Genomic DNA, 144179 nt, shown 5'->3' with positions numbered 1-144179 from the left:
GGTCGTCCAAGCATGTACCCCGAGAGCAGACCGCAAGATGCTAAAAGAGGTCTCTAAACACCTTAACATGTCATCACGGGACCTACAGCAGGCTCTGGCTACTGTTGATGTGAAAGTGCATGCCTCCATGGGAGGTGTGCAAGGAGGAAGCCTTTGCTCTCTAAGAGAAACATCTAGGCCAGACTGAGGTTTGCCAGAGAGAATATAGACAAAGACCAGGACTTCTGGAATAATGTTCTTTGGACAGATGAGTCCAAAAAATTATTTGGACACCAGAACAGAGGACATGTTTGGCGTAAACCAAATACAGCATTCCAGGAAAAGAACCTCATACCAACTGTGAAGCATGGAAGTAGAAGTGTCATGGTTTGGAGCTGCTTTGCTGCAGCAGGACCTGGACAGCTTACAATCATAAAATCCACCACGAATTCTACCGTGCATTGCAGGGTCCAGGTCCGCTTCAGCTTTACTTTTCTTACAGACGGTCTCACATGATCCTCAAGCACCCTCTGATACACGGTAGGTTTGAGGGGTTTTTTGCATGTACAACCCGTTTCAAGTCAACCCACAGCATCGCAATGGGATTAAGAGCTAAACTTTGATCCGACCATTCCAGGACTCTCTATTTCTTAGTTTTCAGCCAGTCCTTGGTGGATTTAGTGAGTCCTGGAATGGCCGGGTCAAAGTTCAGCTCTTAATCCCATTGCGATGCTGTGGGTTGACTTGAAACGGGTTGTACATGCAAGAAACCCCTCAAACATCTCACAGCTGAAAGGATTCTGCATTGAGGAGTGGGGCAAACTTTCTTCAGACCGATGTCAGAGACTGGTAAATGGCTACAAGAAGCGTCTCACTGCAGTTATTTCAGCCAAAGAGGGTAACACTAGCTATTAGGGGGCAGGGTGTCCTAACTTTTTCCTCAGTTAGAATATGCATTTTTGTAAAATTACATTTACAGAAGATCTTAAAATGTCTTTTCTTCAGTTTTAATTGTTTAGTTATATTCCTATAATCTCTCAGTATTGTTAAAATTGAGATTAAATATCTATATATCCAAAAATGTTACAAAAATACACAGGCTTTTATAAGATGTCCTAATTTTTTCACATGACTGTATATGATAATATGATGACTTTTAGTGATACTTAAACTAAACACTTAAACACTTTTAACATTTTTAAGACACTTAAAAATTATTGACCGACCTCGTAACCATTTTTACTCGTGTATTTTACAGTGTAAGATTAAATTCTAATGTTGAAAATTATGTAGGTGCGACCTATATATAGCTGTATCATTCCTGTATTCTTGTTCGTATTTTTTTTCCACACTGCCATACGAATGGCACTTTACATTTATCAAACGTTTTTATTACTAACATGTCACAGAGCTCAGTGATGCTACATTGTAGGCCTAGTATATGCTAATTTCATGTAAAAAATCTTTTTAAGAAGGAAAAATCAAGCTTTTTTAACTATATAAGCATATTTTCGCACATAAAAATGAAAAATTACAGTATTAGAAGTTCTTTCATTAAGTAGTCAACAACTCTGTGACACTTGTAGTGTTTAGAGTAACTCGAAAATATTTTAAGTTTAAAATAATTTTCCTGATAACTGACGAAATCAACTCTTACAGCTTATCACAAGAGCAAACATTAATATATATGTAGTAATAGGGTTAAAAGACAACAAACCCCCGCTAGTACAGCAGTAAGTCTACGGATTTTCAACGCTAAAATCAGCGGTTCGATTCCTCTAGGCTCAGCAGATAGCCCGATGTGGCTTTGCTATAAGAAAAACGCAAACGCAAAAGACAACAAAAAGTATTAATATACACGCAGTGGCGTAACTATAAAAGATGGGCCTCTAAAAAATATTGAACTCTATACATTCTCACCCCTTGTCCAGCATTTTTTAAGTTTTTTCAGGCCTACACAATTGTGAGGGCTGCAGCGCGTACTTACTTCATTGAATATGATCTTCAATGTTTTGGTAACGTCATTTCTTACGTTTGTCTGTTGCATTTTCTCGTCAAGCTGAGCAGCTGATTTGGAACCTATAAACTAGAGGGAAGGAAACTAGTCAGTACTGCCCACAACCAACTCTTAGGCTGTTCTCCATCACTGAAGAGCGGAATGGGCCATCACATTACAATGCCCTCACAGCTGAACGGCGAAGTATTTTTGGTGTCCAGTTTCATATCCGCGACCCGAAGATTGAGAGTCACGAGCCCTCACACGTGCCTAAACCGTTTGCGGTAAAAAGTTTAAAGGCTTTGTATTCTCAAAACGGCTGGTATGGGTATTAGAACTTTAATTGAAATAAAGTACAGAACAACGTTTCGACCTTCTTAGATCATCTTTAGGTTAACATCTTTGTTATAGTGCAAAGACTCATTCTAACTGTCTTCAGAATACATTTTTAACTTCAAGTGGATTTCTCGTCATCACGAATTAAGAGCTTGTAATTATTATTCTGGGCACTTAAGTTAAGGCGTTCGACTCGTAATCTCAGGGTTGCGGGTTCGAATCCCCGTCACACCAAACACGCTCGCTATTTCAGCCGCGGGGGCGTTATAATGTAACTATCAATCCAACTATTCGATCGTAAAATAGTAGCCCAAGAATTGGCGGTGAGTGGTGATGATTAGCTGCATTCCCACTAGTTTTGAACTGCTAAATTAGGGACGACTAGCTGAGATAACCCTCGTGTAGCTTTGCGCGAAATTCAAAAACAAATAACTCATATTGCCATCGATAAAATAAAGAGCGCTGATCGTCACACTGAAACAAATATTGCACTTTTTTATTTTTCTCTCCATAAGAGTGCAAGAACTAAAGCTGAAACTTTCCTCACCTAAGGTCAATGTATAATGTAATTCTATGGCTTGTATTAGAATTTCGCTTTAGTTACGTATCGAGGATATTAAATTATTCGTAGTAGGATTTATTAATCGACTTGTTCTAAATCACCTGAATAACAGTGGATTTAGAATAATAAATTATTGGTAATTTTTTAACATATACTCATGTTTGTAAGTTTGTTTATTCTTGTAACAGAAAACTGTCAAATTTATTTTTCTTGTCATTTTGGTATGTTTAAGGCTTTTAGTTCAAAACATGAGCTAAAGAGACCGCCAGGTAGTTGAAAGAGAAAGTACTTTGTGCTTCTGTGTGAAACATCTATTGATGTTATAATACGTCTTTTTTTGTGTGTGTTTTTCATCTTTGGTAGGATTTTTTTTTTTTAATTAGTAACGAATTTTATAAACATTTTTCACAAAATATTATACTTTGTCGTTGATTCTTCCATTTATTTGTCTTCGCCATCACAATTAATGGATAGAAGGGTCAGAGATTTGAAGATTTAGGTATATTTCTTCCGGAACGTTTTTTTTTTAATACGATTAATTCTCCACTACTACATCAATAAACAGATTTGAATGCAACATTAAAATATGCATAAGTCCAAATTGTAATCAAGGACCACTTGTAAGTGATGACAAAATATACACTAAAGATGTTTTTCAAGAAATACAAAAAGAATAAACATTTTTTGTAAATATCCTTATCATAATGTGATTAATTTTTAGAAAACAGTAAAACGATTGTTTTAACCATTTGCCTAAAACAAAATAAATGAGCATTTACCTCGAGGTGTCGCTCGGAAACGATTCCAAGATTTCTAATATCTTTTATTTAAAAACAAAAACAAAACAAATCTCATCCGGCAAATTTGTATTTGATTATTGGTTTGAAAATAGAAGATGTTAGAAAGCTAAGTGTTGATAATATTTTGGATTTTTTATGTTATTTGGTCTTAGTGCTTTTTACCTGGGCCCGGCATGCCCAAGCGCGTAAGGCGCGCGACTCGTAATCCTAGGGTCGCGGGTTCGCGCTAAACATGCTCGCTCTCCCACCCGTGGTGGCATTATAATGTGACGTTGTCTTGCCACTTTTCGTTGGTAAAAGAGTAGCCTAAGAGTTGGCGGTGGGTGGTGATGACTAGCTGTCTTCCCTCTAGTCTTACACTACAAAATTAGGGACGGCTAGCACAGATAGCCCTCGAGTAGCTTTGTGCGAAATTCCAAAACAATTATGCTTTTACCTTTAGAAATCAGAGTTAAATAAAGAAAAATTACTAGATTTAGTAAGATTGTGGACTAAAATAGTAGGTATAGCATTAGATTAGGCTTAGTACTTGTAAAGGCTCTACGTTTAATTGTAATTTAATTTGCAGTGAGATTCTAAGACAAACTAAAGACCTTGTTTTATTTAACAAATACAGTAAAAAACTAGTAAATTGTCAAACTTAGGCTTAACAGACTATAGGTATTTAATCACAGTATCGAGTGTTTATCTTAATTTTACAAATATTACGATGGTTAAAACTAGTTGTGGGGTTAAATGTTCCTTGTTTGATAGGTGCAATGAATGTGTTTTATTTGCGAACTCTGAACAACTGTTCCATTTTAAAGAAGCTAGTAGTGAGGAATCTAAGGATATTAAATTTATATTTGGAGTTTGTAGGTTGGAGGAAAAGTTGGTGGCTATTTTAACTAAAGTTGAGGAAATAGATAAAGAGAAGTGTCAACTGTGGGAAATGATAGCAGAACTTAAAGGTGAATTTTCAACATATTTAATAATTGCCTTGGAAACTGCACTTTGGTTAGATATAATTCTTGTGTAGTTGCCATATTTTTAAACACTTTAGTTTTTGAGTGAAAAATGAAACAAAATATGTGGGTCCTCGAACTCAAGTTCCTCTCGGTTGTTCGGCTGTATCCGTGACGCTTTACAACTATGACGTAATAGTTGCCAAACACGCTTCGTTGCTCGCCGACCATTTTGTTCCTTTCAGTGCTGGTGTTTTATGTAAATCTATCGGTGCTTTTTTCGGATTACATACTTTGTGAGACTATTTTTTTCTTGATATTGCTACTTTATTTTTGTTTTATGATAACATGGTTACTGGACAACAAATTCATAGTATGATGCTTTCAAGACATCGATATTCAGACAGTTTCCGTCAAAGCCTCGAGCCTGGGTAATACACTCTTCATCTTTTAATCGGTTTGACACCTTGTCGTATGAGCGACAACAAACGCACTCTCTCCTGGTTGGCATCTGCTCGCATAAACCACACCTACACCTTGCACAAACATACAGAATATGTCATATAAATTATACATTTGTGGTAAATATTAAATTAACTATTCAGACTGCTACATCTAGTTTGATTTTATAGACAGAATTATGACGTATAATTGAAATTCATTTTGTTACGAGTCATAAATATCCGGTACAATGATTGTGAAAGGGCCGAGTATTAGTTACCATAGTCGGCAAAGTATAAACAAATAAATTCCAGTCTGTGATACCAATAATTTATAAACACTAGACAGGTTTCGAGATGCTTAAAATTGCACGTGAAATAATACAGATCATATTTGTTATCATGACTTAGGCTTACCATTTTTCCACTGGAGGTATGACCGACTCGCAACTGGCCTGGGCGCTATTAGTATTACTCACAGTTCCGCTACTCTCGGTCGTGGAACTGTCCTCATCACTAGAACTTGTCTAGTGTCAAAAGTAACTGTTCTAGGTTCGTTCAGAGTAGGTTCGAATTGATATAGCGTTACTCGACACTGTTCAAAACACAAAGTCAAAACAGACTCCGCCTCTGTTTCTCCGTATGCACTGGCCATGTTTATTTACATTCAACGTGCTGGCGTTGGCGGTATGTTTGGCAACTATTACGTCACAGTACTTTTCCAAGGAGGAAACGTAAAAACTAAAACGTTCGGATTGTCGCTCGGAAAGGGCTCTATGTTTCATTTATTAGCACATATTTTTTATAAAAAAATGTGAACCTGCAAAATTAATCAGTATGAGTAGTTCTTTTGACTGCAAAGTTTTCTTTTTTCTGCAAAATTCACCTTTAAGCTTCTACATATAAGGGAAGCATCAGCTAAGATTAGCAATAATATTTACGAAGTTAGGGTAGCATTGGGTTAAAAGTTAATCGTCAAGACCCCATTTGATTGAGCAACAAATTTTAGACCTTGGCTTATGTCGACGAGGAAGTATTAAAGTGAAGGAATAGAAAAGGATGTGGAGCTTAACACGATATATGGATATGATATTCTGTGGGGTAAATAGGGAGAAAAGAGTTAGATTATGCTCCCCGGGGGCAAAGATGGAAGAGATAACTGACAGAGAAGGAGATATAATGAAGGGGATTGACAACAATGCAGTTTTTGTTGTGTACGAACGGGTTAACGATATAGGGAAGCAGAAGCGTAGCCAGAAACGGCCATTGGGTTTGGGTTTTTTTAGTTTGAATGCTTGATGCAAACACCGCAGGCTCGAAGCCATGCTGGGGGTCCGGGGGCATGCCCCAGGGAAATTTTTAAATAAAACATAAAAGAAAAGCCTGAATTATGCATTCTGAGACCACCTTTTTGGCAAATTTCAGAATGACATGCTGAGGTGTTTGTCTTATTTTTGTTAATCATAAATAAATATATAGGCCTATATATATAGTATATAACTTAAAGTTATCGGGCCCAGCAAAGTAGGCCTACAGTCCTGTCATCAACATATAAAATATAGAGTCACCTAGGAGAGTGCAAAATATATGTATAGTGTTTATAATTTGTATTCAAATATCATGGACAGTGTATGTTCAGATTCCTTGGATTTCAAGAATTAACTTCACAAATAAACAGTGGGTGGCACTGAGGCAGGCTGGCAGCACCATGGCACTAACCTTGTACCATTAGTATATGATTCACTATAGATGGCGCCAAAGGTACTGTGAATGTGACGTTGACAAACAGAAGTTGCGATAAACAGTCATTCACTATGTTAAGTCTGAAAAAGCAAAAGACACTGCATGGGTTCTTTAAACCCATTCATGAGGCTGAACCTGATCAATCTGCTGCAGCCAATCAGGTTGAATCAGAATTGTCAACTGAATTGTCAGAGTCATCACCGTGGCCTTCTACCAGTGTTGCCACTACCACCTCAGGTCCAGTCTGGGACACTGGAAATTATATTTCTGATGATGTCAGCATTGGAAACAGGTAAGTCAACTACTCATTATATTAATTTTGTATTAAAAATCATGCAAACACTCTGGTGAGTTTTAGACTGAATATTCATTGCTGCTAGTGATTGTAAGCGTACAACCACAGGATGTTAGGTCTGCTCTGTGAAGTACAGCTCTAAGCCTTTCTCTTCGAGGTTGTTGTACTCTCATAAAAAACTTTCCTATGTGCAAAATAACTTAATTAAAACTATATCTTTCTGTCTGTTTTAGAAAAACGCTGAAACAAAAAGAAATGCTTCCTTGAGAATGCCTGGTAGCCAGGGAGTGATTATGTTTTCCCTCAGTGTGGTCCAAGAAAGCTGCGTTTTCATCATCGTTGGCTTTCACAGAGTAGATGGCTACTCTACAGTCAACATGCAAAGGGTGCTTTCTACAAGTACTGCTGTCTTTTTGGTCCTAATGGTGCTGGTGTTGGAAGCCAGAAATTGGGACAACTAGTGAAATTTCCATACACAAACTGGAAGAAGGCTGTTGAAGACTTCAAGGCGCATGAATTGAAACAGTACCACCAAGACAGCAAAGAAAAAGCTAACAATTTTCTACAGGTCGTAAACACAAGTTCAACTTACAAGCAAGAAATTGAACAGAACTGGTAATATTTAATGCCTATTATTGATACTGTATTGCTGTGTGGGAGACATGGTTTAGCTTTGAGGGGAAAATATGATTCTGATCCAATGTTTGTTGGTGAAACTGATGAGGAGCCCATCAATAATGATAGGAATTTTCGGGTAATTTTGCGCTACAGGGCAAAGGGTGATGTCAAGCTTTCAGCAAGCCTTAAGAGTACAAAGAGGAATGCTACGTATCTGAGTCCTCAAATTCGAAATGAAATCATCAATGTCTGTAATACTCATGTTCTTGATGTTTTGGTCAACAGGGTTGATGCTGCAAAGTGTTTCTCAATATTAGCTAATGAAACAACAGATATTTCAGGCATTGAACAGTTTTCGCTGTGTGTTAGATATTTGCAGGCCAATGACAACGCTATTGCAATGAGAAAAGATTTTTTGGAATTTTTACCTGTTTATGATGTGACAGGCACACACTTGGCTGATGTTATCATAACCAATCTGACAAAATATGGCATTGACATGGCTTACCTGCGAGGACAAGGGTACGACGGTGCTGCCTCTATGAGTGAGAAATTCAATGGTGTCCAGAAACATATAACTTATAAATTCCCACTTGCACCCTATGTACACTGCAATGCCCATTCCCTAAACTTGGCAATTTCTGATGTTTGTAAAGAAGTTCCTGTGCGAAACTGTATGGAAGTAATTTCTAGCATTGAAAACTTTCTCAATACACCCAAACGAAAGCACGTTTTGGCTCTTTCGGTGGAGAATAAAGCACCTGAATCGTAAAAAGTTTATAGGTCTCTGCCCCACCCGGTGGGTTGAGAGGTATGACTCAGTCACTGTCTTAATAGAATTAATCCATGCAGTTGCAGATGCCCTTGAGACCATATCAGATTGGCAAGACAGAGATTCTGCCACGCAAGCCAATCAGTTGTTGTGTTCTATAACGCAGCCATAATTCATCATCACTCTACTTACCATTGCTAAATTGTTTTCCTTTAGTTTACCTCCGTGCAACTTACTGCAGCAACAGAACATTGATTTAGGTGCTGCAATGCATCACGCAGAAATAGTGGAAGATTTAATCCATTCACTCAGAAATAATACTGTGAGTGAATTTAACAACATTTTCTGTGAGGCTCAAACTCTGTGTAGTGAGCTTCAAATTGACATCATAATGCCAAGGCAGGCTAAAAGACAGATGTACCGTGCTAACCCACAAACCACTAGCCCTGAGGAGTACTTTCGTAGTGTTGTATTTGTACCATTTGTTGATCACTTTCTTTCACAAATATGTGACCGTCTGTCCAGTCATAAAACTCTCCTTACAAACTTCATGTGTCTACTATCATCAGGATCTACCACAGAACGGTCAGAACCTACAGCACAACAATGTGGCCAAATTAAAGAGTTGGTCAATATATACAAGGCTGACATTGACAGCACTTCACTAGCTGCAGTAGGTGAATCTAGGGTTTGGTACAAATCACTTGCGAACAACAGACCAAAAAAATGTCATAGATGCATATGCAATGTGCAATGCAGAAATGTTCCCAGTCATTTCTAGACTGTTGAAAGTATTTGCCACGCTGCCTGTGTCAACGAGCTCAGTGGAGCGTTTGTTTTCAACTCTCAGAAGACTCAAAACGTATTTGAGAAATTCCACCACTGAAGATCGGTTGACTGGCTGGCCTCATTATACATTCACCGTGATATTAAAGTTGAACCAAACTGTGTTGTAGATGTCCTGGCAAGAACGAACAGGCTAACTAAACTAAACTAAACTAACGTGGCAGGGGTTCAGTTTAGAGAGAGAGAAATCAGAAGAGTTCTCTCTCCAACTGGGGTGTTCAGGAACTTTATAGTTCCTCTTCGTCCCCTTACGTGAGAAATGTTTTAAAATATCCATGGAATTTTTACTTTATTTTTAACATTTCAAAAATATTTGTGAGTGAGAGGAAGGACGGGAGAACTGGACGAAAGCAGCGAAAGTGAAGTGAGCCAGACTTTGGCTCGAGGATGGAGAACCCTGGCGGCTGGCGAATTGGTTTTTAAAATTTACTGTAATTGATTAGATACCCTTGACTGGGTAAACGGCCCTTTTCAGAATGAGGCTGGGACCTACAGGTCCGATGCCAGAGATTTTGCTGTGGGGGGAAACGGGAGTACCCCGAGAAAACCCACTTTCACGGCCTGGGCGCCGAATAGTCTACCCAGACCGTGCCCGGAAGTAGCTGGGAAAGAAAAAAAAACAAACACAAAATTTAAAAAAAAAAACAAAAAAAAAACTGATGAACTACGTTGATGGTGTACGTGAAAACTGTTAGCTGCAGTCTTGTAGATCGGGTGGCAACTTCATCATGAACTTGTTTCTACACCTGAAGCCCATTGGTGCAACTGAGAAACGTGGTCTTGGTGGTGGAACTACTGGCTGTTCTTCGGTGAGTTGTTCTTCGCTGGTCTGTGATGCTTTGTTTCTTCTCGAGATTTTGGTTTGAGTTTTCTGCGTGGAGGTAGATTGTTTTTCAGTTAAAACGAACAGGCGTTTGAGCCTTTCATATATATTCGATTATATTTCTCTTGTTTTGACAAAACTTGCTGTATTAAAAGTGTTCAATCAGAAATTTCCATTTGACCATTTGTTGTGTGTGAAATTATCTGTCATGCAATCTCGGATCTTTATTAAACTTCACAGGTGGCAATTGAACTTGTCTAAAAGATTTGGGTCCATGGGGTGTTTCGCCCCCAAACCCCCCTTGGCTACGCCCCTGTAAGGAAGTCAGAGAAGCTAATTAATAAGTACAAGGGGTTGTTAAAAACAAGGACCATAAATTAATTTTATCATGGATACTCCCAAAAATTAATTGTAGAAATGAAATTTTGAGAAGGTCATTAGGGCTAAATGCTAGGGTGAAATTGACATGTAAGGATGAGCGAGTTAGCTGATTGGACTTGTTGGATAAGTTTGGTTGGAGGAGGGAACATTTTGGAATGGATGGTTTACACTGAAGTAGGAAAGGGTCTATCATGTTTGCAAGGACTGTTTGCTCAGCAGTAAAAGAAGTTTTAAACTAGGACTACATAGTGGTGAGGGCAAAGATAAACTAAATTAAACAAAATTGACATGTATCTGAAAGTTTAGCATAGGAAATGTTAGTAGAATACGAAATAAAACATGACTTTAGGGCACTATTAGGAATATAATATTTTGATATAATGAGAATAACATAAACATGGTTAAATGTAGATGATTTTTACGACAAAAATTTCTTTGAAATACAAGGTTATAGGTTAATTAATAAGGAAAGATTAGTAATAATAGGAGGAGGAGTGACTCTATATGTAAAGTGTGAGTTACTTCCAGTTGAATTAAAGAATATTAAGAATAATAACAAGGAAATTACACCTATTTGGGTTTCTATTAGCGAATATAAAGAGCAAAAACTCTCAGTAGGAATTTCTTACGGACCACTAGTTGAAATTGATGAAATTAGTGAGAAGCTTTGCAGTGAGAATAAGAGTTCATCTGTTAATGAAGACATAATTATGGGTGATTTTATTTTCAGACATATTGATTGGGAGATGAGGGAGAAAGGTTTCTACAAACTGTTTAAGATGGATTTCTTCATCAATTGGTCAAGGAATTTGCTAGAAATAATGTTGTTTCAGATTATTTGTTAATATCTAATATAGAAATAGTTGATGGGGTAGAAATTGGAAAACAACTAGGTGCAAGTTATCATTGCTGTAGTAGGTATAATATTTTACTGCATGTGGAAATCAGGAATAATGATATTTTGATTCCAAATTTCAAAACAGGAACTATGAAGATATAAAACAAGAATTATCTGTTGTGAACTTGGCAGCTGATTTATTTGGAGACACTGAGGAAATGTGATAAACTTTTAAAGACAAAATTCAATATTCAAAACAAATATATTCCTTACAGAAATAGAAGGCTAGCACAATATAAAATCCAGGTTGGCTCACAAAGGGTATAAGAGATAAAATTAATGAAAAGTATTACAAATTTAAGAGTTTTAAATTAACTGGTATTATAGAAGATTACAGATGATCAAGAAAATTGGTCAAAGAGGAAATTAGGACGTTCAAAAGCATATACAAAACATTTGGCTGAAAACATAAAATTTAAAAAAAATAAACAGTAAAGATTTTTTAATGTACAGTGATGGTAAACACAAAATGTTAGGATGGGGATAAGACTCTTGAGGGATGATAAAGGAAGGCTTGTATCTGATGATTATTAAATGGCTAGGTTATTAAATTCACCTTTTCTTCAGTTTTTACTAATAGAGACTTAAGCAGTATTCCTCATCCTTGAACAACTGATAAATCAAAACAAAGTTTAACAAGACTACATAAATTCTGAACTTGTTAAAATAAAATTAGGAAACTTAGAGAATGATAAGGCTTTTGGGCCAAATAATACTTCCCTGAGTGTTTTAAAGAAGGTCGAGGATTGGATATATGAGCCACTTGCCACAGTTTTTTGTAAGTCCTTGAATAGTGGACAAGTACTAACAGATTGGAAATTAGCTAATGTCACTCCTGTCTTCAAGGTAAGTAATATAAGTTGTCCCAGTAATTATAGACCTATTAGTTTTATATCAGTTGTGGAAAAGCTTTAGAATGTCTGATAAAAAATACTTTTCAAAGTTATTTAACAAAGTTTAGAACTTTATTGAATAATCAACATGGTCTCACCAAGGGAAAATGTTTCCTTAAAAAATCTGTTGACATCTTTTGAAAATGTTACTAGATATGTATATGAGAGTAAGAGTGTAGATCAGGTGTATCTGGATTTTCAGAAAGCATTTGACAAAGTGTCGCATAAAAGGCTTGTAGAGAAACTTATATCTGTAGGTGTGCAGGATAAGTTAAATAATTGGATAGAAGAGTGGATAGCTGGAAGAAAGCAGAGGGTTGTTACATATGAAGTTCAGTCAAACTGGATTAATGTTGCAAATGAGGTACCTCAGGGCTCAGTCTTAGTACCACTGCACTTTTTAATTTACATTTATGACATAGATGAAGGAATGATCAATAAATTATTTAAATTTGCTGATAATATTAAGATCTTGGATGTTGCTGGCTGTGAAGAAGATGCTACAGATTTACAAATAATTTATATCATTTAGTCAGTTGGACAAATAAATGGTAGATGGATTTAATTATGGTAAATGCATGTGGGTTATCATAATTTGAATTGTAATTTGGATGGGAATAATCTTAAAAGTGTCGTGAAAGAAAGGGATCTCGTTGTAATAGTTGATAAGTTTTTTAAGCCATCCAAACACTGTAGTACTGTTAGTGGTAGGACAAATAGGAATTTAAGTTGTGTTTACAGAGATACTGACTACGAATCTAAAGAGGTTATTATTTCATTGTACAGGTGACTGATTAGACCACATATGGGATATTGTGTTCAGTCTTGGGCTCCTCACCTTGTTGGAAATGGTTCCTTGAAAGGAAGGGTTGTCATATGAGGAGAAATTAAGATCCTTAAAATTGTTTTATCTTAAAAAAAGAAGAGTTAGATAAGATATGATTGAAGTGTTTAAATTTGTAAAGAAAATTAATAATGTTGATGATAAACATTTTTCATATTTAACAGAAGAATTACAGAACTAGGGTACACAAATATAGATTTAGACAAAGTAGAAGCTGTCTTCAGTTAAGACTGTTTTATTTTTTCTGACAGGGTGGATGGCCTATTGAATGGGTTGCTTTCTGGTGGAGGCAGTAAATTTGAGTGAGTTTTAAAAAACTTGATAGATATATGAATGATAAGAGCTAGCTTTAAAATGTTTAAATCGTTTTACTTTGTCTTAAAAGATGGGACAGCCAAGATGGACCAGTAGGTCCCTTTTGTCCCTAAATATTATGCTATGTTAAGATACGGTAAACTTTTAGTATAATCACGTGTTGTACGATATATATGTAATACAAGATACGATAAACCTTAAAGTAATTTTGTGCAATACAAGATACGATAAACGTTAAAGTAATATCGTGCAACACAAGATAGAATAAACGTTAAAGTAATGTCGTGCAATACGAGTTGGGATAAATGTGAAAGTAATCTTTCGTTATGCGAGAAACGACAAACGTTAAAAGTAATTTCGTTCAATACCAGATATAATATGCATTAAGAGTAACTTGACGAAATTAAAAGAAGAGACCATGAAATAAACTGAGATAATATCGGGTATAAAAAGTAGTTAGAGTACAGTAATATGAAAAACAATATATAAGCAAAGTAATTTAATATGGTACATAATATAAAGTTAGGTAAAAGATTTCTCAGGTAACACAATATGCAGTTCGACCTTTATCTTTTCTTGCATACAATGTGATCCTGTGTGTTTTCTCACGTCTAATATTTCGTTTATTAAATCTGCATTACTTTTATTTATATAATGTTTCGTGACCCCTCTAAACACCCCCACACACTAAACACTAAACTAAACACATTACTCTAAACACCCCCACACACTACATTCTTTCTAGTGCAGACGAAAAATTTTCGCCCTCTTTAGAAATTCAGATCTATGGGAGAAAGATGTCGCCACGTTGGCTCAAAATGACAATGGTTTGTAAATTTAGTTTTTCTACATTGCTCTATGGGCAAGCGGGTGGGACTGGCCCTCTCTTCTCTCATCAGTTTGGTTCTTTATTATAAAGGCCCCATAATCGCAATTTTAAACTCCAGGTGCGCGAGTGGGAGACAAGAAAAGAAGCTACGTCCGCATCACGTGACTTGGCCAATTCAAGAGAGGCTTAGATTTGAAAGTTCACTTCCTACACCTTTAGACACAAAGCGACGTAATCTTTATTTTACCGAAAAATGCTACGTTCGGTGGAACGTTAGAAAAGTGACGCTGAAGTTATGACACGGTCACATGTGTTCCAATCGACTTGTTCCAGGAGTATTTCTTCAGAACAAAAAGATCGAAGCCAGTCTTGCTGGGATCGGCCAAAAAAAACCCCGCCACGGTGCAGGTCAAACGAGCCATGATAAATTCATATTATAGCATTACTGCATCCCTCGCCTTAAACATCACAAAAGCCTGCAATTTGAATGAACTGGAGTGCTGGTCCCGGAATGTTAAGCCGATCGCACGTGTCTGCCATATAAGATAGGGTCTTAGATTTCTGATACGTTGAATGTTTTATACCGACCTACCACATTAAGACCATTGGCTCCAAACGTTTTATTTCACGTGGTGTACAGGGTGTGAAGACAGGTGCAAAACGGAGGAAAGCTGAAAAATTACGTTTATTTTTCTTTGCGCTGTTTTTGTTAAACACAAAACAGTTAACCAACCAACTCTACTTAAACAACATAAAACCAACCCTAATGTATCACTAGTACATGTTTTCCTAGTTATTCAATATCATTTTTACATTTACTTAAGTCACTCTTAAAATACAAGGCATATCCATTATACCTTATAAATCTACGTATGAGGAATGTTCTTTTTACCTGAACTTCAGTCCACTTAAAAGGAACATCCTTTTTACCTATACTTAAGTCCACTTATAAGGAACATTATTTTTATTTATATTTAAGTCCATGTATGAGAAACATTATTTTTACCCACAGTTAAGTCCACATGTAAAGAACGTTATTTCTACCTATAGTTAAGTCCATGTATGAATAACATTACTTCTACCAATATTTAAGCTCGCATATAACGAACGTTATTTCTACCTGCAGTTAATCCGTGTCTCATTAACCCTTTGTTAATTCCACCGGTAATGGTTGATTTAAGGACAGTATTATGAATGAGACTATGTAAATATATTTCATAAAACCAAGTCTAAAGGCAATTAGTAATGTAAATAAACAACATAGAAATGTTGTTTTTTGGTTGTTGTTAAACACAAAACTGGGAAATAGGTTATCTGAGCTGTGCCCAAAACGTGTATCGAAACTCTTTGTCTTCAGCGTTATAAGACTTTATATTTACCGTTGATCCTTTGGGGGCGAGGGACGCAAATAGTAATGCAGATAATTTAATCAGTGACCCATTATGTAAACAAAATATAACTATTAACTGGATAAAAAATTAATTACTAATGAAAACAGCAAACACTATACATGTGTAGAAACTGTAATTAATATGATTCGTTTACACCTCATACGAATCATATTAATTACTAATGAAAACAGCAAACTCTATACATGTGTAAAAACTGTAATTAATATGATTCGTTTACACCTCATACGAATCATATTAATTACTAATGAAAACAGCAAACTCTATACATGTGTAAAAACTGTAATTAATATGATTGGTCTACACTTCATACACTTTCATTATGGTCTGAGGACTGATTATTTGTATTGTTGTTGGTTGTTGTTTTTTTAACCGACTAACGTAAAATATATTGTCGCCCACAGGCTATAGGAAGTACACATTTTCGCTTAAGCTAAACTTTCCATAAGAGAGAGGAAGTAAACGTCACCTGAATACGAATCAAATATTTAACAGAGTAATTTTGACTAATGGAGTGAACGCGGCCCTCTTAGACTTGTATACACTATGGATATTCGTATCTTTTGGAAGGCGACGGGAAGGTTCAACAGGAGATTTAGTTTATTTTTATTCAAAAGAAGCCTCCTGAGACAGACGGAAAGAAAAAAAAACGCCCGCCACCGTCTAACATACCTTTCTTAAAAGGAAAATAAACCATCTTCGTTTTTCGTTTGTTGTTGCATATTTTGTACGAGAATTTCTCTCACCCTGGAACTCTTTCGCTCTCGTGAAAAAGTGCTATGTTTACGAGATACGTGACGAGTGATAAGTTTGGATTCAGGTTATTTCTATTGACTTTTTCGTAAAAAGAGAGAAAAAACTTCGAATAGCGAGAAAGTTTCGTGCTTTTTATTGCTGTTTTATCTCTTGTTTTAATCCTTGGTAAGTATGAAAAAACAGCTTTCAAAACTGCTCCTTATCTTAGGTGAATAATTCCTGAGGCTGACTGTAACTTCTGGGGTATCAATTCTCTCATATATTTTATTATCAGAAACAGTAAATTGATTATGAAAATTAAAATATTTAACTTCTACATTTTAACACGCTTGTCTAAATATTACCAGAAACATGAAATATTTGTTGATAGTTAGTATCTGTATAAGTTTATCAGTTCAAAACTATAAACTTAAACCTTCAGATATTGTTCTGTTTCCACTACAGAGTTATAAGACACGTGTTTCTTAATTTTCCTTCGGTACAGTAAATCAGCAGAAAATATCCTTTCAGTCCATCATCATTTTACACAAATTTTCGACTTAAAATAAACTAAATAGCAGTTTTTAACAAAATACGATTATTTAAGTTGGTTTCCAACTTACTGAGTAGAAAACCTGTTTACAAATCGAGTAATATTTGCTAATTTCTATCGCGAGATTAAATCAAATATTACATCTTGTCGCCATATTAAATCAAATCTGCTACATCATATCGCCTTATTAAATCAAATTACGTCTCGTTATCAGATTAAATTCCACAGAAGACATTCGAATATTTCTAAAACTAACAAAATAAACCTATGTTTTTGTTTAAAAATTTTGACACAAAAAGACTTGATTTAGATGACAAATATCACTGTGAATCCATGAAAAAAAAGCAGTAGCCAGTGTAGCTCATAAAATAGTATGAATTTCTAGTGAGTTTTGGAATATCCCACTGCCGGGCACTTCAACATACCCTGGGCCCCGGTACTGCTGCCTACTTGCCACCCCTCCTCTCGTCAGTCAACAGCACCTCTTGTCTAATCAAACAGTGGAATCTGCCCTCCAGCGGCACAGTGGTATATCTGCAGACTTACAACGGTAGAAACCGGGTTTAGATACCCGTGGTGGAAGAGCACAGATATCCTGTTTTGTAGCTTTGTGCTTAACTTCAAACAAACAGTGGAATCTAAACGTTACTCTTATAGCGAACTTGCAACCTCATAAGAGATAGAACTTTGCGTAGCAACTGGACGCAACCCAAAAACCCTCACATTCATAATTTAAGCACGCTAAGTACAGTGGGACACGCTCGGCTGGCAAAATAAAATATCTGATTGTTTTTTAGTGACACATTCTGGACACCATGGTCACTGAAACTCATATAAAACTCAAACATATAGAGGGCTGTTGTAGCGATGAGTCGAAGATGTTCTAAAACTACATAATACTCGCTTGTACAAACTTTATTTGTTAAAAAAGTTTCATGTATGTTATACAGCCTTTAGTTCTTAAAGTAATTTCATGTATGTTCTACAACCTTTATTTCTTACAAAGTAGTTTCATATATGTTGTACAACCTTTATTTCTTAAAGCAGTTTCATGTATGTTGTACAGCCTTTAGTTCTTAAAGTAGTTTCATGTATGTTGTACAACCTTTATTTCTTAAAGCAGTTTCATGTATGTTGTACAGCCTTTAGTTCTTAAAGAAGTTTCATGTATGTTGTACAACCTTTATTTCTTAAAGCAGTTTCATGTATGTTGTACAGCCTTTAGTTCTTAAAGAAGTTTCATGTATGTTATACAGCCTTTAGTTCTTAAAGTACTTTCATGTATGTTCTACAACCTTTATTTCTTACAAAGTAGTTTCATATATGTTGTACAACCTTTATTTCTTAAAGCAGTTTCATGTATGTTGTACAGCCTTTAGTTCTTAAAGAAGTTTCATGTATGTTGTACAACCTTTATTTCTTAAAGTAGTTTCATGTATGTTGTACAGCCTTTAGTTCTTAAAGAAGTTTCATGTATGTTGTACAACCTTTATTTCTTAAAGCAGTTTCATGTATGTTGTACAGCCTTTAGTTCTAAAAGAAGTTTCATGTATGTGAAACAGCCTTTAGTTCTTAAAGTAATTTCATGTATGTTCTACAACCTTTATTTCTTAAAGTAGTTTCATATATGTTGTACAAACTTTATTTCTTAAAGCAGTTTCATGTATGTTGTACAGCCTTTAGTTCTTAAAGAAGTTTCATGTATGTTGTACAACCTTTATTTCTTAAAGCAGTTTCATGTATGTTGTACAGCCTTTAGTTCTTAAAGAAGTTTCATGTATGTGAAACAGCCTTTAGTTCTTAAAGTAATTTCATGTATGTTCTACAACCTTTATTTCTTACAAAGTAGTTTCATATATGTTGTACAACCTTTATTTCTTAAAGCAGTTTCATGTATGTTGTACAGCCTTTAGTTCTTAAAGAAGTTTCGTGTATGTTGTACAACCTTTATTTCTTAAAGTAGTTTCATGTATGTTGTACAGCCTTTAGTTCATAAAGAAGTTTCATGTATGTTGTACAGCCTTTATTTCTTACAAAGTAGTTTCATTATGTTGTACAAACTTTACTTCTTAAAGAAGTTTCACGTGTGTTGTACCAGTTTTATTTCTTAAAGTAGTTTCATGTATGTAGTAGAACCTTTATTTCTTGAAGTAGTTTCATGTATGTTGCACAACTTTCATTTCCTACAAAGTAATTTTAGACAGTTTATACAACCTAGTTTTTGGTGAGGAATTTTTAAACACATTATACAACATTCTCCTTGCCCAAAAGTTTCATACATCTAATAAAAACTTTTGTTTGTACAATTAAGTGAAAGTGCTTTACAAACATGTTTTCTCTAGGAAGTATTATACGTATGATAAACTTTTCTTTGCGACTGAAATTTTGTGTCAAATATTTTTTAGCTGAAAGCCTTTGATCTAGATTTAACTGATTTTTTCATCACCAGAGCTGATTAGGCTGAAAATCTTCGGTCTGCGTTTAACTGAACTGTTTTAGTTTTACCAAAACTTGAATGTCTTGGGTCTGGGTTTATCTAATTTGGTTCAGCTATAGCTGATTAGATTAAAAGCATTCTGTCTGGATTTAACTGATTTTTTCCACCAGAGCTGCTTAGGCTGAAAAATCTTGGTTTTGGGTTTATTTAACCTTGTTCTGCTAGAGCTAATTAGACTCGAAGTCTTAGGTCTGGGTTTAACTGAATTGTTCTATCAGAACTGATTAGGTTGAATGTCTTGGGTCTGGGTTTAACTGTTGTTTTTTTCTGCCCAATCTGATTAGGCTGAGAAACAGATTTGTTTGTTTGTTACTAAACACAACGCTACACACTAGGCTCTCTGTACTGCACCAATTCCGGGTATAAAAACTCGATTTTTAGCATTACAAGCCTTCATACTTACCATTGAGACAGAAAAGGCTTGGGAGTTTCTGATGTAATTTCGCAACACGTGAGATAAAACCGAAAGTTTGAGTCTATAAATATTTGACCTGAGTGTGAAAAATAATTACACTGTTCAGCATGTAACAAAATATCGATAATACTGTGGACGTTTCATTCGAAGTAGAATGTTTCGTTTGTTGGATTAGTGTTTTGTGGCCTGATCAAAAAGCAACAAGAAAGACCTCTCTCAGCATGAAATTGAGAATGGAATCGTACCCAGATAATTGTCCCCCGCTAGTACAGCGGTAAGTCTACGAATTTATAACGCTAAAATCAGGGGCCCTCGGTGGGCTCAGCAGATAGCCCGATGTGGCTTTGCTGTGAGAAAACAGACAAACACGCACATCCAGATAACTTGTTTAAGAAATATTTTCGCTCTGTAGAATCACCTGTCAAACGACTGTAGCCACGAATCTTAAACTTCTTATAACATACACGTTTCCTAAGCCTTTCATTTTGCGTGATGCATGATAACGTCATAAGCCCTATGGATTTGTCTGCAGAAAGGATTAAACGGTTTTCGGGAACTAGTTATTCAAGAAAAATGTTTTATAATAAAGCATATCCAGCATTCGGTTTCTGGAATTAATTCAAAATAAAAAAAAATCACTCAATCGCGTTGTTCATATATATATGTAATTTTTACTAAAATATAGAACTATGTACATCCTTTCGTTTTCGTGTTCAATACGTTTCCAAGTTTTCCACAATTTTAAGGAATACGAATTTATTTACAGAAATGCCCCCTAGTGGCACAGGACAAGCCTGTGTACTTACCATGCTAGAAATCGGGTTTCGATAACCGTGGTGGGTAACGCAAGATAGCTCATTGTATAGCTTTACACTAAACTCCAACCAAACAAAACTTATAAAATCAGTATGTCTTTGTAGGACTATTTATTTGCTAATCCATCTTCATACCTTGACATGTGTTAACTTGAACAAGTAGACCCCGAGACTGTTGTTTCTGGATTTCGAGTAAAATCGACGTGGATTATTAGAGGTGTTTGTTTGTTTCCTGTTTGAATTTCACACAAAGCTACTCGAGGGTTATCTGTTCTAGCCGTCCCTAATTTAGCAGTGTAAAACTAGAGGGAAGGCAGCTAGTCATCACCACCCACCGCCAACTCTTGGGCTACTCTTTTACCAACGAATAGTGGGATTGACTGAAACATTATAACGCCCCCACGACTGAAAGGGCGAGCATGTTTGGCGCGACGAGAATGCGAACCCGCGACTCTCAAATTACGAGTCGCACGCCTTAACACGCTTGGCTATGCCGGACCCTATTAGAAGTGTAACCTTCACGAGTAAAACTAGAAATACAACCATTTGTATCCATGTCCGTAAAAAATGATACAGTGTTTCGAGACATGCTGGACATGAGTGATTCAGTTTTCAATTGATCTGATAGAAAATTGATGAAATAACTTTATGAAAGTAAAAAATGTTGACATATAAATTCGAATATTTCTATAGAGTCTGATAAGTATTGTCTATAGGAGATGTGTTACGTAGGTAGTTGCCACCGTATCTGTAGAAGTTGTGTTCTGTAGGAAACTACCAACCGTATCTGTAGGAGTTGTGAGCTGTGGACCTACTGTTGTAACTGTAATAGTGTGCATCTAGTGTTGTACCTGTGATAGTGTGGATATAGTGATGAAACTGTAATAGTGTAAATCTAATGTTGTACCTGTTATACTGTGAATCTGGTGTTGCGTCTGTGATGTTGTGTATCTAGTGCTGTACCTGTGATAGTATGGATCTTGTGTTGTACCTATGATATTGTGGATCTAGTGTTGTGACTGTGGTACTGTGGATCTAGTATTGTACTTGTAATAGTGTGGATCTAGTGTTGTAACTGTGACTGTGTGGAACCAGTGTTTTATCTGAAATAATGTGGATCTAGTTCCGTACGTGTGATAGTGTTAATCTAGTTTGTATCTGTGATAGTATGGATTTAGTGGCTTATCTGTGATAGTGTGGATCTAGTGTTGAGACTTTGGTAGTATATATCTAGTGTTGTATCTGTAATTGTGTGGATCTAGTGTTGTATATGTACTAGTTAGTATACTTCTATATACAATTAAATAGAGAAGAAAACGAGTTATTATTTTCCTGGTAATAAAATGAATGACAGAGATGAAAAATGTGCTATTAACATATAAGTAATTGGTGAAGTCACGCACCTTTGTTCATTGTTTGGCTCAGCTATGAATGTCAGTACAGAATTAAAACACATGTAATACTGGTGTATCTTAACAGTGACCACTCCTTTTCCCTAATTAGGTAAATAAGTTCGATGGGTAGTTGATCCGAACAAAATTATTGAAGTTTTGTCACTCACAAACCTTATCAATGTTTCTACGTTCAACTAGCGAGTTGGTTTATTGAATTAGTAAATAATTGACCCCACACGTTATCCAATATGACTTTATCCACCTCTCAAAAGACATCATTCAATTAATTTTGGTGAAACATAAACAAAATGCTTCGATTAGTTAAACACTTTATGTAATCAAACCAAGGTCGCTTCGTATACTGGATGTGAATTACTTTTGTAAATTATATTGTTTATTCTTCTATTCCATAAATAGGCAAGACTTTAGAACCAGCAGGTGAGAAAGTTTATGGAAGTTAAAGTGGAAATGTAGGGTGTTAGATGTGATAGATAACATACGTGAGTCAAAACTGAAATTCTAATTGCTGCTATAAAGTAGATGTCATGTCGTGTTTTTCAAGTTAATACTAATTTTAAGTTTATATAAATCCATATTTAAAACCTGTCCAAAGTTTTCCTACCCAAAACAAAAAAAAAAAGATAAAATTAGAGTTAAGGTATGACAATAAACATAGCACACAGATTTCGGTGACAGTGTAAGAGCTGAGGATAGGGTACAGAAAACAATAGTAATAAAACGTTCTATACAACATTACCTCCCTGCGTTTAGTACCAATAATTACAACTGTCATTCGATCTTGTGGGTTTTAAAATAATAATAAACCCTAACAGAACTCGGGGATTTTGCAAATTATTAAAGATATTTTCATATATTAAATTATATTCAAACTGTTACTCGTCATATTTTATGGTATAAATAAAGTTTTTAACACTGGTTTCCCATTTACTTTACTTATAATTTGTCTGATACACCAACTTGTATTTTGGAAATCACCCAAAACGTCATCACTCCTTGCCTTCTATTGTTTTGAGATTCAACCCAACTGTCCATTTTAGAACCACAGATCTAACAGTTCAAATCAGCTGTCTATTGCTCGTGAATTCAGAGTCAATGGTTTTCTTCAAGAATTCTCCATTTCATCACTGTTATATTTCGTATGGTACCAACTCATTATAAAAGGCCTTTACTGAAAATAACAACTTTTGACAATAAAAACAAAAGTCAATCTTTATTTTCGTTTTTGTAAGACAAGAATAAATTAGGACTAGGTAAGAGTCTGCCATGTTGTAAAGTAAATAATATTAAGAAATGGCACTACATCACATGTAGTTGGTAAGTACTGGAGGAACCCCTAGCCTTCTTTCTATAGGATGATAACCTCGGGGGTTATATAGTGAATCACCTGCATTAGAAAGACCATAAAACACGTTACGATATTCAGGTCGTTTCTATTGTAAAGTTACATGTTCTTAACAGTTTGTCGACATTAATGGTCGTTTGTGTTTAATATATCTTGGTAAATATTTATTGAATTGCGAAAAACTGCCAAAAGGATTTCCTTTTTCAGAAACAAAAATATTATTAGGAAAGACTACGTTAAACAAAACTCAACATATGGTACAGAAACTTGAGAAGTTTTTCTTTGGATAAGGAACATTTCTTTCTACTAACATAAAAAGTATGTGAAAAATGTTCTATACTCTATAATTCACAAATATTTGAGGATAATATTCGTCAGAGGACACAAACAATGCAAAAAAAAAAATCATCTGGAGACAGCATTTATTTCTGTTGAGGTTTCCACCTGTAGAAATGTTTCTTGGAAAATTTTCTGCGACGTGTCAATTGCCTTCATTTCCCACACAGATCAGGCAAGAAAAATAAACATTCGAAAAATAGGCGAGAATCCAAGATGTTATTCTCACGCCCCGTGCACGTGACAGCTGTGTTGCAAGTCAGTATTATTTGTTTTGTCCCCAGGAGCTGGGAGCTAAGCTTCAACAAACAACAGCTTCTGCAGAAAGGAAGTCATATCAATAGCTTCAGGACTTCAATAAGAATTGTTTTTAACAAAATATTTTCCATATGGTTTCGTTCGTTGTACGAATATAGGCTCAGCTTGATAATTGTGTTAGGATTACAGTTTTGTGGGTGAAAAGGAGAAGCAATACCAAGATTCTGTGTATACAGATAGGTGAAAGGATCTGACAAAATCTCAGTTCCTTCTTCTGAGAAGTAACATCATGGAAATTATATCTCAGTTAACTCTGTTTATTATAAACTTTTCTAAACGGTTCATCCAGTTGTCACTCGTGTATCTCGTTAAGCCTTCTAGGAAAAACAAAATAATACAGTTATCGAGGCAGATAATAAAATCTGAAACTGGGATTTGCAAATAAAGTTGTTGTTGTTTTTTTTTTCAGATAAACCTAAATTGTTTTCTGAGGTTCTGAATGAGGCCTTACTTTATTATTATTTTAAATTTTTATTATTTTAGGTAACATTTTTATTTGTTGGATTTCACACAAAGCTGTTAGAGGTCCTCTCTAGTCAACACTACCCACTGTCAACTATCGGGCCACTGTTGTGAAACTGGGTAGTGAAATTTCACTGTAACTCTTGTAACGCCCCAACATTCCCACAGCGCAATGCTCAATTTAATTATTACTTGTTTATTTTTTCTGCAGTAACAAGGCACTGAACATAAAACCTCAGTTACACGGTCCAGATGCTAACTATTGGACCACCTTTACCCTTCTTAGTTTCGATTTGGTTTGTTTTGAATTTCGCGCAAAGCTACATCTACGCTAACCGTCCCTAATTTAGCAGTGTAAAACTGGAGGGAAGGCAGCTAGCTAGTTATCACCACCCACAAGTGAATAAGAATTGACCGTCACATTATAATGTCCCCACGGCTGAAAAGGCGAACATATTTGGTGTGACGAGAATTCGAACCCGCGGTCCTCAGATTACGAATGGAGTGCCTTAACCGCCTGGCCATGCTGGGCCAGCGTTCTTAGAAAGAAAGAGGAAATCATATCATAATATTAAGTTAAAATACTGAATCGAATAAGGCCTATATTACAGTGATGAAAAGGTTCGTTTGTTTGTTGAATTTCGCGCAAAGCTACTAGAGGGCCATCTGCACTAAGCCTCAGTAATTTTCAAGCGATAGAGTAGAGGAAAAGTTGCTTGTCAATGCCACCCATTGTCAAGTCTTTCATTATAATTTAACCACAAATAAATGTCACCTTATAACGCCATAGAGAACGTTATAACGGCTGAAAGGGTGACGGGATTCGAACATAACGATTTGTAGATAGACTACATGTACTGTGGGTGTTTTGATGGTTACATGTAACCATTTTTATAACTAAGCTCCACACATCCACCTGGAGTAAAGTTAGAAATATTTCGTGGTTAAACAGATGTGCATGTCCCTTGACCATTAGCGATGTACTGTTTCTTGACCTAGAAGATACATTTTTTTCTTGTTAAGCACAAAACTGCACAAAGGGACATCTAGCTTGTTTCTTGTTAAGCACACAGCTATACAGTGGGCTTCCTATGCTGTGCTTGTCGCAGGGATTGAACAAGCTGAGTTTACTGTTATAAGCCCTGAAGTTTATTGCCGACCCAGTGGTGGATATGGGGGTAATAAATGAAGTGCATTTCAAGTTCTGAAGAAGAAACCATCAGTGGGTTTACTGTAGCTGCTGAAGACTGGTAAAGAAACCATCAGTGGGTTTACTGTAGCTGCTGAAGACTGGTGAAGAAACCATCAGTGGGTTTACTGTAGCTGCTGAAGACTGGTAAAGAAACCATCAGTGGGTTTACTGTAGCTGCTGAAGACTGGTAAAGAAACCATCAATAGGTTTACTGTAGCTGCTGAAGACTGGTAAAGAAACCATCAGTGGGTTTACTGTAGCTGCTGAAGACTGGTAAAGAAACCATCAATAGGTTTACTGTAGCTGCTGAAGACTGGTAAAGAAACCATCAGTGGGTTTACTGTAGCTGCTGAAGACTGGTAAAGAAACCATCAGTGGGTTTACTGTAGCTGCTGAAGACTGGTAAAGAAACCATCAATAGGTTTACTGTAGCTGCTGAAGACTGGTAAAGAAACCATCAATAGGTTTACTGTAGCTGCTGAAGACTGGTAAAGAAACCATCAGTGGGTTTACTGTAGCTGCTGAAGACTGGTAAAGAAACCATCAGTGGGTTTACTGTAGCTGGTAGAAACGAAGAAAACGTTGCTATCACTTTTTAACAGATGACTGAACATATGTCTGCTTCAGCATAAATCAGAAAACACAGTGGCGCTTATTTTGGCATACTTAAGCCCCTGTCAACACGTAGAGTAGAATGAGACATACTTAAACACGTATGGCGAGGGGGATACAGAAATAACCATTTAAATAATGTGACGCTATTTACATAACATCAGACTCAGTGGCTAATTAGAAAAAGGTAAAATGTTTTTTGATTTCTTGTTTTTTATCAGAGCAACTATTTTTTCACTTCTTGATATTCAAATATATAAAATCTCGTGGAAATTCGACAAGAGTCCTGAGTTTGATTGATATTCTAATTTTACTTAAAAGAAAAGCCAAAACTAAACTCCTTTGAAAACCAAACGTTTTCAGTAAAATATAAATTTTAAAATATGATTCTAAAAGGTAATTAGGGTTTCTTCTAAAATAACTATATGATACTGTATAATGAATAAACATATATATATACCAGCAAAAAAGAAAAGTTAAAGCCTTCACCTCTTCAATCACCATGAACATTAAAACCGAAGAAAGTTGACGTCAAAGTCAAGGCTGTAAAAACCTTTTGTTGTTGTTTTTTTTATTTTTATAATCACAACGTTATTGACAATTTAAGTTCCAACATTAATTTACGAGGCCCTTTCACTTGATTGCCTTTAAACTAGAATGTAATAGTTTCTAGACGTTTTGATTAGATTTTCCTCAAACTTTCACACCTCTAGTGTTTATACTCCTGATTATTTAATTTCATATTTTCACCAAACTTTAAATTAAATTGCTATAATAATTATTTTCAGTAAATAAATACGTACAAAAATTGCAATATACTTCACACAATTGCACCATTTTAAAAAGTATTTCCCGTTATATTCAAGGTACCGAGCAGAAGTGAACCAGAATTATTCAACTCGGCATCATATAAACCCTACACTTCAAGACATCATGCCAAAATAAGCGTCACTAACATCACAGAACCGACCATTAGTTAGTGATTAGTGTGCTATGAATCCGAAGGTTCGCGGTTCATCTTCCGTTTTTATCTTTTTTGCACTTTGGGGCTACGAGTACACTTAAGGGTAACGGTCTATCCCCATTTTTTTCGGATACACAAAAACAATAAAAGATTGTGTAGTACTGACTGGCAGTGTGAAGTACTGACGGGTAGTGTGTAGTACTGACTGGCAGTGTGTAGTACTGACGGGTAGTGTGTAGTACTGACTGGCAGTGTGTAGTACTGACGGGTAGTGTGTAGTACTGACGGGCAATGTGTAGTACTGACGGGTAGTGTGTAGTACTGACGGGTAATGTGACGGGCAGTGTGTAGTACTGACGGGCAGTGTGTAGTAATGACGGGTAGTGTGTAGTATTGACTGGCAGTGTGTAGTATTGACGGGTAGTGTGTAGTATTGACGGGTAGTGTGTAGTACTGACGGGTAGTGTGTAGTATTGACTGGCAGTGTGTAGTACTGACGGGTGTGTGTAGTATTGACGGGCAGTGTGTACTATTGACTGGTAGTGTGTAGTACTGACGGGTAGTGTGTGATATTGACTGGTAGTGTATGGTATTCACTGGTAATGTGTTGTATTGACTGGCTGCATTTCCTGTAGTCTGTAAGTTAAAGATTCACGACAAACAGCAATTTATAAGTTGACCTCGTTAATTTCCGGCCTCAGTTTGTGTATTAGAAAGTTTTCTTTTACACCATCGTTAGCCCTTTTTAATACATGAAAATAGTTTGATTGGATGACTACGTCATACTCACCTTGGGCATGCATCATCCAAGACACTTGTTATATTTGGCTTTCCTCAATTTCCATGTTCTTTGACCTAAACCGGCAGCTTTCTTGTGGCAGAACCTATTTAAGCTTGTACGTTACAAGAATATATAAACTAAAACAAAAAAACAAACCATAATTTGATTATTTCTATGAAGAACTGCGATATTTTTATCTGAAGAAATACTGCAGACGATATCTTGGTTTAAAAATATGTCTCAGTTGTATACAGTAAGGAATGTAGCTGTTTTGTTACCGAAACGAGGATATTTATAGATATGTGACAAGGGCTTTAAGAAACTTTACACATTTAAGGTTTACTGAAATCTCTCTTATTCAAATACTTATAGATTCTCTGATGAATTAAATAGACAGGGAAAACATTTTTGCATAAGAATTCCTTTTTACTGTCCAGCTTTTTTACTCATATATCCATGGGTACTTGATATTTTATATACACTGTAAACCGAGATATTAAATAAATTTTCTTTTATGATATACAATTTGTTTGTTGTTAAGCAAAAAACTACACAGCTGGCTAACTGTGCTCTGTCCACAGTGGTGTCGAAATATGGTTTTCACAAGTCTTAGACACGTCGCTTAGCCACATGAGGGCGTATAACTTAAACAATTAAAATGAGGGTTTGGGTTTGTTTTTTTTTATTTCGCGCAAAGCTACACGAAGGCCATCTGCGCTAGCCTTCCCTAATTTAACAGTGTAAGGCTAGAGGGAAGGCAGCTAGACATCACTACCCACCGCTAACTCTTGGGCTACTCTTTTACTAACGAATAGTGGGATTGGCCGTAACTTTATAACGCCCATATGGCTGAAAGAGCGAGCATGTTTGGTGTAATGGGGATTCGAACCCGCGACTCTCGAATTACGAGTCAAGCGCCTTAACCACCTTGCCATGCTGGGCCCAATTAAGATAAAAAATAAGTTATTGTTTGCTTATTTTTATTTTCTTTCTTTACGTCAAATTTCACAATTACGAACTAATGTGTCTCAAAAGTTTGGGATATTATTAATAATCAACAAAAAATTTAACTGACAAAGATCCCCATAAACATTTGCGGTCAAATTAGTACCTTTATTGTTACAGCATTTCTAGCTTTATACTTCACAGTTTGGAATCCAGCACAAAGTTACACAATAGGTTATCTGTACTCTGCCCACCACTGGTATCGACAGCCGGTTTCTAGCGGTCTTAGTGCGCAAACATACCGCTGTGCCACCGGGGTACAATGCTTCACAGAACGTTGTATTTATAATCTGCGTTTGAAAGTGACAGAAGAAAACTTGACATCAAATTAATACTTTCTAGTAATACGCCATCTAGCCAACAAATAGATTAAAACATTAAATATATATAGCTCAGAACAGTATTGTTTCATTCAAAAGAGTATTAGAACAGACGGATTTAATGCCAAAACTGGGACAATATACCCTAATATTAAACTTTAACTTTTGTATTTCATTGTAAAATTCAAAACTGTCTTTCAGAGTATATTCGTTAGTCACGTACTTCTGCAGAAAACCAACTAAAATATTGTCAAAGCATGATTACAGGTTCCAATAGTTAAAATTATTCGTCTCAGTGGACATTTTTAAATATTTTTTGGAGGTCAAAGACAATCCTTTTCTGTCTTCCTGATCACTCAATATCTTGACTTAATTAACCCATTATCTTTCTTTAATTTCAATGAGCATTTTTGTAATTTTATTTCCACAGTGTCTGTTTGTTTTTGTGTTTTTAAATTTCGCGCAAAGCTACTCAAGGGCTATCTACGCTAGCCGTCTATAATTTAGCAGTGTAAGACTACTGGAAGGCAGCTAGTCATCACCACCTATCACCAAACCTTGGGTTACTCTTTTACCAACGAATAGTGGGATTGACCGTAACATTATAACGCCCACACGGTTGAAAGGGCGAGGATGTTTTGTGCGACGGGGATTCAAACCCGCGACCCTCGGATTACGAGTCGAACACCTCAACCCACCTGGCCATGGCGGGCCTTCCTCAGTGTCAGTAGGACCATGGTCAAGTTTCGCAAAGCTGAATCACGGAAAATGTTTTCAACTTGATTTAAATATTCCATTTTATCCAAGACAACTATAGTGTCCATTATCACATTTATTATTTTTTAATTTTTACTAACCTTTTCAGTATTGACAATTCTTCCTTGCTTACATTTAAAACTTGAGAATTATTCGACTGTTTGTTATTAAACAGGAGACTATCTGTGCTGTGCCCACCACGAGCATCAAAATCAAATTTTTAGCGTTATAAACCTTTTGACTTACCGCTAAGCTTTCGAGGGGAATAATTAGCGTTATAATATGCCGAAATATTAGGTTGAGGAATAATTCGTGAGCGTTTTTAAATAATTTCATTCAAGCATTACATGCAAAACTATACAATACTTCAATGCATGAACACATTACACCCAAAACATTTATTATGATACTTTATTTCATGTAATACCTAGGTATATAGTATGCATTGTTTTAAACGAAATTGCAAGAAATTAAATGCGAAAAGCAGATGGTGTCGAAAATGCTCGATTTTGTCCACTTGACATTCCATTTAATGAGCTGAAAATGAAAGCAAAAATTAAAGACATATGAAAATCAAACACACCATCTATTAGAGCAAAAAATTATCTACCAAATGACATGAAATATTTTGCGAAAGCGTTTCATTTATGAATATATTTTTTTAACTTGAAAAAACGCTCACGAATTATTCCTCAACCCAATATTAAAGGTTTGTTTGTTTTGGAATTTCGCACAAAGCTACTCGAGAGCTATCTGTGTTAGCCGTCCCTAATTTAGCAGTGTAAGACCAGAGGGAAGGCAACTAGTCATCACCACCCACCGCCAACTCTTGGGCTACTCTTTTACCAACGAATAGTGGGATTGACCGTCACAACAATAACGCCCCCACGGCTGAAAGGGCGAGCATGTTTGGCGCGACCGGGATGCGAACTCGCGACCCTCAGATTACGAGTCGCACGCCTTAACAAGCTTGGCCATGCCGGGCCAATATTAAAGGTATAAGAAATAATCTTCAAATGTTAATATATTAGGTATATTAAATTTTGATTCCAGTCTTACCCAAAATTATAAATATCTACATTTTCAGTATACCCTTGTTCTATGATTGAGTCTTTAATCTAGTATCTTTTTAAATTAATGAATTCGGTCAAATAATTTTAACGTTACACAGCGATTGTAATTTTTATATATAAATTTCTGTAAAATTATTTGAAGTTAAACATAAAACTACGTAAAAGCCTATACGATCTCCGCCAACCTCGAATATCGAAACGTTGTTTTTTGTGTTGGGTGTTGACAGACATGCTGTTACGCCACTGGGAAGAACGCAAGATCTCCCTGACTATTGTTTTAATAAACTACCGACTGATAAGTTAAAGATTTCAAAACTCAACGTTTTTTGTTTTTGTTTTTCGAATTGATAAAACTGACGAGTGGAAACCTTGAAATTCAAATATTTTGGTAATACATTTAAATGTTTACATTCGTTCAGAAAGTTTATTCGAAACTTATTCATAGAATACTTAAAAAGTAGTGGTTGTTTTTTCTGCATTCCTTAACCTGAAGTAGCTTTACCATAACGATGGACTCGTTCATTGGAAATCTCGAGTAGAGGATAAATTTTAGCTCACAAGATTAAACACCCAATTGTTTAAAATTCTATTTTTCTATCCTATCCTTTTATCACAAACTTTTATACAAATCTGAGTATAACGTAACCTACTATTGAATGATATTCTAGCAATACATATTTCGGTTTAGGAAGTTAGGCCTCATTCATAAGCCGAGGCCTAATATCAATTAATGTAGTTTGGCTTTTAAATGAATGCTTGTTTGTAATTTTTTAAAAAACAGAAAATATTGTCTATTTATAGCTATACTTAGTTATTTCGTGCGTGAACGTACTAAAAACAACCAAGCCTTTTCCATGTCCGTGGATTCTCGTTGTCTTTCTAAATTTGAAATCGCCACCTAACTTATTTATTCTGTATATGTCGCCTTTGATAACTAACTATTCGAAGACCGACGAAATTGAGTCCCTGAAGAACTGGTCAATTTTTAATAGCTTTTACTGATGTTTATTATAAATCATTAGTCAATCTTATTGCATCACTGGTACACACTTATTTTATTGAACTCTATGTTGTCTATAAATTTAGTTTTGAATCAGGAGGATCATCTCTTTATAAAAAATAAATTGAAGTTTTTTCACCAAAAAATATCAAGTCAGTAGCAAGATTATGGACAGCGTTAGAGAACAAAGACACACAGAATAAATACTGTCTGTCAAAACATTCCTTTCGTGATATAGTCATTATGTTCCTTGTTGACGTTAACGTCTCACGTTGAATTTAATATTTACCGTTTCATTCAAGAATTTGGAAAATACCAAAGATGCCACTTCAAAATAAATGTGCATTTCTAGTCTTTAGTTGTCTGTAAAGGCTCAAAGCAAACTATGAGTAGCCAGTATCTTAGAGGTGTCTACATTCTGGTTTATTCATCTATCTTCTCAATAGCAACTTGAAAACACAGAGTGGGTATCAAATTGGTTCAGATTACTGCAACTAGATGGGGTAAGGTATGTTGGGCATCATGTTTTACAAATTTACGATATACAGGGTGTCTCAAAATATGTATACACACTTTGAATGATTATAACTCACTCAAACTTTCTTTTTTTACAGGTGCAACTGATTTGAAGTAATGGCAGAAGCAAGACTAAGCTTTGAGAAAATGAAATTTATCATAAAGTGTTACTGGAAGTGTGAGAACGTAGCTGAAGTCTAAAGATGGTTTAGAATGAAGTTTCAAACAGATCCACCAACAGATCTATCCACTATTACTCGCATCAGATATAAGTTTGAAACAAATGGAACTGTTCAAGACGTCCATAAACGGCGTTCTGAAAGACCGCAGTCGTCAACCAGTCCCACACGAGAAGCAGAGCTATTGAAAAGTCTCCACCGATCTCCAAGAAAATCTGTTCGGCAAACAGCCCGTGAGACAGGAATCCCAAAATCGAGCGTCCATCGCATATTGAAGCGCGTTTATTGGAAAAGTTTTATTCCGGCATTAGTCCACGCCCTCAATGAAGATGATCCTGACCGGAGAGTTGAATTTTGTGAGTGGTACTTAGCAAAATCTGCAGAGGATGCACAGTTTCCAAACAAGATTGTCTGGAGTGATGAAGCTACATTTAAGTTAAATGGCTCAGTTAATTGCCACAATTGCACCTACTAGGCACCTCAGAACCCGCCTGTTACGGTTGAACATCACGTAAACTTACCAGGGGTTACAGTGTGGCGTGAATTATCAGCGTTGGACGTAATTGGACCGTTCTTTTTCGAAAACACAGTCACTGGTCTCGTTTATCTGAACTTGTTGCAAAAATCTGTCGTGCCACGCATTAGAGAGCAACTTGGAGATGAGGAGTTTTATTTCCAGCAAGATGGAGCACCTCTCCACTACCATCGTAATGTGAGGGCCTATCTTGACGAAAATTTGCCGAAAAGATGGATTGGGTGAAGAGGTAGCACTGAATTTACCACACGTCCACCAGACCTCACACCTCTGGACTTTTTTCTTATGGGAATACGTCAAAAATAAGGTTTATAGCACAAAACCTGCAACAATCAAAGAGCTGAGTGCAGCAATTGAAAGAGAATGCACCCATATACCAAATAAAATGATTCGTGAAGTTTACAATTCCATCTGTCCGCGTTATCAACAGTTCCTGGATCAGAACAGTCATCAGTTTGAACACCTGGGATAACTGAGAAGGTTCTGCACTTGTCTTCTTAAACTTGGATTATAAAACCTAGATATATCTTAATAAACATTGTATTTATAATAATTCAAAGTGTGTATACATTTTTGGGGCACTCTGTATTTACGTATTATTGTTGTGTCAAGCAAAGTCAAAGCTATGTAGAATGAGTTTCTTGTAAAAATAGTGTTCTTTGCCCATGAATCCCAGTTTATCGTGTTCATTTATCAAACACTTTTATCATTCACTTACTCCTTGATTATTCTCCTAAACAAGCAACACCAGAGTAGATTACTAACATATTTTTTAACCGTGACCACTATGGTATGTGGGTGATGAATATCTACCTTTTTTTTTTGGTGAAGGACGTGGAGTCTGGGAGGGAGGGAGGGACAATCCAGAGGAAAGTGACCCAGCTTATACATATATGATAACCTGTAGTGAGGGGTAATTTATTGTAACATACAAAGACTGAAAAGAAACTATCTCCATAACCTTCCAAAATCTGACCAATATAAATTATTGTTAAGTAATTTGAAATGTAAATTCGAGGAGGGTAACAGGTCTTTGTTTGTGTCAGTGGCACGACAATAAGTTGCGCTAGAAATCGGTTTTCGATATCCGTGGTGGATAGAGTACTGATAAACTATTGTGTAGTAGTTTTGTGCCCAATTACAAACTAACTAGGTCTGTTTTTATTTTCATAACTGACCAAGTGTAAGATAGGATTGTGGTTATTTATCGTATTAAAACTTTCTGTTTTCGAATAGAGCGTTGTTAAAATATATATTTAAAATCTTTCTTTAACTGAATACCAAACGGTAATTCGCAACTAATATGTATGAAATTATGCATACTTTCACAATAAGAAAATATTTTTACTACAGCTGAACATTTGGGCTGTGGAAGTGTTTTCTATAAATGAGTACATCCTTGCAGCCACACTCGCTTGTTTGTGTTTCTGTATTATTTACCTGAAGGGTTTGGATTTTACCACTTACCTTTAAGCTTTGCTAATAGGGTCTGTATGAAGCCTTCAGCCACATGGTATGCTATACACATGTAATCATTACAGAAATAAGAAACACTTGAAATATTGCATCAAAAACACTTCTAGATCATCTTGGTGGTCTGCCACGACGCCACCCCATCTTTTCTCAAACTTACTTTATCCAATTTGTCTCTGAAAAATAATGGTTCACCATTCTACAAAGTTTTATATTTTTGACTGACAAACAGAGTTGACATTCGAAACTTTTCTAATGAGAGTAAGAGGAAATTAATCAAGTTTACTGTTGTTTCTTAAGAATTAAAAAGGAAGTCAAAACGGTAGCTTGTTGATGACTAATCTTCTAGTTCATGATATCATCGCTGTCTTTGTCATGTTTTGTGTTGTAAACCTACAGAAAACGTTCTGACTTTTGGCATCCACCCTTCAGGGATAAACATGACTGACTTGTCGTATACATTAATGCAGCCAAACTGTTAAACTCCTATTGCAGTCAAAGTGTTCTGGTGACGACAGTTACTTCTATAGATTGAGTGACTACCTGTTGTTAAGGATACTGCTGTGGCCAATGGCAACGTGCATCATGGGACAGCCCAACACTGTATTCTATTGTTACTGTGATCACAGTATCTCACTTGTTGACCCAATGTAGCATGGAATAAATTGGACTTCTAACTAACTAAGGTAACCACTGACCAAAAGATAGCTAGTTCTTAAGAAGCAGTTAACTACTTAAAAGCAAAACAAAAAACAACAATTCAGCAGTAAACAGAATAAATGAGACTTTGACCGATGGCCCAGACTTTGACCAGACCATCAAAATGCCCATCTACCTACAGATGATAAATGATGATCCAAAGAAGGAAGATAACAACGAATAATGTTCCTCTAGATTCATCTCAATAGATCCGGTAAATATCATGAATTGTTCTTCAGGGGATTATTTTATGTTGCCCCCCATATTGTGAAATTTTGATCAACCTATGCACCTCTGTTTAATTGTGTTTTAAGTCATTGTAGTCCCTGCATGGCGAGGTGGTTAGAAAGCTCGACTCGCAATTTGAGGGTCGCATGTTTGAATCTCCGTCATACCTAATAAGCTAGCCCTTTCAGCCGTGGTGGCCTTATAAGGTGATGGTTAATTCCACTATTCGTTAATGACAGAGTAGCCCAAAAGTTTGTGGTGGGTGATGATGAATAGCTGTCTTCCCTCTAGTCTTACTCTGCTAAATTAAGGTAGACTAGCACACATAACCCTCGTATAGATTTGAGCGAAATTCAAAACAGACGAACAAACAAACAATGGCATTCTTCATTTTTAGTTCCATGTTCTTTAGCGCTTTTTTTTCAAAATTTTGCAATATTCTATATTTTGGTCTTTGTTCAATCGTTAAATTATTCATCATTACACATTACCATGTTTTAATTATCTATTTAAATTATATACTATTCAGAAACTGTACTGTATGCTTTGTTTATTTGTGGAATTTTCTAACTGCATATTATTTTCCTATATCTATATCGATTTTGTTCGTATTTTGATTTTCTTTCTTGGAAGATATAGTATTCTAATTTGTAGTAAACATAGTATCATTGCAGTGTAAGGTATGAAGTATGATATTCGCAATAAAAGAAATCACATTGGACAACAGATTCTGTTGTTGTTGCTCTCTTGCTACATTAAATTTAATATGTTCATTACAGAAGGTAAAAGATGGATTTCGACCCTATCTTCTCGCCGCCACCTAGATCCTGGAAAAACTTCTACTCTATATGGGAACTCCTCAACTTATTCAAACTCTCTTAGCCAAAAAGTCTGCTAACAAAATATTAATGTTTAAATCTAGAATAAGATAATTGTGATATAAATCTTAACCTCTGTCGTTTATCTACAACAGACGTTTAAGTGCAGTTAATACAATTGTGGTATGAACACAACCTGATGTATTCTATCTAAAGAAGACGTTCAAGTCTAAGGTAAGATAGCTGTACTGTGAACACAACCTTTTGTTTTGTTTTTTTTATCTACAAAAGACGTTTTAGTTTAGGTTGAGATAATTCTGATATGAATTCTCCAAGGCTCAATTCAAAACTTATATTGGTGAATAAATCATAGGAGGCTCTCAAAAACTCATTGTACTTAAATAAAATGTAAGAAAAAAAAGAGGAAGTAGTTTATTGTCTTGTTGTGTAGCAGGTTTATACTGATACATTTTACTTGTATTGTCTTGTTGTGTAGCAGGTTTATACTGATACATTTTACTTGTATTGTCTTGTTGTGTAGCAGGTTTATACTGATACATTTTACTTGTATTGTCTTGTTGTGTAGCAGGTTTATACTGATACATTTTACTTGTATTGTCTTGTTGTGTAGCAGGTTTATACTGATACATTTTACTTGTATTGTCTTGTTGTGTAGCAGGTTTATACTGATACATTTTACTTGTATTGTCTTGTTGTGTAGCAGGTTTATACTGATACATTTTACTTGTATTGTCTTGTTGTGTAGCAGGTTTATACTGATACATTTTACTTGTATTGTCTTGTTGTGTAGCAGGTTTATACTGATACATTTTACTTGTATTGTCTTGTCTTTGTGTAGCAGGTTTATACTGATACATTTTACTTGTATTGTCTTGTTGTGTAGCAGGTTTATACTGATACATTTTACTTGTATTGTCTTGTTGTGTAGCAGGTTTATACTGATACATTTTACTTGTATTGTCTTGTTGTGTAGCAGGTTTATACTGATACATTTTACTTGTATTGTCTTGTTGTGTAGCAGGTTTATACTGATACATTTTACTTGTATTGTCTTGTTGTGTAGCAGGGTCATACTGATACATTTTATTTATATTGTCTTGTTGTGTAGCAGGGTCATACTGATACATTTTACTTGTATTGTCTTGTTGTGTAGCAGGTTTATACTGATACATTTTACTTGTATTGTCTTGTGGTGTACCAGGTTTATACTGATACATTTTATTTATATTGTCTTGTTGTGTAGCAGGTTTTTACTAATACATTTTACTTGCATTGTCTTTTTTACTAATACATTTTACTTGTATTGTCTTGTTGTGTAGCAGGGTCATACTGATACATTTTATTTATATTGTATTGTTGTGTAGCAGGTTTATACTGATATATTTTACTTGTATTGTTGTGTAGCAGGTTTATGCTGTTACATTTTACTTGTATTGTTGTGTAGCAGGTTTATACTGATACATTTTACTTGTATTGTTGTGTAGCATGTTTATATTGATACATTTTACTTGTATTGTTGTGTAACAGGATTTTACTGTTACATTTTATTTATATTGTATTGTTGTGCAGCAGGGTTTTTTTGGTACATTTTATTTGTATTGTATTGTTGTGTTGCAAGGTTTATTCGTATATTTTACTTCTGTAGTATATGTAGCAAATAACCTTTGATGGTTTTGTTGAGTTAAAACAGATGCAACTTCTTAAAGAAAATCACGCTTGGTGTTTAAGGCAGCTTTCCTTGTTCAACAGTACTATTTGTGAATAATTATTTTTGATACTTTCTTTTCGCAGTTTTAAATTCCAAGTGACATGGATGTTATCCAACTTGCTTTGTAACTTTGTTGTTGGTTTTTTTTTTTTTTTTACTGCCATACAAACATTAATTGTTTTGTGATTAATGAGAAATACCATGAAAGTAAACATGTTTAGTTTATTAGTGTTTCACACATTGTTAAATAGCTAGAAATCAAGGTTTATAGTGTTTTACATATATATAAAGTTGGCGAACGTACCTCCTTACGTAAACCTAGAATGATGGGTAATTTATTCTAGGACTGAATTTACCTCTTAAATGTCAAGCCTACGAAATTTGGTCGTTGTAGCAGAAGCTATTATGGTCATGTGAATATGTAGCTCTCGGCTCTAGCTTCACGTAGGCGTAAGCTAGATAAAGTCATTTAAAAGTGGCAACTGTATCTATGAGTTGTATTGAAACAGGCCTTACTTATTTTTATGTTTTCAAGATGTTTACACTAAATATTTCTAAAGGCATACCTTTCCGACACAACTAATTATTGAGTCTAACTAAGATATGTTTAGTTGTTATTCTTAAATGTTGATTTTATAGATGAAATATTATCTACAGAGTAAAACAGAGTCGATTTACCCCAGTGGGAAGTATGATACGAAAATTAGGCTAATTTATTTGTCTAATTAGTAGAGAATATTTAAAAATATACATTCATTTAGGAGGTAGAACAGACGCTAAAATAATGAGTTTTTTAGAGCGTAAATGTCCTTAGTGGTTTTCTAAAAGGTAAATATACAGGTCGGATCCAGGTTAACGTCTCACCGAACAATACCTCATCACCATGGTTACTGACTCGCTTTAAAACAAACTAACTTTTGGTATTGCATTCCTATTCTTATAGTTTTACAAAAATTTAGTATTTTGTTACAAAAAAATTGACGTTACTCTGACAAAGCATAAAATGTATAGTTTGTGAAATATTATAAGACTTAAATGTGGTAATCATATGAAGTCGACCAATAACATTTATCTATTTTTTTTCCCCGTCACACCAAATATGCTCGCCCTTTGAGCCGTAGGAACGTTATAATGAGACAGTTAATCCCACTATTTGATGGTAAAAGAGTAGCCCAAGAATTGGCGTTGTGTAGTGATGACTAGCTGCCTCCCCTCTAGTCTTACAATGCTAAATTAAGGAAGGCTAGCGCAGATAGCTCTCGAGTAGCCTTACGTGAAATTCAAAATCAAACCTCTAACTTTTATAAATCTTCAAGAAGTTTGAACGATGTTTCAATTCCCTTATTGTTTTCTTTATATGAACTGAATCGTCATATTTTTTGTGCTGTGTTCAGACAAATGTTTTTCGTATAAGTGTATATATTTTGTATTTTTAGATCATTTTTTGAAAATATTTAGTATCTTATATTCGATGTTTGACAATTGTTTTATCAAAATAGAATATATTTTTTCCAATGAGACGCCAGTTTTATGGAAGAAAGTACCGATTCTTTTGCAACAATATGTAATATCTCATCTTGAAAAATACAAGCTATAATTACTAAATTACCTACATAACTAGATTCTCACTTGAAAAAAAACAAGCCTAAAATTGCAAACAAGCAAACTTTCAAGATGTCTTCAAAAAGGAATAAATAAATAAAAAGGTGGACTATATAAAAAAATTTTGGGGTGACACATTGTTCTTTCTCTTTAAAACCTGGAGAGACATTGTTCGTGTAACCATATTATCACTGTTACCGCACAACTATGTTGTGCATACATATTCTTTCTAAACATATCAAATTGTGAAATATTATACATTGTATATTAATTGCAATTCATGCAACAAAGTCTATAAAATGCCAAACATAGAGAGCGCTGTCATAGAAAAAACAACAGACTTTATTTTGCAGTAAAACCTGTACTAGCCGGAAATATAAAAATTTTGCAGCATTATCTTACGATTTTTCTTATAAAACGCCCTCCATATGACGGAACCTGAATAACGTGGACGGTTTGTTTTTGGTTTTTGAATTTCGCACAAAGCTAGTCGAGGGCTACCTGTGCCAGCCGTCCCTAACTTAGTAGTGTAAGACTAGAGAGAAGGCAGCTAGTCATCACCACCCACCGACAACTCTTGGGCTACTCTTTTACCAACGAATAGTGGGATTGATAGTTACATTATAACGCTCCCGCGGCTGAAAGAGCGAGCGTGTTTGGTGTGACGGGAATTCGAACCCGCGACCCTCGGATTATGAATGGAACGCCTTAACACGCTTGGCCATGCCGGACCTAACGTGGACGGAAAACTATCTTCACCAACCTCGTCTATCAACAAGTAGAATTAGAGCCTGAGTTACGTGGGAAAATGTTTTTGATTAAATATTAATTAATTCTCGGACATTTTGTTACAGTAAGTATTGGTTAAATATATTCTGTTCTTTTTTTGCCATCATTATTTTTGCAGTTAAATTAGATTCATGATTTGTAGAAATATATTTGTCTTTTAAGTGCAAAATTCTACTCTTTAAATAATTCTCAGGAAAAATATATTCCTATTTTTCCTAATTTTAAAATTTAGGGAAAATTTAATACCCTCATTTTCAAAAAAAGCTACTAAATGACCTCATTTTTTTAAAGCTATTAAATATGCATGTAATCTTTTAATTAATTTAGAATTAGGGTTAGGGTCAAATTATTCGGCATTACAATCCAAAGGATATTGCAAATGCAGACAAAACAGCTTTGTTTTTCAAAGCTCTTCCCAATAAAACGTTGCAGATTAAGGGAGAAAAGTGTTTCAGATGTTGCTATTCAAAACGAACGATTGACTATATGGGTAAGAGGTAAAAGTGAAAATTTGTGCTGTTTCAAAAAATTTAACGAAGAATCAACTTCCTGTGGAATGGAAAGCGAATAATAAAGTGTGGATTACAAGTGCTGTATTCAAGGAATGTTTGAACAAATTGAACAAAAGAATGGAAAAAATATAGAAATATTCTACTTTTCCTAGATAATGCAACTTGTCACCCAAAAGTTCAACTTTCAACTGTTCGTTTAGTCTTTCTACCTCCATGTACAACATCAGTTCTACAGCCACTAGATAATGGAATTATACAGTGTATAAAACCGAAATACAGAAAACTGATGCTTCAGCATATTATTGCAAACATGGATGACTGCAAGAGAGCATTTGAAATGACCATGAAAATTGACGTTAAATACAATTGCATTTTTAAGTCATTCAACCAAATGCGTAATAAAGTGCTGTCGAAACTGTGGATTTATTCTTGATAATGGCGGAGATTGTGGAGAAGTTGTTTGTTATGACGATTCTAGTGAAATCCAAACTCTGATTGAGAAAATTGATTCAGATGATTCTGTGAACGCGGAAAGTTTTGTGAACGTTGACAAGAATGTCTTAACAGAAACTGATGAAATTGATTTAAAATCTATAATAGAATTGCAAGACGGTAACAATGTGATAGATTCAGAAGATGAACAAAATGGAAAAGATAGTGAGGAAATAGAAATTCCTAATTCATCGCAAGTGTTAAGTTATTAACGCTATCAAACTGCATGCAAAAATGAAAAAGCCGTAGAATTGGCGTTCTCTTTTAACCGCATGAAAAAGTCCATTAAAAAACGAAACAGTTGAAATTGGACACTTTCTTCAAATGAATGTGATTAAGATTTTGTGTACTTATGTATATTTTGAATGTCTATTTTTGTTCTAATAAATATAGCATGAACAGTGTAATAACTTTATTCACAAACATCTTACTTCCTGTGAGTTATGCAAGTATAACGTTCTGCTCAAAAATTAATATATAATTAAGTAAATGCATGTTCACTATGTCTAAGCCGGAAATTTTACTCGGTCCCGTGCGATTCCATCTTAGACAAGTTTTACTTGTATAACTACTATTAACTAAGTTTTTTCGTAAAATATATAAAAGAAAATAAAAATGCCACAAACTCTTACGTGAAAGGTTTCAATGAAGAGTCAGAAGTAATCGTCAAATAGTAAAGTCATTAAATTTATTAGTTTGACATCTTTATAAATTAAGAATAACAAGTCCTTCATTGTGGTTATTGTTTTATTAATTTGATAAGACGCTTGACTACGTAATTAATATGAATAAACTTTGCAGTAAATCTAAACAATCATACACATTAGGTACTCTTTGTAACACGAGTTTCAGATTTGGCTGTAGAGTTTTACATAGACTACATTAATAAAGTAGAATAAGCCAGTTTTGTGTAAACTAAGTTAATAAACTAGACTTTAAGAGTTTCAGAGTTTTCTGAAGCATACACTAACTAATAAACTAGACTATCGATTTTTCAGTGAACTAAATTAATAAACTAAAGTTTTGAACTGTATATAAATAAACTAGACTATCGAATTTCTAGAAGCTATCTCAATAAAGTAGGTTGTAGGGTCTCCTGTATACTAATAAAATAGACCGTTGACATATATAAGTGATATCCAACTAAACCAATGTTTCCTACAAAGTGTACTGAGGAGCATTACTACAGTATGTAACAGGTTGGCACAAAATGTCACAAAAAGTTCTATAGAGATTCCAGAGACTGACCACTTATATGACATACTGACCACAGAGAATAACACTACCTTACAGACCGTAGAGATTAAAAGGGGTGATATCACTACATACACTGCTGGCTAAAATCTTAAGACCAATGAACATAAAGAAAAAATATGCATTTTGCGTTATTAGACTCAACCACTTATTTGAGTAGAGCTTCGGAACATGAAAATAAGAAAAGGGAAAATAAAAATAAAAACATTTTTAGCATTTAATAGGGAAAATGTGAACACTATGAAATTAGCCTAAATACTAGCTGGTCAAAAGTTTAAGACCATACTAAAGAGAAGTCTTAAACAGGGTAGGAAATGACCAACAAGAGGTCTCAGTACTGAGTGGCACGGCCGTTATTGCGAATAACTGGAAACATTCACTTTGGCATGGTCGATATAAGCGTTTGCAAAAGGCTGGCTGGAATGTTATTCCAAGTGGTGAAGATGGCTTCATGAAGATCATGCACTGTTTGGAATTGACGTTCATTTCTATAGACTTCCCTTGCCATCCATCTCCAAACATTTTCAATGGGGTTCAGTTCGAGCGAACACGCTGGATGGTCCAAAAGAATCACGTTATTCGCCATTAAAAAGTCCTTTGTCTTGCAGGCATTGTGGATTCCAGCGTTGTCCTGCTGAAAGATCCAGTCATTTCCACACAAGCGAGGGCCTTCAGTCAATAAGGATGCTCTCTTCAACATGCCAATGTAGCCAGCTGCTGTTTGACGCCCCTGTATAACCTGAAGCTCCATTGTTCTATAGAAGAAGAAAACATCCCAGATCATGATGGAACCTCCTCCACTGTTTCGTGTAGAAAATGTCTCCGGTGGGATATCCTTATCGTGCCAGTAACGTTGGAAGCCACTGGACATTCCAGGTTAAATTTTTTCTCATCAGAGAACAAAACCTTTTTCTACTTTTCTACGTCCCATGTTTGGTGCTTTTCAGCAAAGTTTAACCGAGCTGTTTCGTGATTTTGAAGGAAGCGTGGCCTTTGAAGACGTTTACAGTTTTTAAAGCCTTTCTCTCGTATATGCCGTCTTATTGTTCTTGAGCTGCATTCTGCGTCCGTAAGGGCCTTAATCTGGTTCGACGATCGACTGATGTCTTGCCGGACAACCTGTCGAATCCTCCTGCTCAACGCCAGCGAAATTTTCTTGGGCCGACGACTTGAAATTCTCGTTCCGTATCCCTCAGGGTCTTTTAAGAAATTTGCAACAGCAGTTTTACTACGCCAATCTCACCAGTGATAGCACGTTGAGAGAGACCTTGCTTTTGCAGCTTGACAATTCTGCCACATTCAAACTCTGTCAACTTTTTAGTCTTTACCATGTTTTTACTTAATGCAACACAGGAGATGTCAGTGGGAAATGTTGACAACGCTAATGGTTGAACACAAATGACTAAATTTCGTTAAGTATTTATCGATTAACGCCTCGTTTCAGTAAGGTCTTGAACTTTTGGCCAGCTAGTATTTAGGCTAATTTTAGTGTTCGCATTTTACCTATTAAATGCTAAAAATGTTTTTCATTTTTATTTTCCCTTTTCGTATTTTCATTTTCCGAAGCTCTACTCAAATAAGTGATTGAGTCTAACAACTTAAAATGCATATTTTTTCTTTATGTTCATTGGCCTTAAGATTTTGGTCAGCAGTGTATATCGTAGAGACTGACATTAATTATATCATCTCATAAACAGTAGAGACTGACATTAATCATATTATGACATAGACAGTAAAGACTGACATTAATTATATTATCACATATACTGTAGGGACTGACATTAATTATATCATCACATACCGTAGAGACTGACATTAATGATATTATTACATATACTGTACAGACTGACATTAATTATATCATCACATACCGTAGAGACTGACATTAATGATATTATTACATATACTGTACAGACTGACATTAATTATATTATTACATATATTGTAGAGACTGATGTTAATTATATTATCACATATACTGTAGACCCTGACATTAATTATATCATCACATAGACTGTAGACCCTGACATTAATTATATCATCACATATCCCGTAGACACTGACATTAATTATATCATAACATATACTGTACGGACTTACATTAATTATATCATCACATACCGTAAAGACTGGCATTAATCATATTATCACATAGACCGTAGAGACTAACATTAATTATGTTTTTACATATACTATAGAGACTGACATTAAAATTATATTATCACATATACTTTAGAGACCGACATTAATGATATTATTACATGTACAGTGGAGACTGATATAAATTATATTGTCACATATACTGTACAGACTGACATTAAAAACAACACTATGGGCATAACTTTACCAGTTCACCGACTTTTAATTCATTACAAATCCCCACATGATATTTGATGTCAAACTATGACGTTTCAAAAAAATATGTATTTGGAAAAGTTCGACTTCATAAAATACGTGCAATGTTACAGATCTGAGGCAAAACATTTTAGACTAATTTTATGCACTAATAAGCGAAAGTAAACACACATAACTGACACTAGTAGAGTTGATATCCCCAGTCTTACAGCCTATTCAGAATGCCGCGTTTTGTTGTTGGAAAATATCCAAGCTGGAAACGTGTTCGAAAAAATATGCGTTCTAAGGACAAAAAAAATATATCTTAAACGAATATTGTACCTATTGTGTATTTTTTCGAAATTTTCAGAAATATGTTACCGTAAAGTTGTGACACGTCAAAATCAAAACCCTGACAAAATATGAAATGTAGTCTCTTTTATCCTCAGATAAATGCAAAAGGCTGTAGGTAACATCAGTGTAACTCATATTAAAAAGTATTACCAAAGTATTATTATATTACCAAAAGTACCACAAGCTTTTGAATGTTATTCTATCCGTTGTCCTTACAGTTTGTGATTTATTTACGTTATTTTTTCTTTTCTTTTTTACACGTGAGGGCAGAATGCTTCTCGAACGAGCCAGACGATTTTATTGATTTCGAGTACTACATCATTTTCTTTTGGAGCTTTTCCTAGGCCTAATTTAGCTTCACTTGTAAAAACACAACCTCAGCCGTGGAGAACACTGTTGTCTTTGTTTTATCTTACCCATTCTATAAAATGTGACGTTATCGATAACATTTACTTTTTGTGTGTTTATTCGAAATGATAATTGAATATAACAGTTTATTCCTCAGCTGCGGAACAAAAAGTGCGCATACCCCACTTTGCTTTCGTTTTGTTTTGAGCAAAGTAAAACGATTTTGCCGAATCTACGTACATATGCTCGTCTGCAGTGTACGTGTTGATTTTTGTACATTGGCTTAGCACACTGACGTTGTTACTGCAAAAAAAGTAAACGATTTGCACAACATATAATATTCAACTGTTTGATATAAATATACTTTTTATATTTTCCTTTTTTGCTTTTCAACACAGATGGGAAGTAAAAAGAAACGGCCATATTATAATAGCTGTATATTTTGTCCTTTAATAAACGTACTTGGATCGTGGATTGCAGGAAGATAACCTGCTTTGTAGAAACATCGTATGTCTACTGTCCATAGTTATAGATGAAACCATTCGTTTTCGTGTACGACGTTTTGTAAATCGTTATATCTGTCAGAAGATGTTCAAACGGAGTGTCAAAACACCTAGGTTATTGTGGAACGTTCTTCCTAGAACTGTCAGGTTGTAGGTGTTGTATAATCTATGCGGAGACTAGTTGGTTGCATATTTGAGTAAGTTTGATTAGAGGCTGAATTTATTTCTGTCAACCCTAGAAGTGCGGTTGTATATTTTAAGATGTTATTGACCTGTGAATGCCAGTCTGTAACACTGTAACATACGGAATTTCTAAGTTGTCATTTGTTTCTGAGTAAAAAAACATTGTGTATGTATGTGCATGGACGTATGCATGTTGACAGAGATATGTTTTTCTCTCGCGCGCAACATTTCAATCGCGTTTTTTTCTGCTTTTTTTTTCTTAATTCGCCTAAATTTAAAAGTCGACGCGCCAAAAGACGCTTTGATTTTGTTGGCGTCGCTTAAGTCAGTATTCTATGAATCTCGGAACCTATAATTGAGACAAACGCTTATTAATCGGAAAACTATAGATATCTGACTAGGGCCGTTTGTTGATTTCCAACATCAGGAACCATTCAACTTCAAAGAATTAACTTCGGACATGAGTATTTCTGTGAAAACATTGTATAGCTTCAGCTGTAAGTCCAGACAAGAAAAGAGCAAGTTAATTTTCCCGTCAGGAGAATTGTAGTTGTGTATCAAAATAAAATTAATTCGCTCCCCGTAAACGTCGATAAAATATTTAGTTTCAGACCAGAGAATAAACTCAGTATTGTTTGTAAGTTTGTGAAACTTTTGTATATAAACCATTATTTGAAATAATTATCCGTAATAACCGTTAGTATAGATTGTTGTTTATAGATTAAAATATATTTGTGTTAAGAAGAAAAACCATGTATATCAATCAGGGGCGTAAATCCTGGGAAGGATGGAGGGTATACATCCCCCTTTCATTTTAGGAGGGGGGGTATGGTGCATACAATCATCCCCCCCCTACAGTTTGATCTGTTGAATTGTTTTATTGCATCACAGGCCTACAAATTGTGTGTTTGTTCTTGTGATTCTCGTGTCAATCGTATTACATAATTAGGCGTAGATGTAGGCTTTTTCAGTAGCCGAAATGTGCATCTTTAATATAGGCGTGCTTCTAAGCTTTTCGATCTGAGTGATAGTTCGTAAGTATCAGTCAGTAGGCCTAAGTATACATGCAAGTATCGTGGCAATAAGATAACTCTGTTACTGCATGTTTACAGCTTTCAGGTTCACTTAATGAGAAATTACCAATTTGCAAATTGAACAGTCCACATAAGTGGTTGCAAAAATCATCTCCCCCCCATCGGGTGTAAAAAATCTACGCCCCTGGACTATCAATATTGTTGGCAAATATCATAAATTTGATACATATTAATATTTAATTAACTTCTAAATTCAAATTCAAATTTCCGGCTATTTGAAATCGTAATACGTAACATAGTAAATCGGAGACTCATTCGAGATAAATTATAATACGTAACAAGACACTTGTAAAGATGTTATTTAAGCCTTGTTTCCCTAGGGGGTCAACGATGAATTAATTAAGTTACAACATAAAATTTGGAGTTCGATCCCATGTGGTGAATAAATATCTCATCGTGTAATTTTGCGCTGACAAATAAATCTTCTAGCTCTCTCAATGGAGATACACAAATAAATTACACACATGGTTCTTTATTAAAGATAATGATTGTGAGTTAATTCGACTTCTGCAATTGGTGTCTCTAGTATGATAATAAATCGCAACTAGAATTATAAAGTTTGATTTGTTTGGAATATCGCACAAAGCTACACGAGGGCTATATGTGCTAGCCGTCCCTAATTTAATAGTGTAAGACTAGAGGGAAAGTAGCTAGTCATCACCGCTAATCTTTTACCAACGAATAGTGGGATTGAGCGTCACGTTATAACATACCCACAGCTGAAAGGGCGAGCATGCTTAGCGCGATGGAGATTCGAACCCACGACCCTCATATTACGAGTCCAGCGCCTTGCCATACAGGACCCAATTTAAAGATTTTTATTACTTGTATTAGAACTGCTGATTTCATTGCTCTCTCTGGTCTTTTTGGCGTTTTCATCCATAATACACAAAATTACTGTGATTGTTGGTTTTGAATTTCGCGCAAAGCTACACGAGGACTATCTGTGCTAGCCGTCCCTAATTTAGCAGTGTATGACTAGAGCCTTGTTTCAGTAATGTGAAAAGAAGGCAGCTAGTCATCACCACCAACTGCCAACTCTTGGGCTACTCTTTTACCAACGAATAGTGGGATTGTCCGTAACATTATAACGTCCCTGCGGTTGAAAGGGCGAGCATGTTTGGTGTGACGGGGATTCGGACCCGCGACCCTTGGATTGCGAGTCGAGTACCTTAACCACCTGGCCATGCTGGGCCTAGCATTATAAAGAAGTTCAGTATATATATATGTATTTACTTTTACATGTATCAATATTATTATGTGAATTATGGATATACGCATTTAATGTTTGTGTATATCTTTTCTTATAGCAAAGCCACGTCAGGCTATCTGCCGAGTCCACCGAGGGGAAATACATTTACTTAAAATAGGGGTTTCTTCTAGTTGTTTAACTAGAGTGTTTAACATTCCGGATTTACTCCTTCATGGGTCCAGGGTTCGCGTACCGTAAAACATAACTATTTGATTACAGTTGCCCAAGAATTGTCCGTGTACCAATATTGCTTGTAGCTGCTTTTCCTATGGAAGATAACCGTATATTGATGTTAAAACTTATCTCCCGAAATATAGATACTTTCTCTTCTTCCCCACACACTGCTATTAAGTTATCTATTTCTGATTAAAATAACAGGCTTGTAATAAACAAATTAGAAATATTGTGCAGTTCACGTGAGTTTTACTCCTAATTTCAAGTATATTTCTTATTAATCTTTCTCCCAGTTTAGACAACAGTTTCTGATACAGTTACATTGTTTAGTAGGTTGAATAACCTACACGACAGTATAGTTGAACAATTTGACTGTTTGTAACAATTATCAACACTTCTCTGACGTTGTTGTAACAATATGTTTAGCATCTTTCACACTGGTGTTTACTGGGAAACGCTTCTGATCTGAATAATTCATTCGATAAAGCAATAACAGCTGTTTGTACAAAGATAAATTCTGATTTTGATAATTAAATGGCCCAGCGTAGTCAGGTAGTTAAGATACTCGACTCATAATCTGAGGGCCGCGGGTTCGAATCCCCGTCGCACCAAACATGCTCGCCCTTTCAACCGTGAGGGCGTTATAAGGTGACGGCCAATTCCCCTATTCGTTGGTAAAAGAGACTAGCCATATAGTTGGCGCGGCAGGTGGAGATGATTAGCTGCTTTACCTCTAGTCTTACACTGCAAAATTAGGGACGGCTAGGGCATATAGCCCTCGTGTAGCTTTGCGCGAAATTCAAAACAAACAATCACAGTAATTTTGTGTATTATGGATGAAAACGCCAAAAAGACCAGTGAGAGCAATGAAATCAGCAGTTCTAATACAAGTAGTAAAAATCTTTAAATTGGGTCCGAAATTCGAAACAAACAAAATATTTTATTTGCCTCATTTTAATGCCACCTACAAACTTGTACTCACAATCACGAGTTTGCATAGATTTCAACTGCATTTTGACTAACTTTTACGAGATGATGGCTGGATAGTGGATACTAAGGGTCGAAACAGTGTAATTATAAAACAACACAACTCGTTTATTGTAAAAGTTGCTGTTATTGTATTTTTAATTTAATCATCTTTGATATTGTTTTTTATAACAAAAAATAGTTGATTGATTGTTTATAGTCTCCATATTTATTAAGGATTGCGTATTGCAGTATTCAAAAAATATATAAAGAGATGACAGTTTATGGAAGTAGTCAGGTGGTTAGAGGGCACTGGACTCGTATTCTGAGGTTTGCGGGCTGAAATCCTCATTCCACTATACATCTTCGCCTTTTCAGCAGTGGGGGTGTTATGATTTACGGTCAAACCCATTATTCGATAGTAAAAAAGTAATTTAAAAGTTGGCAGTAGTGTGTGATGACCAGCTGCCTTCCCTTTAGTCTTTCACAGCTAAATTAGGGACGGCTAACCAAATAGCTTTCGTGTAGCTTTGTGCGAAATTCAAAATAAACCACACCTTATTGAAGTATATACGGATAAAAATGGCAAGAAATAATCCATTTTCTTAAAGTGGTTTCGTCCGTTTTATTTACTTTTACCAAATATGTTTTATGTAAAGCTCAACGGATAATTGTGTGGTATCAAATGTAAGCACATCTGGTAACTTCTGGAAAGTGTTTTCTCTTCAACTGATACTGAGAATGGTAAAAACACGCGCGTGCGAAGTGATTTGATCGCGCTGCTCTTAAAATATTTTATTATCCTTTTTCGAGAGCACAGTTTGAAGTATTTACTGACTTCAAGATATTTTCTTTTAAGGGAAGTATTCGAGGGTGTGTGCAAGCAATGAAAGAAAATGTCTGTATATTTTAGAAGACTATTTCTGATCTTCAACCCTTGGCATGGCCAGGTGGTTAAGGTACTCGATTCGTAATCCGAGGGTAGCGGGTTCGAATCCCCGTCACACCAAACATGCTCGTCCTTTTAGCCGTGAGGGAGTTATAATGTTACCGTCAATCCCACTATTCGTTGGTAAAAGAGTAGCCCAAGAGTTGGCAATGGGTGGTAATGATTTGCTGCCTTCCCTCTAGTCTTGCACTGCTAAATTAGGGACGGCTAACGCAGATAGCCCTCGTGAAGTTTTGCGCGAAATTAAAACAACAACAAACAAACAACCACTATCGTCAGGTGGATGCGTTGATTTTATAACAGCTCTTAACACCAACACATTTCATCATATTACTGACTCCCTCACCCCACAAAAAGAATATTGTCTGTTTCCTAACTTTGAAAACATTCAAAGAGGGTAAGATTCTTTAATAGTAAAATATTTCTTTGGCGAGAAAGGCAGTGACGATTGTGTTTATAACTCACAGCAAGCGATACGAAATATACAAACTCTGTACAAAATCTAAATATAAACGAACACACAAAATGCAAACATTTCTTTCTCAATATCATGTATGTGATTCTGTTTATATAACCTCTTCCTTTCACAGCGAGGTTAGGTCAATTTCAAGTTTTCTCTTACTCTGTTTTTTTAGTCTGTTCGAACTTTCAAAAACTTTCTAATTCTGGCTTTCTTATAGTGAAGACAAATTAACTGTTCCATGGAAGTACTTGGGCCTGGCATGGCCAGGTGATTTATGCGCTCGATTCGTAATACTGATTAAGTTATCACTTATTTTTTATACAGAACCAGTGCGTTTTATAAACGCTTTAAACAAGTATATTTTAACACGGTATTAGTACACCTTAAAAACACCATATATGCTTCTACACGGTAATAGCATACTTTTAAGAACACTTTCAATGTGTGTCTTACAGTAGGAAAATTTATGTACGTGTGTAATTAAACCGTGTTAGTTAATACGCTCTGCGAGGATATCTTATCCTAACTTATTTTCGCAGTGTTAATATGTTTTATGAAGAACACTGATGTAATAAAGTATGTCTTAACGCTGTGTAAGTACGCTCTGTGAAACTCGCCCAAACAAGTTTTCTTCTGAACTTTTGAAATTAATTTTTCCGTTTGTTTAGTTTATATTGTTGTAGATGTTAAGAGCGTATACACATAGCAACAGTGCTGTTTAGTACATTGTCTGCTAGTCTCTAACAAAAGGCAAGCAGCGTGAATTTCTTACGTTTCGTGGTTGAATGACAATACAATAATTAAGTAACGTGCCGATGAACAAACGAGAAGGTTTACGTTATTCTAGCCACGTGTTGCTCTTCACAACTGGATATCAAACGACAGAAAGGAAGTAATTGTTACTGAGTGGTTATATGTTAATATTATACAATAATTACGCTATACGTTGCCACTTCTTTGGGTGTTGAAAGATACTAGGTCCTAAGTGTCATACGTTTAACGTACAGCCAAATCTATACTACCTTTTTTATTGTTATTTCTGAAACAAAGTTTGCTAAAATTAAGTTTGTTTTTGGCCTACATACGAGTCCAGAAATAGTGAAAACTATAACATATCCAGCCGGCTCTTGTAGGTTTCCACACACAAAAAATGTTGTTGTTTTCTTAAACAAATTTTACAGCTGTTAAAAGGCCCGGCATGATCAGGTGGTTAGGACTCTCGACTCGTAATCTGAAGGTCGTGGGTTCGAATCCCCATCACATCAAACACACTCGTCCTTTTAGCCTTGGGAGCATTATAATGTAACGGTCAATCCCAGTATTCGTTTGTATAAGAGTTGGTGATGGGTAGTGATGACAGTTGCTTTCCCTCTAGTCTTACATTGCTAAGTTAGGGAAGGCTAGCGCAGATAGCTCCTGTGCAGTCTTACGCGAAATTGAAAATAAACAAAAATAAAGCTCTCTACACACAAGATATTAATAATAAACTTTCCTTTTCTGTCTTATTATGAAACAGTTCTCGCTTATCATCAGATGTTACACTAAAAGAGTTTTGATCGTCTTAGTTCTTATTTCATTAACTTTAGAATCTCAGGTTGGATATGTGATAGTTGTGACTTGGGTATCGGCCTACCTGGCTTCGAATCCGTACGATATCATAAACTATTTCCTTCAGGATGTGAGAGTGATCGATAATAAATTTTAAAACTGTTCATGTTGGGTGCAAGTGAGAATTCACGGATCAAATTATTCTAGGATCAAACTGTGGACTATGAATATTGAAAAGAATAAAATGTCGCATTTTAACCGTTTTTGTACCAACAGCAGAATACAAATGTGGAGACAAAAACAACAATCAGAAAATGCTTTAAATAAGGTCTGGATAATGTTTTCATGACAGAGGACGTGGCTGGACATTGCTGCAAGCCAGTAATATCCACTCCACCATATTGCATCTCTGAAGCTGACAAAATAAACCTATGCTTTTTGTTTATGAATTTTGACACAAAAAGACTAGATTTAGGTGACAAATATCTTCATGAATTCATGTAAAAGCATTAGCCATTTTGGCCCATTAAATAGTATGAATTTCCAGTTAGTTTTGGAATATCCCACTGCTGGGTCTTTCAAGAAACCCCAGGCCCCGGTACAGCTGCCTACTTGTCCACCCACCCAATCCTTTCGTCAGTCAACAGCACTTACCGCCAACTTTTGGGTTACTCTTGTTTAATCAAATAGTGGAATGTGCCCTCCAGTGGCACAGTGGTATGTTTGCAGAGTTACAACGCTAGAAATCGGGTTTTGATACCCATGGTGGGCAGAACAGAGATGTCCCATTGTGTAACTTTGTGCTCAGTTACAAACAAACAATCAGATGAAAGACCGTGATAAACAAGTTAATCAGTGTACTGTTCAACCTTACTTAAATACCAAAACAATGATATTAGAGAAACTTCGTATACAATTGGTCTACCATGTAAAACGAAACCTTTAGTCATATATTCTAGCCTCTCAGTATTACAAACGAAACACCTCTAGAAATGGTCAAATATTCTTATTTAATCTTTCCAGCTTTGCTGCTCAATGGACAAGAAGAATTAAGTTTTATTATTATTAAGAAACGTTACAGTTAAATATCATATTAAGTCCCTTTAAGTTTTCGCTATTAAGCTTGGTTTGTTTTGAATTTCGCGCAAAGCTACACGTGGATTATCTGCGCTAGCTGTCTGTAATTTAGCAGTGCAAGACTAGAGAGAAGGCAACTAGTCATCAACACCCACCGTCACTTCCTGGGCTATACTTTTATCAAGGAATAGTTGGATTAACTGTCACTTATAATAACGCCCCTACGGCCGTAAAGGCGAACATGTTTGGTGAGACGGGGATTCGAACCCGTGGCTCTCAGACTGCGAGGCGAGCGTCTTAACTATCTATCTGACCATGCCAGGGCTCTGGGCACAATTATACTTACATCTATTAATATATTATTCATCATACATACATACATCATTATTATTCGTAGACAAGTGAAGTACTAATCAAATTTATGTAGTTTTTTTCTTCTCGTGTGTGAGTATAGTGACCAATATTCTGAACGTGACTTAACTAAAACAAAAACACGCAGTTCCTAATAGTTGTGTTTATTATATCAATAGCTTCACGTAATAGTTAACATTTTCACCATCACACAGCGCATCGAAAACATTACTTTCTGTTTTTGTTTTGTCGTATTTTCCCTGGCACTAATATAATGAAAGAAGGCATTTAATATCATATTCAGATTCCTAAGTGGTATTAATACTTTATATTAATTATAGGGTATTAGGTTTAAAGACTAGTTGTCCGATGAGAAGAGCACGTGTTTCATTTAATGACTGTTGCACGTGCAACGTTGCTATCGTTTAACAGCCTTTTGCTATTTCCATTCCGTAGTCTGAAAGAGGTACCGTCTATTTAACCAGAGTTATTCCGGTGTTGGATTTGTTTTCCTCGTTTGGGAAACACAGCTGCGACGTATAAACAAAGCTTCAGGTGGGTCGAGTTACTCAACTGATGTCTTTCACACTGACCTCCACAAGAGCAAGGCGCGAACAGTTTGACCATAACCGTATTCAGTGACATGACAAAAGAACATTAGCCATTCAGAGCACAGTTTCGTAAAACTGACGTTCTATTCGGATCGTTTCGGTCTCCCAGGTGTAACAGTATCTTGAAGCCTATCATTATCGTTTCAATGTTGTCCCAAATGCGACCGGTATATAAACTACAAGAAAGAAGGAAGTCAGCATTTGTTTGTAGGGTTATATTTCTATTATCACACCCAGAGTTATTTTGAGATGTATCATAAAACAGGTATTAGATATTCTAAAGCAGTTTTCGGTGTTGCCACTTTTGTTCGAAAGGATAAAGATGCCAAAGTCATTTACTCGCGTTAATTGTTGCGATTTTAATTTGTGTAATCGTTAATCTAGAAAAGCCAAACTTATACGACACTTGTCATGCTCCTTCTTTTGAAATTAAACCTAAATTGATCTAAGATAAAAATTATTTCAGACCAGGAATTGTTAGATTTCTTGCAATTTAAAATAGATTTTTTTTCTCTTTATAACAGTTTGTTTCATCAAGTGCCAATTGGAAGTGTTCATTGCTGAGTAATATGTGACAACGATTAGAAAATTTCTCTTCTGAAAATTATTTTTCTTCCTTGCTACAAAATTGTTTTTTTTTTCTTTATTTTGGCCCGGCATGGCCAAGCGCGTAAGGCGTAGGACTCGTAATCCGAGAGTCGCGGGTTCGCGCCCGAGTCGCGCTAAACATGCTCGCCCTCCCAGCCGTGGGGGCTTTATAATGTTACGGCCAATCCCACTATTCGTTGGTAAAAGAGTAGCCCAAGAGTTGGCGGTGGGTGGTGATGACTAGCTGCCTTCCCTCTAGTCTTACACTGCTAAATTAGGGACGGCTAACACAGATAGCCCTCGAGTAGCTTTGTGCGAAATTCAAAAACAAAACAATTCTTTATTTTTGTGAAAAATTCAAGTTACGGTTACAACTTGCAGATTCATGTAATCCAGAAGAACCCAATATAATAATCCAACGGTTCAGTTCAATAGACCATTCTATCACACAACAATGTTTAGCTATAATTAGCATATATTAGCCTAATTAGTGATATATTTGGCTTACAATATGATGTGTAAATAAAGGTCGATTGGTTACGTTTCTATATTCTTTGTGAAATGCAGGTAAGAAAATCAAATTTCTTGGAGAAATATAGAAGAGGTTATCGAATAACAAAGTTATCGAATGCCTGAAGATATATATTTTGAAACAAAAGTGTACGTAAGTTTTGTACGTAAAGTTAATGCTACTTATTATATGTAGTTTTTAAAAAACGAACAGTATACTCTCAATTATATGTAGTCTCGACCATTTTATCAACAGTGCGTTTGATTTTTGTTTTTAATCTATCAGCACGGTACGAAATGAAAAATGATACTGTTCTATAATGATAAAGAAAAACTTGATCGAAAAATTAAAATGGTGGATTTTTAGAACAAGCCAATTTGTGTTCAAACTACTCGTAGAGTCCTTTGTTGAAAAAACAAGTTAAAAGCAATACAGGCATCGTGATATTACAAAACATAACTCGTATACTCACTCGATAATTATGTTCGATTTTATACACTCTACATACAGGTGATACGTATGTAACTTTAGAACTAAACAATGTATTTTAAAAATCACGATTTTCAACTTAAAATTTACGTCATTCATGTTGTTAGAAGCATGAAAAATGCATGTTTATATGTCTACAGCAATAAATTGTTTTGTAGTTCATAGAAATTTGTCTTTGTGTTGTGAAATATTTAACTTTTATGCAGTAAATGTAGTAAATAAATTTGTACATTAGTGACTTCTGATGTTAACATAGATTGTCCCAGTAGATCGTCTGTTTTTTCAGAACGAGTTAAATGTATCTGGAATCTGATGATTATTCTATGAAAAAAATTAAAATAATGATAATATATGTAACAGCAGCTACCTGTTACATAAAAACTAGAACTGGTGAGATAGTGGGAAGAACATCTTACAAAGATGAAGTTTGTCTAAACCTTGTATCAATGGAGCTAAAATGCTACATAATATTATAGTGATGTTATTTGTAATGACGAGAAACCCACTTGAAGTACAAATCTATGTCAAGACGGTTGGTATGAGTATTAAAAGTTTTATTACAATAAAATAAAGAACAACGTTTCGTTTTTCTTAGGTCATCTTAACCTGAAGATGTCCTAAGAAGGTCGAAACGTTGTTTTTTGCTTTATTAGTAAAAATGTTAATACACATATCGGTGATGTTACAGTGTCGTTTGATCACGTGATAACAGAACGGATCCAGTCATCCAATCAGGTGTTGACGGAGCCTTCTTTTTTTTTTTTTTTTAATGTATTTAGCAACATGTTTTTGAGATTTGGAGGGCATAACGTAGAAAATCTCCCTAATGGGTTGTTTTCAGTAGAGTCTATATGTAACCAATTAGCCAGTTAGTCACAAAACGTCAACGTAATAATAAAAAAATATATAAATTAAATCACCCACGCATTACGTTATGGTTTATATTTAACGTTTTTATCCATGCATGTTCGTTAATTCAGTTTATGGTAAAAAAAAAAACAGAGACAAAAAACGTTAAAACGATTCCTACAAGTTTCTCGATGCGTATAAATAAAAAATCTTTGATTAACTTAACCAGATTCGGTTAAATCCCGTGTAGGCACCAGCCGGGTAGGTTTGGATGAATATAGGTCAAAGGATAATGACAGAGCAAAAGTCATTGGCCTGAGTTTTAGCAATAGTTCACACCCTGGATTGAGAAATGCTCCATATATCCGAAACGAATGATTTTAGGAAAATGAAAGTGAAATATTTATGGAGGTATTCCGGTTTTCTTCATCACGTGACCTTTGTGCTGGAGCGTGAAAATGTTTTGGGACTCATAAAGTTCGCGTGACTGAATGTCCTCTTTCTGTATTTTATTTTGATAAACTCACTATGCATACTCTTTGTATGCGTGCGTGTGTGTGTGTTAATGGAACAATACTGCAGTGCTATCGATGATTGGCTTCATTGTTATTGAACGTGGTATACATTTTGAAGTCACATATTCAGTATAACACCAGGGTGTAACTGAGAACATTCCTCCATGGATGGATTCTAAAGTAATTCCAAAATGAAAGTCATCTATTGGAGGATGAAAAACGTAGTGTCCGTATGTCATATGTGTCACGGGAAACAAGTTAATATTGCGAGAATATTCAACGGAAAACCTGCATTTCAGGTATTGAGTACTTTATTCGAGCTGACCAGTGGTAAGAATGTAATGGCTCAGTAAACCAGCAAAAACAAAAGGTTTAGTTTGTTTTGAATTTCGCGCAAAGCTACTCAAGGGATATCTGCGCTAGCCGTTCCTAGTTTAGCAGTATAAGACTAGAGGGAAGGCACCGCCAACTTTTGGGCTACTCTTTTACCAACGAATAGTGCGATTGACCGTCACATTATGACGACCCCTACGGCTGAAAGAGCGAGCATGTTTGGTGTGACGGGGACTCGAACCCGCGACCCTCGGATTACGAGTCGAATGCCTCAACCACCTGGCCATGTAGGGCCAAAAACAAAAGGAAACATCGAAAGATTTAATATAGACTGAAGCGAGGTGAAAGAACACCGAATCCGAAAACATGAGCCCTCACACTGAAACACCTTCATTCCATTGTTAAGTTTAATATTGTTAGAGGAATACAAACGTGTTTGCTGCTGTTGTGCTAGGTACATTTCTTTCTTTCATATCTTATTGGGAGAATAAACCTGGTTCACTAGGTTTAAAAATGTTATAATGTGATGAATCATCAAAATGTAGGCCAGTTGTGTCTTTAAACACACACACGCATATATATACATTCATAGCCTCCCGCTAGTACAGCGGTATGTCTCCGGATTTACAACGCTAAAATCAGGGGTTCGATTCCCCTCGGTGGGCTGAGCAGATAGCCCGATGTGGGTTTGCTATAAGAAGAAAACACACACATTTACATACATGTATACTGCTGCGAACTTTCCTATGTTTTAATTCAGATGTTAGCTAGCGAGCACATGACGTTAAGGTAAAGCAAATATGTAAGAGTAGGCCTAGATTGTCGTTAGGAGTTTAGTAAATATGCGGAGTATTGAGAAATAAGAGTATATTATAAATACGAAAATTAGTGAAGCACTGAGTCAGTTGTAATCAGTGTATTTTGCTTTCTGTTAGTATAGCTAAAAGTGTATTAGGCTGTTTAGTTTTCAGTTTATAATATCAGTCATAGACTAAAGTGTTAAATTTGAGTGAATTATTTGGATCAGGTTACTTATCGTGTTTAGTCAGTTGGTCGATTGACTAGCATTGAAATCACATAGGTAAGCTTATTTCTTCGTTAATCGTAACACGAATAAACGAGTCATTTCCGGATGAAAGTAAATTTTAAACTTAAGCCTACATGTTGCCGCGAGTGTATTGGGTTGTAGAAATGTTAGCGAAAAGTAAGCTAATTCGATATCGTTGCACATGAATTGCACTAGAATACGGCCACATGTAGGTAGTTTATTTTATGATCGAAACTCACTCAACCAATCAAACAGGTCAACGCACTCAGGGTGCGTTTGTGTTCTTCTTATAACAAAGCCACATCGGGCTATTTGCTGAGTCCACCGAGGAGAATTGAACCCCTGATCTTAGCGTTATAAATCCGTAGACTTACCGCTATACCAGTGGGGACACTTGACTCCGGTTCTGGAACAATAGAACCATATGGCTAACTAAGATAATACTATTTATTTATGGTGTTATTTAGTAGTAAAACAGTCCATAGAATTACAATGGTTTTTAATAAAATGACGAGAAATATTGAATCTAATTTTAAAATTGTACATATTTTTTACGCACATTTAAATTACATTTTCAACAAAGATATATATACATATCAATAACAAAAGTTATTTTTATTTTCATAATAAATAGTCGAAAGAGCAAACTACGAGAACACAAAATAATCAATGAACAGTTTTTGTCTTAAAACAATTGTAAGGTTAATTAAATATAATTACACGAAAAATATAATAATCAAACATTTTTAAAAATAATATTTGTTTGTTTTGAATTTCGCGCAAAGCTGCACGAGTGTCATCTGCGCTAGCCGTCCCTAATTTTGCAGTGTAAGACTAAAGGGAAGGCAGCTAGTCATTACCACCCACCGCCAAGTCTTCGACTACTCTTTTACCAACGAATAGTCACATTATAACGCTCCCACGGCTGAAATGGTGAGCATGTTTGGTAAGACGAGGATTCGAACCCGCAACTCTCAGGTTATGAGTCAAGTACCTTAACCCCCTGACCATGCCGGGTCTTTGTTATAGTTAGTATGATCTATTGCTTTTATTTTTCTATCTCTCCTAAGTCCTCCTCTCTCCCAATGACGCATCGGTAAGTCTGAAGGTTTGTAATGCTATAAATTGGGTTTTGATACACTTGTTAGGCACAGTGTAAATAGCCCATTATATAACCTTACGCTTGATAACAAATACACTAATCCTCCCAGCCTCAATACATTCTTTCAAGAACACCCCTGTAATACTGGTTTGATTCAATTTGAGCTCTCAGTTGTTTTTTAATTTGAGCCTTTGAATAAAATTATTGATTAATTAAACATTTTTAATTTTTTTGTCTCCTAAGAAGCTGGATATACAGAAACAAACCAGTTGCACTATTTGTTTACATGCATCTTGTATTTTTTACATATATTTTGTATTTTTTAATATGTATCTTGTATTATTTCGAATAAATTAAAATGAATATAATGGAAAGTTTCTCATTAAGCTACATATTTTCTGAATTTTGAGGTTCCACGAACTTAAAACGCTAAAATCCGGGGCTCGATTCATCACAGTAGACAGAACAGATAGCCATAGTTTTATGTAGCGTTAGTAAGTCTAAGGACTTACAACACTAAAACCCGTGGTCGATTCCCCACAGCGGATGCAGCAGAGACGTAACCCAATGTGGTTTTAATAAGTTTACGGACTTAAAACTGTAAAATCCTAGGGTTCAGTTCCTCGCTGAGAACACAGCTAATAACTCTAACACAAAGAAGCTTAATCGGCAAAGAAAATTGTTTACAGTGTTAGGTATTACACACTTTTCAAATGTTTCATTTTCTCTTCTATAATTGGTATAAAATGGTTAATTTATTCATGCTTCCTGATGATCAGAAATTCACTTGAAATAAAAATGTATCTTAAGATGACCTAGGAGGGTCGAAACGTTCTTTCCTTATCAATAAAAGTGTCAATACCCATACCAGCCGTTCTGAGATACATTATTATTCGTGCTGTTGCCAGAGGAAACAGTATAGTGAAATTTGTATAAGCATTCACTCTTAAGGTAATAATTAAAGTTGTGTTACGTATTTTTCCAGAAAGTCTGTTCGGTATTTTTCTTTCTATTTATTACGTAATAGAAACAAACAGGTTTTTCAAAAGGTGAAATGTTTTTATTTATAGTCGTCTTTCGCGTTAAAATATCAGTAAATAAGCCTGATAGCACGTACTAATGCTGCGTATGTATGTATACCACTATAGTTATGGAATTCATACAACTATGGAGCACAGTTTAAAAACTGAACAGCATATGTGCGTCTTCAGGTTATAGAGTCGGAGCACGGCTAAGCCTAACCTATGTTATCTCTTCTTCAAAATTAGGGACGGCTAGCACAGACAAGTCGTAGAGAGCTTGGCGCTAAATTCGAGAAAATAAAGTGAATCAAGTACAAAAGGAGATATGTACACTAGTTTAGTGTTAAATTGAAAATATTTGAATATGTTTTTATGTCAAATGTTCTCAGTTTGTGCTATCTCGTGTATTGTTGTGTTTTGTTTTTGTGATGAACTATTCGTTGTTGTTCAAGCCTATGTAATACCGAACTAAACAAACATATAAAACAACAGGCTCGGCATGGCCAGAGGGTTAAGGCACTCGACTCATTATCCGAGGGTCGCTGGTTCGAATCTCCGTCACACCAAACATGATCGCCCTTTCAGCTGTGAGGCGCTATAATGTGATGGTCAATCCCACTATTCGTTGGTAAAAGAGTAGCTCAAGAGCTGACGGTGGGCGGTGGTTACTAGCTGCCTTCCTTCTAGTCTTACCTGCTAAATTAGGGACAACAAGCGCAGATAACCCTCTTGTAGCTTTGCGCGAACTAAAAAACAAAGCGACAACGAAAATACAAAAAAAACACTTTGAACAATAGAAATAAGGTTTTGCATGTTTCTTTGATCGGAAAATTAAATAATTTTTGATAAGCACATAAACACACTGAATAAGATTCAGTCAGAAACAGCTGAAAACTAAAGGAGAACAGAAGCGAAATAGTCCTACCATTTAATGATCTTATCTAGGTGTTTCTGTATCCTCTGGACGGATATTAGAAGAGGGTCCGGTAACTGTGTCATCATATGGTGACTCATGTTGTCATTAATCACAAACGAGTGTATCTTGAATAATTCTTCCTGATTTGGCCACGACTGTAATGGGCAATAAAATAATATATTTATTGTTTTTTAATGGAGTTTGTTTCATCATTATGATAATGCGCAGAAAAAAACAAAACAACAGCAACTCACAAGTATTAGGTTTTGGTTTGTTTTGAATTTCGCGCAAAGCTACGCGAGGGCTATTTGCGCTAAGTATTATCGATCTGGCAATTTATAGTAGACGTAGGTCCAAAGTGCAATAAGAAGTAAATCTAAATCAGTCTATTCTGTACAGTGGATAGTTTGGATTAAATTAGGCTTAACTATATTGATGCACCAGACAGTTATATCTGAGTCTAGGTAGCTAACATTAGTTAAATACTTTAAAAACTTTATAAGAAAAGTTTTTGTGACGAGGTTGCTCAACATTAGAAATATCACAGTTATCTAAGGTCTTTGAAAGATTATACAAACATAGGTAATTAAATTATTCAAAGGTCTTTGTTTAGAAAGTGTCTTAGAAATCGTAGAACTGCAGTTTTTCTTCTTTTTCAATTAAGTGTAAAACTGTAAGGTTACGTTGTTTTATTATATGGCTGCACACTTGTGGACCCACCGAGCGAAATTTCTTGTTTCTTTCGTTTAGGGCAAACTACACAAGCGGCTTTGTGGGCTCTGTCCGCCATGTGGAATCGAGCCTTGAATGTTAGCGTTGTAAGCCCCGTAAGCTTACTGCTGACCTACCGAAACAGAGTCCAAGCCTAGAGCGATGTCTGACAAATATTTTTGATTATTTTTATATTTTTAAAGAGTTAAAATGTCATTTTTGTGTGTTGTTTATACGAAATTTGCTAATTATTCTCCTCAAATCTTTAAGTCTTATGTCTGTTTGTTATAAGTCGAACACTTCCATATTTAATTTTGATAAAGGCGAGCAATTGGTAAAGTTACTTACACAGAAGTGTATCGAACGTACTATCTTCATTTAGCGATATTCACATTAAATCTGTCTGTAAGTAATATTGCTTTAGGCCAAAATTTTGGAATGACGTACAGTTATGTGAGCAAACATTTTCAGCTAATATAAATAAGTTACTGAAACGAAATATTTATCATAACAAGAATTAGAAGAAACTTCCAAGGACATTTTTTTATGAAAATGACAAATAGTTAGGTTTAAAACAATGACTCTTTCTTATTTATTACTTTTTGTATTAGTGGTGGTTAAAAAAATGTTTCAGCTTTACACTATCTTCACTCACAGACACCGTTGTTTATAGGATTTAATATCTTATGTAAAAAAAGCGTGCTTGTAGACTGTTACAACTTGTTGCGTGCCCTTTCAGAACATGTTAATTAGAATCTCAGGATTTGTCATTTTATGCTTTGTTACTGACAGCCGATAATACATCTTTGCCAGTCAACCTTTTCTTTGGAATTCTCATTTACGTTTTAATCATATATACCTCGGGAAACTAGTACCCTGCAGTACAGCTAAGTTTCTGTTAAATTAACGTCTCAGTATTTATAAAAACAAAACTACTGCTCTAAATCAACTTTGGATAATATTAATAGAAGCTGTATTCATGAGAATTAATTTTCCGAATTGTCACTGATCATAAACCTCCAGTATAAGCATCCCGGTCGCGCCAAACATGCTCGCCCTTTTAGCCGTGGGGACGTTATAATGTTACGGTCAATCCCACTATTCGTTGGTAAAAGAGTAGCCCAAGAGTTGGCGGTGGGTGGTAATGACTAGCTGCCTTCCCTCTAGTCTTACACTGCTAAATTAGGGACGGCTAGCACAGATAGCCCTCTAGTAGCTTTGTGCGAAATTCCAAAACAAACAAAACAAACAATCCAGTATAAGATTTACATAAAAAAACTACCTATCTATATTTTGTATACAATAAGCTGTTAATTATTACGCGCATTATGAATTACTTAAAAGATTTGTAAACTTAGAACAGTCTAATCGTTTGTATAAGATAATCAATAAACTTCACTGAAAGACATAATACATTGCCAATACCACATACTTGGTATCGACTGATATAGAATGACAAGTTTCTTGATATACTTTCACGTGAAAACATAGCAACCTAAGCACTATTTGTTATGAACTATGTACGGTAATTGTGTGGCTAGTTATAGGCCTACTCGGCTCATTACTTTCTAGTGTAATACTTTAAATGTGAGTGATGAGGAAAAAATACTCTATTTCACGTAATGTTTATCTAATGACAACAAATACGGTAAACTGTATAAAAAATCTTGTTTTCGTGGTTTACGCTATTCTAGGTGCGAGAATTTGACAGAGTGCACTCTTAGAAACAAATTTCTTTGGCCTGAAAGCCCGCTGCGCAATGGTCACGTGAACCAATCAAAATGCACGACTGCGAGCAAACATGTAGACGTATATAATGTGAGTGTCGCACACTTAGTTACAGTAAATAGAAAGAACTCGAAAGACTTGGGTAGGGATGTACATATTAGTAAATATAACGCTTAGAGGATTAGTTATGTTCAACTGACGTAGTTAAGCATATGATAAAGAATGTAAGTCATGTAGAGTGGTGAAAGTTGCGCGCAGGTTGTCATACGGAAAAACTGGGAAGTAGGTACGGAGGTGAACGAGGTGTAGCAGTAGTATTAACTTAGTAGTTTCTCGTGTTAACCATCATGGCGGTATGCAGACCAGAGTTGCTCTCGTATGCATCTCGTACGGTTTGGTGTAACCTCCTGACTGCTTTAAGCCTAACTTTATTCATAAGAATTTGTGGAGCAGAGAATATCTTGTGTCCTTCCAGTTGTTCGTGTTTGGGAAGCTTAGTTGACTGTAGCAGACGCGGTCTTATTGAAATACCAAAGGATTTACCCGTTTGGGTGGAATACCTGTAAGTGCAACATCACTGAATTTTACCTACTCTAACGTTAGTCTATCTCTACGACTCTAATCTCGAACACCAAATTTATGTTTCTCAGTCACCATCAGTAATTTATAAAATTAAACCTATCAGAAGTTGTAAGCTTGAACAAAAATATGTACGATGCAATGTTAATTTGAATCTCTTTTTAACTTTAGACTAAGTAAGACTAAGATATCAATTATTAAATCATAAATGATTGATATTGTGATAATGATACTGCTTGACACAGTATTGTAATTTTTGTTGCGCGTAAGTTTTAACGTTTGACACTAGTCATTAGTTTAGTAAGAAAAATAATTATAAAATACATGAGAATGTATGTTAACCACATTACGTGTGCCGTATTTGGTGCCGATGAGACTTTTCGCCCAGATTTAATTCAATTTTTTAGACGTATCAGTTTGTATAAGGCTTAAAAATAACAATAAACAAGACACGCGTAAGAGATTGTTTTTATTGTAATATAGTAACGTAAGTCTTTTAGGCAAAATTGTGATTTAATTTGGACTGAATATAGATGAGGACAGTTGTTGTTGTGGTGGTGGTGTCTGCCGTATTTTGGCTTCCTAGACCGAATGTTTATATAATTTTAATCCATATGCAGATTTTTGTTATTTCATGATAAGATATATCATTTTAAATTCTTTGTTCCACGTACTTCACTATGAACAGTGTTATTATTTGTTCAGACTTTTAAAGATGTGTTTAATAAGAGTAGTAACGCAGTGATAAAAATCGAATTAGCACAGGAGTATTATATATGTTGAAAGGAAAGTGAGCATTCTTAAAAAGTGTAAGTTACATTTTGTGGAAAGTTACGCTTACTATTTCATTGTATAAGTTGTGTGTGTGTATATATAAATACATGTATCTTTCAGACATGGAAGTGTTCTAACTGAGACCAGAGATAAATATATGTAGAAATCTTTGTTGAAGTTATTAGAAGTCAAGACGAATATGTAAATAAAACAGGGGTTACACGACTGGTTTTAATCATTGTAAACAAAGGCCTTGTATTAACATTATACGTTTACTTAAAAAGATAAATATTAATAAACCCATCACGTACGAAAACTACAAACCCGCGGGGTAGACTTACATATAGTGCGATCTAACTATTGAACGAAATGTAAACACACACTAAAAATATGATGTATTTACATCTTTATCCGTAGATACATCGTTTTGTAATCTTTTAACTTGTCATCATAGATTGTAATGTGTTATTTCAAACCAGTGTTTTATTTTTACTTTAAAGATTACGCGTTTACACCATATATCACTAAGCCTATACGTTACTATTTAATCGTATACAAAGCATCGTTGTTCAATTAGCCCACGGAACACTGGGAAAACGTTCGAATATTTACGGTTGAAAACAGCTCCGACATAAAGAACATCTGTATTGAAACGTAATATGAGTGTGAATAGTTTATTTTTTTTAATGTTCTTTCAGTTACCTACAGACTTCGGGAAGTATCAACTGACATTACAACAAGGCACTGACATTATCGGACATAGAATCTTAACATGAAGTGTTTTCACTGTCACAAAGACATATTGTTTTTAAATAAATTACTGGGCATATGACAGTTACTAAATAGAGTTGTATAGTAATTGGGCCTGTGTGTGGTATATCAGTAATTGATATATACATATACTTCTTGAAGATTTGATATTGTGTAAAAATTTTATAAAATTATATTTACTCTTTTACTATATCTGCTTTGAAGATATTTAAAATGACTTACTCAGTAGTTCTTAAAGAAAATCGTGTAAAAATATGTTATTATACCCAATGTTGTTGATTGCTTCCAATTTAATTACCTGTTTAGCCAAACCATATTGTATTTAGTGGGCCTCACACAAAGACTTCAGTCGATCTCTGCGTTTAAAAATCCTTTATCGATTTTCTTATATTTTGAATTTAATCATTTTTCTTAGTTCAGAAAGATTATATGTTTTACTTCTGAATTAACCAAAGTGATTTTAGACAAGTCGAGAGACTTGAGTACGTAAAATATGGTGGTAACTAAACGAATTACCACATGCTGTTTGTCACTGTTTTGGTCACGTGGAGGTGATTGAAACATGAGTGCAACAAACGATTAAATGGCAGGAAATGGATGCCGAATGGAAAAGCGCCTCCTAACAGCAGTGTCCAGCCGTGACTGACAGACCCAAAGATGGGTTTGGTCTGTTCATCTGGTTTCTTAGTTTGTTAGACTGTTGTCTTTGGTAGCGTAGAAACAAACGTTACCTCCAGATGTTAGCTCTTACCAAAACCGAAATGTGAGGAAAAAAGAAATTGTAGTAAATAGAACATTTACACCTACGTTTTAACGAGCAATTTAGAATAATAATCAAGTAGCTGTGAAGGTCACAGGTGCGGGAAGTCATTTCATCCGCGATGCACGTGCGAGTTAGAGTAAGGTAGCGACTTGCCATGTTTGTATTGTACCTAAAATATTCAGTGAGAAATTTCTGTGACCGTCTACAATATTAACCGGGTTAATTGGCACCTGCAGTTTGCGGTTGTATGCACCTAGAGCTTTTTTTATGCTCTATATTTATAAGACAACTGGTATGAGTATTAAAACTAATTAAAGTAAAGTACAGAACAACCTTTTGACCTTCTTAGGTCATCTTCAGTTAACTTTACGTATACATGTTAACTTCAAGTGGTTTTCTCGTAATCATGTATTTTAATGTTCCTATACGTGATAAGAATAATTATATATTGAAATACATTAAACCGATGGATATGAGTGATAAACAGCTGTTAATTGTTGTTGTATCACATTTTATACCTTATGTTGATGTACTTCTTAAAGCTTCGTGTAAGACATTGTTAGACCCTAAATATAATATTCCATTATATTTCCCTGAGCGTTAACTGAATACCAGAGACAACACAGGGGATCCTGTGGGATGGGGGTGGGGCTGGTTGGAAAGACTTCGTTTTGTAAATTTTTTTTTCACGTGAAGAAATAATGGTTTTGTGTACGGTTTTCTGTTGTAAAGGTTTTCATAGAGTTCCAGACGAATTGGCGTCCGTAACGCTCGAATCCCCTTGGTCTAAGTCCGAGACTTTGTTATGGCCCTGAGAAAATGTCACTTCATGACTGGTGGTGGCCTTAAACAATCTTATTTTCCTGGTGACTTTCCGTCTTTAAGTAAGCGGTCTCCCATTTCTCTATTTAAAAGGCGTTGAATTCTCCAAATAGATCTGCCCAAAGTTGAAAGCTTTTTGTGCAGTGATGTCGTGAATTATAAGTGCCCGACTTCATGCACGTGAGACCTGTATGTGTTCTTGGCTTCGAACGTATTTCGTCTTAAAATTCAATGTAATGGTATATTCTCTAACAAGCCATGTCCGAGGAAGTAGCTAGCTGACAGCGAACTGTGTGTTCTCATGTGTGTTCCGGTCGTAGGAAGATCGGTAAAACGGAAGTAATCGTTGGTATACTATAAAGAAAATCTTCGTTGTTATAATACATATAATTTCTGGAATTTTTTTAAATACCATGATTAACAAACACAAGCAGGTTGTCTCCGAGTGTCAAATAACGATAGTAGCGTATATTAAATACAATTTAGGTTTAGAGAGCCTTATGTTACACCATTGATTTATCATAATTCCCAGTGTGTGTATCAATTAAAAAACAATTATGAAGAAATATTGACAACCTTTTTGTTTATAGAATATCTTACACTCTGGAGTACTTTTATTCGCATCGCTCGCGGTTCGATCCTTGGAGCAGACACGGCGCAGATTGCCTATTGTTTAACTTCGGCTCAATGATTTCATCCACTTAAAGTTGTATAAAATGATATATAAGATCGTAACCTTGAATATAAAACTTACACCTTGCTGTCAAACATGTTTCATAATACCGTTACGTAATCATTGCATAATCCAAAACAAAAGCTTGGAGTTTAGGTTTGATTTGAATTTCGCGCAAAGCTACACGAGGACCGCATGCGATAGCCGTCCCTAATTTAGCAGTGTAAAACTAGAGGGAAGGTAGCTAGTCATCACCACCCACCGCCAACTTTGGGCTATTCTTTTACCAAGAAATAGTGGGATTGACTGTGACATTATAACGCCCCCGCGTCTGAAAGGGCGAGCATGTTTGGTGTGACGATGATTCGAACCCGCGACCCTCGGACTACGAGTCGAGTGCGTTAACCACCTGGCCATGCCGGACAGTAAGTTACGCCTGACAGTGTATTCCCTTAGTGTTTATATATCTTTTGCTGTTTTTACCCGTGCGTGTGAATTACATTTTGTCACAGATCGTTTTAGCACTTCCACGTTCCAGATATTTCAGATAGACGTGGTCACGTGGTTTGTATATTATTATTTGCAAATTCGTCAACATTTACTAAGATTACCTTCAGAAAATTTCTGATACATAGCTAACAGAATATTATTGAAGGAAAAGTTAATTCGGATAACATGGGAAGTTTCATAATGTCGTGGGCAAGTTGGAGAGGAATAGAAAATGTAATGTTTTGAATTTCGCGCAAAGGTACATGAGGCTATCTGCGCTAGTCGTCCCTAATTTAGCAGTGTAAGACTAGAGGGAAGACACCATCCATTGTCATATTGTAGGCTACTCATTTGCTGACGAATAGTTGGGTTCACCGTCACATTATAACGCCCCCACAGCTGAAAGGGCGAACATGTGTGGTGTGACGGGGGAAAATACGAGTTACTGTTTCTCGGATATTACAAGTGTGTAGGCTTAATTTAGTTTCATAAATATAAACCTTTTCATAAAAGAAGTTTGAGTTCTGGGCAATTCTCTACACAAATGTTCGATCGCTACTCATTTATTTCAACTAAAACTATAAATATTTGATAATTATTACACGTTCAAAAAACTTGAAAAACGTATCTGTTTACCTACCTCTATTAACGTTGATTTGAAAATATTTCAAACTGTATGTAATATGAAGTAAACCAAAAGATCAGATTTAAGACATGAGGTAAAATATGTAACTGTGATACAAGAGAAACCTCCTACATTTGTAACTGTAACCATTAACTACAAACAACAACTGGTCGTTTAATTAATTATGTTCAAGGCCCGGCATGGCTAGGTTGTTAAGGCACTCGACTAGTAATTTGAGGGTCGTGGGTTCGATTCCCCGTCACACCAAAGATGCTCGCCCTTTCAGCCGTGGGGGCATTATAATGCGACGGTCAAATCCCACTATTCGTTGGTAAAAGAGCAATCCATGAATTGGCGGTGAGTGGTGATGACTAGCTGCCTTCCCTCTAGTCTTACACTGGTAAATTAGGGACGGCAAGCGCAGATAGCCCTCGAGTAGCTTTGCGCAAAATTCAAAACAAATCTAATCAATTATATTCAAAGACATCTAGCCAGCGATCTGCGAAGTCGTACATGATGGGAGAGAGAGCAGAAAATACAAAAAATAGAATTAACTAATGTGTTGTTCTAGATTTGATATTTAAAAATGAACAAATGTTCTGTACGATATTAAAATTGAACATAATGTTCTGTACGATATTAAAATAAGCATAATGTTCTGTACGATATTAAAATTGAACATAATGTTCTGTACGATATTAAAAATAAGCATAATGTTCTGTACGATATTAAAATTGAACATAATGTTCTGTACGATATTAAAAATAAGCATAATGTTCTGTACGATATTAATGTCTTTTTTCATTTTTTTTTCATATATTTACAGAGAACTACAGTATAACGATTTGACCAAAGTTGAAGAAAATTCTTTTGATGGAATACCGAAGTTGAAGAGCTTGTAAGTACACGCGATTTTGTTTGGAATTTTTCAGTAAAATTCGTGTTTCGATTGACATAATTTTGGGCGAGAAATGACTTCGACACTACTGTTTGCCCAAATTGTTAACAGTTTCTTAGTTACGGATTGAGTTTTTTCCTCTTTGTTTGTACGTATTCGCTGTAAGGACTTTCAAAAAACAGCAAACTTAAGATTAAATCATTGCTTTTCCAAACGGAAGTTTAAATATGGTAAACCACTTTTTAAACTTGTAAACGAAGTACGTGGGACAAGTTTGTTTTTTGTTTTTTTTTCGCACCTTGCTGTTAGTATTAGACCCTTTGTGAATAGTTTTTTTTCCTTCTCAGATAGTTAAAAGTTATTTTTTCGCATATTAAGTATTCATGAAAAAGTACCAGATGGTAGTTACTTTTAGGCGTAACATTTTCTTTTTAATAACCTGATTATTTGACCTCTGTGAATAGTGACACAGTTTGTAATTATTACTGGGGCACGTTAGATGTTTGTGACTATTTATCCACTTTGTGTTTTGAAGGTAACATTTCTTTCTCGTACGCCTTCCCCCCTTCAAGTGGCTCGGCGGAAAGTCTCCAGACTTAATATGCTAAAAATCGGGTTTCGATATCCGTGGTAAGTAGAGCACAGATAGCCCATCGTGTAGCCTTGCGCTTGGCAACAGTCATCGATAAACCAACCCTGTAATTCTTATGTTTACAGTGGTAGAATCGATTTGTTATTTTAACCTTTTCTACATACAAGTAAACTTTTTTTTAACTCGTGAGATTTGTGTGTTGGTAAAAATCATGCCAGTTCGTCAAGCAAATTTATATTAAAACGACTATGTTCGTACAGAATGTTTGAATATTAATAACATATGTTTAGAGTTGTTACTTACGAGTTACTGTGTATGAAAATAGTTTAACCCTCCTTTTGTAACTACTGGGAATTTACTTACTATCCACATGCGCAAAGATTCGTGAAGTTTTGCGCTGAATCATTCAAAATGTTGCGCGTAAGATGGTCCAGCATGGCCAGGTGGTTAAGGCAGTCGACTCGTACTCCGAAGGTCGCGGGTTCGAATCCCAGTCACACCAAACGTGCTCGCCCTTTCAGCCGTTGGAGTTATAATGTGACCGTCAATCCAACTATTCGTTGCTGAAAGAGTAGTCCAAAAGTTGGCGGTTGGTGGTCATGACTAGCTTCCGTCCCTCTAATCTTACACTGCTAAATTAGGGACGGCTAGCACAGATAGCCCTCGAGTAGCTTTGCGCGATATTCTAAAACAAACACACACTTATTTTTTTAATTAATTTCTTCTATTTAAAAAGGTTACTCTAGAGAAATAATCGCATTTTTGTAGTTGTTCAGATTAAACACCTGATAACTAGATTTATTCTAAATATTGACGTTCTATTTGAAACGTGTATCGTATAAAAATGGTTATTCTTCACTTAGCATTAAGAATGATATTCGCGTTTAGCTGAAAGTCAGCATTTATAAAAATATAATAGTACTGTCTGTTGTATGTCCAGGAACTGATTTGCAAGGTGTAAATAGATCGTCACTAAAATTGGTGTGAAAGTCCATTAGATCGATGTGGGAACACATACAAATTTTGTGTTTTGCGGAGTTTATAGGCATTTTCTTTACAACTGTTTCGCCCCCTGTGACTGGATATTCACTAAATTTGTTGTGAAGGTTTATTGAGTCCATGGGAAGATACATATTTATTTTATGTTTTGCGGCTTTTATGGTTGTTTTTGCGTTCTTTAACCACTACTTTGTTTTCTGTGAAGGGATCTTCAGCAAACTGGGTCTGGAGGTTCATTGGGTCTATGGGAAGATACGTACGTATTTTAGATCTTCAGCAAACTGGGTGTGGAGGTTCATTGGGTCTATGGGAAGATACATACGTATTTTAGATCTTCAGCAAACTGGGTGTGGAGGTTCATTGGGTCTATGGGAAGATACGTACGTATTTTAGATCTTCAGCAAACTGGGTGTGGAGGTTCATTGGGTCTATGGGAAGATACGTACGTATTTTAGATCTTCAGCAAACTGGGTGTGGAGGTTCATTGGGTCTATGGGAAGATACGTACGTATTTTAGATCTTCAGCAAACTGGGTGTGGAGGTTCATTGGGTCTATGGGAAGATACATACGTATTTTAGATCTTCAGCAAACTGGGTGTGGAGGTTCATTGGGTCTATGAGAAGATACATACGTATTTTAATTCTTGCATTTTGCAGTTTTTAACAATTACATTTAAGGGAAGCAACTTTTCATGCCCTGAGATAACTTTTCTTTAATCATGCATTTAAATAAATTCAGTCCAGGGGACGGGTTGTCAGCTATAAGTTTCCATTTGAAATTAGTAATTGGATTTGTTAGTATGTAAACAATTTAACTTGGTATTATTCAACAATAACTTGGTAAGTTGTTATCAGTTGTTGGATATATTGTTATGTAAACAAGTTAACTTTGTTTTATTCAACAATAAGTAGTTATCAATCATTATTTTATACTATAGGTGATTGTTATACAAAAGGTTGTATGGCCCAAAGTCACTGTTTACGTTTAAACTTTTGGCACACGTTGTGGAGGGGTGGGGCACTCCGATGGGCCCAGGTGCCCTTTTTTTCTTTCTTAAATTTCCCCAGGCATCCCGACGAACGGCGCCTTTCCACTTCATAAATCTCACAGACTTGACAGCATCTGTGCTACAGTATTACAATATAGGGAAGGCCGAGAAAAGTTTTTAGAAGATAGTAGGTTTTTATTAGCCTTTTAATTTAGAATTCGAAATATAGAAATTCGTAGCAAAGGATTTGGCGAGGTCTCGTGAGTAACTGGACCAGGGATTCGATGTTGATTACATCCATACAAGATGTAAACGAGACATTAAAGATATTTCTTTACAGATATCTCTGAAATTGATTTATTTCGGAATTTTATAGTTCGGGGACAAACCAAAACATGTAATTTCGCGCATTTCTTTTGTGCCTAGTATCATGTAATCAAAATCTAAACCTTTTTGTGATCTTGGTGGTTACGTATTTCCATGGCTACGAAATTATCTGAAGGCAATGTTTTGTAGCGATTTTGATACAAGCATACTGGCTGGTCATAGTACAATTCAAGAACCAGCCGAGTTGTAAGAAATGCCCCTGGTCGACTCGCCTGGGTGTGCGAAAACGCGGCTGGACGTCGCTTTTAATAAGAATAACTTTGTACCTGGTGGTAGCAATACGAGGTGGCCCGAAGAGTGCGCTAGTGCTGTCAGTTGAGACGCCATTCTGCCCAGCGAGAGCCCACCTGATGTATATGAAGTGGTTTCATAGTAAATGTGTAGCTTCAGGGCGAGGGTTGAACGAGTCATTATTCCTGTTTAAAACGTCATTAAAGTCCGACTTTTAATTTTTATTCTCGCAAAATAATGAAATTGTACAATTAGTGTTTTGTTGTTACACCGGTTAATGTTCGCTATAATGGGAACTGTACTGATATTTTTAACAGCCATGTTTCATACACCTGCCATTTCTTAATTTTTTTTTCACAATTAAGTTTGTTATTCAAGAACCAACCTTAATGCAGTTATAACTTTGACCACATTTCTAATTATGCGTGTAAGGTTATAAAGAGTTGAAAACCTGAATATTTGTATCACACAAGTTGAACCGCCTATTTTAACACCCTTTTTAAAGGTATAAGTTACTGGCGAATTTTTTAAAATTCTGATCTTTAATCTTATGTTATTGATTATTTTCATATTTTGAATCGCCAGTTTCAGAACTTTTATAAAACCTAAATTCGACAAGATAGTTTGGTGGAATTTTTCGAAACAAAGAAAACAGATACGCGTTTCTTGTCATGTTAACTCTCAAGCAAGAAAACTCTGAGTGGCTTTTAATTCTTCTGAACTTATTTTAGCGAGAACAAGAAAAAATAACATGGATGGAAACTTTTTACCAATTACGTAGCCATAAAGTTGGAAAGAAGCACGGCATGGCCAGGTGGTTAAGGCACTCGACTCGTAATCCGAGAGTCGCGGGTTCGAATCCCCGTCGCACCAAACATACTCGTCCTTTCAGCCGTGTAGGCGTTATAATGTTACAGTCAATTCCACTATTCGTTGGTAAAAGAGTAGCCCAAGAGTTGGCGGTTGGTGATAATGACTAGCTTACCTTCTCTCTAGCCTTACACTACTGAATTAGGAAGGGCTACCACTGATAGCCCTCGTGTAGCTTTGGACGAAATTCAAAACAAAACAAACTTGGAAAGTGAGTGTTATATTAATGAATTGAGTGTGTCGCATTTCTTGTTAAAACTCTTTAATTCATTTTATTCGTTGGATTGAAACTGAATTATCGATACAATGTTAGGATGTATCTAGATGAAAACGTTACAAGATTAAATCCATCTCAGTGTCGCAGCCAGAGAAACTGTTCGGGGGGGTGGGATGTGGTGTGGGGTAGTCACAAAGCTACACAATGGACTATTTGGTGCTGTACCCACCACAGGTATCGAAACCCGGTTTCTAGCGGTATAAGTCCACATACAGGAGACGATGAGAAAATGATTTAGTGATTTTTCTCCAACTAAGTGATTTCCGGTATATTAAGCTTTGATTAGGATACCATTGAGGGCTTGTATATTCCTGTACAGAGGTGTCTTAGTTGTGAAGCAAAAGTAGACTGATAAGGATATCGTAATAAAGAATAGTGTACTCCTGTACAGAGCTATTTTTGGAACCCGAGCAAGAGAATAAAGCCAGGAAAGGATTATATTTACTGAAATATTGGGGGAGAGGGGTTACAGCCTAGTCTCTCAGATGAATGGTTACTACCACTACAGAAGCTGTTTTTCTGAAGACTTCCGTGAAGATGGCAGCAGATTGATATAGCGAAAATGTAGGATATAAACCCTTATTAATAATTGGTATTTAGTAATGACATATATTGATAATAAATAATTCGGCTTAGATGATAACGTTTGTCAACAAAAAATGTCTAAGCTATAAGAAACAATGCACTATTTTTGATTAATTTCACGATGCTACTTCTAAAAATCATTTTGAAAATTAATGGTCTCCTCAAGTTTTCGAGGTATAACAGATTCATTTAAAATATTGTTATATCTATATCATGAAAATAACTTTTTCTTTAATAACTTTATTTATTCATCGAAAATTGCATTTAAAAATGTACAGTATGCATTCTTTGATAAGTTTATTTCATGAACAACTGGAATCGATGGTTTAGTGTTCCCATTGTTCAAACGTACAACTTTCACTCTAAATGAAGATGAGTTTATAAAAAGTCTCCATTCTTGAGGATGATGTTCAGTACGTAACTCTTCTAGCAGTGCATCAACATTTGTACAGAAACACAACGTATCTTGAGTGTTGTAGTGAGAAGCAAGACTTTGATGATAACTTTGGTACATTAAAACGCTTGTTTCTGGAGCTAATAAACTTCATTGTTGTAAAGAAGAACCAAGAAGTTTTCCATGCTGCTTTGACACAGACAAGTCACAAACCAGATCATTTAGCTCTTGTTGTGTGATTAATTGAGGAAGATTATGTTGAAGTGATACAGGAAGAAAATTACTAGATGAAGAGGATTCATTAGTGGATGAAGTACTGGAAGACCATCTAAATGAGGTACTGGTTTCATAGCAGATGCAATATTTGGATATTTAATGTATTATTTAGTTTGCCTGAATATCCTGAAATATTCACATGCACAAATAACAATTAGGTTATTTTTGGCCTCATTCCATATAATGGAAACTTTAACAGAATAATGGTAGTAAGCTACATTCCCTTCGTGTGATATTTTTCCTTCGTGAAACTAATATATTTTCAACAGATGTTGCAGGAACGGGTGATTTTTGCACTTTCGGACTTGTTCTAGAAGCAGCCAACATTTCAGTTGGTTTTCAAAGAAATATAAAAGAAGTTTTTAAATATGATGCATTGAAGAAATTTGAACTTTGTTTTGATTGTGTACAGAGCGAGACGAAGTAATCAACTGAGTGAGAGGCGTCTAACTACGCTTCTTTTATGTTCAGTCGAGGGACTTCTTGAATGCTCAAGCAAATTGAGCACGTGAGAGTTTCGTGATTCCCAGGTGGAACAGATGAGAGTGGGAATGGAAAACTTTGATGCAGTTCGTTACAATTATATGGAGAACAAATAATATGAACAGTATATTTGGCATTTTATGCCAATACAATGCACAATATAGTCAGTGTTTGAAGATATTAAAAATATATGCCTTTTACACATTAAACCTTTGAGTCAATTTCACTGCACGTATCTATTGTATTGAGTTGGTTTAATGGTATTTAACACAGTGCTGATAAAACACTGATATTTTAATAACTACAAATCTACAAGTGATGGACAAATTTTGTCTACATCAGCACCATCAAATTACCCAGAATTATTTGTTTTCTCTAGTAGCAAGTTTTTGTAGTTGTTGTCCTGTGTAATTAAACCAGTAGCCATGACAACGATTGCATCAGAATATTTAAAACGTAAACATTTTATAATTTATCTGTTGTTGTTTTCACGCGTGAGTAGACACATCAGGGAAGATTGGGTTAGGTTTCAGTTTTGTTAATGAAGAGCGTATATATGTATGAGGATCATATAATCACAAATTAACTAATTATTGTGGTAGTCTTAGTCGTATCTTAATAAGCATGCCGAGACTTAACCTGCTGTTTATCCAACAACTGCAGTCCACATGAAAAATGTTTTGTGTTTAAGTTATTTTTTAGGAGGGCAGTAAAGAGGCAGTGTTTATCGACGTTACAGGTATTACTTAGGCCAGTTATCAAATATATAGCGTAAACAGAACGACACTTTTAAATCGCAGATTGAGTGATTACTGTTAACTGTTGTCTCAAAATAAGCTAACACTATACAGACAAACTAAACACATAAATTGTTATGAAGCTATTGGTATGTATATATATATATATATACACACACATAATGTATTAAATTAACTTACTTGTGAATGATTGCACTGTTAGCCTGTGTTCAGAATACACTTCAACCCGGAATGGCCAGGTGGTTAGGGTGCTTGACTTCTAGTCTGAGGGTAGCGGATCGAATCTTCGTCACAACAAACATGCTCGCCCATTCAGCCATGGGGCATTATAATGTTATGGTCAATTCCACTATACGTTGGTAAAAGAGTAGTGGTGATGACCTCCTGCTTTCCCTCTAGTCTTGCAATGATAAATTAGGGATGGCTGTCGCAAAACAAACAAACAATTATCAACTTTGTAATCTTGTTATTATCGATATTGGGCGAGATTCACCCACTTTACGATATTTAATTTATTTCGAAATCCATAGGCCGTGGAAACAGTGCAAAATAATGTTCATACACCAAAAAGCTAGTAATAGTATTAACTGTTATCTCGCATATTATTGACACATAATTTTAAAGAAAATTAAATATGTTCAATGTGTAAAAATCCTGTTGACTTTAATATAACTTTACAATATAGACTTCAACTACATTAGTCTGTTCCAAATCCAGGTGCTATTGTTCGTATATATTATCGTTTCCACCTATTTAGAATATAACCTTTCGAGTCGCCTACAACGTAATGGAGCAGCAGTGACACTATCGCCATCTGGCTTAATTCTGTACAGATTTCCAAGCACATATGAGATTAGCAACTATAAGCTTTAACCTTTAGATTTTATTGAAGTTTAGGCACAAGACATGTACTAATTTCAGTTTTATTTCCAAGGTTTTTGTTTGTTTATCAGTAAGTGTTTAATAGGTAACATATAATATTGTGTAAATTATTAATATTGCGTCAAATGTCTTCATTATTTTTGCTGCACTGCGACTTGTAAATTTATAAGATGCGTATGTAGCTAGCTGATTGGGTTTAAAAATACAGTATGTTATAGCAGATGTGCACAGATATACCCAACAGACGATCCTTAAAAGGACATATGACTAGTAACCCTTTTCTTAAGACGTTAGGCGCATTTAGCCCATTTTATGTATCAGGCTTGACCCACATTAGACCTCAGTATTTACTTATATTGAGTGTAGCGCCACCTATCCTTGAGTGACCTAGTTCAAGAGTAATGCCAAGAGGGGTGTGTGTTATACAGGTCATCTGATTGTAAGTACTTCATTGAATTTTTAATTGTTACAGCAGACGTTCAATGATTGGTGGAAATCACTGAAAATCTCCAGGGTTTTATCGTAAATACTTTTATTTTTGAAATGAAAAAAAAAATTACAATACGTTTTAGAATACATCGTACACCCTAAAAGAGAGAAATTACAAACTATTTTTATTTCTATTTTTATGCATGGTTATACTATAATCACGCAGACAAGAGTCGATTGGTAATAGGTGTAGGCAGGTAGGACTAATGATAATTTAGCACGTGCAGGGGGACAAGGTGTCTCTCCAGCCCAAGGCCAAGTTACCTCAAAGACTTTATTACTAGCGTCCGAACAGCGGGATTTCGCACCATAAATGAAACCATTTCAGCAACCTACCGGGTGAGAGAGTGTCGTTGTCATAGCAACTGTTTGATCTATGACATGTCGTTTTTCGCGGCGGAAAGATTGTGTTTCTCTTTTTGAATATATTGTTTGAATCCGAATCCCATTGAGTTTATATTTTGATCATTTAATTCAACCAGACATTTGAGCAAACTAGTTCCATTGATGTTCCAGTTACTCATAAGTGCTACAAGTAGATAGACGGATAATGAGTGCAACTTTCCTTCTTTTACACGTAACACTTGAAAGGAGAAGCGAAATAGAATCTTAATATAAAGCACTGATACTTAAATCCGTAGTACAGCTGCGGTGGGTGAAATTCCAGAACCCCCGTTTCAACATGGCCTTACGGGGTTCTTGAGCCAAGGTTGACCAATCTGGCTGTCGTACAGGTGCGAAAACAGCGAAGTTAACTTGTTGATAAATTTATCACAAATTAAAACGATTCCTTCTCTAACTGTTTCGTGTTTATACAGAGATCGTAAAGATATGTTATTCCCTAGTTTGTTCCATTAGGTGGCTGATAAAGACAAGCGTGTGAACATAGGAATAACTTCGAGCAGGTCATAAAACATATGGCTTCCCTCCCAGTGGCAAATCTGCAGTTTTACGATGATAAAAATCGGGTTTAGATACCCATGTCGGTCAAAGCACAAACAACAACCCGCCGTGTAGCTTTGTACTAAACAACCAAACTTGATGCATAAATACTTCACCATATTTTAACTTGAATCTATTTGCGTAAGTGAACAATGACATAACATTTTGTTCAATTTATTATTTGATATTATACAGCGGACCACCTGTTTAATAATTGCATATAAGTGTGTTAAAGATATGTATTTAAGGAATTACCCGAGTATGTTAGTTGAATTTTGTAAAATTAACAATAACTGTGTATATCATAAAAATAATGCGTGATAAATTGCTTAAACATGTTTATTTCACGTCGTTTAAGATTTATGTTAAAGTTCCTTTAAAATTGAAGTTATTGGATTGAGTGTGTGTTTTTCTTATAGCATAGCCACATTGGACTATCTGGTGAGTCCACCGAGGGGAATCGCACCCCTGATTTTAGCGTTTTAAATCCGTAGGCTTACCGCTGTACCAGCGGGGACTATTGGATTGATCTAACTAGTATGATTCCGTCGTTTTAGTGGTTGAAACAATAAGCTTTCTGCGTTAGCTTTTTCAAGTTTAGGCTAAAGGGAAGATATTTAGTGAGTAGTAACATCCGCCAACTTTTGGGTTACACTAATCGAATATTATTATTTCACCATCATATTTATAACGTACCCATGGTCTCAAATTGCAGAGCGTGATTTTGTTGTAACGGGTAACGAACCAGGGACCCTCCAGATTCGCTCACATACTAGTGTGCAAGCCACTAGACCCGCTCAACCTAATTTAGAAAGACACATTTGTATTTAACTTCTTAAGTATCCAGCCTAAATTAAGAATCAAAATAAACATGACGTTATATGTTTTGACTAAATATTCATCCAAAAATATAATACAGAAGGTCATTTACCGTATTTCTAAAAGCGTTTCACCATTAAGATACTACAGTTTAAAAAGTCTAAATCTTAGAAAGTACACTTGAGTTATCGATTGGATATAAGTTGATACAAAGGAAAGCAGATTAAACGTTTTCACAAAGCGAAACTAATTTTCAGATTGTGTTTTTGATAGTATACTGTACTGGAAAAATGTACTTACGCTTGTCCAAGTTTTATGACAGTCACTTAATCGAACGTCGTCGTCCTCCTAGAATCTAAGTGAGGAAATTCTTTATCTAGATGTACCACATCATTCATTTTTAACCCAAGACAACGAAGTTTGGTATTAAAAGAGCGATCGATAACCATGCAGGCTTTGGATAACTCGTTTCCCGCCGTTCTTTGGAACTCCCATTAATCAAGTGATCGCCATCTGGTTCACTGTTCCTTACTTCCCACACTCTTTAATGGACTTAATGCATCAGAGAGCTTTGTCAGTTGCTCGAGCTTTGATCAGGGCACGAGAGCTGGACCTCACTGCGCGTGCATCGTGCCAAGGTTGGCGTGTTACCACAAGTGGAATCTTAAACAACAAATTGCATTAGGCCTTGACGGTTGAAGACCTAAATTACCCACTTGTCGCAGTTTTCTGCTACCAAGAAATTACTAGGTTGGCTGTATATATATATACATGGAAAACAGTAATAGGAAAAACAACAACTCGAAGACATTTTTTTAAACTGAAACTCAGTGTTTCAAACTTAGTTATTCGTTGTTATTTTAAAAGGTTTTCGTAGGCCCAGCATGCTAGGTGGTTAAGGCACTTGACTCGTAATCCGAGAGTTGCAGGTTCGAATCCTCGTCACACCAAACATGTTCGCCCTTTCAGCTGTGGGGGCGTTATTCAGTTTCGGTCAATCCTACTATTCGTTGGTAAAAGAGTAGCCCAAGCGTTGGCGGTGGGTGGTAATGACTAGCTACCTTACCTGTAGTCTTACACTGCAAAATTAGGGACGACTAGCGCAGATATCCCTCGAGTAGCTTTGCGCGAAATTCAAAACAAGCAAAATAAACAAGAATCTTTGCTCGCTGCAGTATCACACGTTAGATAGGGAAGTGTAGTTTGAATCCAATAATTATACAATTCTGTGAGTTTGATAAAGGAAAACGTTTCAGAAAGCTGTACATTTGTCAGAATTAAGTTCGTTTTCGATAGTCTTGTAGTGAATAATTGTTTACACAAGCAAGATTTCTCGTTATCAATACTGAGGGAAGTAAGTAGACACCCGTCCCCATCTCACATCAAACACTGATATTGTGACACTCATGTTTCATATATACTTTAGTCATTCGTTGCTTAGCAGTATACATTTTCCACATTTAACCATTCAAAGTTAACATTAGCATAGTGGAATGGTATTACATGCGTGATGTCTAATTTGAAAAGACAGGTGCGTCTTCACGTCCGGTCGCCCTGGTAACTAGAACTGCAGAAGTCAGTGCCAAGGTAAACGTTGTGCCGTGTTGTTGTATTTTGTTCCATTTTCACACCAAGTAACCTGCCGCATGTGCTAAAAGTAGATATGCCAACGTCATATATTTAGCGCATGGATAAAGTGAATAATACACGTGCAAGTATGCAGACTAATTCCATAATTACAGAGAAAGGTATGTGATACTAAAAACTCGTAATGACACTTGTACAGAACACGAAGTGGTATAAAAGTCTTTATTGTTACTTGTAGGATTTCACTGTAACCATGTTTGCTGTTGGAAGGTACCCAAGTTGCACTATTTGTAACCTATTTAATTATCTATTAGTTAAATCCTTAGCTCGTTTTAAAAACATTGAAAATATTTTAATGGGGAGTGGCTAACTGTAGGAATTTTTATTATTAGCATGAAAATGTCCGTGTTCCATTGAGGGGCTCAGTGGTTATTCCACTGTTCCCAGTTGCATCAACAACTACTCCAAGGGAGAGATCTATACTGGAAAACAAACCCCCATCAGAACATTCGTGCTAAGTTTGGTACTGCTAATTTGTGAGTGGGGTACGGACACAATTTCAAACCCCGGAATTCTGAGGAAGGTTAGGAACACAGAACCAAATGACAGATACAGATAAGTGACCCTTAAAACCCACACTTTGACATCATCTTGCCTTATGGACCTTATGGGCTCGTTTTAGCCCTTTTAGTACGAGGTCTACACCATATAGATAATACTATGACCAACCTGAGTCCTCATGCCAATTTTGGTATTGCTAGCTCCAAAAATGTGGGGAGGGGTTTCTGGACAAGAAAATTCAGAAACACACAACGTGAGTTAATAGAGGACACTCACTTTTGTGTACCACCAGATCTGATTGTAGAACTTGTAAATGTAATTCTACATCTTGCATACCACCAGATCTGACTGTAGAACTTTTAATGTAAATCAGTTTGTTCAATTTGTGGTCGTTTAGTTGATAAATAGTTACTGTGTAGGAATATTACAGCTTACCTAATGGCAACATAAGCAGCTCTGAAGAAAAGTAGATTCTAATAGGTTTTGGTTTCCTCATTGTATCAAATGGTATAGAAACAAGTGTACAGTTTTCGTTAAAAGAGCGTATAGTACGTAAGTTACATAGATCATCTTTTGAAACTGTAAACTACAACTTTGGATGTAAATGTTAAGTTCGAAATAACTGCTACTGCTTAAAAGGTGTGAAAAAATGTGATTTTGGAAGAAAACAGACAGCAAAAAAAATTTTATCTATCGTTCTAAAACCGGAAGATAACAAACATAATTGTGGAAAACGATATACTTATTTTATCAAAGTAAGAGTTTGTTGTTTCCTTTTCGCTTTGTAAAAAATCCTTACGTAATAGAAAAATACGAACATTATTTTCAAAATCTGCGTAGGTGAATTATGGGAAAGCTGTTATTAAAATCAAAACAAATTTTATGAAATTGAAATTCACAGGCCTGTGTAATTGTAACACATATATGAAAAACTAAAACTATAGTTGCAGCGTACGGTGCACATGTTAATTGACAAAAGCCAAGTGTTTTCTTCTACTAGCGAGAACGTGTGATCAACTATTTAAGTTTCTATTATGAAATAGGAAGTCTCGAATTTTATCTTATAAACTAATTAATTTGTATTATGCACGAAGTTTTGTTATCATTTCTCAAGATACGCTCGTGATAAATGTTTCATAGTTGCACAGTTCACGTGTTCCTTTTCTTTCTGTTTACACCAACCCGTTCCAGTTCGTGAACACCACACGAATTAGTAAAGAACGTTGTCGAGGTATTCGCTCGTCCTGGTGGTTAAGACGGTCGTCTCGCAATCTGAGGGTCGCGGGTTCGAACCCTCTTCACTGATCATGTTCCGCCCTTTCAACAGTGGGGGCATTATAATGTTAGACCAATCCTCCGGTTCTTTGGTAAAAGATAAACCCAAGAGTATTTGGTTTGGTTTGGTTTGAATTTCGCGCAAAGCTACACGAGAGCTATCTGCGCTAACCCAAGAGTAGGCAGTGGGTGTGGTTCACTTCTAGCCTTCGTGTAGTTTTGCGCGAAGTTCCAGAGGAAACTGTCATCGAAATGATGGCATAACCCATTCTGAAAGAGAGTAGCACTATTTATTTCTGTATTGGTTTCAAGCATTTAGTTAATCTGAGAAGTGAAGGCATCGTTTTTATGTCAACTCTACAGGTCTTCTGTTTCTGGCCATGAATGTCATTCTACTTCTTTTGTAGGAATTATAAGAATAAATCAATCACGTTACATCTGCTGTATATAGTGCCGACGAAGTCTTGAGTAAATACAAAGACTTATCAGGCTCGCCAGGACTCCATAGGGGTTTAGGCAATATCTAACTCCATAGGAAAGCTACTGTGTGTCACGTCACGCCTGATTTATCGAAATAGGAGGAAAAATGCGTTTATCTAGATAGCATAGTCCGATTAATGTCTGCTCATTACGATTTTAGTGACGGGTGCAAGGAGACTGTGAGGTGGGGGGAGGCGTGAAACCTTATAAATGTAGGTATAATAATCTTAAAGACGTTGTGTAGGATCACCTGCCATTTTAATAAAGATGTCGATTCAATTTTAAAATAATTTAAGCTATTTTATGTTTTGTCGCCAACGTTTTTAATAATATAAAACAAACCTCTTTTATGAACAGAAACACTGAAGTAAGAAATCAACAAATATTTTGTTTTTTGTGTCTACATTTCATTTTATACTTTCAGTACACAGACTGCCAACAATAGTAAGTTATACTTCTGTTGCCAAGCAACATAACAAAAAGCCATTGTTGAAACGTAATGTTTCCAAAACACAGACATTTCTGTCTTAAAAATTGATAACCTAACTGATTTTTACTAATAATTATTCATGCCATAATTTTTTGTTGTTGTTTTCGTATTTGTAAATAAGCACAAAGTTACACAGTGGGCCATCTGTGTCCTACCCACCACGGATAGCGATACCCGGTTTCTAGTGGTTTAAGTTTGCAGACATACCGATGTCCCGCTGGGGGTATTACTTCATAAATCATCATAATTTTGATTGATTCATAAAAGAATTTACCGACATTTGACGTGCTCGACTGTACTTTTCTGCCTCTCTATTGGTTAAACGTTATTTTACAATTTTTATTTTAATTTCTGTTAGTTATGAAAAATGAGGTTGGGGTATACTATGGGGTGGGGGTGGTAGTACTTACCCCATCACCTCTGTACTATAAGTAGTTGCACGAATAACAACTGTTATGGTGGGAATTAGGTTTTAATTAATGAAGTATAATTATTAAACATTTTATTTCGGTCGTTTACAAATCAGTATTATAGGAGGGACAGGCAATACATTATTAACTTATTTATTGTAATTTTAATACCAGTTATTTATTATTATTGCTTGAGTAAAGGTGTTGATTTGGTGGTGTGGTCTGTGAACTTGAGCATCATCGTGAGGTTATGTAGAATTATTGAATGTTTTTATGTGGGCACGTGCTCATTAATACCTCCTAGCACGTTGCGTTAGATGAGTGGAACAGACTGTTTATGATAAATTACATCCCATTTCGGTAGAATTATAAGGACCGGTTCTTTGGACTTGCATGGAAATAGACATAAGTGAAAAATAAAATATTCAAAGGTTCACTTGCATTTCACAATTCGATGTTTGGAAGATTGTTGTCACGTTTGTCAACAGTCATGATGCAGTACATACCACGCTTTACATATTAACTTCAAATGAACTAGTTTATATACCCTTCACTAACAATGGTGCACATATATTGTATGATACAGGCTAATATTATAATTTTGCTTGTTACAGCACTCAGTCTAAAGACCTGACTAAATCAGTTGGTTGAAATCGCAAATTTGTAAGAACAAATACACGTAAGTGGATTTAATTGTGGTATTGACCATATTTTCTTTAACATTTCTCTTATATGACTATATATACTATTAAGGGACCATTGACTATAAAGACTATTAAGGGACCATGTCATCCACAAATTCATAAATCTATAAACAGTTTGGTGCATAAATAGCTTAAAAATATGCTTGAAAGGACAAGGTGGTCCAAATCAACACATTCGTAATTTAAGGGATAATAATCAGGCTTTTTTTTTTATAGGAGTAGACTTGTACAGTGGATGTTTGAATATATTCTAGTCCCTTATTAACCATACTACATACTTAGTTCTATATTAGCAGTCTTGTATTGTGGATGTTTGAATATATTCTAATCCCTTATTAACCATACTACATACTTAGTTCTATATTAGCAGTCTTGTATTGTGGATGTTTGAATATATTCTAGTCCCTTATTAACCATACTACATACTTAGTTCTATATTAGCAGTCTTGTATTGTGGATGTTTGAATATATTCTAGTCCCTTATTAACCATACTACTTTTTACTTAGTTCTATATTAGCAGTCTTGTATTGTGGATGTTTGAATATATTCTAGTCCCTTATTAACCATACTACATACTTAGTTCTATATTAGCAGTCTTGTATTGTGGATGTTTGAATATATTCTAGTCCCTTATTAACCATACTACATACTTAGTTCGATATTAGCAGTCTTGTATTGTGGATGTTTGAATATATTCTAGTCCCTTATTAACCATACTACTTAGTTCTATAGTAGCAGTTTTGTATTGTGGATGTTTGAATGTATTCTAGTCCCTTATTAACCATACTACATACTTAGTTCTATATTAGCAGTCTTGTATTGTGGATGTTTGAATATATTCTAGTCCCTTATTAACCATACTACTTAGTTCTATAGTAGCAGTCTTGTATTGTGGATGTTTGAATATATTCTAGTCCCTTATTAACCATACTACTTAGTTCTATAGTAGCAGTCTTGTATTGTGGATGTTTGAATATATTCTAGTCCCTTATTAACCATACTACTTAGTTCTATAGTAGCAGTCTTGTATTGTGGATGTTTGAATATATTCTAGTCCCTTATTAACCATACTACTTAGTTCTATAGTAGCAGTCTTGTATTGTGGATGTTTGAATATATTCTAGTCCCTTATTAACCATACTTAGTTCTTATCTTGTAAAATAAGGACATAAATTGTTAGTTACCTTTCGATGTATTTGGATGTTGTAAATACCTATTGTTTGAATGTAAAGGTAAACTCATAGCTGTATTTTTCACTGACCCACTGTTGTTTAAAAGGTATATAAAACATACTATTATTTTCTTCAAATGCTGTCACATGTATGAAAACCATAACTGTTTGTGAAGAGTTACGGTCAAACAGCTATTATTAAATTCTAGCACAGGTTGTTTAATTGGAACTTGAACATTTAAATATACAGTTTTTTTGTGTTACTTGTAGTCATGTATGTGTGATACATTATGTATTTTGTTTTTAAAGAATACTTCCAGTTAAATAGAATTACTGACAAATGAGACACTTCATTTATAAACGTTTCATTTTGATAAACCGCGATGAAAACGAGTGTAAATTGCCCAAGGAGGAACCAGAAATGTCTGAATTAGCGAGTTAGATTTTACCAGCAATAAAATGCTATTCTGATCAATATGTCAGCAGTAAGTTTGTGGGCTTACATCGTAGAAATGTGAGGTTTGATTTCACTATGTAATAAAATTTTTACTTTTTTCTTGTTCCTGGGCAGAAAGTGTTATTTTCCAATTACTTATGCCTAAAGTAAATGGAAAAGACCTATTTTTCTCTTCAAACTTTGCTTTCGTGAGCTGGGAGCGTATAACGAAAACGTGATGGGAGACTATATTTGAGGGCTGATACGTGAAAGTGATTTACATTACAGTCGCAAATCTCGAAAACTACTCACTTCTAAACATTTTTGTTCATTTTTATATAACTTTAGTATAAATACATGTAAATCTTGATTCATATGTTGTTTCATTCAGACCTTATGTAAATGAAAATGTGCAAATTTGCCCGTTTTTACATAGAAAATAGGTTAATTTCTAAATTTCATTATCCAGGTCACAAAAGCGAAGTTTGAAGGTTAAAAAAAAAATATAATTTTCACGGTAGTAATACATGAAGTTAAATTATTTAAACTCAGTGTTATATATTTTTGTTTCGTCATGCCACTCGTTATAGCTTTTTTTTATCTTTTACTTCCTTACTGTAACATCCTGCGAAACCCACTTCTAAAAATAAACATTTTACAGGGATATTAGAAATATAAAATTTGTTTTTATTGTAACATTATTAATTTTATTACATCATGTTCCTGTCCCCCCCCAGTGATATACTGCAGTGTGTCTACGGGCTTATAACGCTAGAAACCGAGTTTCGATACTCGTGGTAGGCAGAGCACCGACAGCCCATTCTGTAGCTTTGTGCTTAATTACCAACAATCACAACTACATCATGAAAACAACAACGATTTTCCAAGATGTCAATTTCGTAACTCGTACAACTTTGATTAAGCCTAAAATTTCCTTCATCTTGATCGTAAAAACAATAGCAGACTATTTAATTTTTAAAACAGCTAAAAAATAACCCTCCTTCACATCTTTCCATTTCTCATTAGGGGTCGTACAGTTATAATATGCTCAGTGAAATGGATGTGCAAAGAATTTTACGTCCGTCATTACAGAATCATTTCTGAAAGCTCGCTGAAACATTTCGCGAACCACAGTTGGGGTAACACTGATCTGGTGGCTAACGTTCAAGGCTTTAGAGTGAAAGGTTCAAGGTTGGAACCAAGATGTGCTGTTGATCATGATCTTCACTCTTAGCTTAGGAAGTGTTATAACCATGACAGTCAGCGCCACTCTTCGGTTAAGAGTAAGAACAGCTTCATCAGCGATTAGTGTTACTGATCGTATGCCGTCCCTACTCTCCTGTTATCAGTATTTCTACTGTAAATTTCATTTGTTATACTTGACCTTTGACCTCAGCTAATACAAATCGTTTCTAGTAGCAGTACGTTTGAGATACTTACTGTATGACAGTAACACAGATAATACTATAAATCACGTTATACTCTGGTTAACTCATTAACGAGTGTTACACAGTAGTTGACATCCGGTCTGGAACTTTCACCATTTACGAAGCTTCACAAGCAGTGGCATACACCAACAATGTAAATTCAAAACAGTGTTTATTAAATGAATAATTATACTAAATTAATATCAGACTTACTATAATGTGATATAATTCATTGTGTTACTTTTTTCTCGCTGATTAGTGGACGCACTTTAGTGGGTCATGGATACATTATACGAGTGGTGGTCTAATCCTACCGTTTTCTCTGCTCAAGAATTAGTTATGGTTGGTTTTGACCAACTACATTTCTTCTGTCAAGTATCCCTTCCCAGTTAGGAACGGCTAGTTCAGACAGTCCTATTGTAGACCTCCGAGAACCTCTGCACATAAACGAGCATCATGTGAAATCCATCCTGTAGAAATAGTCTTAAGATACGATAAAAGAGTTTGTGTTTTCAAGTGGCATACGTGAAAGAAGTGTTTTCTACAGTTTTTATTTGTAACAAATTATACAACCTAATACACTTTGATGTTGTGAAATTAGTCCTAGAAGGGATTTCAAAGTTTGCCACACTTACGTGAGACGTTTTAGTTTTCCTCGTAGACCGCTGGACAGTGCAGTTTTTCCCTTGTAGACCACTGAACAGTGCAGTTTTCCCTTGTATACTGCTGGACAGTATAGTTTCTCTCCTGCAGACCACCAATACTATTGGTCAGGTTACGTAACTACCCACCATATTCACCTTTGCTTAATGGTAGGGTTGTTTTCGTTGTATGGAGTTTAGTATCTGCACATGGCGACAAGTGGGCGCGCCTACGACTTTTGATTTTAGAGATTACTGCTATAAATTTTTGGTTTTGATATATGTATATACTAGCTGGAGTATCCATCCTCCAGATGGAAGTGGAGTAAATTCGTGATCAGTGAAAGTCAACATTAAAAGAATTTCCATAACAATTTTGGTGAAGTTCCATCCACACCCTGCAAAGTAGTTACATATACAGACAGTATTTATATTTATATATACAGTTCTCTATATTAGTGTTTGTCTTTAAACCTGTGAATACCCCCCTTCCACCTTAACGATGTTTCCGTTTTGGGATAACTTAGTGCTAATTTTTCTTGTGTTTTTGAGCTAACACTGATTGTCTATGTATCGACTGGAATAAATTCCAATCCAATAGTCTGTCTTGTAAGAGCACGTGCCTGGTATGTTGTAGTTAGTGTACACTAACTGTTCCACAGAAAAACAGATTTTGACTTCTGTAAAATAATAATTGATTTAAATGTTTTAATTTCACCCCTCTCTAATTTCCTTTTATCTTATTTTTTACAGGGATCTTAGCCACAATCAAATCAGGTCAATAAACTCCACAACGTTTCGACACCTCCGGTTTCTCGAAGAACTGTAAGTAAATTAGCGTTTTTTATAACCATGGTTATGTTAGGTTATACATCATCATGGAAGTGTGTGGTGTGAATCTTGGTCTTTATTTTTTAACCTCAAACTATAGAGTGAACATTTAACCCGAAGAAAAACCTGAAGAAAAACACAGTGTTTTATAAAAAAATAATTGTCGAAGAAGCATGAAATGTACAATATCACATACAGTTAATAAAAAATAGAGAGTTAGAGAGTTCAAAATGACCACTTATATATTCGTGTATCATGCTTTTTCTTTGTTGTATTTATGTAGCTCTCCAGTAGCATGACGGTATGTCTGCGTATTTACAACATTAGAAACAGGGTTTAGATTCATGTGGTGATCATAGCATAGATAACCCATGGTATAGCGTTGTGCTTAATTGCAAAAAATCAAAGCAATTCTACGGCTTTTTCATTTTTGCATGCAGTTTGATAGTGTTAATATAACTTAACATTTGCGATGAAGTAGGAATTTCTATTTCCTCACTATCTTTTCCATTTTGTTTATCATCTGACTCTCTCACACTGTTACCATCTTGCGATTCTGTAATAGATTTTAAATCAATTTCATCAGTTTCTGTTAAAACATTATTGTTAACGTTCACAAAACTTTCCGCGTTCACAGAATCATCTGTATCAATCTTTTCAATCAGAGTTTGGATTTCACTAGAATCGTCATAACAAACAACTTCTCCACAATCTCTGCCATTATCAAGAATAAATCCACGGTTTCGACAGCACTTTATTACGAATTTGGTTGAATGACTTAAAAATGCAATTGTATTTAACACGTCAATTTTCATGGTCATTTCAAATGCTCTCTTGTAGTCATCCATGTTTGCAATAATATGCTGAAGCATCAGTTTTCTGTATTTCGGTTTTATACACTGTATAATTCCATTATCTAGTGGCTGTAGAACTGATGTTGTACATGGAGGTAGAAAGACTAAACGAACAGTTGAAAGTTGAACTTTTGGGTGACAAGTTGCATTATCTAGGAAAAGTAGAATATTTCTATTTTTTTGTTTCATTCTTTTGTTTAAGTTGTTCAAAAATTCTTTGAGTGCAGCAATTGTAATCCACACTTTATTATTTGCTTTTCATTTCACAGGAAGTTGATTCTTCCTTAAATTATTAAAACACTCGGATTTTCATTTCCACCTATTACCCATGATTCCTCTGGTTTTCCATCAGCAAATGCGACCAAAAGTACAGTCAATCATTCTTTCAAACAGTGACCTCCGGATTAATAACGGCAGAAACAAGAATAGAATATATTTAACCAACACTTACTGTAACAAAATGTACTAGAACTTACTAATATTTAAACAAATTATTTATTAAAGAATAATTTATTAATAATTAAATAATACATTAATATTTAATCAAAAACATTTTTTCCGCCTTACTCAGGTTCTAATCCTACTTATTGATAGATGAGGTAGGTGAAAACGTTTTCCGTCTGCGTTACGCAGGTTCCGCCATATAACGGACTTTTTATTTATAAGATAATTCTTTAGATAATGCTGCAAAAATTTGATATTTTCAGCTTGTACAGGTTTCCGCCTTTTGCAGTTTTCGGCTTAGACAGGTTTCACTGTAGTACCTTAAATCCATAAAGTAAAAAATCAAGGACTTCTATATATCAAAACGTTCTACTTTATTTGGATACGGTTTGAAGACATTGGTTGACCTAACTAAAAAAACTCACTTTTATAGGAAGTATTTAACTAATATGTTGGAGTTTCGTATTATGTGTTATGCTTTCTCGGAGCTGTTTAAAACAGCCTTCACTCCAAAACTTGCCGTGTTGTTAACTGACATCTTCTGGAAGATTACGATACGGGTAATCATGGATTAAGAGGTTTGAGGTGATGGATTTCCAAGATGGAGCTACTTGTCACGTGGTTTTTACAATGATAAAAACGCTATCTATAAACATCTTTCTTTGGGTTGAATATAGATACGTCATTAGTTCTCTCAACCAGCTGTCAAAGAATAATTTGTCTCATAGAATAAATCTTTGTATATTTACATGGTACAACACTGTATAATTTAACAGATGTATATCATACAATTGTTAACTTTTCACATAACCCACAAGTACTGAACAGTGCTATTAAGCACTGTTTCAAAACTAACGCTAACAAATTACTTCACTATATTTATTTAGTTTGAAACCTGTTTGAATGATACGTAATTATGTAAACTGTTATTAAACTTGCAAAGGAGTTACTGCTAATTCCTTATTAATGTTAGGAAGCGAGTTGTGTTTGTAAATAAACAGTTGTTGTTAGATGTGCTAATAATACTTACGTATGTAATGAATATTGTTGTATTATTAAACTTGTAGGTGAATTACTATCTCTTCCTTGTTAATATTAGTACTTGAATTGTGTTTATACATAAACAGTTGTTATTAGATGTGATAATAGTAACTAGTATCACAGAGATTGATGAATATTTATTTTTCTAAGAAACATCAACACAAAAACCAAAAGTTACCAAATCATGATCTCTTGTTAATCATTTATTCATTAAAACAACATAAGAATTCAAAATTATAATAACCAAAACTTTGATCGTGAATGTAATGTGTATTATGTTAAGGGTAGGGGCTTACCCGTCGGATAAATGGATGGTTTACTGCCTACATACCAGAATCACTGTGACACAGAAAGGGTGAGAAAACCTCCCCAAAACAACAGATATTTAGTATCTATGTATTAACACGTCACTACGGACGTTATTTGTTTTCTAGACAATCTCCTGGACACAGGAGGTAATTGATTTGTATTTAGGCGTTATATCAATTTGTTTCAATTTTCTATAGTGAAAATAAAATTGTACTTATTATTGCGGCAAGAACGGCTGGCTGTTCAAGTTATATTTAAGGCTTTACGAAATGAATTTTTGTTTATGTTGATAGGAAAATGAAACACAATCATTTGAGCGACATACCAGACGTGGGAGTCCAGCGGAGTTTAACAGTGCTCAGTCTGTGAGTATGACAAATTCAAGTATTTATTAAACAGATAACATCTAGCTAGTTATGAGATGGGTAACGTTAAGTAACATTACCTTTGTTATTGACACTACAATGTAAGAGAAAGTGTTTGTCAGCCAGAGTTGCTGACAATATCGATCATCCTACATTGTAAGAATTTTAAGGTATGTTTGTGTTGATGAGCTAACGTTTTGAATAATAAAAGTCGTTTGTTTCTTGTTTCCAAATAGTTTATGTCAACTATTTGTAACAGTTGTGAAGATTGTTACTGCGTAGTTAGTTCTACGTAACTTGATTATCCTGATAACGTATTATTTAGATTCTTGAATATATAGCTAAACGATGCAAGCGTACGTAATCACGTGACCGTGCATATCGAATAACGTTTTACCACATGACTTTCCATCAGCATTCTTGCCGCGGAGTTCTGCTTCTTGAAAGTGTATTATAAAACGTTAATTGTTATAATTACAGATAATACACACTGATGTAGTATAATCCACCCACAGATAAGATACAGTTTGGAACTGTGAGATACATGTGTCTGTGCCACCTTCAGCGATCGTGTTGGTCGCCATGTTACGTGGCTGCAAATGACCATTTTGACTGGCATAAGACTTAGCCTGTTTCTACAAATCATTGAGAAGAATTAGATATGCACTTTAGAGGTGTGTCTTAAGTTGTTATAGGTTATATTTGTCAACCAACATCTAAAAGGTTTGATTCATGTTGAAACAGCGATTCTTTATCGATGGTGAAGCAACTGTAATAGTCGGTAGACATCCGCTGAAATGATTTATCTCGTGAGTGTAAAACACACGAGGGAATTGGATCCGTGTAGTGGTAATTACATCTGTCGCTTTGTTCAGTAGCAAGACCCCGTCTAGGCCCGGTCCCCGAACCCTCTTGAATTGGATTCATGAAAAACAATGGCCACGCGAGAGATGATGTAACGTGAGAAGTGGAGGAGGGAGAGTCCAATAGGATGTAATAATGATTAGTAGGCGGAAAACGTGGGAATTGTTGGAAGCACCAGATGGCCAGTTCATTGTGAAATCTGTTTACTTTGTTATTTAATGTAATCTGTTCAGTGAAGTTTGTTTAGGTCATCCAACTATTTGGACAAGAAACTGACAACCAACTGAACCTTTTGAATGGCGGAAATTAAATTTCGACTAAGTCTGCACTAGAATTCTGAACCTTTTCACTGTAGATGGGCTAATATTTTTATATACATCGTTTTTGGTACTGTGTACAATCAAACATTCGTTTTTATTAGACGATTAAAAGGTATAATAGGTGGGAATAGAAAAAAAAAGCGTTTTATTCGTAACCAGAAATAAGTAAAACGAGTGCTCCAGTAAACGCATGTAATGGTAAGATTTCGCAATCTGAGGCTTATGATACTTGTAGTGTGTACATACTAGGTTCGAAGTGAAAACCAACTAGAGCTAACCTCTTCGACTTGTGTTGCTGACTCGTGGCACGTGATCAACACTGCACCTGTCAAAACAACCCTGTCATGTTGATGACGTCAAGACTAATATTCTTTTGTTCTCTCTAGGTAAAAAAAATTACCAATACAGACGTTTGCGAATTTTCTGTTTTGTTTGTCTGAACATTTTAGTAATATTAAACCAGAGTACAGGAATATATGTATATTTCTTTAGGAGTGTGTTCACTCCAATAAAAAGAAAGGAATTTGGTTGGAATAAGTGATATCAAACCATCGTCATCATGGTTCCTTTGGGAAATGAATCACAGTATTTGTAATTTATTTTGTGTTCACGTGCGTCGCACGCTTGACTTATAAACTTACTTTAGTCACAGTTAATTATCATAATACACTATTAAAATTCCGTCTTCCTTCTTTGTTCTGATTTATTAAGAGAAACTTGTACAAAGCCGTTTGGAAACATAGGAAAACAAGTGGTAAACTTGTATATTTCTTTTCTAAAAAGTTTCACATTGTTTGTTGTAGGGACCATAATGAGATCTACACTGTTACCTCTACAGTCCTGGAGAAATATGAAAACCTTGAAGTATTAATTCTCGACAACAACAAGATAGTCGACATCCCTATTGGTACATTTCCCAACGGAACTAAACTTCTTCATTTGTAAGTATCATCGGGGGTATTGTATTTAGTTTTGGTAACTTTTACCAGTCTTACCAAAGATGTTAACTTCATTACTGACTTGTTGACAAAACCGCATGTTATATAAAAACAGAGGTGTAATGTGACATTGTGGTGATAAATTAACTGCGTGAATACTGTACGGTTAAGCTGTCACTAGTTGATATTAACTAGCTCCTTCTTGTAGGATTCGTGGTGGTTGAATGTCAGTTGTATGGAGATCGGACAAGTTGAAAGTTTTGTATCGATAAAGTGTTGAGAACCACCAAAAGATTCAACTAGAGCGAGAGCTGTAAAGGTTTAACACATCTTAACGCTGATTTTAACCACTGTTTATTTTAAACTGTAACCATATGTTATTCTTCTAGCTATAGTCTGACGGAATTATTTAATTAGAATGTGATAACTGCCACGACTTCTATATTGGAGAAACAAGTAAAAAAATGGAAACCAGATTCAAAGAACATAAGAAGTCACCTTCACACGTTTTCGAACACTGCAAATCAAATAAACCCAACATAATCATAAAAAACACTCATATAATAAATAAAGAAACAAACATAAACAAATGCAAAATTAAAGAAGCCTTACTCATACATCAACTTAAGCCCAAAATAAACCAATACAAAGGAACACCTTTATATCTATATTAATAAATATAATCAAACATCTAAGTACGCCCTCTACATTTCTACACTCAGTTACACAACCCCCTTCAAACATGTGGTCAGCTATCGGTCACTTACCTCTTTCTTTCTTTGTGAACCTGACGATGACCGAAGAAGGTCGAAATGTTGTTCGCTCCTCTACATAAAAATTTTCTCAACCCAAACCAGCCGTTTTTGCATAAATAAATTAATTTGTTCTATTAACACTTCCTAACCGGGTTTTGTGGTTCCTGAACAAAAACCGTTATTAACACTTCCTAACTGGGTTTTGTGGTTCCTGAACAAAAACCGTCATTAACACTTCCCAACTAGGTTTTGTGGTTACTGAACAAAAACTGTTGTTAACACTTCCGAACTGGGTTTTGGATAACGTATTATGATATTATGTGAGGCTAAAACTCCATTAAAAGGATGAAACACACCCCATCATATAAATAATGCGAGTAGAATATTCAATGTTTTATTTGTTTCCTCCGTACTTATCTGTGGAAAAGTTCGTAGCCGTAATTAATAATAAATGTTTGTTTTGTTGGCAGTGAAGATAGTATAGTAAGGTCATTTCTCTGTCTGTTTTCTGAAGAAACTTCTGTCAGTGTATTTTTCAAGTTGATTAGGGGCTATATATAAATTGCCTGAAGTGTTTACTCGAGTTGTATCCACTGTTCATGGAAGGAAAGAGGGGGGGGGGTCATAATTGGAGGAGTAATATCCGTTAATTGTGGGAGTGACTCATCTGTGTGGCCCACAGGGGGGAAAAGACAATACTTTTAACTTGATTTCCCTAGAGTTTGTCAAACTGCAGCGAGTCTGACAGTGGTTGCCATGAGAATTTTTCTGATAGGCCTCAAGCGTTACTTTCGTGTCTAGGTCTCTGGTCGATAATAGTACGGTGACACATATATCGCTCTATGGGAAAACAGTTCACCGAGTTCCCATGGAAACGACTCTCGAGTTCTTTTATTGTGTCTAACACTTGGCTTCAGTAAAATGCAACGTTTTCTGTAAGGAAACACACCACAAAGTTTCCATGGAAACCACTCTTGAGTTGTTTCTTTTTTATTAATTTTATTTAAGCCTTATTACTTTGCCTGAATAAAAAGTCTACTGAAATGCATTATTTTTTTGTTAAAAATGGAACATCAGTCGTCTAAACGCAATTTACAATCACTAGATTAAGCCTTATATTTTATTTCATGAAGGAAAGCAGTTTTATGAGGAAAACTTTGTTTAGCTGGTTAATTGTGAGAATTATTTCTAATTTTCTCTGATAGTAATATCAGTTTTTAGTGAGGTTGTCGTGTAATGGGGAACATGTTAGCGCTTAAAATAACCTTGGTGTTTGTTTCTGTTCTCGTTAAATAATTTTTGATCCACTGACTACAGTTTTTGTTATGATCTGTGGTGTTGTACACAAATGAAACCTTTCTACACGACACTGTAAAGGACTTGTCCCAGGATTCGTAGTAGATACATTTATATCTGGCACGAGTGTGTCAAATATGTATGTGTTACATTACACTAATACTTTGTCACATTTCCAAACTTCACACTTTCCTATGTGACGTTCGAGTTGGTTTCTCCGGCAATGTCGTATTGCGGGTTGCTTAGCAACAACTTTCTCTAGACAGTGCTATTTAGTCGTGTACATAGAAAATTAGGACTTTAGTATACGGGTTTTATGCCATTCATCATCGTGTTAACCGTGTCTACCTGGTTTATAGATATAATTGTAACTGTAATTTTTGGGATGTAAGAGTTTATAAACAAAACTTTCTATTTTCGGCCAGTTATAAAACAGGAATCTTTGAAAGAGGTGCGAATCGTCGAAAAAGCTAGAGAAGTTGGTTTTTCATGTGATATTTCTCCATTTTAATGTGTGTTTTTTCTTAAGCCAACATCACATTTGTTTACTTGTATAACTACACAACATCATATTTTATTTGTGTGTTTAGAACTTCGTGTTGAAGTACAATGTGGTAACATTTTCTTGAAAAAAAAAACTATTTATTGGTTAAACATCGAAGAAAAATTATTTGCCCTCATTGGTTAAATACCGGAGGAAATAAGTAGCTTTACTGTTATTGATTTAATTTTGGAGAAAAACTCGCTTCACTTTCACTGGGCCCCCTCTAAACAGCGGTATGTCTCCGGATTTACAACGCTAAAATCAGGGGGTTCGATTCCCCTCGGTGGGCTGAGCAGATATCCCGATGTGGCTTTGCTATAAGAAAAGCACACATATTTCATTACATCGTACTGTAAGTCGATCCCTTCCTATCTACTAAGAAAGGAAAAGTGAGTCAAAGCAAACATATGATTACGTCACTTCCTGTTTAACGGTTAGGAAGAATTATCACCTAGTCTTCAGATTTTAAATTTGATAGTTGTTGTTCTAGGTGAAGAGGTTAGTATACTTTAAAGATCAAAGGTAATCGAACCAACATTTTATCGCTCATACAGAAGTATCATTGGCACTACATATTAGAGTAAATAGGTAGTCTATTTCCGTTTGACTTACGTTATTGTTTAATATTGGATAATAAAGTAGTGTCTGGTTAAGGCCCTGTTGTGCCCTTGTCTGTCTTGTTAAATAGGGAGTTCATGTAAGTGTTCGCGGAAGTATGTCCAGGGGAAATAAATTAAAATCAAAGGATAATAAATCCGCATTCAAAGGTTTGCTATAACAGTCAAGAGATTAAGCAAGCTCCCTTTGTCGGATTTATTATCTCTATGGTGGATATCTAGAGAGCTCCAGTAAAGGTTCTGACAAACCTGCCGAATTTTATTATAATTTAAAATTAAGTGTATTAAGTAGTGTGAAATTATGAAGTGAATAAATAACTAGTAAATTCATGTGCATACGAAAGATAAGTAAATAAAGATTTATAATTATAATTTTCCGGGGGCTATGGAAGTGGCAAGTGCGAAGTTGACCCCTTTGGTATCCCATGTATATGGACAAGTATACATTTGCAGTTAATAAAGAATATTATATGCAATTACACTGGTGTAGCATGAAAAGCACATGCGAATCTATATATAACATAGGACGTTAATTCTCACTTATAGTAAATATTGTAAATAATGTTTACATGAAGTAACTAATTGTTTTCTTAATGTCGCTCAATAAGAATTTAAAGATAACGACCATCTGACATTAAAATATAATATAAGCTCATTAGATGGCAGCAGCAAATGGGAATGTTTATTTTTTTTCCGGTATTTTTTGCCATTTAGGTTCATGTTTTTAGATGAAACTGATAATTATTCATTACTAGTACCTCTAACAAAGCTGTTTATAAAACCATGTGTTATTTAGATATATGTATCTTATTAATAACGAAACCAATTTTTGCGAACAATCTGATAGTTAATTATTACACGTGTCTCATTCGTTAATTTTTTATATTAGGAATCTGAACAGTAATCGTATAGTTAACATAGAAGAGGGTGCGCTGGACAACCTCACAACACTGAACACTCTGAAACTCAACAAAAACAGACTTTCTGCTATTCCAAAGAATCTCTTTAAGAAACTCTTTAGTCTGAAGCATCTGTAAGTAAAACACCTATTTTTGTATTGCTTTATAGAAATAAGACCTTCGGTTTTTGATATATTTTAGTGTTTCGGTATGCATCATTATTGTTTTAGTCGTTTTGTGTTTTGATCTTATTTTTTTAACGTTACAAATACAGTGATCTTTATCAGATTCTTAGTTGTGATATAAGTGCACTAGCTGTAATTATATATCCAAAAACTGATAGTTGTAATAAGTGAATGTATGGTTGTTTTCAGTACTTTCCAGGTCCGGCATGGTCAGGTACTCGACTTGCAATTCTAGAGTCGTGGGTTCGAATCTCTGTTGCATTAAACATAGTTTTTCTTTCAGCCATGGGGGCATTAAAATGTGACAGTTAATCCACTATTTGTTGGTAAAAGAGTAGCTCAAGAGCTGGCAGTGGGTGGTGATGACTAGCTGAGTTCACTCTAGCCTTACACTGCTAAATCAGGGATGGCTAGTGCAGATAGTCCTTGTGTAGCTTTGTGCAAAATTCTGAACTAAACCTGTACTTTCTAACAAAGGTTTAGGATCTGTGTTGGAATAGATTTTGTTTTCTGTTGAATTTGAATATTGGTCAATAAAATGGTTGCCTGTTAATTAACAACAACAAAGGAGAAATCTTTATATTTTTGTTTTGTCTTCACAACAGTGAGCTTAACAAGAACCACATTCAGAGGATTGAAGGGCTAACTTTCCACGGGCTGGAGTCACTTCAAGTTTTAAAACTGAAAAGAAATAGAATAGGACAACTTTTAGATGGAGCATTTTGGGGCCTTTCCAAAATTCATCACTTGTAAGAACTATTTTTTTAATTTTGTGTAGTAAACCTGTACATCTACAAATACAGAATGGCTGGACATTGTGTTAGGAATCGCAGCACCTTAAAGTACATTTGTAGGAATCTCCATTTATTTGTATATGTGAGAGACTAATTTTGTGATGTGTGTCAGGTAAATACATAGATGTAATGAGATAAAACAATAGATACAAGCAAGAATTTCTCTGACTTAGTTTCTGGTGCATATCTGATGAGGTCATTTTCATCAGAGATCATTTCTTGAGCAATGCTTAAAGATTTCTTTTATGACCAGAAATCAAACTGAAGTAAGTTTGCTGCTCGGAAAATATGTCTTTGCCAATTGCTGGTAATGGCCTGAGAAAATAGACTGTTAGATATACTAATAAATTATAAGAAGTGTCTTGTTTTGACTGCTACTTTAATAAGTCAGAATACAACTATTCCAATGTTTTTTTTTGAATATAAAAACCACTTGTGTCAAAGAAAAATGCCCAATTCAGTAGTTGATGAGTTGTATCTGTCATACTAAAGTGGTCAATCATTATATAAATTGTTAATTAAATTCACTGATTTCCTTCCCATTAATTTAGTACAGGTCCTTTTTTTACTATGAACTTGCAGTTATACACTAATGCATTAAAGTTTTGTCTCTAAGTTCTCTAGAGAGAAAACAGTTTTGTCAATCAGATGTCAGCTAAACTAACAGATCAATAATATTCCTTTTAGGTTTCACAACTTTCATTTAATACATTTTGTTCTTAATTAGGTTAAAAAGAAAGTAAGGTATGTGATATAAAAATGAACAGTTACTCAAATTAATTATTTTCAGCAAGTAGAATGTTTCAAAAGTTAACTTTGGTAGAAGAAACACATTCAGTTTTACTAATATAATTTTTACCATTAAGTACAAATACTGAATTAATTTTTATAGTTTTTAGTGATACAGTTTCTTTTATGGCCCATGAAGATATAAATAAACCAGTAAGGGTGAATGGCAGTGTATTATTAGTGAATAAGCCTTTTATTTTACTTAGTTACTAAAATAACAGCTATGGTTAACAAATAAAAAAAAATCATATTTTAGAAAAATTAGTCCATATTAGACCATGAACCCAAACCAACGTCTTATAATAAAATATTAATGTGAACTTAATACACTTAATGTATTAATTCATGGATCTGTAGTTCAATGCCATAATAAAATATTACTAGTAAATTAATCAATTTAATACTTTTTTAACTGATCCAGTTCATTTTTTCTACAGACATTTGGATTATAACAATATAACACAAGTTAAAAAGGCCTGGCTCTACAAGCTGTCTTCACTTAGAACTCTGTAAGTATTAAAGATAGTGTTAAGAACTATAGTAAATGTTGATATTAATAATTATAAATAAGATTATCTGAAGTTATTTTAATATTTATTGGTTTTAATGCTATGTCTTTATACAGATCACTAACATACAACAGGATATCTGAAATTGAGGAAGAAGGTTGGGTATTCTGTGATCATTTGAAGGATCTGTAAGTTGATATTTAGTCTTATCTTGGACAGAAGTTTAATTATTGTAGTTGGTTTTTGATTTTTTTAATGATTGGTTGTCAACACATCAGTGCTATGAAACTAATGACAGCATTAAGTGACAGTGTCTTGTTGAAATGTGTATCCATCAAGTGTTTGAAACTATCACTATTTACTAATGTTTTGTTTCTCAATACATCAGTCTTATGAAACTAATGACTACATCATGTGACAGTGTCTTATTGAAATGTGTGTCCATTAAGTGTTTGAAACTATCACTATTTACTAATGTTTTGTTTCTCAATACATCAGTCTTATGAAACTAATGACTACATAATGTGACAGTGTCTTATTGAAATGTATGTCCATTAAGTGTTTGAAACTATCACTATTAATTAATGTTGTTGTTTTTTTCATGCACCAGGGACATGAGACATAATCAGTTGCATACCATCTCCAAAGATATGTTCGCTAGGTTGTCCAAGCTTCACATACTGGACCTTGAATACAACAAAATATCGTATATTGAAGAAGGAGCATTTGAGCATCTGACCTCTCTTCTGACCTTGTAAGCAATGTGTTTATTAATACTATCTTTTCATTCATGTGTAAGCCATATTGTTGTTCTTTTTACATCAGGTTGTCATAAATTGTAGAACTTTATCCATGATTAACATTAAAATGAGTTCTATTTAGATTATTTCAAATAGTTGTATCAAAGGCCTTTCTCTTTGAAGGTAGTATTGTTATTATAATGTATTCTAATAATAATATTGTGTTATGTATATGTTCAAAGCAGGAGGAATTATTTCATTTTCTTGTCTATTACAGAAAATTGAATCACAATGAGATTTCTTGGACTATTGAGGACACAGATGGTGCCTTTTCTAATCTGACTCACTTATCAGATTTGGGGTTAGCTCATAATAAAATTAAATCCATTGCCAAGAGAGCATTTGTTGGATTACACAGTTTGCAGCTGTTGGACCTGAATGGAAATCCGTTGACAGCAATCCAAGAAAATGCTTTTCAAAATCTTCGTGCTCTGCAGGAGTTGTAAGTTGAATAATAGGTGAACAAACATAGTTAGTTAAAAAATAAAATTTAGATAGATTGTCGTAAAATGAAATCAGTGTGTCAGTAGTAAAAGTTTAGAAGAATTTTGTTATACGTGTTGTTGTAAGAAGATGTGTAAGTAACGTTGGAGCTAAAGTAAAAGATAAAAAAGCTTTCTCTAATGCTACCAGTACCTGTCCAGCAGCCAAGTGCAGTGTGCTAAATCATTATTATAGTGTGAATGTTAATCTAAATATTGACTGCTCTTTTGTTGTTTTTTGTGTACAGAAAATTCAACACTAGTAACCTGCTCTGTGACTGCTCATTGAAATGGCTTCCTAACTGGCTTATAATCTCAGGCTTTAGTCACAGTGTCACTGCTCATTGTGGTCACCCTGAGTCACTACAAAACAGAAGTATCTTTGAAGTTAGCTCTGAGAACTTCACATGTGGTATGTTTGTTAGTTTTTGTGTTACCAGAAGTGGCTAATTTCTAGCTGAAGAAATTCTATCACTAATGACTGTTTAAAAATCTTAAGAAGCATATAACTAAAGTATTGTATATAACTTAATTATGATGCTACAAAACACTTGCTTAATTCAACATAATGTGTGTTTACATATAATACTCATTCAGTCAAACATTCTTGCTTAATAAGTTTCTTCTCACACGAAGTGAGTGCTCAGTATGAGCTTCGTCAGAATAAATATGTTTATAGACATTAGATTATCACTCGAGCCTGATGAAGTATGTTAAATAGTATCGTCACCTCCCCAGTCATAACTTGCATCTCATGTGATGCTTTTTGTTGTTGCAGATGACTCCCCTAAGCCTTACATCACTGAAAATCCCCAAACATTGACAGCTCTGAAGGGTGAGAATACAACACTGGTTTGTAAAGCTGCTAGCTCCTGGGACACTCCTACCATTTTCCAGTGGAGGAAGGACAGTAAGGTTAGAGTGCTTAAAGTATTGCAGCTCTGTATATAGGAATACATTTACTTTTAAAACAATTCTTAGTTTCTTACATGTTATAATATTGTTAGGTGTGTTTTAAACTAATGAATGATTTAGGGTGTAGGCACACAATGAGAATGATGGGACTTTTGACAAAGTTTTTAGAGTGATTTTTTGACATGTGTCACTGTATCTCATTTTTATTTTTGTGGTACAACACTTGTTTGAGATTATCATTTGACCATCCCATTGTCAGTCTATTGTTGGGAAAAAAAAATGATGACCCAGGATATATACATACAGATGTCACTTATTTTTTTTGTTTTACCTAGACATATTATTTTCTTAAGGGGGATACTGACTTTTGGAAAACCATGACACCTAAACCACCCTTTTCAGAACTCAAAGACTTTCAAAGCTACATACCTTGTACTCCCTTTTATGGAGTGAGTAATGACTTGAATGGGTAAAGGTAACATATTTAGAGATTCAAATAACCTACAGTGTGTGTATTTGTTCACTGGATTCTGTGGATAAAAATGTATAAGATTGTTAAGTAAGGTAAAACAGTATGTTGTTATAATATTCCTGAAAACAGTAAATTGATCCTGACAAATTTGTTTTGTAGGTAACCCTAGTTTAGAATCTGGTAATACTGTAAGAAACCATTGTTAGAATGTTTCTCAAAACAGTCATCTGTTAAATTGTTCCTGACAGATTGGTTTTGTATGTAACCAAAGTTTAGAATCTGGTAATACTGTAAGAAACCATTGTTAGAATGTTTCTCAAAACAGTCATCTGTTAAATTGTTCCTGACAGATTGGTTTTGTATGTAACCAAAGTTTAGAATCTGGTAATACTGTAAGAAACCATTGTTAGAATGTTTCTCAAAACAGTCATCTGTTAAATTGTTCCTGACAGATTGGTTTTGTATGTAACCAAAGTTTAGAATCTGGTAATACTGTAAGAAACCATTGTTAGAATGTTTCTCAAAACAGTCATCTGTTAAATTGTTCCTGACAGATTGGTTTTGTATGTAACCAAAAGTTTAGAATCTGGTAATACTGTAAGAAACCATTGTTAGAATGTTTCTCAAAACAGTCATCTGTTAAATTGTTCCTGACAGATTGGTTTTGTATGTAACCAAAGTTTAGAATCTGGTAATACTGTAAGAAACCATTGTTAGAATGTTTCTCAAAACAGTCATCTGTTAAATTGTTCCTGACAGATTGGTTTTGTATGTAACCAAAGTTTAGAATCTGGTAATACTGTAAGAAACCATTGTTAGAATGTTTCTCAAAACAGTCATCTGTTAAATTGTTCCTGACAGATTGGTTTTGTATGTAACCAAAGTTTAGAATCTGGTAATACTGTAAGAAACCATTGTTAGAATGTTTCTCAAAACAGTCATCTGTTAAATTGTTCCTGACAGATTGGTTTTGTATGTAACCAAAGTTTAGAATCTGGTAATACTGTAAGAAACCATTGTTAGAATGTTTCTCAAAACAGTCATCTGTTAAATTGTTCCTGACAGATTGGTTTTGTATGTAACCAAAGTTTAGAATCTGGTAATACTGTAAGAAACCATTGTTAGAATGTTTCTCAAAACAGTCATCTGTTAAATTGTTCCTGACAGATTGGTTTTGTATGTAACCAAAGTTTAGAATCTGGTAATACTGTAAGAAACCATTGTTAGAATGTTTCTCAAAACAGTCATCTGTTAAATTGTATGTCCTGACAGATTGGTTTTGTATGTAACCAAAGTTTAGAATCTGGTAATACTGTAAGAAACCATTGTTAGAATGTTTCTCAAAACAGTCATCTGTTAAATTGTTCCTGACAGATTGGTTTTGTATGTAACTGACAAAGTTTAGAATCTGGTAATACTGTAAGAAACCATTGTTAGAATGTTTCTCAAAACAGTCATCTGTTAAATTGTTCCTGACAGATTGGTTTTGTATGTAACCAAAGTTTAGAATCTGGTAATACTGTAAGAAACCATTGTTAGAATGTTTCTCAAAACAGTCATCTGTTAAATTGTTCCTGACAGATTGGTTTTGTATGTAACCAAAGTTTAGAATCTGGTACCATTGTTAGAATGTTTCTCAAAACAGTCATCTGTTAAATTGTTCCTGACAGATTGGTTTTGTATGTAACCAAAGTTTAGAATCTGGTAATACTGTAACATTCACTTACCAGTTAACACTATTTAATTTTTGTGAGCTAGTTTAAACTTGTTTAAAATATATGTGTGATAAAAAAATCACATGAAACCAGATATATAGTTAATATTCATTTTATAATTACAGTGTGTAAGGTAATTTTTTACTTCTGGGAACTAAATAATATTTTATTTCATGTTATGATAGCTTGTGTTGACACTGTTGTTACTTCTTTTTTTCAAAATATAACAATAATAGTACTTTTTTCAGTTATTGTTAGGTGGAGAGATGGAAAACTTCAACAAGACAAGAAAGGATGGTATTACGGAACATGCCAGTCTCTTACACATTCGCAATATTGACGATGACGATGAAGGAAGATATCAGTGCGTCATTTCAAACCGCTTTGGAACTGCATACTCTGAGAAAGCACACGTCACTGTCCACGGTGTGTAGTAAACTTTAGTTTTAATGCTTATAAAAGAATTCACATGTCTTTCCTTATCAAATACAGACCTTGGATATCCAGTTAAATTTTAAGAATATTTAATACACTGTCCACGGTGTGAAGTAAACTTTAGTTTTAATGCTTATAAAAGAATTCACATGTCTTTCCTTATCAAATACAGACCTTGGATATCCAGTTAAATTTTAAGAATATTTGATTGATTTTGTAATGTAATACCCTTGTCAACAAATGTGGAGACTTCCAGGCTTTGGTCACTTTGCACATACAAGACTTCTCATTTTGAAGATTTTAAACTCAGAGGAGTATAAGGATTTTATTCATGGAGAAAGGTTGTCTGCAGATTAATAAGTGAGCTGATTTATCCTCCAGATATTTTAAAGTGTACTTATTTTCACAAAACTAATCTTATAGTAAGATTTTTTTCAAATGTGTTAATTTGTGATCTTAGACTTTTCTCTTGAAAAAAAAATCTACACAGTTCTTGGTGTATTCAAGTATTTTGTGATTATTTTCACACCATATAAGATTTGTATAAATAGTGTTTGTTACAATGTCTTTCTTGTAAGTGAGAAATAAAGAGTATTTTTGGCTCCAGTGTTTCCTGTGTTTACTAAAACACCAGTTGATGTTGTGGTGAAGTCTGGTAGTACTGCCAGGTTGGAGTGTGCTGCAATGGGTCTTCCCTCTCCAGAGATTGCCTGGCAGAAAGATGGTGGTGATGACGATTTCCCGGCAGCTCGAGAACGTAGAATGCATGTAATGCCCTCAGATGACGTTTTCTTTATTGTTAAAGTCAAGGCAAGTGATACGGGTGTTTACAGCTGTACAGCCAAAAATGATGCTGGGATGATAGTGGCTAATGCTACCTTGACTGTTTTAGGTTGGTATCTGACAAGTTAAACTCACCTTGAAGTCAATAAAATAATATAATGTTAGGGACAACAAGGGACCTGCTGGCCCATTTTGGCTGTCCCATCCTCTAAGTCAAACTAAAACGATTTAAACATTTTAAAGCTAGCTCTTATCATTCATATATCTATCATTTTTTTTTAAAACTCACTCAAATTTACTGCCTCCACCAGAAAGCAACCCATTCAATAGGCCATCCACCCTGTTAGAAAAAATAAAACAGTCTTAACTGATGACAGCTTCTACTTTGTCTAAATCTATATTTGTGTACCCTAGTTCTGTAATTCTTCTGTTAAATATGAAAAATGTTTATCATCAACATTATTAATTTTCTTTACAAATTTAAACACTTCAATAATATCTTCTCTAACTCTTCTTTTTTTAAGATAAAACAATTTTAAGGATTTTATTTTCTCATATGACAACCCTTTTGTCCCAGGAACCATTTTTAGATACATACAAAACTTAGAATTGAACTTATGACCCATAGAAAGTAATAATGGTATTCTACAGATGATTGAGTCTCAATGTGTTTTAAATTAAATCTATTCAGAATAATAAAAGCTGTATTAATGTGAGAAGTATGTTCCATTTTTCTCTGAGCAGAATTGTAAAACATTTTACCCTTGTGGTAGGTTTATGGTGCAAGGGCCTCCTCATCAGTAATTTTACTGTTCTAATTTAGAGATGCTGCAGAATCTAAATAAGTCTTGTCATAAAATCTGTTACATTAGAATTAAAAAATGTTATTCTCATACATATATATAAATGCTTCAAAACTATGATCGATAAATTAATTTTTGTTTGACTGAAATTCAGTGCTCAGAATTGATTGTGTCAGTAATTGTATTTCTGCAGTATAAAATAACTGTGAACTGACTTTATGTGAAAAAGTAGATGTTTATTTATAATTTTTTACTGTATTTTAGAAACCCCAAATTTCGTGAAATCTATGGAGGATAAAGAAACAAGAGTTGGAGAAACAGCTGTCTTGGAGTGTATGGCTGCTGGTAGTCCGAAACCGAAATTAGCCTGGATGAAGGATGATGCTCCTCTAGTACCTACTGAAAGGCATTTCTTTACAGCTGACAGTCAGTTGTTGATCATTGTTCAAACTAAGTCATCTGATACTGGCAAATATGTGTGTAACATGTCTAACACGATGGGATCAAAGTCGGATTCTTCGTACCTAACAGTTCTACCATGTGAGTTATCTGCTTTATTGGAACACTTCATGATAAAACTGATGCAAGATTTTTTGTTTGTTTTAGTAAAGACGTTCTTAATTAAGCAGCTGTTACTCATATTCAGACAAATTTAAGAAAGAATATTTAAATGCTGACTGTTTACTTTTAAATTAAAATGTGTCAGAAACAGTCACAAATATTCAGAAACTAGATTTTAAAGATAAATACTTTATTCAAACTATGTTTCAATAAAGTAGTCTCAATGGAGTATTTATACAGGGCCATCATTTTAACTTTCTCAATATTATTTTTTCTATGTATTTTTATGAAAGTAGGATTGGGTTAGGTTTAAAATAATCGATTCACCACGTGTTAAAATATCCTGTGAATAAATTATCTGGTATTTTATTTTACTAAAGTTTCGAACATTAAAAGACTTGTGTATCTTTTGGTGAATGAATTGTTGTGACCTCCAGTTTTAGCGTTCTGTTTATTTAAAAGTTGAACTAAATATTTTTATATGTATAATAGCTCTTGCAACAAAAGTAGTGATGGCTGGGGCAGAAGATGATAAAACTACGACTGGAATTATCATAATCTCGGTTGTGTGTTGTGTTGTCGGGACTTCTCTCGTGTGGGTCATTATCATCTACAAGACAAGGAAAAGGGGAGAAGACTATGTGCTCACCAAAACAGATGAGACAACCTTGCCTGGTGAAACACCACCCTATCATCCATATCCTCAGGGTGTTGATGACTACAAGAACTCTGTTACCCACCTATTCTTGGACAGCAATTCTGGTAAGTTGAGGTTTGGTCAGCAAGTGTTTATTGACCTACACGTGGGTATAAAACTTCTGTATAATCATAACAAATCCATTACTATACAGCTAGACTCAGATATGATTTTTTTCTTCTTAATTTAAGTTTTAGCATAGGTTCTATATGAAGTGTCCACAACAGATTACTTTGTTCCATAAAACTGTGACTAGTATTGTCACATTTTATTTAGAGAAAGATTCATAAATGCTTCTATCCAGGGCCTGTTAAGTCTGTTACTATACTCGTCAAAAACAAAAAAAAAAAAGTTAAAATACATTTAAAGTATTATATTAGTAATACTCTAACATATTCAGAACTGTTTGAAAACTAATTATGAACTACACTCTAAACTAAGCACCAAACTTCACTGAATAAAACAATCACACTTACTGTAGTGGACAGTAAAGATTGTGTATATTGTTCCAAGGACACAGCTGCAATGTTGTTTATTGATCCAGCATGACTGGTACTTGAAATTATTGGTTTTAGTGACTGTAGTCATGAAGTCCATGAAATATTATTTCTTGAGTAGCATAAATATTGTTTGTACCTGCAAGTGTTTACTCTGCCACATCCCAGTAGGCTTCAAGAGCCTCTGTACTGGTGAAGACCTCATTAGTATTGGATGTAGTATAGTTAACATGTTATCCTTTACTTTTTTCTTCTAACACTGAAGACCACATAGGAATGTAAACCTAAAACCTGATTTTACATATTAAGTTTGTTATAACTTCATTGTGATAACAGTCTGCACAAGTTTGTCTGTGTTTGTCAGAACAGCATTTACAATGAGCTATTTCCCACACCTAAAGACACAGAAAATTGATCTAACTAGTCTATATCGTTGAAATTATAAATGTCATTTGAAAAGATTTCTCACATAATGTGTGCAGATATATTTTTCATTTCATTGTTTCTTGTTTTTCAGTAAACTGTTTTGTTTGGGTTCGTTTTTTCTTTTTAAAGTTTCAGTGCAACAAAAATATTTAATTTTCGATTTTAGAGCATTCCAGTCGAGATAGTGGTACTGACAGTACCAAACAAAGCAGTGACCAACTTTTACCATCAGAAGAAAACTCTGGTCAAGTATTGTTACTGCCCCATGAAAGAACCACATTGTCACACTTCAGTAGGTGTTTTTGAATCTTGTTCACTTTAGTTATTACTTTAGTGCTTGCTGTTTTGTTTGTCACTCATTTATTTGAACAAATGGAAATTCCATGAAATTCACTATGAGCAGAGAAGGGTCCTATTTTTGTGTTCAGTATGACAGCAACATTTCTGATCATGGAAGACATATAAATATCATCCAAATTTTGGTTATTGGTTGCTTGAATGATTCATTACATAACAACAGAGCCTGCATGAATTATAAGGAATGTACAGTAGGGTAGTAATATTGGTAGTGATAGTAGTTTGTATGGACTGACTGTAGTATATATGGTAGTAATAGTTTGTATGGACTGTAGTACATATGGTAGTGATACTAGTTTGTATGGACTAACTGTTCAGTACATATGGTAGTGATCGTAGTTTGTATGGACTAACTGTTCAGTACATATGGTAGTGATAGTAGTTTGTATGGACTGATTGTGTAGTACGTATGGTAGTGATACTAGTTTGTATGGACTAACTGTGTAGTACGTATGGTAGTGATAGTTTGTATGGACTGATTGTGTAGTACGTATGGTAGTGATCGTAGTTTGTATGGACTAACTGTGTAGTACGTATGGTAGTGATCGTAGTTTGTATGGACTAACTGTTCAGTACGTATGGTAGTGATCGTAGTTTGTATGGACTAACTGTTCAGTACGCATGGTAGTGATCGTAGTTTGTATGGACTAACTGTTCAGCACGCATGGTAGTGATCGTAGTTTGTATGGACTAACTGTTCAGCACGCATGGTAGTGATCGTAGTTTGTATGGACTAACTGTTCAGCACGTATGGTAGTGATCGTAGTTTGTATGGACTAACTGTTCAGCACGCATGGTAGTGATCGTAGTTTGTATGGACTAACTGTTCAGTACGTATGGTAGTGATCGTAGTTTGTATGGACTAACTGTTCAGTACGTATGGTAGTGATCGTAGTTTGTATGGACTAACTGTTCAGTACGTATGGTAGTGATCGTAGTTTGTATGGACTAACTGTTCAGTACGTATGGTAGTGATCGTAGTTTGTATGGACTAACTGTTCAGTACGTATGGTAGTGATCGTAGTTTGTATGGACTAACTGTTCAGTACGTATGGTAGTGATACTAGTTTGTATGGACTAACTGTTCAGTACGTATGGTAGTGATACTAGTTTGTATGGACTAACTGTTCAGTACGTATGGTAGTGATACTAGTTTGTATGGACTAACTGTTCAGTAATGCATGGTAGTGATACTAGTTTGTATGGACTATCTGTGTAGCAATGCATGGTAGTGATACTAGTTTGTATGGACTATCTGTGTAGTACGTATGGTAGTGATACTAGTTTGTATGGACTAACTGTTCAGTACGTATGGTAGTGATCTTAGTTTGTATGGACTAACTGTTCAGTACGTATGGTAGTGATCGTAGTTTGTATGGACTAACTGTTCAGTACGTATGGTAGTGGTAGTAGTTTGTATGGACTAACTGTTCAGTACGTATGGTAGTGGTAGTAGTTTGTATGGACTAGTTGTATAATACGTATGGTAGTGGTAGTAGTTTGTATGGACTAGTTGTATAATACGTATGGTAGTGGTAGTAGTTTGTATGGACTAGTTGTATAATACTTATGGTAGTGGTAGTAGTTTGTATGGACTGACTGTGTAGTGCATGTGGTAGTGATAGTAGTTTCTATGGACTGACTTGTAGTACATGTGGCAGTGACAGTAGTTTCTGTGAATTGTCTTTGGCAGATACAAGTATGTGGTAACAGTAGTTTAACTTTGAAATATGTTAATTTGATAAGACTGCAAATTTCTACTCTGTAAACTGTTTTCCATTTATGTGTATGTTCTGTAAGATCTAATATAGTTAATTATTTGAATTTTTAGATATATCATGTTGTATTTGTCCTGTGGTAAGACATGTTTATTTTGATTGTAATGTTTATAGTGTAGGTAGGTAGTGTTTTATATCTCCTTGTAGTATTGCTATGATCATCCTCTCTGATAAGTAAGTACAAAATGTTGTCTGTTTCATCTTGAGATTAATATGACCAATTTCTGTATTTATAAATGTTTACTTTTTTCTGCAGGAAATAGTGTGGGTAGTATGTTAGGTCAACAAAGTAACATGTCTGAAGATACAGTGCAAAGTAACATGTCTGAAGATACAGTGCAAAGTTCCCCAAGAGCAACTAGTAGCCAGCAGAGAAGGCCTCTTTTACCTACATTCCACTCTCATGCTCGAGATAAGTTGTGGAGGGGACGACCTGTCTCTGCTACGAACCAGGCCATGGAAGATGAGGACAGATCACACAAGATACCAGGTAGTCAACCCCAGTGGCCCAGCATTAAAAAGAAACGCTCGTTATCAGTAGATCACTTTGAAGCCAATCTAAGGCAAGGGGCCATTCCAACTCCCAGTCGTAGCTGTAGTATGATTTCTCAGGAATGTCCAGAATCAGAACGTGACACAGCAGAAAGAAATTTACTTTGTGGTGATGTACCAAACTCTGTGGACAGTTGGAGTACATGTTCTTTAAAGAATGGCACAGCTTCTAAAGGTCAGCTAAAACCTTGAATTACTCTGATAATTGTGATGAGGAAAGTATAATATTTTCTTACCATTGTATTTAAGTTACCAGGTACTGTTATTGTATGATGATTAACTATACATGAAGAAATATATTGTTTTGTTTCCTTTTGCTTTGGATTATTTCTCTACCTAGTAGTTTTTAGCTTCTTTTTTAATTTTTAGATAACCTAAACAAAAAAGCCAGTTTCTCACTGGAGAATGAAGATCATTGTATATCTCATCAGCCTCTCCTGAATAGTCAAAGTGCAGGCCATTTTATTTCATCTTCCTGCACAGAAATACAGGAATCAGTGGCAACAGAGATTGTTTCACCTTTATCACAAGCTCGAGTAACTCATGGTCCTACCTCGCAGGTAGGAGTCGCGTAGCATTACATTAGACTTTCTGCAGCTGTGTTCCCGAGTGATTTTAGACAAGCTCTTTATGACGTGTGCCATAAAGAAAGTTATGTAAATAAACTGGTTTGTAAGTCTAGAATAGAAGGAAATTAAGTTAATGACAACTTAGGTGTACAGAATGTTATAAGAATGCCAAGGCTTGTGATTCTTTATTAACAAGTTTCTGCTTTTACAGAAAAGTCATTTTTGCCAAATGAACTAGTGGCTGAAGCCACACAGGTTTGTTGTCGTGTATTCATAATCAATGTACAGTTCTAAATTCTTATACCAGTCATATATATATATATATTTATATATATATATATATATAGACTCGTCAACAAAAGATGTCTTGTATGTTGTTAATTACACAGCATGAAAGGGAATATTTGGCTGTGCTTCTGAGTTGTAAGTTTTTTTTCTATTTCAAGATATCTCCAGCTGGAGACGATATAAGATTTTTTTACATACTTATTAAGTCAAGATGTTATGTGCCAACCCAGATTTTAAACGGTTACCACTTAACCATGATTATTAAAATTAAGTTATCTTTTCATATGTCAATGACCAAACGGATATTTCCTTAAGTTATAAGAAGTTTGGTAATATTTCTCTGCTCTGTAACAACATGTGTATGTATTTATAATGTTGAATGACCTGTTTCATTTTTTTAGGCTATTTTATTAGAATTTATTTAAACATTTTTCAGCTAGATCTCTCTACTTGGCAAGTAGCCATGAAACACTTCAAGAAGTCCTTGGTACTTGTTTTTGCAGTAGCTTTAAGGTCAAGATATGTGGGTTAAAAGTTATTATTGTAGTCAGTGGAAGTCATGTCAGGTCACATACAATAACTGTGATGATAATGGTGTGTTTCTTTTTGTCATTCTTACTTATTTTAGATATCATATGTAAGTGATTACCATTCCTAAGTCATTTCATTTCAGCCCCAACTCGTAGCTGGATATGTACAAAGTGGCATAAAGCCAGTGGCCATAAGCATTTGCAACTAAAAAATACTTAGTACATTATCACTAGGGAAATTATGTTTAGAAACTATAATTGTTCTTAACAGAAACAGCTAGTAAGTTCAACTAAAGATATTTCTATGGAAACTAATACTATCTGACAGAAACAACCAGTAAGTTCAACTTAAGATATTTCTATGGAAACTAATACCATCTAAAAGAAACAGCCAGTAAGTTCAATTAAAGATATTTCTATGGAAACTAATAACATCTAAAAGAAACAGCCAGTAAGTTCCACTTGAGATATTTCTATGGAAACTAATAACATCTGACAGAAACAGCCAGTAAGTTCTACTTAAGATATTTCTATGGAAACTAATACCCTCTAAAGGAAACAACCAGTAAGTTAAATTAAAGATATTTCTATGGAAACTAATAACATGTAAAAGAAACAACCAGTAAGTACTACTTAAGATATTTCCATGGAAATTAATACCATCTGACAGAAACAACCAGTAAGTTCTACTTAAGCTATTTCTATGGAAACTAAGTTCTCCTTCTTAAGATAATTTTACTTACTGAAGATATGTGGAAAAGTAATATGGTTTATTTAACCAATAAAGTTTGTTATTTAAGCTATCATATTTAATATATTTTGTAGACTATACTAATTACCAGTTGATAATAACTTTCAGGACATTACTATACTTTTAGTTGTTTTTTTAAAAACACTAGTAACTGGTTACTTATAAAAACTGTCAGTAAGTTTTGTGTCTAAAGTAACCACAGAGGTATTGCTTTGAATCTTTTAGCCACAAACTAACTTCCCCAATAAAAACATTAATTATTTAGTAACTCATTTCTTGTACCATTTAGAATATTTCATAGAAACGTGACTTGTATAACAGAATCCGTTATAAGTATTGTTGTAGAGAAATATATGTTATGATATGTTACAAAGATACAGATAAGTGAAACTGTTTGGAGATTATACTGGCAGAATATATTACAAGGTTTAATGTGGAGAGGGTGTGGCACTGTATAGTTGTGATATAATTTTGATGTGATCTTAAAGAAACCTATGTATGGAGAACAAGTGTGTATTTAATAAGTATCTACTTGCATGTTTACATTTCCAGTTACATCATAGACATATGTAATTAATAATAATTAAATAATATGAATATTGTCATAGTTTTTGGGAATATAATTACTTGATATTTGGTGATAAATTTTCTTTAACTTGTAATTAACTGAGATGTTATGAGTAACTGTAAGAAATCTTAATATATTATCACAGTCACCAATTCCTTTAGGAATGTATTATTACACAGGAACACTTAATTTCTAAATAGTAGCTATTTTAAGACCTGTTGTTGATTAGTACAAAAGTATACCATTATCATTAGATAATAGTACAAGTTTCTTAATATCACGTAACTGATCGTAACCCCTCATTGGTAACAAGTGTTACAAGTGCACATCCTTTCTATCACTTTTGAAAAAAAAAATCCCTCTTATTGTTAATAATATTAAATTAACATTTTTTGACTTCATCTTTGTTCAGGTAATTCTAGAACTTTGATTACAACAAGGAACAGAAAACTTGACACGTGTACATTTTGTTTCTATGCACACAATCCAAATTTCTGTTCTTGCAAGTTTCGATAAGTGAAACAAATCCTAAAGCTTTATGACTGATAAATCAAGAAATGGTCTGAAGGAAAGTACTAGTAAAAAATAAACTTATTTTATTGTGGCTCTGAAGACGACTTGTTATAGATTAAAACCATTGTAAGTTCAAACAACATGATGTACAAAGAATTAGGGAGTTCCTCTACTTACTTTATCTATTTTTTGTTTTTTTTTCTTGTGCCAAGTGATAGAATCACCTTCAGTGATCTACTGAAAGTGGTTTACAGTTGAATACGTGTACAAAGTTTGTACAGTTCTTTGGTCTATTTAAGAGATGTATTTACTTCTTTACTACCAGAAGAAAATTGTGTATGTTTTAAGTTGAGTCTGAGTTTATTTCACATAGTTTATTTTCCATGTTTTCATGGTGTGATGCTGGGTGGTCAGTTCTATAAAAACAAAACAAACTATTTTATACATTCAGGTAACTTAGAGGAACAATTATTTAGTTTTTTTTTAATGTTTGTTTCTGTTTTACGGTTTTAATGAAAGTATATACTGATTTAAGAATGACAAATGATACATTAACAGATATTGTAAGCTATGAATTTGTATGTTTTCAATATTACAATTTTTCTTCTGATTGTTGGAAACTGTTTAGTGATGAGTGAATATATCTAGCACTGCTACATCAATTTGTTGTAAATATGTCATTTCTACTAGAATGAAACAAGTTATCATGTGTCAAATCTTTACAGATAATCTGAAAACATTATAGCTAAGCATTCTTGTTTTGTGTCATTTTAATGGTGAATGTTGTTCGTTCTGTATTTATAATGTTAATGTGATAACATATGGTAGACTTATGATACATCTGGATGTTCTTATCTTTATATATATTACACACATATACACGTGTGTGTGTGTAATATAGATATCTAGAAGTTTTTTTCCAAAGCTTTGAATATTAACAGTATGTTGAGAGAATACATTTAATGATCACAAGTTTAAGATGTCTTTCATAATTAAGAAAACAATGTTCTCTGGTATGCAACTTTTTGTTCCCATGGAAACCTGTTAGTATTCCTAGCATCATGACCATGTGAACCCACTGTCTACAAACGGTGAAATAAAATTTATCACAATAAATATGAGTGTTTGGTGTTTTTAATTATAAACATATCCAGCTGTGGATGCTAACTGAGGAAGTTGGTGAAAATTGTACAAAAGATCCTCAGAATACAGTAGATTTCAAGAGAGAATGGTTGTACTGAGGACAGGATAAGGGGGTTAAACTACAATGAATGTACTTAATACTATTTCATGTTAACACTGATTGGTGAGAAAGGTTCATGTTACTAAACTGTGACCTTTATATATTGACTGTTAAGTTTCTGCATAAATCGATTTATTCAAAATGATCCAACAGCTAATTTTTGGACATGACCTATTCTTGATCATGGTATATGCAATTTCAAAATGCTATTAATGATAAATTTTTGTGATTTTTAAAATGCAGGATTGCAATTTTTTTTTATTTACCCCTTTGGATCCTATAAAATCAAGATAAAGGAATGAATCTCAGATATGTCTTATGTTTTTTTTGCGAGAAACATCTTTATGCCACATCTCTAAATTGGTTGAAATATATCAGAATGGTGGACTAAAAGCCCTAACATTTCAAATTTTTGTCATCTTTAACATCTGTAAAATCACAAGGGAGACACAAATCTCTCATCTATTCGTCTCATGATCTATGTAGATTTTCGTAAGGTAATTTTGTCATAGTCTTATCTGGATTTTTCAAGATACAAATAGAAAGCTAAAATTTTTTGGCCCCTGTAACATCAAAAGAAAAAAAATTACAAATTTTAGTTTTTGGAAATTATCAAAAGGTATATTTATAACAACTCTTAGCTTCGATTGATGGGAACACTTCGAACAAAACCTGTTTTGTGTAATGTTATGACCACTTAGTATTGGAACGAGACCCTAAGTCACATAAATTTTAAAAAAATACTTCTGGATATATTGGATGAAAATATATGCCCTAGAAGTTGCAAGAAGGTCGGCCAGAAATATGACAGTGGGTTAAAATGTTAATTGTTAAAAAGAAACGCGGATAGCTATTGTATAGCATTGTACCTAACTCCAAATAACAACAGCCGTCTACCAACAATTGATTTTTAAAATTCCTTTTCATTTTTTTGCGTACCTTATCATTTTATCCACTACAATAAAGCATTTAAGAATGTTGTCTCTGTTCTTGTACAATCATATTTATTCCAGAGCAACAAAAATTTCTGGAAAGCTTTCTCACAACTCCCATATAATCTTAGCGAAATACGATATTACAATACCAAACGTGTCAAGTAATGATATATCTACTAACTTTATATAAGGAAGACCGTGGACTTTAATAAGTCACTTAACAAATGGAATTGGTATGAAATAAAACTAATTTTATTCGTTTTCGAATTTTGCGCAAAGCTGCACGAGGACTATCTGCGCTAGGTGTCCCTAACTTAGTGTAAGACTAGCCGGAAAGCAGCTAGTCATCAACACCCACCGCCAACTCTTGGGCTACTCTTTTACCAACGAATAGTGGGATCAACCATAACATTATAACGTCCCCACAGCTGAAAGAGCGAGCAGGTTTGGTGTGACAGGGATTCGAACCAATGACCCTCAGATCACAAGTCCAGTTCCTTAACCACCTGGCCATGCCGGATCTTGATTTTATTGCTAATGAACTCTATTAATATATCTTTCTTAAAAATAAAGTGGATAATACTATATTCTATAATCAGTGTATGTAACTTAAAAACAACAGGTACTATACATAAATAGAAATATTATAAAAAAGAATAAGAAAGAAAATAACTCGAAGTATATCTACATATGGTTGAATTTCGCTCAAAGACAAGTGTCCCTAATTCATCACTGATAGAATAAAGAAAACACAGCTAGTAATTACCGTCAACTCTTAGGCTGCTATTTTTACAAGCAAAAAGTGAGATTGGCAGTCACATTACACAGAGGCGTAGCTAGGGTTTTCAGCGCCCGGGGACAAAGTCAGTTTTCGCACCCCCTCGTGACAAAATGGAAGCCATAATTCCTAATTATGTAACATGAATTTGGTGCCTCCCACCCCCGATGCTTCGCCCGGGGACAGATGTACCTCTCCCCAGCTACGCCACTGACCTAACAACGGCCTCATGGCTGAATGTGCAAGGATATTTGGTTGACGTTGGATTCAAACCCGCTTTATAACTTTATATCCAAGGCCCCAACTCATTGATACACGACCCCAGCAACCCTTATAGAATTCATTATCATCAAAAGTAACTTCCTGTTCAATAATGAAAATTACCTACAAATAAATGGCTTAAGTATATGCAGTCCTATGTCACCAATTCTAGTCAACATTTTTATGAAACAAATTTAAACACAAGCAATCAATTCAGCCTTACACCCAACATATTGTTACAGGTATGTTGACGATACAATTGCTGGATTCACATCTACAGAACACACATGTTAACTCTATACACCATAACATTAAGTTCACATGTGAACAGGAAAGGCCTAACCAAATAGTATTTCTCAACCTCAAGATCACAAGAACTGATACACAATTCAAAACAGAAATTCACAGAAAAATCACCCATACTGGATTATACATTCCATGAGACTTAGCACATGAAACAAAACGAAAACTCAACATGTTAAGAAACCAAATAAACACAGACACAAAACTATGTTCAACCGATAACATTAACGATGAAATCAACAAAATAAAACCACACTTCATCAACAAATATCCTCCAAAAACCGTTGAAAGAATTATACGCACTCACCTAGATTAACAACAAACAAACGATAATAAATCCCAAGATACAACAAACTCCATAACCCTACACTAGTAAATACCATATATTCTCAACATTAGAGAAAAAATAACAAAATTTGGAAAATACTAATAACAAAACACAACATTCCAGTAAACATTAAATTTATTCAAAAAACAGGTACAAAACTGAAGTCCATACCATGTAAAAATTACACTGATAAACACAACACTAACAGTATTTATAAAATACTATGCAACAACTGCCACGACTTTTATATTGGAGAAACAAGTAGAAAAATGGCAACCAGATTCAAATGACACAAAAACACCTTCACACGTTTTTAAACACTACAAATCAAATAAACACAACATAACCATAGAAAACACCTAAATACCAAGCAGAGAAACAGATATAAACAAATGCAAAATCAAAGAAGCTCTACTTATACAGCAACTAAACCAGAAATAAACCAATATGAAAGAACACCTTTATACCTGTACTAATTAATAACTTAACATCGAACTGCATCGCCCCCTACAATCCCGTACCCGTTTATACTCTCCTCACTATGACGTACCGGACAACGTTCAGTTGCAAACTCTCTCTTTTAACATGAAGATGACCTAAGATGGTCGAAACGTTGTTCTGCATTTTAATTTAACTAAAGTTCTAATATCCATAGCAGCCGTTCTGATAGTGGGTTTCTCGTTATCATGAACTGTAATAACCAGTTATTTCCTTACCTTGTATTTTAAAGAAAGAAACAATAGATAAATAATGTAATACGAAGTATTGTATTGTTGGTACTTTATGAGTAAACCAAGATATCTTAAAATAATTGCTGTTTTACTTTTAGCAGCACTTTGTGGGAAGAAAGTAGGCCTACAGCGGTTTTCCTCGTATACAATTATAAAAACAGTTGCAGCAATCGAAAAATCACCTTCATAAGCGAGTTCAAGTGGGTAAATATTGAACATAGTTAAGATAATAAAGTTCCATTCATTTTTTTGGATCATTCGTTACTAAGCCTGTGTATATGAGATGAAAAAAGACCTCATGTATTAAAAATGAAAAAGTTAAAGTATAATTGTGTAGTTGAAAAACAAACTCCGTAAGAAAAACTTAACAGGCCTAACGCTGTATTAGAACTGTGTGTTAACAGTTAATACTAGAATAACCAGGTAGGCCTCACCAAAAGCAAATCCAGAATTGTAAGCTGAGGGAAGTGACATTTTTCTGGAGAAACAGAAATTACTTTCTTTGTGTATGCTACAGTTTAATGCTAATATAGTAGATATTCTTTTTCCTGGAGTACAGCTCAGTGTCACTGTCGTAATTACCCTTTTACCTGTAATAAAGACTCAGTACCACTGTCGAAGTTTGTCCATTTCTTAGATACAGCTCATCATTATCAAGACGCGTAAATAAAAATCTTATAAAAAATATCATAGTTGTGAAAAAAAAGCGTCCAAAAAAGGATTGGGCAAATATTCATTAATTAGTTACACAGATTGCATTTTTTTTTCAAGTTGAGGCATGTTGGTGGGCGAAACAAAATAAATGGCCTAGCGAACTAATAAATGAATACTGGTTGTAAATTTTTTTATCAATGTTATAAGTATAGATTCCGGTTTGTCTGACAATTTTGATTTCATTTTTCCAAACCGCACGCTCAATTCATTTTTTTTTTCTGACCACAACTTTTGCTATTACCAACAAACCACGGCAAATAAGAACGTAACACTCGATAATAACCAATATTAGCTTTAGGATTGCAGCTTTTTTTTTTTTTATTACCAGAACAGGCCTATACTTTTAAGAACCACAAGGTTATTTAAAATATATGGTGGTAGTTTTATTCTCTAAAACAGTTTTGATAACTTCCGTTACAGTAACGCTTTGGAATCTAGATTATCAGTTTTTGGCATCACTCGCATGCACTCGGTACAGACATATCAAGCACCATTATTTACACTAATTGCTGAAGCTAATATCATGTGATACTAAACGCTCTTCAATTAGAATAATTTCATAAAATTTAGCAACTTTTTACTTAAAAGTTGACAATGAATAATCAGTTATAACCGTCCACCCATAGGATTCTTTTGAAAACTTGAGCTAGAATCTGTTATTCTAGTCTACTTAGCCTAGTCAATATTTGTGTATTTGCAGGTGCTTTCACCCTACAGTTTTGTTTCTCTGAATCAGCAGTCTTTAATACGAATGACAAAAACTAAAAACAACCCACTTTTACTTTTGACGAAGCTGTAATAAAAATTTTATTACGACATAGCTCACGTAACTTTTACCATAGGTGTGGTAAACAATGTTGGTCAAAATTGAATGTTTTTTGCTGAGAAACTTTTTCACATGTGATTTATATTTAGACCCAATTTGATACCGACTTGTAAGTTGTAAAGATCTTTCAGTACACCAAATTAGAAAAAAAAATCCATATAAGTTAAGTACGTTTTTTATCAAATAAAGTTTCAGTACTTACTGAGCCACGGAATAGATTTCCTTGAAATTTGATATGTGAAGTAAGGGTCCACTGAAAATATGTGATAGCTTGGGTTACATCAGTAACGTCAAACAGCAAATATAAATCCATAATATTAACGCTTACAATCATGTCTTGCAATACCCTATGATAATATGATGACAAAGGAGTTATTTATGCTACTGTAGAAAATAAAATACATTTTTTTTTTCTGTTGAGAGTTATTTCTTAATTCTAGCTCTATGTTACTTCGATTTCTGCTTGTCTCTTGAATAGCTCAGCGGTAAGCTTCAGGTCAAATTTTTGTTCTATCACACTTTTAAACGTTTCACAGTAATTTATGGCCAGGTGGTTAAGGCACTCAACTCGTAATCCGAGGGTCGCGAGGTAGAATCCCGGTCGCACCAAACATGCTCGCCCTCCCAGCCATGAGGACGTTATAATATGACGGTCAATTCCACTATTCATTGGTAAACGAGTATCCCAAGAGTTAGCGGTGGGTGGTGATGACTAGCTGCCTTCTTTTCACATTACTGAAACAAGGCTCTAGTTTCACACTGCAAAATTAGGGACGGCTAGCACAGATAGCCCTCGTGTAGCTTTGCGCGAAATTCAAAACAAACAATCACAGTAATTTTGTGTATTATGGATGAAAACGCCAAAAAGACCAGTGAGAGCAATGAAATCAGCAGTTCTAATACAAGTAGTAAAAATCTTTAAATTGGGTCCGGTATGGCAAGGCGCTCGACTCGTAATATGAGGGTCGCGGGTTCGAATCCCAATCGCGCTAAGCATGCTCGCCCTTTCAGCTGTGGGGACGTTATAATGTTACGGTCAATCCCATTATTCGCTGGTAAAAGAGTAGCGGTGATGACTAGCTACTTTCTCTCTAGTCTTACACTACTAAATTAGGGACGGCTAGCGCAGATAACTCTTGTGTAGCTTTGCGCGAAATTAAGCAAATATATTAAATTGTGGGTGTATTTTTCTACGACTTATTCTTAAGTAGTAATTATAAATTTCAAATTATAGGCGTGTAAAAAATCTGCAATCCAGTATGAATTTCAAGTATTTGATGAAAAGAAATAAGTTAACAAGAAACACCTGAAATATCAAACGTGTATACAAAAGATAAAACGACAAGTCTCCTACCAAACTCTTAAAAGCTTTAACTTTTCTTCTAAGTTATTTTTCACGACTTTACTTCAGTAAAACTTGATAGTTTTTATTGTCTTTTTTAAAACGTGACAATATTTTTTCCAGTAAACCCAGTTGAACAAAGCAACACAAAATTTAATGATGATATAAATATTCAGCTACTAAATAATATAGAAAATATGTAGTAATACGTGTTTTTCTTACCAAGTTTTTCTCCACGAAGTTCTTCTCCAGATTAAGAATTACAAACAAGTTTAAGTACTGGGGAAGCCACAAATTTATCTGCCTACAGACGTTAAGCCTCATGCGACAGGACCATAAGTGTATCTTAGTAAATTGTAAAATTATGTTAACTAGTATTAAGAAAACTGAGAAGATACACTTTTCGCTTTACCTAGTGTAAAAGTTAAAGTTGTTAAATGTGTCTTGAACCCTGTAACATTCCTTCTTATTATAATGAAATAGGAATGTGTTGTGTTTCAGATATATAATCATGAGAACAAAATGTTGGATGTGAATGTAACCCTTACCCCTTTAACGTATTCTTTTCAGTATTTATAGTGTTAACTAGGGACAATGAGACATTTTAAAATTTCTTTTTTCAATTCATGTGATCAAACCAATAAGATATTAATGGAGACGTTGTCAGATGGTGAGTGACAAAGGAGTCCTCAAACAGTGGTAAATACCATTATTACAAGTCCTTATCAATAAGAAATGTTGGATATCTAGCTATTAACCAGCGCATAAAATAAGCCAAGCATAGACATACTTCTGAAACACGATTTCTCAGTATTAGGACTGAAGAAAGTCATACACTCAGTGCATCTTGTGAAAAGTAATGGCGTAAGTTCAGAATATATTCAGCTAAAACATTGGAAACGTTAGCACAAAAACAGAGAAATTGGTCATTTCATCTTCCACTTCAAAAGCAGGTTCTGAAAACAGAGGTCAGAGGCTTTGGTTATTGTAAAAGTAATGCGCACGCCCGTTCTCCTCTTGTAATGGTATTGGTGAGCTAATCCAAGAGATGTTTCCAGATTCTAAAGTAAGAATAAATTTTATGTTATCACGAACATCAAAAATACCATACTTCTTTTCACATGTTTTACATCCTTATTTTAAATGAAAAATTAGCAGAATAAACTTTGAACCTTCTACTTTGACAAAAGCACGACCACTCAAATCATGGTTTGTACAATTTTTTTCAGAACTCTTTTGATTAACTATACTTCTGTAGAAAACGTTATCATAAAAATTACTGAAACCTTTCAAGAACTTGAAGTTGTACTCTATAATTGAAAGATCCACTATGAACAAAGAAATCATGTGTTATATTGCAGAGACAATTGCGTCACTGCATTCCAGGTCTGGCATACAATTTTGTTCAACTTTTGAAGCTTACAATGTTTTTTAGAGGAGTTTAGTGGAATTTGGTGACATTACTGAGGGCCCAGTCAATGATGTATACTTCTTCACGAACAGTCTTTATAGAAAAGATCATTTTAAACTGTAATTAGAGTACATGAACATGGATATGTTCCAGTTCCTGAAGCATGGACTGACTTTCCCTTATTCCAATGTCGTTTCATCTTAAGGAGTTGTGAGAACTCCTGAAAAGGTACATCATAAATTTCCCACTGTTGACGATAACATTAAATATAAAGTTCACAACTAAAGGATTGAACAGAAGCTCACATACCACCAAGAAATATTAGTGGTTAACACTGGGTTTACTGAATCATTAAAACTAATATTTGATGAAGTTCTAACGCCAATGCAAACATTTAGACCACCGGTTTATTTCCTCCACGCATGTATGTTGGAACTGATTGCTAAGCTAAGAATGAAACAACTGAAAGAAACCAACGACATTGCTAAGGACAGAATCGGCACACTGGATGTGACAAAACATTAAGGAGTTGATAATGATGTAAAAATTCACCTAGTCAAACCTTATATATAGATCAAAAGTGACGTACAGAAAAAGACCAACTTGCCCCAAAAGAGGCAGTTTTTGTACTCACTACCAATAATCTGTGAAGGAATCTTACAGAGAGGAACATGCGCTCATTCTATGTAGCATCCTCCTGAAATGAGTAATTATTTAAATATGGAAAAGATTAAGCGTTTGACTGAGAAACTGTCTTGTCTCATTGTGCAATAAGCTATTCCTGTATCAGTTAGCAAACATCCTTTAGAATTGGATCAAAGGAAAATAGAATAGAGATATTCTATAAGAAGTTCTTTGCAATCGTTAGTTAATGGATAGAAAGCAAGTTCACCCTTCTATCAAATTTGGTGAAGTTTGCCCTTACTTTGGCCCATGGACCATGGCCAAATAAACAATAAAAGGAGTTTCAGCATCAGCAAAACACTTGTCACTCCTGAAAAGTTATAATTAATCTTGGAAACCATAATTGTCACCAGATTTAATCTTAAGATATGGAATAAAAAAAACATTTTCAAAGAAAAAGTTAACTGTAAGGCAAACGGAGAGCTGTATTCTCTATAAAGAAAAAAAATCAGATGTAAGAAATGAGAAATTGAAAGGTAGCAGGATGGAAATCATTTGAGACAAGTCCAAGTCAGGATGGCTACATCAGTAGAGGGAGTCAATAGCATAGACATAAGTACTGCTCATGAGCTCACCTGTGAATTACAGTGTAGAGCTACAGAAGTTATTGTTAAGCAAAATAGAAAATGAGGTAGTGACGAAACTAGAAAGTGTAGCGAATAAGATGAAAAATTAGAAAATTGACAATGTTATTCATGTTTTTAGTGTCTGGAAAGAAATGAAGATTAGACTTTATTTAAGCCAAGTAATATTTATTCCTTTATAGAAGCTATATTGTCATTCTTTAACCTTAGTTATGTTTTGTATGAAAACTAAGTGTTGATACTGGGAACTCAGCTTTGCAAATAGGAATGTACAAAATAATATACAGTTTTTGTTGTTGTTAAGCATAACGGACTATCTGTGTTGTGTCCATCAGTAAAGCACGACGGACTATCTGTGTTGTGTCCATCAGTATTGCATTACAAGCCTTCGTTGTTACATTTGAGACACTGTGTGTGTGTATGTGGGGTAATATAAAAGGTTTCAAGTTGATGTGGTACTATATGAAATGACAGTAAGTATATTAATAGGTTTGTTAATCTTATATATATTTAGATCTAAATTTTTACATCTCAGTTCTTGACATATTGTACTGAAAATGATGTTTATTGTAAAATACTGAATATTATCATAACAGTTTTCCAATATGAACAAAATTTTTTTCGTTTTATGCTAAATGATTTTGTGGTTTCATCATTTTGTCTTTTCTTTTTGAAACCTTTAAACTGAGCTGTTGTTGAGAAGGCTGAACGGAAGAACGAAATTGTTTGCAAACAAATATGTTTGTTTGTAAAGATTTGGCTATTTGATTTCTGAGCTTTCGGATGGCATGAGTAACAACCAACAACCCATTCACGTGACCTTTCTTACATTCAACCAAAACATATTGCAAACATAGAGTGGAGGTCATTTTCCTTTGGCCAAAGTTTGAACTGTCGAACTGCTACGATGTATACGTCGAACTTTGACATCATTCGAAGGTCGGTTGTAAACACGTTATTTAAGAGATTCGGAGACGCTTATATGTCACATGGGAACCTGCTCTCCGGTACTATTGTTCCAGGCAGACGAGAAACCAGAGAGAAAGATGCGACTCGTTCTGGTCATTCCTGTTCTTCTAACATTGTGTCTTCAGTCAAACGCAGGTACAAATATAACTGTTTTGTCTCTTTTCTTTATAGAAACTACTTTGTAACCCTTAACGTTTTCAACTGATGAATCTCTCGTTCATACAGCTAACCTTGTTAACTTTTTAATCAATTAAATTTATAAATCTTACTCATTAAACATCTCGGGACGCATTTTGTTGTTATTTGTAAAAATTTCACAGGAGTTTATGTAGATATGTGTGTATTTTTGGAATCATACTGTAATTTGCTTAAGTAATTTATGAACTGAATTTATACGTCTTTATATTACAATAAACAACTTTCCAAAGAGTTCATTAAGTCATAAATTATGATATGTTTAAGAAGTAGTGTATTATCTGGTTACATATTGTCTTCTTCCACTTTCCTTCAGGAGTTATGGTTTCAAGATGGATGACATAAAGTCGATTACAGATCTACTGGTTCTTTTCCCTTCTGTTTTTCGAACGTTTACTTCTTAGTAATAGTTTTCTGATATAATCTTCATGAAACATCTTCACAATCCTTTAGATTTGCTACCTTTTATTAGCAAAATTCATATCGATTCAAAACTTAGAAAAAGGTATATTTAAATAAATTTAGGCTTAATAAATAAAGTTAACAAAAGTTTACGATTTCTATTTATATGCAAATTTAATTTTGGTTTCTAATTAATATAAGAAACTCCCTGTTTATATATATATATTTATGTATTTAAGAATATTGAGGACTATTCTTATTTGACGAAAATAGATAAAGTGTGTTAAAAATGAGCACGTCAAAGTTGCGTATTATATCGGTTAATTTTTTACATAAAATGTTTTACTTTAAATATGAATTACTAACGTTCTTTTTCAAATGTTTAAAATTCGCCTACTTGTAAGTTAGTTTATGAAGTTTTAATTTAAAGAAAGACGTGAATGATTGCTAGTTTTCTAAAATTAGGAGCACATTATACCCAAACAATGCTATACTATTCAATGAAATTGTCAGTTACTAGAGTTGTTATTAATAAATCTACGCTGTAACGACTGGATCCAACACCGCCATCACTCAGTGACATGTGTGTGTTTTTCTTATAACAAAGCCACATCAAGCTATCTACTGAGTCCACCGAGAGGAATCGAACCGCTGATTTTAGCATTGTAAATCCAATGACTTATCGCTGTCCCAGCAGGAGACCTCAATGACATATCTGATTTGCTGTGTTTCTGCTACCATAAAAAGAGTTATGTATAATGTCTGAGTCACTTTAATAAGGCTCGGCATGGCCAGTTGGGTTGAGGCGTTCGACTCGTAATCTGAGGGTCGCAGGTTCGAATCCCTATCGCACCAAACATGCTCGCTGTTCCAGCCTTGGGGTATTATAATGTGACAGTCAATCTCACTATTTTTTGGTAAAAGAGTAGCCCAAGAGTTGGCCTTCCCTCTAGTTTTACACTGTTAAATTAGGGACGGCTAGCGCAGATAGCCCTCGAGTAGCTTTGCGCGAAATTAAAAAACAAAACAAAATCAAGAGAAAATAAAATTAAAAAGTGTAATAAATATTCATATTTCTCGCTTATAAAGTTCATACATCATGGTGTATTGTAGTTTGCAAAGTGCATAATTCTTCATGTCCTAGGCACATTTTACTGACGTCAGAACAGTATAAATTTCAGCGTTAAGCGTCCCTTATGTGACGTCATTTTAATTTCTACTGACTGACTGACAGACAACACACAGATAAATTGTTGATCTTCATGACCACGATTACTATGAATATAAACAAATTTATTTATTTGCTTTCAATGGTCCACGAGCTCGTGGAGGATACAAAAGTTAACGTCAAAGTAACTTTCAAAGATTAGAATGTAAGTTTTATTTCATTGGAAATAACAGTCAATGAATCATATGTCCAGTACAGTCTGAAGTCAGAAGAATTAGTTGATCAGTAGTGTGAGTGATTACATCAGACAATCCCTCAGGTAACCTTCAGCGCCCTTTCAGAGAAAAACGTAAGATTTATTATATGAATTTCTTTCATAGATCACCTCGAAAAGTTGCTAATAGGCCTAACACTATAAGTTATTGAACAAAGATGAACATTTAACAGTGTTCATTAAAAACTTCTCGCAATGTTATAATATACTGCATTTTAAAGTAGGCCTATTTGTGCTACCAGTTGATTAACAGGATTGTTTTTTTCTTCTATTTAACAGAGGGAGAAAATTTGGCCAATGAAATAGAAATTCTAAAAAAGAACATGACGTCATTAATAAAGGTATTTGATAAGTTCCGTCATGCGGTAACGGAAAACCTGGAACACCTTCATAACCACGAAAGAGAAATGCACGGAACCTTACATAAGATTATGTATGATCACCAACGTTTCAGGATGCCTCATGGTAAGTTAAGTTGTACTGTAAACACCAAGCTAAGAACTACAGGGATACATATATATTAGAAAATATATTATAAAAGGATAAAGTGACAACTATCATGTGTGAGAGAGACAACAGCACTCGTTGTATAGTCTAGTACATATTTCTATAAACAACGTTCACTTTAACGGAAAATAAAATACTGGATTTCCTAAGAATCTAAGCAAATGCTTTGACATTTTTGTGGTGAAATATTTTAAAGATTGTACGAAATATACTTTAGAACCTTCAACTGATGCTAGCGTCCATTTTGAAATTTCATAATCTTCCTGAGTTAACCAATGGTGATCAACTTTTGAGGAAAACTGCAAGTGAAATAATTCTGATGAGTTGCTCGCCTCTCAATCGAAGGTTGGAATTCTTATAACTGAATATGCCCTATCAGCCGTGGAAGCGTTATAATATGACGACCCGTCTCATATTTTACCCTATTCGTTGGTAAAAAAAGACTTGACAAAGATTTGCAAGGGGTAACGATGACTAGTTGCATTTCCTCTCAACTAACACCGCTAAAGTAAGGTCGGCAAGTTCAGATATCTCTCGTGTGACTTTCCGAGAAGTTCAAAGTAAACTAAATAATCCTGCAAATCAGTTACTTAAACACAGAATTACAGGTGAAGTTTTGTAAATAAGCTACTTTCTAAACTTCTTACCTTAATAAAAGAGATTAAAAATATAACGAAATCATTTGCAGGTTGATAAATGACAGTTTATTTTTTATTTTTTACTTTCTTGCCTCTAACGGAAAATAGACAACACTTCCAGAACGTTCGAGATTTATAAAACCTTCCATCTTCTAAGTTCGAAATTCCAGAGGGTATTTGTTTGTTGGTTTGCAGTTAAGTGTAAAACTACACAATGGACTATCGGTTCGCTTCTCTCCATGTGTATCGAAACCCGATTTATAGCAGTACAAGTTCTCGGACATACCGTTGGGAGCTTCAGAGACCTATAATAAGTTCTTTTAAAATTCGCTTATAATTTTACTTGTGTGTGTGCGCGCGCAGTAAAGAAAAAAAAAAAACACATAAAAATACTAAAATAATTAGAATATCATTTAAAAAAGCCTTAAATGAACGTTTGTTATCTATGGTTAAAGTGGGTTTAATGGTCTTTTTTAAATTTGTATTCTATGAAAACCTTTGAACCAGTTTTATTGGGTGGATTCTCAAGACGGCTGGTATGGGTTTTTAAGCTTTTTTAAAAAAATAAAGTACAGAACAACGTATCGAATTTCTTAGGTCATCTTCAGATTAACAAAGAATTTTATTATTCAGTAAATTTGTGCTCTTTGAAAATATTTGAATCAGTTTTATTGGGTATTATTATTCAATAACTAAGGTGAAATGGAACACCATGACCACCACTCAAAGCACTCACACCATAGTGGCAAAAACCATCACGAAGATTCGCACGAGGAAGAAACTGAAACAGATAGTTACCATGACCACCATCATAGCCACAATCACCTTGAGCATGACCATACGAACTCTTTTGCTTTCAATGGTCCACGAGCTCATACAGGACACAGAGGTAAATTGCAAAGTCATTTCCAGAGACTGGAGTGTAAGTTTTATTGTATTGTAAATGACAGTCAATGAACACAATGTTCACTATAGTCTGAAGTTAAAAGCAACAAAAACTTTGTGTTTGATGTAGACTTAGTTTAAAGAGTTCGAGATATTTTCTTCTAAAAAATAAATAAATAACTGGTAACATGATGTATTAACAGTTCAATTATAACGTTAATTTATTGATATTTAAATTCTATAAGTGAAATAGTCTTTCTAAGATATATCAAATATCTTCATTAAACCCATGATCTCTCCACTCCTTAAGTGGAATTGTGTTAAGGATATTGAAGAATTTAACTTAGAATAATGAACTTAAAGTAGATAAATCTGTGTTAGCTATGATTTGTATAATTATTCTGAATGTGTTTTATTTTTATTCTTAGTTACTGGTGAGGAGTAGAAATTGGATATTTGTTGAAAACTTTGAATTTTTATATTATTTGAGTTTATGGTTTATTCTAATTCTTTCAACGTCTCTAAGCCTTCACAATAGAATAATTTGTGGCAGGGCTTTGTAATAAAGCCTTTGTTTTTGTGAGGTAAAAACAACGTAGATTTTTTTTACTGTAACAATTTTAAGGAACTTTAGCTTTAAGACAACTCCTTTTGTATTCCATGACAAGAATTTTTGCATCATACTAGAGCATGAAGTATGCATTGTTCTCAGTGTTAAAAATCTTTAAGACACTTATAAATGTTCCACGTCTGTGCCTAAAGGCTGTCTTATACTGTTAATTCTTTACAAGGGACAGTTCTAGAAACTCACTACTGTTTGGAGTCTAATTTTGAAGCCCCTGTGTATTGTAATGTTTTCAACACTGTGTAGCACATGTTTAGGGAAACAACTCAGCGGAAACAGAAAGTAATTTACATCTGAATTTTCACTGGTTAACACTGAATAAATATGTACATTTCTTGCAAATTTAACTAGAAATTTGAGGGGTCTATGATGACCGCTAGAGGGCGTGACTTCCTTTGTCCCACCGCTAGCGCAATCTCTTTTGTTCGTTAAGGTTTTTAGCTCAGTTTGGACGAACTATTTACGCCAATGCAATCGTTAATTTTTACTTTGATTTTATATTTTTACTCTTTTAGTTGACCCCTGATGGCTCAAGTTATAACTATCGAAGCCTGTTGTCTCGCCATGCGCTTAACAGCAAACAAACAAATAAGACCATTTTTGGGTAATTTTGATTGTTAGTTCGTAAGATTATTAAAATTCTTCATCTGTTGTCTTATTCCTTTCTCGTACTGTATTTGTATTTAAACATAAGAATACAGTAAGAATGAAAAGGTTTTATTATAAACGAAGATTTATATCTAACATACTTGTACGCGATAAAGAATTTTCAATATCTAATTAGAATTGAAAAACGCTTGGTGGGTGGTGATGAATAGCTGCTTTTCCTCTAGTCTTACACTGCTAAATTAGGGGCGGATAGTGCAGATAACCCTCGTGTAGTTTTGCGCGAAATAAAAAACCCCAAAAGAAAACAGAATTGAAAATTTCAATAAATTATTACTGTTCAGCCCTAGCCATGAGTTAAGTTTGACTTGTTGAGAAGCATAAGGGGGAAAAATACTACGAGACTTAAATGAATGAATTATTTAAATTTAAATAACATTAATATAAAGATCCATTAGCTAGCGTATCGTGTTACGGAAAAAGGGTCCAGGGTCGAGACATGTTGCTATCGAATATGTTTGGGTGTGTTATGAAAGTTAGAGTAAAATCTGTTATTTGGTTCAAAGAGTCAGACATAACCTTGGTAGCAACAACTGCTGCTGGTTTTCGTCCTGGTTGTAGTTAGATGATAAACGAAAACGCAAGAACTCTAAACCTCCCTGACTTGGTAGTTTTGTCAAAAGGTGTGTTTCAAGTTGAAAATTCCAATTTCAGCTATTAAAAAACTTTAATTATTGGGTTGTGAAAATTTCACTTTGGTAGATAAAAGAATGACATTTCTTTAAGTGACTTTCGGTATTTTGAACGTTCCATTTTAAAATTATGCGGCAAAATAGGAGGGATCTACAAATGTATAATTTCCAGAATTTCACGATTATGCTTTGTTTTATTTCAGTCGACTAATGCCCTTTTTCATTCATTCAACAATTTGGTCGGTGATTGCGACTGTAAACAAACAAGCGACATCTAACGTGGCTTTCGTAAATTATACAAGATACCTTGTTTGATCAGTTTTAATCTAGGTTTACTTTTCCCATTAATTTTCACTTGGCTCATGTTCATTTAAATTCGTTATAAATAATTATACCTCCAACTAGTTTGAGGATAGGGGACGTAATTACTGTAAAATTATTTTAGAACGAGGGTGCTTCCTTTTAACTCTTCTCTTTCAGTTTATTGTTGTTGTTTTGAATTAAGCACAAAGCTACACAAAGGGTTATATGTGCTCTGCCCACCACGGATATCGAAACCCAGTTTTTAGCGTTGTAATTCTCTTTCAGTTAAATATTTTAATATATTTTAACTTTCGTACCAGAGAGCCAAAATATATTAACCATAAAATTATCCATGAGGTTTGACGTTTAAACACATTATTCTTTACTCTTTATTCACTAGATTGTTGTGGGCTTATAATACTGTTATCACAGAATCCATTATAAAATATGTTTGTTTGTTTTTCGAATTTCGCGCAAAGCTACAGCAGGGCTATCTGCGCTAGCTCTCCCTAATTTAGCAGTGTAAGACCAGAGAGAAGGCAGCTAGTCATCACCACCAATCGCCAACTCTTGAGCTACTCTTTTACCAACGAATAGTGGGATTGACTGTAACATTATAACACCCCCACGGCTGAAAGGGCGAGCATGTTTGGTGCGACGGGGATTCGAACCCGCGGCCCTCAGATTACGATTCGAACGCCTTAACCCACCTGGCCATGCTGGGCCAGCTAAGAATTACTCATAAAGATTATAATTAGTAGAATTTCTATGAGTTTTTCAGTATAAAAACATCATGTTGTATTATTAACTATAAGGTCATACTTTCCCAAGGTGACTTGCGCTATACACGTCTCTGTTGGTCAATTCCATTCAACTTCCAGAAGGGAAGTTGTTCCTCTGGACATCATCTGACCAGCCAGTGAAAAAAATTTGCTGTCTATATTTACTGTATGTATAATCTTGCAGAAACCTTTTCTGCGAGAAAAGAAAGATGACACAAAACAATAGGTAGCTAGAATGAAAGGAACTTTACAACTTTCTTGATCAATATGTAATGTAAAAAAAACACAAGAATAAATGAAACGTCTTGAAAATTGAAAATGAACACAAGGGGTAACAAGCACATGATATGCTCATATACCACACAGCCATACTATGATATATAAAGCGTTTATTACTCCTGTACAATAAAACAATTAGTGAAATCGTTTTCCTAAAACATGAACCGAAGAAATCCAACTTGAACAGACTCTATCGAGTGTACTCCGGATTTGAACTTGACGAATTAAACGAAAGTAGGTATATGATAAAAGACATTTTTTTAACTCTTTCAAAATGTTACAATTAACGATATGAACTGTAATCGATTTTCACTTTTTATAACTTGTTTTCAGTCTTCTATGGAAATGAATATGAACACGCCATCTGCCGGATGATGCCGAATCGAGCCATTTCCAAAGAAAACCAACAGGATGTACATGGAAACATTATTCTGTGGCAACATGTATGTTTGGGATTTATCACTGATTTCTGAGTAAAGAAAAAAAAAACGGAACGTAGTTAGCAAAGAAAATCACGCAATCTACTTGTATTGATTAGATCTAAGAAGTTCGAATTGCCAAGGTAACAATAATCCAACCAGTAGTACAAAACAATAATATATGTCATATTCATTTACATGTATAGAATATCACGGTTATATTTTTTAACAGTGGCTAATATTTGATAAATTCTGAAACTCAACAGAAAAATGATGACACACTCCATATACACGTACGAGTTCATGGATTCAACGTCTCTCGACACGAGGATGGGCATCACCCTGGTTCGAGTTCCCACCAGCACGGGTTCCACGTGCACACAAGAGGTGACCTGAGCGACGGCTGCCAGTCGACAGGCCCAATTTTTAACCCAACAGACGGTCACCATAACGGTTCCAGCTCTCCAGTAAGGTAGGTCGACCTGCAATTGGCTATATATGGTATGCTCACTGCAAGGATCTAATTCTGAATTTTAGTATTTTAACTAAAGCGACATATCAAACAAGATGTGGGTTTGAAACATGCTTTCCCGAAAAACGTTTTAAACCATGCGAACTAGCTGGTTCTGAAAGCCCACTCTTAAAAAGTGGGGTGGTTGGCTTCTCTCCCACTTGTGTTAAATCAAACGTTTTTGTTATATTATACCACAATAAGGCTGAGAGAAAGTTATAACATAGTTTTCTATATTGAGATTCTATACTGTTATTTAAAATGTTCTGTACATTACTTAATAATAAAAACAATTTGAGGCGGAAGAACACGAAAATTGGTATTTACGAAACACAAGACACGCAGTTTTTAACAAATTACATCAAGATGCTTGCTGTTAATAAACAAGAGCGCAAAATATCCTTACCGATATTTAACCATTCTTGTAAAAGTGCTGATAGTAACGTCTAATCCCATGCGAAAGAAACAGATAAGAATAATTCTATTTACAAGTTTATCGCATAAAATTAAGTTTACATACAGGTTGTCTAACCCTAATCAGGTACTAATCTTAAACCCAAAGATTGCAACCTTCAGCTAGACACTACGAAAAGGGTTATTACAAGGTCTTACACCTACGGCTTTAAATGACAAGGTGGTTATGGTGCTCTACGCACAACCTGCAAGTAGTCACTGGTTCGAATCCTCATGGGGTGTTATAATGTGACGGTCAATCTCACTATTCGTTGGTAAAATATTAGCCCAAGAGTTGGCAGAAGGTGGTGATGACTAGCTTCCTTCCTTCTACTCTTTCACTGTTAAATGTAGCTCGTGTGGTTTTCATAACAAACAAATCCTGTGGGAATAAACACTTTATGAAAACAATATCGTCTTGCGTCTTAACTTTTTAAAAGCACCCTCAGCCAAGAAGTTAACACCAAGAGTCCTATATTTAGTTGTTAGGTTGTTGGGCTGAGCTACGGAAAGTCCAAATTTCAAATTTGTGGTATTTCATCGAACAAGCTTCGCCCTTTCATTTGCGAGCGCGTTATAGATATAGCAAACAGTCTCGCTGTTAGGTTAAGAATAACCATGTAGGTGTCAGGTGCCGATTACTATTTATCCTTCTTGTGGTTATCAGATCTAAATAACGATTAATGTCAGTAACTTGGGGGATCTCGTATCTCTCCTTTTAGACCGTTAGGATCTCTTACTTTTTATTCTAATTTATGTGCAGCATAGGGTGTCTTTAAGGCTGTAAATACTAAAACAGCTATTTATAATTACTTCCCTGTTGAAAGCGCCTCTGTTTAATTATTTAAAGCAAGAACTGAACCCTGAATGTCTAAACTTTATAAGTTCTCAAGCTTATCGTTGAGGTGCTAATGGCATAAGGGTTTATTTGTTTTGTTTTTTGAATTTCGCACAAAGCTACTCGAGGGCTATCTGTGCTAGCCGTCCCTAATTTAGCAGTCTAAGACTAGTCATCGCCACCCACCGCCAACTCTTAGGCCACTCTTTTTACCAACGAATAGTGGGATTGACCGTAACATTATAACGCCCCCACGGCTGAAAGGGCGAGCATGTTTGGCGCGACGGGGATTATGAGTCGCACGCCTTAACACAGGCCATGCATAAGGGATATGCTTAATTAATGCTTATGTTATCGGTTTGTTTGTTTGTTCTTAAATTTCGCACAATGCTGCACGAGGGCTATCTGCTCTATCCGTCCTTAATCTAGCAGTATAAGGCTAGGGAGAAGGCAGCTATTCATCCCCTCGAATAGTGAGATTGACTGTAAGATTATAACGTCCCCACGACTGAAAGGGCGAGCTCTTTGGAGCGACGGGGATTCGAACCCACGACCTTTGGGTTACGAGTCAAGCGCCTTAACCATCTGGCCAAGCCGGGGCCTTATGTTACCAGAGCGTCTTGTTTCCTTGAAATTAAAGTTTTACTTCCTTCAATCACATCTGCTGTGTCAAGATTATCTAATTTCTTCTCTAATCCTTATGATTTAAACATTTCAGCAACATGTTCTGTATCCAAGTTGTAATTACAAAAAATATGTTAATATTTTCTCAAATTATATATTATTTACAGTCGGGCGTTATTCATTTCTTCAGATGACAACAAATATCTTTGATGTCTCCTAGTGATGCTAATATAGTAATGTGTTGTCCCGAATGTTGCGTACACGTTTTCAGCGTGTTGTATGCTTGTTTAGAGACGCTGTTTTAACATTGCTTCACCGTAACTTTCAATATATTTTCTCTCAGTGTCCCAGCAGTACGTCTGCGTACTTAAACCCTAGAAGTTAGGTTTCGATACTTGTAATAGGCAAAGTACGGATAACCCATTTTATAGCTTTGTGTTTAACAACACCTATGGACTGATGTGCCATCTGCCTAAGTTTTGGAAACGACATAGTTTCAGACTCTGTACTCAGTTCTTTGACCTAGACAACGAAACGTAGTCTCCAGAACTAGGCATAAGGCACAAGTAGTCTATATGCTGCCTAAAACGGATTATGGCTCTGTTACTAGACAGTCATTTAAATGTTATGTTATTTAGAAAATGTACAAAAAAAATGTAATTTTGTCATTATTCCACTACTAGTTATTTGATATTTAGCATTTTTGAAAACTTCAATAGGCCAAATGTTGAATAATTTCAGATTTGAAGGCGAATGTTTTGTGCGTTTTTTTATTACAAATAATCGATGTAATTGATTTACAATGTTCAGTTGATGTAGGGGTTAAATCAAGGTGAAACAGTTCGAAACAGCGTTTCGTCTCTTGAAGATTCAAGCTATTAGTGTTTCTGGTCTTTTGATTGGAAGGTCCAGGTGGGATCAGAAAAACAAGTTACTGTTTGTTTTTCTTCAAAATTCCAATTTTAAGTACTAAGTGGAGGTCGAGAGAGATTTCCAAAACGAACGGTTTAATTTAAAATCATTTAATCAAGAAACAAGAAATACATTGTTTTTCGCCAATAACTATTTATTTAAAATCTGCGGACGTAACCCTAAAACTCAGACTTCGATTCCCACGATGAGAAGAGCACATATAGCTCACTGTTTAGTTCTGCATTTAAAAAGAAACAAAACTGCCACGTGCGGGGTAGCCTAAGAGTTGGCGGCGGGTGGTGATGACTAGCTGCCTTCTTTCTAGTCTTACACTGCTAAATTAGAGACGGCTAGCGAAGATAGCTCTCATGTATCTTTGTGCGAAATTCAAAAACACACAATAAGCAACTATGATTTCGTGTTGCAGTAGAAATACGAGTAACGTAACTGTTTGCACTTTTGTATTGGCAGAAATGCAAGAGATTTAGGTAAATACGATAAATTTGGTCGATAGATGTCGCCTAAAATTAACCAATATGGTTTCTTGTTACAGATTTACAAGAAAGATAATTTCCTATTTTCTTCTCAGTGACAGATATTTTAGAAACTTCAACATTTACTATAATCATGAATAAGGGAGTTAAATAAATGTAATTTTATTTTATTGTAGACATGTGGAAGGTTTGGGCAATATCGCATGCGACAAATTTGGCGTGACTAACACGATCTTTACAAATTCAGTCTTTTCTCTCACTGGACCCGACTCCATCGTTGGTAAAGCCTTGGTGGTAAGTTTAAAAATTATATTAAATATTGAATTCGAAAACATAATTGTTCATTCACTGACTCCTTATTAGGAATTTAGTCGGTATAAAGTTATATATATAATTGTATATATATAATTACCAAAACATTAGAGTTTGGTTTATAAAATTTGGGTATAAAGTTATATATATATACAATTACCAAAACATTAGTTTGGTTTATAAATTTTAAAAGTTTCAAACCTTAATTTATTTATACTGGAGTGGAGAAATTAAAGAAAAAAATAAAATGATCATGTCAGGTACTGTATTACATGTTTGTAAACTAATTGGAATAGAAGCCTAAATAGGCTTAATGCAGAGGCAGATCCAGGATTTTCGATTAGAAGGTGTTTGGGACTATTTAAAAAATGCTCACTGTAACCACACTCTCACCTAGAACATTTTGTGTAGAAAAACACTGACTTATGAAACTTTTCTGATACGTTTGATATCTGTAAACTTTTATAACTACTTACAAACTAAAACACGCTACAGATATAATTTTTATAGTCATCTGCTTGTGATACAATTTTTTTTTTAATATGAGGAACATAGAATAGAATATTCGGAATGCAAATTTACTTAAAAGTAACAAAGCAACGAATGTTAGGTGTCGTTTGTTCATTATAAATAGAAAGATTGATTGAAGATAAAGGCGCAACCCCTTTGAATCCTGCACTTAATTGGCAACTAAATAATGTTCATATTTTTATTTTACATTTAATATTGTTTTATAACCAGGTTCAGCTAAAATGTATGGAAACGAAAGTGTGAGTCGTTCTTGATCTTTCTTATGAATATTATTTGTATATTACATCTGATGTAGACAGGGGAGCTCGGGTCTAAAATATGGCGGTTTGAAACCATAACTGCACCTGAATTGAACAATGTTTCAAGCAACATTTTTTACTTATTAAAAATAATGTCATATTTAGCCTATGTAACAATACCTAATTTATTTATTTCTTCATTAATATTTACTGCAGGCTAGATTTACTTGCAGGCCTAACTCCACAAACAATTTTTCAACAGAAACTCTGAAACTGATGAACACCTAACTTCTACATTTGCTTGTAGAATTTTATCTCTAATTCATGTACAAGAAACAGGCTGACAAACTCACTGACTGTCTGAGTTACAGGTGCACTAACACTCACTGTCTAACTCACTCACTTGCACTTCACTGATTCATTATTGCTTACTCATAATTTCAGCATAACTCACTCAATCGATTTTGTATTGTATTAGGAAACTTCAAGATTCTTACAAAGATAATTCTTACAAATCTTAATGAAATTCTTAAATTGAGCCTCACCGTGACGTAATGACATGCAAACAAATATCTAAATTAAAATGAAAAAATAGAACTCACAACGGTATTCAAATAAATATAGTTTTGGACTATAACATACCTTTGAAAGAAGCATACATTGCTTGTATGATTATAGATTATTAATATATTGTTTCAAAATTGCAAGATTAATTAATAAACATTTTTATTTAAATTACTTAACGCATTAACACCATGTTTGTGTGTTGACAGATTCACGCTGATCCACATGACTTTGAGAACAACCCCGATAACCCAGAAGGTATTATGAATGGTAACTCTGGGTCTCGTATCGCGTGTTGCATCATAAAGAAGTTACAGCAGCATCCTGTAAGCGTCACACATGCGCAGTTTACATTTAGAGCTCATGGTCATCACGATCACCATTAAGACCTATTGAAAATGCTTTATTTTGTAGATCTTGTTTGAGATTAAATCGTCATATTGAAGAATGTGAAACTTGAACATTTTTAAAATGGTATTGTAGGAAAGAAAATAAATAATTCATTTTGATCAAGTAATGTGTTTATTATTTATTACGTTACATTTTATTGTTTATTAAATTACGGATATGTTCAGATTATTCTTAAGCTTTTGTAATTCAACATTTTGCAAAAAAAAATTCGTATAAGTTTATTATTCTCTGGGTACATGTTATATGCGTTGGATAAAGTTAAAGTTTGTTTTAAACGTTTGGTATAATAAAATATCAAAGTTGACAGACTGTTTATAAACAATACCGAATAGTAATTTGAAACAGCAAGAAAAGCTTAGAAACACACAGTCGTAACTTTACCAGAAGTTGTAAGAAAATACCAAAATCTATATATCTGTAGAATACTCACATGAATTCTGACTGACCTCGGTTTACAAAATGTCTACAGAGATAAGGTTGAGTACGTTATATTAAAACGATTTTGGAGCCTCTTTAAATCGTTATGGTCATTGTTGCCACATCCAATCATACTCTATCTGAAGATCAAGCATCTGCGGAATATCCCTGTAACGTAGTTTCCACTACAGAAGGCTCCGTTTTAAAGTTTTCGTATTCAAAGCACACACCCTCTTTCCTGTAACTTTCCATAAGCCTTCTAGTATATGAAGACGAGGTTTCTTCCCAGTATCTTTTTGACGTTTCATTCGCAGAGGAATCCATAGGCGCCTTGAAGGATGTGACTTCGTGACAAATAGCGTGATTATCCATTTAATTACCTCGCTGCTTTAGGAATCTGAAAGCTAAACGGATATGTCGTAAAAGCAATTTGTGTGCGCGTGACTTCTTTCAACTTTCGAACAGAGATCCTTTCTGATAATGTTATATACCTCTTGCTAACTGGGGCACGTGAACGACTTTTGTAGTGACAAATCAATGGATTATTGTGCTTGTGGATTCTCACCTGTTACAAGACCCAGCACTTTGCTTACAACGATTAGGATACAACTCCTTCCGGAGTCCTGTGCCACAGCCAGATCCATATTACTTTGTTTTCCCATTTTTACTGACATCATACCATCTTAACAGAGCCAAACATTGTCAAAATGTAGTTCTGATACATTTCGTTCCGTTACGATTGTATATTGACTGTGTGATTTCTGTGGGTTTTGCATATTTATTTATTCAAATCGTTTTAATATGATATACTCGAACCTGTACTGGACATTCCCATTATCGTTAAAAACAAATATTTCATATAAAAGTGGATGAGAAAAACTATCCCTCCAATTTTGAACGTTTTTGATAACGTTTTAAATTCGTCCTAGCTCAACACGTATTGCCATGTGGTAAAAGCAAGATAAAATATGAAGTTACATCTCTGAGCTAAATCCAAGAGTAACAATTCATATAATTGAAATTTATGTTTCTTTAAGTTGATTTACTTTGATTTACGTATAAGAAAATTCCCCTAATTTTTATATTTAATTTGAAAACAAAGTCAGTGCATATTACTGAGGAAATTTAAAGTTAATCATAAAAGGGAAAATAATAGTATTTTGTTGGTTTTAGCTCAGCACCAAGCTGTACATTGTGCCCACCACATGTATCGAAACCCGATTCTTAGCGTTATAAGTCCGCAGGGTTAACATTGTGTCACTGAGGGGCACATATGAATGAAAAAAGTCGAAAAATATTTTCGAAGATATTTTTATAGCTACGTTTACACACTTACAAACAAATATATGTACCTTTATCTTCCTCGGTTGTACAAACCAATAGGCAAAGAGACAGACACTCAAGTTTATTTGAAAAAATAATCGCTGGCACTCG

General features: G+C 34.8%; 2 protein-coding genes across 2 annotated transcripts; both read left to right on the top strand.

Moving 5' to 3' along the window:
- The first annotated feature begins 65240 nt into the window (after positions 1 to 65240).
- Positions 65241 to 118671, top strand: LOC143239151 (uncharacterized). The gene is made up of 20 exons (XM_076480002.1): positions 65241 to 65721; positions 71482 to 71553; positions 91463 to 91534; positions 94482 to 94553; positions 96541 to 96678; positions 100777 to 100920; positions 101577 to 101720; positions 102992 to 103063; positions 103180 to 103251; positions 103674 to 103817; positions 104081 to 104305; positions 104594 to 104757; positions 105124 to 105260; positions 107696 to 107873; positions 108490 to 108774; positions 109733 to 110008; positions 110522 to 110791; positions 111816 to 111941; positions 114041 to 114511; positions 114706 to 118671. The coding sequence occupies exons 1-20, from the start codon at positions 65507 to 65509 to the stop codon at positions 114909 to 114911; spliced, it is 3483 nt and encodes a 1160-aa protein (XP_076336117.1). The 5' UTR covers positions 65241 to 65506; the 3' UTR covers positions 114912 to 118671.
- A 12000-nt stretch (positions 118672 to 130671) lies between these two features.
- Positions 130672 to 142424, top strand: LOC143238926 (uncharacterized). The gene is made up of 7 exons (XM_076479573.1): positions 130672 to 130778; positions 130983 to 131168; positions 132546 to 132737; positions 136354 to 136463; positions 136706 to 136911; positions 140448 to 140565; positions 142127 to 142424. The coding sequence occupies exons 2-7, from the start codon at positions 131027 to 131029 to the stop codon at positions 142301 to 142303; spliced, it is 945 nt and encodes a 314-aa protein (XP_076335688.1). The 5' UTR covers positions 130672 to 130778; positions 130983 to 131026; the 3' UTR covers positions 142304 to 142424.
- Positions 142425 to 144179: the final 1755 nt, after the last annotated feature.

This window comes from Tachypleus tridentatus, chromosome 13, assembly GCF_004210375.1.
Source record: "Tachypleus tridentatus isolate NWPU-2018 chromosome 13, ASM421037v1, whole genome shotgun sequence".
Taxonomy (NCBI): domain Eukaryota; kingdom Metazoa; phylum Arthropoda; class Merostomata; order Xiphosura; family Limulidae; genus Tachypleus; species Tachypleus tridentatus.
The sequence above is the reverse complement of the archived record's forward strand: the minus strand, read 5'-3'. Positions and strand labels throughout refer to the sequence as shown.

Excerpts from the sequence above, each read along its gene's own strand:
- LOC143239151 (XM_076480002.1), top strand. The coding sequence starts at position 65,507 with ATGGCGGTATGCAGACCAGAGTTGCTCTCGTATGCATCTCGTACGGTT. Across the intron at positions 101,721-102,991 it reads CTTTCCAAAATTCATCACTT|ACATTTGGATTATAACAATA; the intron begins GTAAGAACTATT and ends TTTTTTCTACAG. Across the intron at positions 103,064-103,179 it reads CTGTCTTCACTTAGAACTCT|ATCACTAACATACAACAGGA; the intron begins GTAAGTATTAAA and ends GTCTTTATACAG.
- LOC143238926 (XM_076479573.1), top strand. The coding sequence starts at position 131,027 with ATGACGTCATTAATAAAGGTATTTGATAAGTTCCGTCATGCGGTAACG. Across the intron at positions 136,464-136,705 it reads ACATTATTCTGTGGCAACAT|AAAAATGATGACACACTCCA; the intron begins GTATGTTTGGGA and ends GAAACTCAACAG. Across the intron at positions 136,912-140,447 it reads GGTTCCAGCTCTCCAGTAAG|ACATGTGGAAGGTTTGGGCA; the intron begins GTAGGTCGACCT and ends ATTTTATTGTAG.